The 144179-nt window shown below is 37.9% G+C and overlaps 1 protein-coding gene across 3 annotated transcripts; it reads right to left on the reverse strand.

Moving 5' to 3' along the window:
* Positions 1–37181: 37181 nt before the first annotated feature.
* LRRC2 (leucine rich repeat containing 2) lies at positions 37182–99531 on the reverse strand. 3 transcript variants are annotated; one of them, XM_054055194.1, is made up of 9 exons: positions 95219–95237; positions 89865–90010; positions 78607–78817; positions 71300–71456; positions 61460–61596; positions 45780–45925; positions 43488–43643; positions 41534–41670; positions 37182–39988 (listed from the first exon to the last, which is right to left on the reverse strand). In XM_054055194.1, exons 2-9 carry the CDS (start codon positions 89987–89989, stop codon positions 39939–39941), a joined length of 1119 nt encoding a protein of 372 aa, XP_053911169.1. In that variant the 5' UTR covers positions 89990–90010; positions 95219–95237; the 3' UTR covers positions 37182–39938. The 3 variants fall into 3 exon arrangements, with proteins under 3 accessions (XP_053911169.1, XP_053911170.1, XP_009559918.2); XM_054055195.1 differs by lacking the exon at positions 95219–95237 and adding an exon at positions 99399–99514 and having other exon boundaries at positions 37183–39988; XM_009561623.2 differs by lacking the exon at positions 95219–95237 and adding an exon at positions 99395–99531 and having other exon boundaries at positions 37184–39988.
* Between the last annotated feature and the right edge of the window lie 44648 nt (positions 99532–144179).

Genomic DNA, 144179 nt, shown 5'->3' on the forward strand with positions numbered 1-144179 from the left:
AAGAGTGGATGCTACTCTGGAGCAGGTTTGTGAGACAGTACAAAGCCCCACCTCACTCTGAGACGAGTCCATCATTCTAAATCCTGCAGACAACTCTTGTGTTCCAAGGTCAACCTTAATTTCTATTTAAAGCAATTGATAAAACATTTACTTAATAAAATGCGAAACATTTTAATAAGTCTATTCTGCTATTCATTGTCTGAAGATATTTAGCGATGGAATCCCAATTATCTTAGATATGCAATGGATTCCACAAGGAATTTTAAATAATTGCTTCTTCAGTTGTCCTCACTCTCCACCAGCCCCCTACATTAGAGTCCCTTTAGGCATCATTTTTATTAAGGTATTTACCAAAAAGTGAAAAGAATTTCCACTATTAGACAGCTTTCAACTACAGTAAGCTTCCATAGTTTAGCTTATAACTTTTAACAACAGAGATGTTGCATTTCTAAATGATGTTTGTATTTAACCTTTTCATGCTTTAGTATCTTAATTTGGGGTTTCCTTTTTCTTTTTTTTCTTTTTCCCTTTTTTATTAAACAACACTTGCTCCACCTAGTGGCACTTTCTCAAAGCAGAAAAAAATTTTAAAAAGGCCAATGGCAATACTTGTAAAATGCAGCATGTAGGAACAGAAACCTCGTATCAAAATCAGAACTATTTCTATTCACATAATTTAGCCTATTTCTTAGCTTTTGCTTTTAAAAACTGCACAGAAAGTAGTAAAGAACATATGACAACTTTTTATCCTTACTGCAAAATAAAGATAAATCATTAAGTAAAAATTCACTGTAGTTTTATGTACAGCATCATTAGCAAATACATGAAAACAAATACTTCAGTTTTGTTTTCACTGCAAAGATTCATTGTAGTTATCTTTAACAAAATGTTTTGCATCTTAAAATAATCTATTTAATCAACAAAACCCCTTACCTTGCTGACCCATACAGCTCTGATCTGCTGGTAGTTTCTGTTTAGCTGGGTCTATTACCTGATAGCACTATTTGAGATACACAAGGGAGAGGTTATTCTTTAATTACTCTGACTGCATGATGAGAAAAACCTCTCTCCTGGCCCAGCTTTGTCTCACGAAAGTCTCTTGTTAAGCAGCTGCCAAATCTGTAAATTATTTAAATTTTTTTTATAGTAATAACTGCAATGCTAATGCCTAGAGATTATTATTTCAGCAAAATCTAATTTATTTTCGAAAAGAAAATGTCTTCCATCTTAGTTATAATATATGCTTTTTTCCCATGTGATAGAAGTAGTTGTTCTTACCAAAAAATTACCAGATGCTGAAGGCAGAGTCAGTATTTTTTGAATATTTTCTGCAACAGCCAGCTCTGAAGAAACACAAGATTCACATTAGCATGTCTGTACTCTTCTCGGTCCATTGATTCTCTCTCATCTTCTCTGCTTGAAAATCTGGAGAATTATTATCTACAATTCTCAACTTGAAATCAGGCATTGCGTGTTATGTACTTGGACAAATTAGATTTGTCACTAAATGTCTCCATAACAACTGCTGAAACTAACCACTACCTTTCCTAAAGTAAGTCAGGACACAGGTTTACTTAACCAAATCTTTAAAAAAAATGAGAAAAGCTAATTGCTCTACACAAAAATGGGATTTGCATTAAGTTGATTTCAAATAATGCCATTTTAATTTTACTTGTTCATGGAATAGATTAAGTGAAAATCAAGACAGCTCAGTTGAATAAACAGACTATTGAGTAATGTATACATACAAAATCTACTATTTTACAGATGTTTTCATGTCACTTCCTGACCACTCTCTGTGTTAAAAACTGTATTTTTCTCTTTATACACAAAACCATGCTCACTGAATTGAGGACAGGCAAGAATTCCAAACATACATTTTAGTGAAAGCTTGATGAGCCAGCTCAGTTCAAGTGAAAGCCATTTTTCTGAAATTAGAAAAGATAAACTTCACTTAGAATATTTACCCTTAAATGCTGTTTGCTAGGTGCCAAGAATTCACCTTATACTATTCTGCCCCACTGTGTACTGTGACAGTTGTTAAAGCAAATGATTTAAAAGCGTAACTAATTTTTAATCCCAGTTTAGTTACTCTAAGCTTATTGAGCTAAAAATATTATGTTTGATTGTTTTGGGCTTGTCACACTTAGAGTATGTTCACAGATTACTAGAAACCCTAGCGTGCTGTAACTGCCAAAGTTAATGACAGTCTGTTTATCATCTGTAACCATCACAAGCCTTTTTTCAAATCCTCATAGTTTTTTCTGGTTTTTTAACTACGTAACCAAATAACTGAGAAACACAGGGATACAAAAAGAGAGATAACAGTCAGAAGACCACAACGAGGACTATTTTTCAAGTCTACAGATAAATTGAAAAAAAATATTGTTTAGAACTTGACACAGTTTCTTCTTCCTCTTCTTTGATGGCAGAAAAAGAAGTTTTAGGCTAAAACAGACAATATTTTAAATTAAACTATTGAAAACCAAGACATAAAAAGATTTCTCTTGCAGTTACAAAAGGGTAGCAGAATCAACATGCAAGGTGTAAAATCAGATATTCCCTTTGCCTGGTGATCAGAAGATTTGGTTTTAATTGGTTGTAAGATGGAAGAAAGTTCCAAATACCCAGCTACAACACATGGCACCTCTCTGTATCTTGCATGAATTATATGCAATCGGAATATCTTTCCTGCCCATGAAGCAAATTTCCTTCCATTGCAATGAATATTTTGTGTAACATGAAACACCTGAGAAGGACAACAAGAGGTAGCCCACAAAAATGTTGCGTGATCCAGTATTTGGGACATTCTGCTATGACACAGGGGGTTGGATTCCAAACTTTCTTCTATATCTATAGACAACTCTAAAGAAAATAGGGACAATATCCTTCCCAAGTTTATAGCAACCACATTCTTTATCAATTCTAGTCCCAGTAATCTATCAAATGCTCTGTATTGAGGTGGGGATATCACTGGTCTGTAGCAGAGCTTTCTTCATTCAAAGTATTTGTAAACCGTCTTAAAATTATGTCTTTGGCAAACAAGTAATCCACCTTTTTAGGTGAGATTCAGTTTTGATGCCTACAGTTAAGAAATTTTATTGGTATGGAAGGCACCTAAATACAGTCTCTATTTTCAATTGCTCAGTGAAGAAAAGAACTCTTTGGGAGATGCAAGTGACCTCCACCCACAGGAAAAGGACTTAATTGCTGAAATAAGTACAACTCAACATTAAAACCACAAAAGGAATGTGTTTGTGAATTGCAAATAATTCAAATTAAATCTATGGAGTAAGTCATTAACCTGCACAGGAACTTGTGTAGGTGCATGCCAAAATATTAGATACCAAAAATTTACTTGATATTGTATGTTTTCCACTGGGACAGTATCTATTGCAAAACAGCTTCTGCTTCTTCTAGACTGGTGGACCCACAGTCTGAGTTTTCTGAAACATGAACAGAGACAACCACAGGAAAAAGCCCCGATCAATAGGATTCAGTATCCTCCCCCCACCAGGATGTATGTAGGTACTTAAAGGAAAGCTGCAAGTGGAAGGAGGTCCACCAACAAGGCAGAAAACTATCCCTGTCCTTGCCCACACCTTCCTAGGTTCCTCTGCATGACAGGTACGAGATGCTAGCTGTGGCAGATTGACCAGAGGACAACATGGGTGCCGATTCATCCACACTAGAGGAGGATCCAAGACCAGAATGACACATCCTCAATATTACTACAACCACCACGAGGAATAAAAGGTGAATCATAGTTGTAGGCACTCCCTGCTGAGGGGAACAGAAGGTTCAAGATATCGAGCAGACACTACCCGTCACTGCTGTTCCATGTGGGAGGTGACAAAGCTGCGGTACGTATTCCAAGAGTGTTTAAAAGAGAATTCAGGGCTTTGGGAGAGCTAGTGAGGGAATCTTGTGAGCAGGTGATTTTTTTCTCCAATTGTGAGCAGTGACACTGGAAGCTCGAAGGGGAAGGAGGGTCTTTGCTCAGGAGCTTGCAGGGCTCATTGACAGGTCTTTAAACTAGGTGTGAAGGGGGAGCAGAATAATATGAAGTTTGCCTATAACAAGCTGCGGGATGACACATCATAGTTAGAGGGATGAGGTGCTTGTATGGGCCTTCCACCTGTTGCCCTGGGGCATGCTGGGGACACTGCAGCACAGTTGAAGTCCTGTGGAAGTGAGAGGGGCGGCTCGTGGTGTAGTAGGAGCCAACAAGGAAACTTCCATTGAAGAGCTCAACAGAAGTAAGTAATGTTCCACTAAGAAGGTGATATTGCCAAGTGCCCAGATGAAGTGCTTCTACACAAACAGACACAGACTGGGCAACAGACAGGAAGAGCTGGAAGCTACCATGCTACTAGAAAGCTACGACCTGATTGCTGTAACAGAAATTTGGTGGGACAAAACCCATGACTGGAGTGTTTCTATCAAGGGCTTCAGACTGTTCAGAAGAGACAGACCGGAAACAAGGCGTGGAATTGTTGCATTGCCCTCTATATCAGGAAATGGATAGACTGTGGAGAGCTGGCTCTGAAGAATATCCACGAACCGGTCAAAAGCCTATGATTGAGAATGAAAAAATGAAGCAACAAAAGGAACCTTGTTGTTGGTGTGTACTGCAGGCCACCAGATCAAAGAGAACCTACCAATGAAGTCTTCTCCCTCCAGCTACAGGAGATTTCATGCTCACACGCGCTCTTCCTACTGGAGGACTTCAACCTCCCTGACATGTCCTGGGAAAGTAGCATGGCAAGCTTTAGACAATCCAGGAGACCCCTAGAGTGCATCAATAATTTCCTAGATTTCTTCAATATAATTTCCTAACCTAGGTACTAGACTCCTCACCCCTAAGGGGATGCAATATTGGACCTGATAGTCACCAATACAAGTGAGCTGATCAGTGACATCAAGATCGGAGGCGGCCTAGGCTGCAGTGATCACGCACTGGTGGAGTTCAAGGTCCCGAGGAATATGGGACAGGTGAGGATTATACTCAGAACCCTAAATTTTAGGAAAGCAAAATTCCACTCTTCAAGAAGTTAGTCACTAGAATCCCCAGGGAAACAGTCCTTAGGGACAAGGGAGCAGAATAGAGTCAGGAAATATTTATGGATTCTTTCCACAGACCACAAAAGCAGTCAGTCCCCAGGTGTAGGAAATCAGGCAGGGAAGGAAAGAAACGAGCGTGGCTGAGTCGAGACCTGTTAGTCCAACTGAAGAGCAAGAGAGACCTGCACAGGCAGTACAAGCGGGGACAGACAACCTGGGAAGGGTAGAGGGATGCTGCACATTTGTGTAGGGATGGGGTCAGGAAGACCACAGCACAGCTGGAGCTGAACTTGGCAAGGGAAGCAGAAAATAACAAGAAAGGCTTCTACAGGTCTATCAGCCAGAAAAGGAAGGTTAAAGAAAGGGTACCCCCACTGATGAATGAAAGTAGTGACCTCGTATCAACAGATGAGGAGAAGGCTCCATAACTTATTTGCATCAGTCTTCACTGACAAGTGTCCCCCTCAGCCCTCTTGGTTCAATGGACAGCAAGATGGAGTCCAGGGGTATAGCTCCTTCCGGTGTCAGGAAAGATCGGGTTCGTGACCATCTGAGGAACCTGAACATAATACAAATCTATGGGACCTGGTGAGATCCATCCCGGAGTCCTGAGGAAATTGGCTGATGTGATTACAAAGATGCTCTCCATGATATTTGAAAAGTCATGGCAGTCAGGAGAGGTCCCTGGTGGCTGGAAGAAAGGTAACATGGTGTCCATTTTTAAAAAGGGTAGAAAAGATGACCAGGTGAACAACCGACCTGTCAACCTCATCTCTGTGCCTGGGAAGATCATGAACTGGAGTTTGGTGTTGAAGGGTTTTTACTTCTACACTGGTTTTGGCTGAGACAGTTATTTTTTTCCATAGAAGTTGCTACAGGGCTGTGTTTTGGATTTGAGGTGGAAACAGTGTTGATGACACAGGGATATTTTCATTATTGCAGAGTAGTGCTTACATAGCATCAAGGCCTTTTCTGCTTTCCACATCACCTCACCAGGGAGTAGGCTGGAGGTACAAAAGAATTTGACAGGGGACACAGCTGGGACCCAAACAGACCAAGGCAATATTCCATAGTGTATGATGTCATGTGCAGCCTATAAGGCTGGGAGAGGAGGAAGGAAAGTGGAGATGTTTGGAGTAAAGGTGTCTGTCTTCTTAAATAACTGTTATATATGATTGCGCCTTGCTTTCCTGGACATGCCTGAATACCTGCTTGTTGATGGGAAATGAATGAATTCTTTGTTTTGCTTTGCTTGCATACCTGACTTTTGCTTTACTTATTAAATTGCATTTAGCTCAGCCCATTACTTTCCTCACTTATACTCTTCTGATTCTCTCTGCTACTCCACTACAGAGGAGGGAGGGAGAAGATATGTGGTGCTTAGTTGCTGCCTGGAGTGCTATACGTATTGAGTATTAAGCTGAAGTTTTTCTACAAGATGTAAAAAGTAAAGATACTACCTTCTCTAAAACAATTTTTTTATCATTTCAAAACTCACATCTTTATTAACCAATACATACTCTTCCCAATTTCAGCTTAGATTTTAGAGTTCAAAATAGCATTTGTTTGATTTTCAGTATTACTTGGGAACTTGATTGCGGGGAATAATAATGATGTTGGTCTTGAGGATATATGCTGCTCCTGTAACAAAAATCATCAAAAAATCTTTCCTGAATTTAGTGGAATAAGGATCAAACCCACTAGTCTGCATTCTTCACCTCAACAAGAAAAATTGTTTGTGTCAAAGTATATCCAAAGCAGGCAATTTTGAATAGCAAAAAATTATATCTATATTGTTTCTACTGCCTTACTCTGTGACTACATTACAGCACTGGCTCATTATCTTTAATAGTTTAAAAGTAAATAAATAACGTACATAGTAAATCTAACTTAATGCCCAAGTAAAATGAAGATACAGGTCAAGAAAAGCTTGGAATTATTTAATTATTTGTACATTTGTGTGTGTGTGTGTATGTATGTTAAAAGCAAGCTAGAATTCATTCACAATGTCAGTAGAAGTATGAAATGATCAGATGCTTCATTGTATGTTCCATTGATTTAGATTGTATTTTGGAAAAGTTTAGTTAATAAATGCTAGTAATACTGATGCTCAAACATTCTATTTATGCAAAAATTTTTTTTCAAATCTCTGTAATCTAGTAATATTTCAAATCTGTGAATTGAAAAGTGATCAGATAAATGCAGATATATTAGAACTGCTACAATAAAATCTTTTGTCTTAAAAGCAAAAAAGTGGTCCAATATACCACAACAAAGGTCAGAAACAAACATTACTAGCACTAGAAAAACCTAGATCCTAGCTTTTCAGTGCAAACATTTCTAACACTCATCAACTGTGTAACGCATGATAAAAGGAACTATAGAGCCAATTGTGCTCAACACCAGACTAGGACTGATCAAATCTGGTGATGTTAGAAGCTAACAGTAACTTTTGGAGATCATTCTTTACAGTTGATCTTCTACATTAAAAAAAAAAAAAAAAAAAAAAAAAAAAAAAAACACTTTAAAGAAATTCAGAGGTTTTCTTTTTTGTGACTACAAAAAAATTCCAGCAGAGAGGTAATTATCAGCAACAGTGTTGAATACCGACCATTTCCAAGTGGTACATTCTGTCACCATGGGCCTTAGGCAATATATTATTGGCACAGGTTTCGTGGATGTGTGTGTCAACAGGTAATAACCAACAGAAGCAGAAAACAGTGCATACGGGATTCACAATTAAAATAATAGCATTTATGTATGAAGTGCCATACCTTGTAGTACTGTTGACTGCAGACAGAATACTGATTTGCAGAGGAGTTGAGCCTTCAGAATAATTAGAGGTAGAAGCAGAGCTAATTGGCTGAGTTACAACAGAAACAGAAGAAAAATCACTGTGAAGTGGAAATCCAGAATATAGACTAAACGTTTATCCAAAAAGAAGAGATCAAACCAAAATCATCTTAGATATCTTCTGCAGAGAGATGTTTTAAAGTATATTTTAACAGGAGTTTTAGCAATGCTAAATTAGAGAAAACTATTTTTACTTAACAGCCAAAAAAACTCACCAAACTCACACATAACTATACGCATTTTCTTGACTAAAATTATGTGATGTGCTTTTTCTGACTTTTTTTTATATTCTACACAGGAAATGTAAAATACAGTGTAGAAACTTCTTTTTTTTTAAAACTGAACCAAAAATAAATGGAAGAATGGAAGAACTCAACTATTCTTTTTAAAATTCTCTTTAAAAATGATTCTTCTTCTACCATCCTAACAGTAAGACTTGCCATACTTTGCCTCTTGTTATGACAGACTTAAAAAAAAGTACATCACACACTAGTTGTGTTGCTAATAGTTCCCACATCACTTTTTTCCAGGGAGAGGCTCTAGGTTGAATTTCCCTTTAAAATAGAGTCAGAGACAGCAAACCTATCATTCATAGGACTAAAACGTATTATTCATAAAGTTATTACAAATTTTCCTCGAGACCATCACTTTTAAAGACAATTATTTCACAATAGAGCTCTCAGAAAAGATCTCTTTAGATGACCTATGTTCTAAAAGAATACGTTCAATTGAGTAAATTGTCTAAACAGCAACAGGCACGCTTTCTAGAACCCAGTTGTGATATTCCCATTTCCAAGACTTTGGACTAAAAGAATCTTTTCTTACTTTAACCCCTTCCCTACAAAGGCAATGACTCATAGATATCAGAATTGTTAAAATCATTTCTTCTACATCCAAAAGCAGCTACTATCTTTAAAGTATTACTGATTTGGGGATCTAAATAGTTTCTGAAGTAGACAGTATACTGATGAGTGCCTGCAGCCCATCAAGGCTTCAAACAGTTTGAAACTGAACAGGAAGAATCACACCTGAGATAGCTAACATGGCACTTACCAGGTAAAAGAACTTGAAAGAACTCTAAGAGCTTGAAAGAACTTGAAGAAATTGTAGTAAATCAAACCACTTGAGCAAAGGAGGTCTCTACAGAATGACATATCAAAGCCTTTATCCAAACTAACACATTGGATAAGGCACAATACATTTAAACTTGGGATAGAGCCACTCACAGTGTTAGAAACAAATTTGTAAAGAGTCAGATAAAAAATGCAGGGAAAGACAAGACAGTTAACTCCATCGTTGACAGTCACAAACTCCAAAGGACAATAGTTTCAAAAATGTTCCCCTAGGAGATTAAATGTCAGATCCACAGAGGACCTTACAATAATTATTACACCCTCACATTCAGAAACACTAAACCTAAAAAGTCATAACCAGGCTCACGAGAATTTGATTTTATGAGACAAATTCCGCAGGAAGCAGAAGATCCGCTCAAGCTCAGTATTAGATGTTCTGTTTTGTTAGTGAGGAGTAGATCTCCTGAGATTCACAAAACAGACCCTTCCCATCAATGCTTCCCAAGACAGTAGATACACTTAAAGGTGGCCAAACACACAGCATAAGTCACAAAAGGTGGTCTTGTCCTCAAATTTCAGGGTGAAGTGGCTTTTCTCCCTTTACGTAAATTTTAGCAATAGGAACATTGATTTGTAATGTAAATCGCTCTACTCAGACACAAGCATTTGAGTCCACTGTTCCCAGGAGTGTCATCCCAAGTCACAGGCTACTGTGAAATCTTGGGAACGAAAACGTGAGTCCTTGGCCATGCCATTTGTTTTAGTTTTGTGAAAAACAGTTCAGATGTCTGCAACAGGGTAAGAGGGCTCTGTAACATTGTTTTCAGTGCCAGTTAGGGTATTAAAAGAACAACACTTGTGACTGATCTTCACTGAGCTATTTCAGTGATGCAACAGTGTAATAAATTCAGCTTTATTTATTGCTTACATTTGGCTTCCAGCTAACACTTGTTACTGACAAAAGCTCAGTTTGTACTGCTCTACAGTACTAGAGTCTATCTTTTCTACTACATATTTTTAATGTGCAAGACAAGAAGCTTGAGCTCCAGCAGAAATGACTGCAACAACAGCAGACACAGCTTACTTCTGAAGCAGCTTGATATTTCCTCAAGACAGCTGTTTCAGAGAACTGCTATTCTGTTTTAGGCCACATGATTGGACTCATAATAAGTATTTACTGAGAGACCCTCTGTTAGCTTTACATCATGTCTAGAGTAGATAACTGACAAGTATTTCTGCATCAGATTTGCCAATGAAATATTTTCACAATCTTTGGAGTGATAGTGACAAGTGAAAAAATGAACATGCCCATTCCTAACCAGTATCTCCAGTCTTGCTCTCAATCATTTTTGAGAGTTCAACAGTTCATTATCAAATATGCCAACTCAGACTTTATTAGTCAGGAAAGCCAGTCTGGTAAACTTGGCCTTGTGAAGAATGTTTCACCTTATGGAGCTGTTACTATCACCATTATTCTTGCCAGCCTTTTCTAAAACGAGTATGATGAATTTGATTCTTCATATGAAGTATAATACAATGTCAGATTGTGCAGCTGGATAGGCTAGAGCCTAAAATGCTTACAAGGTTTCCTGAAATATTAAATTAGAAACTTATTTTCAATATAAGCTATTTTCTTTCCTGTCAAAAATATGAAACCTTGAATAGATCTCAATTTAAAAATAAATACATATGTCTGCATGCGAGTATTGTGTACATATGTATACACATATTTATAATATATGAGGGAGGGAGTTTTACATGTATCTATACATACCCAAGTGCTTGCACATATAACCTCTCCCAAACACATGCACAGATACCACTGAAAGGGGTTTTTGCTGGGGCTTTTTTTCAACTTCTGTGAGAATTCTGGATTCCTGTTAAACTCCTGACTCAGCACCCTTCCATAACTTCCTATAAATTATTCTCAGGTTCCAGCCTGTCTGAAATCAATCACAGAATAGAGTGGAGTGGAATGGAATAGAATGGAAAAAAATTAGATATGAGCTGGTAACGTGCACTTGCAGGTCAGAGAGTCAGCCGTGTCCTGGGCAAAAGGATTGTGGCCAGCGTGTTAAGGCAGCTCATTCTTCCCCTCTGCTCTCAAGACCTTCATCTGCAGAAAGCCATGAAAATTGTGAGAGGGCTGGAACATTTCTCCAAGGAATAAGGGCTGAGAAGGCAGGATTATTTAGCCTAGAGAAAAGAAGTGCCTGGGGAGACCTTATTGTAGCTCTTCAATATGTAAACGGTGCTATGAGAAAGATGGAGAAAAACTGTTTACCAGGGCCTGTGACAGGACAAGGGATAATGAAAGAAGATAGATTTAGGGTTTTTTTTTAATTTTTTTTTTTACTGTTGTGCTTGTGAGACACTGGAACAGGCTGCCTAGAGAATTCATGGGTGCCCCATTACTGAAAGTGCTCAAGGTTAGGCTGGAAGGGACTTCAAACAAGCCAGCCAAGTAAAAGATGATCCTGCCTGTGGCAGACTGGTTGGATTAGATGATGTTTGAAGGTGCCTTCCAGCTGTGATTCTGTATTTCTAGAAAAGCAGACCTTTAAGAAAGAGTTCTGAAATTTAAACACCTAACATAAATAATTTTCCAATCAAATAGGGAAACTGCAGAAATCTATACTATTACAAGTTTTCTATTCCTTTTCCTCTTCTCTCCAATATGAAATTTGTCAACTTAACGAAGAAAATCTAAAGCGTAACTCTGGCCCAAACAGGCCAGGGCTAATTTTGCCTGTGGCCAAAGCCCCAAAAAAGTAAATTTTGCATAGATCTCCTAGGCCTGCAAAGACTCCTCCACATCCTTCAGGAAATGGATTTCTTTTCATTCCTTCAGGGCCGGAGGGACCTGTTATCACAATTAGGAAGGCATCATAGGGTGCATTTGGAGGAGTGGCAGCTTGCAATTGCCTTCCCAATGTGCTGGATTCATTACTAGCTATCCAACAAGTTCAGCCTGAGACAGGAAACATGGTTCACTTGGACATCCTATTCTTAACATTTTTGTTGAGGGATAGGGTTAAGGAAAAGAAAGAGAATGGCTAAAGCTGCAGATGACTTCCTCTTCTACATGGCAAAGCAGCACATCTTTATGCCAATGCTACATCATGGAAGCCCTATATGTATCATAAGAGATAAGTAATACATGATTCCACCTTCGATAAACATACACAAGGTGTCTGCAGGGAAAATAAAATCTGTATTACTCTCATAAAAAATTCACTGCTGATAGGAATCTTACACAGAGGTATAATCTTTTACTGAACATCTGCACACCCTACTAATCTTAGTCACATTTACCAAGGATGATCATCATACTCACCTCATAAATGTTTACATTACATATAGAAATGTGCCTATTTTCACACCTCATCAGTAGGTTCTGAAGTTTAAGCATAGCCAGTCCTGTAATTAACAAGCACAGCAATCACCTTGCTTTTCGTATTTGTTAGAAGATATATTCCAGATGGGCTCAAAATTAATGAAACACTAGTTAGTAAGTGTACATCAATGAACCCTTCTAGAATAATTTTTTTCATAATATCTCAGCATTTTGCTGTATTCCTGCATCTTCCACTGAGCTACTGGGACCCATTTTCACTTCTGTACAAGCTGTCAATATCAGCTTAAGACTTTTTTTCTTTGTGCTGTGGATATTATTCACAGTTTCAGTTCAGCGCCATCTGCTATACACCTTAGGACTTCCAAACAAAAGCCATTTCCTTCAAAAAAACAATCATTCGGAGGCATAAAATCCCCTACTGCATTAGTCTAATTTGGAAAACATCACACAATCACAAATTTTATTTAATGTTTCTCCACTGACTATTTTACTTATGTATTTTTCCTCCATTTTTTGTTAGTATTTTGAGCCAAAGCATGCCAGATAGAACTCCTCTCTCTTTTTCTGATGATTTGAAAGTTATAAAACATGAAGAAGAGACAGCATAATGACGGCATGGTAGATTTTCTGTGCCGTTGATACTCTGTTGTTCAGAAGTCTATGAAGAATGGCCTCCTTCCTGGAAACTGTTGTCTCTAGTTCTCCAGTTTTTAAGGACACAGAAAGAGATAAGGGTAAATTCTGGTGCTGAACTGGCAACTAGTGAAGATAAGGCTAGATAAATTTCTTTTCACGTCCTTCGAAACATTTAAAAAATATACTCATGTTTTATTGATGTGAAAGAAATTATCTGTTTTGGAAATATCCCTGAAGTTTTGAAAAGACTTTTCAGAGCCCTCTAACATTCTAAATCAAAGAAATAAATTATAGTCACACTTTCAAAAATGCTTCCAATACTGCTTTATCATGGTTTCGGGCTAACGTAACACTAACCCTTGCGGAGCCAGAGGCTCAGCACTTGAGATGTGTATACTTCACATAGTGGTAAAGATACATAAATTAAATCTAAGCGAGTGAGTTTGTACCAGAAACATGTAGCAGTGATGGCACAGAGCTTTATATGATAAGCAGGGCAAACCATCCTATAAGGTAAATCAAACTGTGAAAGAACAGAGTCTAGTATCCAAGGTGGCTCAGCAAGCTCTGTTTCCTTCTGCAGTCTGCACTGTAATTCATCCACAGACAAACTGAGGACTTGGGAGCTTTGTTTAGTTTTTGTTAAAACCCAAAGCATATCCTAGTGTTCTATCTGTGTGTACACATAGTTTTCACCTGTTGCACGGTTCAGCATCACAAAGCACAAACCCTAGACCAGACTGTACAGCTGCTGAATTAGCAGTGTTGCCAGTGTGTGACACTTCAGTGTGGCCAAAGATCCCATGTGCTCACAAAATTTCATTTTCTTTGATTTGCTTATTTATGCAGGAAATCACTAAATAAAAAAAATAAAATAAAATTTAGTCCAGCTCTGTTGAAAACATAGCTGGATTCCTGATTGTTTTGTCAATTCCTGACTGAAAGTACATGGTCCTTTTGTACATTTTTAAAAAGGAACAGTATAACCTGGTTATGAATTAACATGTTGTTTGAAGAGATACAGCTGACCAACCTTACCTTGTCTACTTGAAAATAACCAGAATAATGGTTATGATCCAGCAAACTTACTCCAAAAACCCAACAGCAGTCAAGTACATTTGGACACAAAATACATACAATTGCGATAGCATGACGTACCTCAGGCTTTCTTTGGTTTTTTAATAGATACTGTAGATAAAGGAAGGTTGAGTGAAAAAGTCAATTAAATAGAATTCTAGGAATAACTACATAGCAGTTAAACCTCCAATATGCACAAACAGCTCTGTTTGAAACAATGCTCTAGATTTCCCTAACTGTCAAGGTGTAGAAATGAAAATATTCTTCTCTGTTTTTTTGTTCTTTTCTAGTTGGTTGGTCAATTTTTTTTTCAGACAACAGCACTGCTATGACACAAAATTAAGAGTTTTGTACCTATTCTTGATCTGTGCCACATTACATAAAGGTAAGTTTGAATAAGAATCATAGTATTACAGAATCACATAATGGTTTGAGTTGGAAAGGACCTTCAAGATCATCTATTTCTATGCCTGCCTGCCATGGGCAGGGAGGGACGCACATTCTCCTAGATTGGGTTGCTCAAAGTCCCATCCAACATTTTCTTGAACACTTCCGGGATGGGGCTTCCACAGTCTCTCCAGGAAACCTGTTACAGTGTCTGACCACCCTCACAATGAAGAATTTCTTTCTATTTTCTAATATAAATCTAACTTTCTTCCATTTAAAACCATTACCTTTCATCTTATCACTATATTTTCTGATAAAAAGTCCCTCCTCATCTTTCCTGCAGGCCCCCTTCAGCTGCTGGAACACTGCTATAAGGTGTCCTGGAGCCTTCTCTTCTTCATTTTTCTAAACGTCATGAATTTAAACACAACAAGCAGAAATTGTCTGGGTTGGACATAGACACATAGCAATATATTATACAAGCTCGGAAAACAAGAAGTCATTTTATTTGCAGCTAGGTTAACAGCAAAATGAAGATTAATTGTTCAATTTATATTAAGAAATTTTAAGGTCTAGGAAAAGTAATTTTATAGCAAACTAATGAATTTGACAGGTTAGCCTTCACAAGAAACATGGCAAGAATTTCCTTCTATCTTTTCCAAAGGCGGCAGAAGTATAAACAAGAGATTATTTTGTTGTCTTCCTTTCCTCTGCCTTTCCTATGTAGGACATCTCTAGCATACAGTCATAAAGAGTATGAAGAAAGATTTCAAATAGAATTGAAATATGCCTTATCTGAAAGCACCACAGGAGTGGTTTCTGTAGTCCTCTTTTTCTAAAGCTGCTGTAGGTACAAACATTGACGCTCCTGGATTTTCTCTTCCTCTTTTTACTAATGATCTTAGTACATGCCAAACTCCTCTGTAGAACATCCTCACTTTTACCAAATATTTTCATCCTGATTGCAGTGTCTCTGTGTATGCTAGCTTAATTTTTCGCATTAAATCTTTCAATTTTCAGTCCATAAAACAAGAACATAGTGGACTACAGACTTCTTTCGTTAATGAAATTTACCCAGCACCCTTCCAGATATTACTTCCAGAAATTACTTCCAGAAATTTTCTGGAAATATATTTTGCAGCTACTTCAGGCTTTCCATTTTGGGCTTATTCTTTTTGCTGACTTGTTTTCTCCCAGGAGACCCTTCCAGTCTGTTCTGAGACAAAACTTTGGGCTAACAACAAGGAAATAGATATATAAACTAACACTGAAATTTAGCAGTAGAAACAACTGAAAACTTGTGGAATAAGCAATAAGAGATAATGAATTTAACCCCTAATTCATTGTTTAGCTTGCAAAATCCTATTCAGCAGCAAGCCAGGAAAAGCTGCAAGAAAGTAAGCTTGTATTCAACCTACACGGGTTACACAGAGAGTTTCTTCAAAATCCAGGCAGTGCCCAGTGGAGAATATGCCTATGAGGTACCCTAACTGACATGTGTACCCTTACTGCAGCTTAAGATTGCTGGGCAGCAATGGAGCATCGTCACTGGTAGAGGTCATTCTCTGTGACAGAGTCAAGATCCTACAGCAGGTTGTGGTCTGTACATTTTGTGTTAAAAGAAAGAAGCGGGGAAAAGAATTTTTTCGATTTCTTATAGCTTTCAACAGAAAAGTGGAAATAAAACATGGCTATATTTGTGTTATTAGTATTTGCCTTTGGGAGTTGAATTCAAGTCAGTAGAAGATGAATTCAAAATCAGCATTCATGAACTAAAATTTCCAGAAATAGATGTGCAATTTTTATTTGACAGAAGTGCTCTAAGTGTGTGTTTAGATATCACAACTTTTTAAAACTAGTTTCCCTTCAGCAGTGAGTTTTACAAAAAGCTTCAGGACTTAACAATTCAGAATTTAACTTAAAGATTTTTGAGAAAGTGACTTGTTGCCTTATGCTCTTGAAATAAGTTGCAGACTTGTGCTCTCGGGCAATTTCATAGACATCTATTGCACTTAACGTCACTTTATCATTCATTTCTTGTTCCAGACCAGTAATATGCTTCCTATGCTGATTCAGTAGTTCTTTCTTTTAATGTCATGAGTAAATTTTTTCTCTGAAGAGAAATACTTCTTATTTAACATTCTGATATTCCTATTAAATAAAGACATAGCAGTAGATAATAGAGAAACAATGAAGCTGCATGTTAGAAGCAACAACAAAACAAATTCTCTGATGACTGCAGTTGAAAGCATTGAAAACAGAAGGAGGAAGAGAAATAAATAGAATACATTTTGGTCTTCTTTATGTAAACAATGAAACCTTCTGACTTTCTGTGTTACCCTGATATGTAATTTGAATTTTCCCATAACCCATTAACCTTTGTCTGGTTCAGAGGAAGCTCCTTAAAAACGCATCTTACTTTCAGCCACAGAGCCAGAAAAAAACATGGGATGCTTCAGCAGTGGAAGTTGTCAGTTTAAAAACAATAAACCTACTTATTACCTATAATTCTTCCCTGGAATATATGATGTTCTCATAGCACTTCAAAGACACTTCATAAAGCAAATATGCTGAAGTCAATTTTACTTTATCTGAAATGGAATATGTGTTAATCTTTTAATCTCTTTATAAATTAAAACAGTTATGTTTTAGGTGGTAATTCTCCCTGACCTCAGAGATCACAATCACCCTTGCACGAAACGTACACACAGAATCCTGTACAGAATAAGGCAAATCATCACATTTATACAGAACCAGTCTCATCATTGCATTGATGAAGACCATAGGAGCTATCTAACTGATGAGAAAATTTGAAGAATATGAAGAAACTTTAGGGGAAAAAAAAAAAGAAAGAAAAGCCTATGACTCTAGTTAATGCTTGGAAACATCAATTACCTTGGCTATTTTCTTTTTTACGATGTTAAAAACGTGGAAGTCTTTTCTAAAAAGAGGGTCACCAGCAGAGTAATCAATTAATTTTATCAATGAATTCTGCTAAAGAAGTAATACTGAAATTAGGAAATATTTACTTTGTGTCTGATTCAGAATAAAACTCTTCTGTCACATGCCATTTGTTTGTCTGAGTCCCAGTACAAATAATCACTTGTTGAAAGTGAGAAGAGGAGGGAGAAAAAAATCCTCTTACTAATTGCAAACAAGTCTCTCTATCTGCTCAATTAAAATTTAAACTAAGTGGAATAATTGTATATATGGCATGCATAATAATGACAGCAATAACATCCTGTTCAGCTCACTGTAATGGAAATCTACCACTGTTGCTAATGTTATATAATAGCATCAAATCAGAATAATTTAATTAAATGACAGGTAAAAAAAAGGCAGTCCCTCAAGAAACCTGATGCAAACAGAGAATTAGTATACAACAGGACCTCAAAAAATAAGTTATGACTGTAAAATGGAAGAAGGTTTAGCAAATAAGGACAACATTCATTGCGCAGGCCTGCTTATTAGTCTTTGCAATAAACATCTCCCAACACTTACAGCCTAAGATCTAATTGCAGCAGTGCCAGATTCTAAACTTCATATTTTCATTACTCCCATATAGTAGGAAAGAACTATGAATTTTCAGTCATACCAGATTACATTGAGTGTCATGAACTCTATGATTAAAAGACACATAATTCAAAACGGTTGCTTATGAGAATCTGAGGCTCTTGTAGATTGACTAGCAAAAATAGCTGTAATTCTCCACAGATAATATAATGGTTTTGATTATTCCAAACATCAGTATGTGTATCAAAAATTTCAGCCTATTTTGCAAACTTAGGCAGTTCATTTCCAAATAAATTATTTTAATTCCTTGTCAATTAGAATGAACTGAAATAATACTCACTATAAAATTAATGGACATCATCAATGGATGTCTCATTCCTTAGTATCTGATAAGCTGACTGGTATGATAATGTATCATATGCCATTAGGACCAGGGATGTCAATATAGTTTTCTTTGTTGCTCATTCTCTCTGATTTTTTTAAGCCTGGTAATACAAGATTTTTAAAAAAAAAAATTACAATCTTTATCTCTTAAAACAAGTTTCAACTGATTTAAAACCTACTTAACTATTTTTTTAACAGAAAAAAAAATTCTAATCTTCCAAGACACTATCCTATCAACCAGATAATTGAGACAAAGATGATCATAAATTGCAGTCAGTGTTAGATGGGCTACGAATAATTATGGATTTAAGCTTAGCTAGATTTAAAAGTGAAGAAACTATTTATATAGCATTTTTATTAGATTTTCCATCATTTTTACACAATGTGACCAAAACCTTTTTATCTATTTGATGGTCTCAAATACTCAGACTTATAAACACATCAAAATTGAAGACTTCAACTTGTGTGAAAGGATTTTGTTACAACTCAGAGCCAGATAGCATCCCACCTGTAATTTGTCAGTTTGACAGAATCGTCTTTTTAATACTGATTATATAACCTTTATTCTATATACAAAAATTGTTGCCCTGAATTTCTTTTTATTCTTATTAACTCAGGCAATTTGTTCTAGAAGGCATTTTTTATTTTATTCAAGACTTTTGACAAAGAAAGCAGTTGTGTTTCATCAAACGCATAACATGATCTTCATGTCAATGTATGGTGATTTAAGATGGTTGAGGCGAGGCGAGGGGAGGCAAGGGGAGGAGACGAGAGGAGAGGAGAGGAGAGGAGAGGAGAGGAGAGGAGAGGAGAGGAGAGGAGAGGAGAGGAGAGGAGAGGAGAGGAGAGGAGAGGAGAGGAGAGGAGAGGAGAGGAGAGGAGAGGAGAGGAGAGGAGAGGAGAGGAGAGGAGAGGAGAGGAGAGGAGAGGAGAGGAGTTAACCAGTCAGTCTGAATTTCTTAAGTCACTCGGAATAAAATAAAATAAAATAAAATAAAATAAAATAAAATAAAATAAAATAAAATAAAATAAAATAATAAAATTTAATTCTATACATCAGAATAAAACACCAGTCCTCCATTGCTAGGAGCCTGCATGGCTACACTGATTTCTATAGATAAAAATAGAGCACTGGTAGAATGAGTCAGTGTGTTGTAAATAAAGAAGATAAGCACATGAAGCCAAGCAAATAATTCTTAGGTAATTGCATAATTTTTTTTTTTTTTTTTTACTTCCCCTGCAGCATGAAATGTGGTTTGGAATTGGGATTACCTTTGATATTATGGAGACATGATCAGTTCCTTATCGGTGCCAAAACTGCAAGCACTGGCAGCATCCTGGCCTCCCCACCTCCCTGCTTGTGCTATACACCAGCACCCACAGGACTTCTATGGTTTGGGCTTACTAGGACATGTTTGGGGAAAAATTTTTTTGTCTTTAGAAGGCAGCATTAACTAATTTAGTAGTGCTTTCTGGTATAATTTTTTTCCAGCTACAACAGGTAAATGCCTGGCCCATTTAGTTTTATTTGAAGTTTCACAAACACATAAAAAGAAAGTTTGAAAGATACTTTTTTTTTACCTGCATGATGCTATCCTTTCTTTAACAAAAAAGAAAATGAAAAAGCACAATAAACATGCCAAATTTGTACCAACAGTATTTTACTCTTTTTTATGAGACTACAACATCCTTTGGTACAGGTCCCACAAAAGTGCATGAGGTAATTTTCAATTAACTGCTAAAGGATTGCATGATCTTTTATGTATTTCTTCAGATCCTGAAAGTTTGGACCTCAATTCCTGTACATGACATTCAGATTCGTCTTTTCTTTCAGCAAGACCTTCATTAACTTTTTGCAACTCAGCCTACTTGCTAAATTATTAGTTTCTCACCAAACATAGTTTCTATCTCTCTTTCGATGTTGATGCTGGAACTGATGCTACCCCTTGAATGTCAAGCAGGAAGAAGGCACTAGTGAAGTCACACAAACGTGTTACACTTTGCAAGCGGTTTTTAAACCATCTAGTAAAAATAAAGGGAAACATGCCATACCCAAGACAGAAACAAGATGTAAGAAACCACACATACACTCGTTATTTATTCAATGGGACAAGGAACTGACAAGAAAAGGAAAGATTTCCTTGAGTAAAAGATGACAGTTAACCTTTGTTGGCACCTCATAAGGTATATCCAGAAGATATAGGGATTCCCTGCATGAGGGAAGTGGTTTTGTCCTTACCATTAATATTTTTTACTTTTCTGTTGAAATCTCTTGAGTCTACTTAGCCAATAAAGAGGCCTGACTTTTTGATTATTTGCTTTCTTTTTTGTTTGCTTATTTGCTTTGCAAAAGCCTAAATAAACCCACAGGATGATGTCTGTTTACACAACCGAAATAGTTTAAGGGCAACTGAAATAACTTTATCTGCCAATTAACAACATAATGTCAGGTAATCTTGTTTGTTTACTCTATGAAGGCTGTTTCCTACTTGTTGGTTTACAAGAAATTATTTGAAAGTCTTTGCTCTGTGCATTCTCTCCTCTAATACACTGTCATTACACCAGCATTTGAAAACACACAGCATAAAAGCATGACAGAAACTACGTTTGTTGAACAATTGAACAAAAATGTGTGAGTGTTCTTGTTTGTCATTATAGGAATCATACACTTCACAATTATTAACTATTTTTTATAATACAAATCTAGTATATCAAAATATATCTGTAAAGCAAGCTCAGAAAATATAGCAAATGTAAATCACAGGAATGATATCATAGACAGCGCCACATTAAAACAGAATGTGAACTGTACACCACTTAAGTTACACTTTAAATCAATACTGATTTTGAAATAAATACATTTTATTTTTTTAAATTGAAACAGCTTATTTTTCTTAGATAGAAGAAGAATTTAATGCAAAAAAAGATATTTCAATCCCTATTACTGTGTTCTGTAATAGTATCTTAATTTCTTACTGGCCTCATACTCGCATTTTCCAATTCTTGTTTTCATTATACTAATTAATCCTACTAAGTGAAAAGTTACTATAGTAAATTCAGCAGAAGCACTTAACTCTACTTTCAGAGTCATCTGTGAATAGCTACAAAACACTGGGCCTTGGTTTCCTTTCATTTAAGTTGGTTTAAAAATAAAAATTAAAAAAAAACCACAAACATAAAAAAGAACTTAATAAAAAAAAATCTCCCTTCTTAGTCCTATGACTTGCACGCAGTGGCATACAAACGCTGCAGTTCACATATAATCACACTAACAATGGCAACCTAACAACATGACTTAGCTGCTGTGCTAATTAAAATCTGTAAACACTCCTCTCCTCTTGCTTTTAACATTGCAGCAGACTTTGCACCCACCTCTTTAGTAAGTACATAGCATCAGTACCAGGCTGCCCGACAAAAGGAAGGAGAAAACCTCCACAGTTCCAATATTAGAACCAATCCAGACCTTGACAACAACATATGGCAGAGGCAGCACAAGTACTGGAAACTAAACCTAACGAAGTGGCTTTGAATCACACCTTTAAGTTTTTAAACAAAAAGGGCGATACTTTTCTACTTTGTTGTGGCTTCGTGGCTGAAGTTTTAAAAATAAGCTAAGTGTATGAGTGACTAGGTTTTACCACATTTAAACATGCTTACATGTTATTCAAAACAGGCAGTCCTATAAGCTGAATTAAGAACGCACAGCATAGCAACAAAAGATAAGAATTAAGAACACATTATCAAATGCTCTTAAAGGTATTAAGATAATCTCTGGAGACAGAATGTCACATTTTTAACAGTCAGGCAGAGGTGTCTGCACAATAAGTGTCTGAAGTCTCACAAAACACCTCTCAGTTTTCCACCTGCAAATATTCTGCAGTAGCTGCTGTTTGTACAAATTCAGGGCTGTTTAGAGAAGCCAGATTCTAAGTGTCTCTTCTTATTAGTTGGAGACTTTTTTTCTAGAAAGCACTCTACCAAGGCTCAGCAGGCCTGTCTTCAGTTTACTTCCGTATAGCAGTTGGTTCAAAACGTACCCAGCTATATGAAAAATAAATTCTGAGAAAAGACAATTTTACCTAGCTAATATGCTCTGAACTAATATTTGGCACCTGCAGTGCATTCGCTGATGAATGTTAAACTTCAAATATGAGTTTGCAGGGCTTACTTCAGTAATTAGGAATATTTCTTAAAGTTTAGAAAATAAACACTGGACCATGCATAAATGAGGGCAGGCAAACTACATCAAACATCACAGCGTAATGAGATGTAGACAGACAGAGCCAGTTTCACAAGTGCAGGGCACAGCTTCACATGTATTAGGAATGATTTGTGGGTCTCGAGACTACAAGGAGCATTTTAGTGATGGCTAAGAGTTCTTCCTAAACAGCATAATCCTGATGATCACCATCCAATTGTTTTACATCTAGGATAGAAGCTTTTATCAACTAATATAAATTAATTGATAGTTTATATCAATTAATATAAAGAATAAATTAATATAATCAGCTAATATAAACTAATATACATTAATATAAACAATCAATAATTCAATTAATATAAACAGGTCACTTGAAGAGAACACAAATTCATCTGCCAACTGAAAAAGAAGTGATGTGCGAAGTGTTATGGAAAACTCCAGTGGTTATAAAATAAAAGTAAAAGCCTTCAACCTTTGGACTTAAAGCAAAAATAGCTTTATCATTCATTAGAAGAAAGCTTAGTTGCAGTGCAGTAAGGCATTCTCTGTACAGGCACAGTCTGTCTGTTGCCAAAAGGGCAGAAATGAAGGAGTTGAGAAAAGGGGTGTGTTAGCATATAGAAAGACAGAGAACAAAGGAAAAAAAAACAGATTTTTAGCACAGCACTAGCATGAGGATAGAGCACATAAATGCTGTAAACGAATCACAAGAAACTGAAAAGACAGAAGAACATAAATGCAAGGTTACAATAATGGATTTGCCTACACTAAGATCTCTGTACTACAAGACCAATGTTTAGTTGTGATATCTCAAAAAATAAAATCCATTTCCTCTTTTGATAACAATTCCCAGAAAAAATAATGAAACTAATCTTAACAAAACACTTGATTGTCTTGTTCTAAAATGCATTGCTGTAACAAACATGAATTTCTGAGAAGTAAAAAAAGCGCACTAGGTGTTCTTTTAATTTGGAAAGGAAAAAATAATCTAATACGTGATGGACTAACAAAACTCATTCTGAATTGGTGAGAGTCCATAAAATTAACATTTCTAAATGGCATTTGTATTTATCATTGTACTGGGTCTGACCATAATGAAATTAACTTTCTACGCAGCTGCCCTGAGGGAGCTCTGCCTCTGTGGCTAGAACAGTGCTCATAACAGACCTGTGTTTTGTCTATTGCTAAACAGTGCATGCTTGCACAGCATTAAGGCTTTTTCTCTTCTCCCTTCTCCCTCTGGCTAGGGGTACAAAAGGGGTCGGGGAGGATGTATAGCCAAGGCAGCTGATCTGAAGTAGCTGAAGAATTATCCCATTGTGCTTGGTAATAAAAGCTCAGGGAAGTGAGGATGATGGGACCTTTGTGGTTTTCTAGCCACTATTGCCCTTTTTGAGGCCCTGCTTCCCAGGCAGTGGTGTCTGTCAGTGATGCATGAATTCCCCATCTTGTTTCCCTTGCACATGCAGCTTTCACTTCTTTTTTTAAACCATTATTATCTCTGAGTATTCTTACCTTCCTTATATTTTCTTCCCATGCTTTAAGAGTGAGTGGGAAGTTTGGTAGGTGTTTCACTGCTGGCTGAGGTCAACCTATCACACTTATTCTATTATTTAAGATGATTCTTTTTGCACTGTCCATTTACTTTAGTACCTTCTCACTATTGTTTACTTTGTCTGCTTAAATATCCTCTGGAAAATTTTGAAAATAGTTTTTTCCCTTCCTTCTCCTTTTTAGTCCCTGGGAAAAAGTGTTTTTGAAAATTTAAAAATACATGATCATTCAATGAGGCAAGTGAATGTATATCTTTGACCACACACACACAAAAAAAGTACTTGAACAGAATTATAAGAAGTTTTATTTTGACATTTTTCTGTTTTGAGGATGGAAGAAGGTATATGTTTAAGGTTTGAGAAACATTTAAAAGCATCCATACAGACCCTTTACAGTGTTATAAACAAGCATATAAGGACTTAACTTTGACCATAACTAAAAACATTTTAACAATGTCACCTGGTTTTAAAGTGGAATATTTCACAAGGAGAATGTACAGTATTTTAAGGGTAACTGCAATACTATTCCTTTTTTTCACAAAACTTTCCTAAAGTAAAAAGGGCTCCTTCAAAATGGAAAAACTTGTTTTGCTTCATTGTAAATGAATGGATGAAGCACTTGTGGAAAGCTAAAATCAAGAAGACAGAGACTAGCACAAGTTCTGTAAGGTAAGGATTTGGTTAAAATGGGAGTCGCGTAGCTTTTCTTCAATCATTTCCAACACGATGAGTAGAATCCAGATTCAACATCGAGCAACAGCATGATGATAAGCAACCAGTGCAGGACAGCCATAGGAAAATAGCACATTTTTCTAGGTGCCTGGCAAAACATTAATGTTGCTGCAGGCAGCAGTGCTGAAACACATATGTAATTTAACATGTTCATTTAGTCACCAATGAAAAAAAAACAAAAGTTATTCAAATTATTCACACAATTTGCTCCTAAGACCAAAGCAAATTGCAAATAGCATGAAGGAAGAGCAACAATAGATCTTACCAGAGAAAATAAGAATGGCTTAAGAAAGAAAAAGGTTACTCCCAGTACACATTACAGAATTACATATAATCACAGGAAAATAAATCTATTTAAGGCCAACCTTGGTACAAAATCAAAAAACTACTGAGTAGACAAAAAATGAGCAGGGAGACGGAAGTTTCTAATTGGCAGAATGCAAGGTTTGAGAAGAGCATTTGAGAGCACTGATAATATGCCAAACTTAGGAAAAGGGTAAGGAAAAGAGCTTCTGTAATTTTCAGCTGGAACGTTCCAGTTTGTAGAAGAGCATTATGAGCATTAGTCAAGAGCAAAGTAGGACTGAACCTGGATGATATGCTTTCCAGTCCTACATGTCAAAACACACCACCACCTGCAGCACAAAAAACTGTAAAGGTCTTCTAGAAATAACAAGTGTGTCAAAGTGAGAAGCACTTCACTCAGTTTTTAAATAAAATAAAAATAAACATTTTACTTCTGAAATTTTCCTCTGTAATTACAAATAAATACAAAGATTATGGATATTCATTAGCTGAATATTGCATTTATTCAAGGTTAAATCGTATGCACCTAGCATTGGACATAACAACACTGCCTTAGTTATTTTAGAAAATTAGCGTGAAATAAAAAAGAAACCTGTACTAAGAAAATACACTACAGTGTGAATAGAAGGTGCTTTAAACCACATATTAGTTTCAGCTGAAAGGAAAAACATGTCATTGTAGTAATAAGGACCACAATTAAAAGAATAAACCTGAAAATATTTCTCAAAGACTACAGTATGAGAAAGAACTTTAAAAACATAAATTTTATGTCTGGTAAATTGAGTCTGTGCACTAAGATATTATAGTATTTCATATTCCACTTGGCCAAGGAAAAAATGCATTCTCTGATTTTGAAAAAATTTGTATCCATCAGAAGGCAAGCTGATGAAGCAATTTTTATAAGACATATCAGTCTTCCCGCAACAACATGTTATTAAGAAATATCTATGCTAATATGTTAGAAAAATATAGTTATATAATATCAAAAAATCATAAATTGGGGCAATTTCAGAAGTGCTTTGAATGCAATTTGTTAAAGATGCCACAAAAGGCAAATCTTTCATAATGGTCTATGAGCAGTTAATTTATTCAACACTCAGTTAAAACCAAGAAATGGAGTCTAGAAGTACAATGAAGAACACGGAGAATCAAGTTCAGACTTCATACACACATTCTCTCAATGACTTTAAGTTTGAAATGACATATTAGAAGATTTTTTTTTAAAAAAAGCATTTGGTTTTAACACTTATGCTGGTTTACAAAAACATAGAAAAGAAAACAATTTCAATAACCAAATCAAAACCAGGAAAATAGCAACTGCTGACTTCATATTAATAGGGCATTTTTTTCTGCTGTTATCCACACATCTAATTCTCTGGCTGCTCTCTTTTGATATTTGCAGAACACTTCACCAAATGTATCGTTACATAGGGTATATATTAGTAATATCAAATGACAATCTCTTTCATCAGGAAGAAATACATTGTCAACATTACAAAAAGGCAAAAAAAAATAATGGATTTCTAAAACAGTTAAAAATATGCTGAAAACATATGTGAACTTAACAAAAACTAAAAATAGATCTGGCCTAAAAGCTATGGCTGAAGCAAAGAAAATTTTAAACTAACTATTTTAAAACAATCAAGAAAACCAGTATGATAACCTTGTGAAATTCATACACCCATGACATAAATCAGGCCAAATCCTATAAAGCTATATTAATTACCACACCATACTCCCCTATATTTTTACCATTGTGCCATAATTTCTGCAAAAATTTTGCAATAACTGGTGTGAGAGGAAAGGATAGCAGAGGCTTGCTGACATTTTTAAAACCAAGTCTCAGCTTTGAAGTTAAATCAGCAGGCTTCAAAACCTCACAGGAAAAAAAAGGCACCAAAACTAGTACTTCCAGTGTTCCAAAAAAAAAAAAGGCAGCTTCAACAGTAGGAGACACTCCACAGAATCAAGAAGACACAGAGAACGACCATTTCTTGGTCAGTGGGGTCTGTGAGACAGTTTGGTGGAAATCAGTCACAGGGTACTTAAAGTAGAAGATACAGTCACTGTGAACCCAGGAAGAATCCAAAGTCTGAAGACTATTCGTATCTTATGAATCTAAAGACATCATCCCATAGACCTGAAGGAGGCAGTAGAAGCAAATGTGCAAGCTAGAGGAAAAGTGGAATATTTATGCAGTTTCAGTGTGTTCCAAACCATCTAATCAATTGCATGCATTGTCACAATGATACTGTGAACTTACATTAATTTTTAATTTTGTTATTTTATATAAAAATTCTAGACGAAAAGAAAAACCTATTTATCCACCTACACAGTGCATTTGACAGTCTCTTTCTCAGTGACGGATGGTCCATTTATGTACCTTAAATTTATTTAAGTTGCCAAAAAGTCCCTTTCAATCGATTTCATTGCTACAGTGTACTCACTGCTGCAGTATTCTTCCTTCAACAGTTCTACTACAAAAGCTCGACTCAAAAAAAAAAATTATGCAGACACAAAATTAATGCCATTTTATTTAACTAAACTAATCTGGACAGGGATTAAAATGCAGAGAAGTGTCTAGCATAAGGCTTGTTAATGCAAAATAAATTAATATATACACCTGTATGTAATTTCCTTAAAATTTCTACTATAACTTCTGGGTGAAAGTACAGATCTTTGGAACTCGTTTCCATTGGAAAAGAGCCACTGATTTCTGAGGTGTCAATTATATGGAATCAGAGTAATCACCCCAATGCCAGATAGCTTCCCTTCTAATAAGTCTTTCTGCATCTGGTGTCTGACAAGGCTTTAAATTAAATTGCTAGATATTGCAGTAATCTTCAGCAGCAGAAATACTGGAGAGGAAAAATCTCTGTGTTCTAAGAGGACACAATAACTAGTCCTAAGTATAAAGCAGATGGCGATACACCTAGTATGTGTGCTGCACAAGGAAATTTCAACAACTCTATGCCAGTCCTGGGCGGGCATTTTTTACCTATCCAGGCAAAGAAGACATGAGATGCCAATGAACTGAAGTGCCACCAACCTACTCTCCTCAGCCTGCACTACCACTAGTGCACATTGCAGAGCCACAATAAATAGGATGAAAAAAAAAGAATTTAGGGTTACTGGGTGGGTTGGAGCTCTACTTCGTGTATGTGGGGAGGTGGCTATGGACACGTAGTCAGCATTGTACAGCAGGGAGGAGACAGAACAAGACAGAGAGTGGGATTGTGGAAAGGGGGCCAGAAACTGCTACTTTGTTTCAATGTTTGGCATCAGTTGTCAGCTCCAGCTCCTTGAGCCTCTCTTCTTTGTCCATGCCAACTGTACTGCCTAAATATGTCATATTTAGGAATCTCTGAACCAGATAAGAAAGTAAGTTTCTCCTGCATTCAGCTATTGTTTCTTGGTGTTCTTCTGTCTGGCAGAAGACAGGAGAGCAGCCAATATTCTTGTCACCGCAGAAGCGATGCTTATAGACCACTTCTCTTACTACTTGCCCTTACAGTCAGCCTCAGTGCTCCCCCCCGTCTCCTACAAACCTGGAGCAGGCTGCATACAGCTGAGCTGGAAACAGTTCTGTGCTCCCACTTAGCACTCCTCAGTGTGCACCTGTGTGTGTGGCATAGATACAGCAGTAAATGTCCTATTCACATAATAGAAGACAGAAGAAGTGTACTAAGCCATTGGAATTTCTACCAACATGCATAGTTGCCACACTTTCTATGTACAAGTACAGCCTGTTGTAAAATTAAATTAGAAATTTTTTTCCATAAAGATGGGACCACAAAGATTTCGGATAAATTTCCTTCCTGATGCCCAGACTGTACTACTTCTTAATATAAAGATTATAGGAAGATAGTAGGCTAATACATATCCTGAATTGACATAAAGAAGAAGAAGCAGCTAAGTCTTCTGGGTTAAAAATCTATTTAAAACCTCAAAAAGCAAAGCTCATACTAGTTCGTAGGCATGTGGTTTTTTGTAGACTACTAGTAAATGCTAACTTAAAAAACGTTTTATGCTGAATGTAGATTTTAAGCTACTACACAACATCCCACTGTTCACTCATCGGTATCATTCAAGTTCAGCTTGTCCTCTGTCTGCTCAGCATGGAAGTGCTAACATGTAAATTCTGAGTGGATCCTTCTCTCCTTCACACATACTTCCTCAATCATGTTTACATCCTCTGCGTGCTGCTGCTCCCTGTTCGGCTCAGCTGAGTATATGGGAGACATTGACTGCTGGTTGCCATTGGTCTTGGTCACTGAGATCCGGTGAGCTGTGGTGTGATCTCCTTTTTGTTCACCTCGAGCCCAGATTTGCAGATGAGCTCATGATGGTCTGAGACGTCACTGTCCAACTGTGAGTGTTGCAATTTATTGTGCAGTTCTCTGTTGGCCAGCAGGATCCTTTGGTATTCCTCCAGCTGCCAGATAAAGCCTGGGTTGGGCTTGGTGATGGTGTGACAAGATTGCAACATTGACAAGAGCACAGGTTTAACAGCCTCCCAACATTTTTCAAGGAACAGATCCCAACAAAATTCTCTTCTCTTTTATCAGAATAAAGAGTGAAGCATTTCTCCCATTTGCCCACGGAAATTATATCCAAAGAGACTGAAAAAAGGAAATGCTTTCAACTACAGTTGCTAGAAGTTGCAATATGTTTTGAAATTAAAAGGTAGTCCTGGGTAAAGATGTAAATTTCTGATACCTTCCAAAACTCCTCTGTTGTGTGTCATGCAGCAATTATTTCTCTATCTCTTAGAGTCACCTAAAATAACAGCTGCCCACAAAACAAGTTGAAAATTTGAAGTCTTAGACCCACTTAATGTGCCACTATAAATTAAATCCTTTCCAAAATCACAATGAAATGAAGTGTACAGTCATGCTTTCCAGACAATAGAAGGGTCACTCATTTTGTTCAGAAACACCAAGAGACACACCTCAGTTTTGTAATCTTTTTGGACTTTTCACTCTCCCATAGCCTCAAGCTTCCCCCTTCAATCACATCCTTTGTCCTGAAAGTACCTCATATTGTCTTGTAGAAATTTAGAAAATAAAACACAAGGAAAATGCCATAAAACTGGAAGATCTTAAAAAAGTAACCCTTGGACTTTGGATGGCAGTAACACATTGAAGCGTCATTTGAAAGTGCACACATATCAGTGTTTCCCTCCAATCAGCTAATCTTTAGAAAGTCTGATTTTACCAAATAAAAATGTTGAGGACACTAGAATAACACGAGTTTTCACCACATATAATCTATAAGTTTAGTTTTCATTAAACTAGAAGTTAAGATGGAAAACTTCTCCAGAAATTTTTGTGTCCCTTCTAAAACAAGTATAGGAACAATCACCTAATTCGATTCAGAATTATTATTGCTCAGGCAGATGTTAGACTGCCTTGAGTTTTCTTTGTTTCTCATATTTTTATGTCCATGAGCTTTAAATAAGTCATAAAGAATTTAGTGTGAGCTTTTGAGGAAAGGAAGCAAACCAATCAATCAGATATAAAAACCTTCAAAATTAGAGCATGAGGGACAAAGAACAGTTCCCAAAAGACTGCATGCAAAATGCAACCCTTAAGTGTCACAGATGTGGCTGACATTTTATTTGCCCTAGTTCATTCCTATTCCTATATTACAGAGGTGCCAATTACAATCGTTATTCTGATAGTTCACGGTGGCACTTCCCACATGTATCTGCTACATCGATTTTAAATAGACCACACAATGTCAGGAGCCAGATCTAACTAGATAACCTGCAAAAGGTTATCCTTCACAAGCTGGTTGCTTAATGCAGGAGGCTGTAATTTGGTAAACATTTATTTCAGGGGTAATGAGTTTCTTTTTAGAGGAAATGCTTTCTTAAGCCCCTTTGTGACAGTAGATACGGTCAAGCAGACTGAGGATCTGTTCTGAATTAAAAATAACCTGCAAAAACCTTAACCCACACCAGCAACCTGAGAAAGTGGAAAGCAATACAAAGAACTAATTATGCTGACACCAGCATGAAAAGAAATGACTGTCAAACTCTGACGTGGATATCTTATCAGTGCCTTCAGATATTTCTTCTGAAATTGTTCTCTCTCTCACTTAGTCTTTTATATTTAAAACTGCTTTATTTACTGACTTAAGTCTGTCAGCACTCCTCACATTTCAGATTGAATTTTAAACATAGCCAAACACTTGCTTTTTCTTTTTTTTTTTTTTTTTAAACACCAAAAGCAACAGGTTCTAGCAGAAGCTGAAACATTACAGCTGTAATTAGCCACATGAAGCAAAGCAGCTTTCAGGACACCTGTCATAGAATCACCAGGTTGGAAAGGTCCTACTAGATCATCGAGTCCAACCATTCATAACACTCCCTTAAACCATGCCCCTAAGCACTTCATCAACCCACTCCTTAAACACCTCCAGGGAAGGTGACTCAACCACCTCCCTGGGCAGCCTGTTCCAGTGCCCAAATGGTCCTGTCCCTTGGTCACAGAATGGTTGAAGACAGAAGGGACCTCTAGAGGTCACCTGGTCCCACACTTGTGCTCAAATAGGGTCATCAGGAGTCCTGGTCCTGGACTATGCCCAGAAAGTTTTTTAATGTCTCTCAAGGATGGAGACTCCACCATCTCCCTAGGCATCTTGTGCCAGTGCTCAGTAACCCTTGGAAAAAAAAAGAGAATTCCTCATGTTCAGAGGGGCCCTTCTGTGTTTCAGCTTGTGCCTGCTACCTGTTGTCTTGTCACTAAGCGCCACTGAGAAGAGACCAATTTCATCTTCTTTATACCTTCCCTTCAGGTATTCATACATATTAATAAGATACCACTGGGCTTCCATTTCTCCAAGCTGAACAGTCTTCCCTGATAAGAGAGATTAATTTTCTTCACTTTAGTTGTCCACCACAGCTCCAGTGCGTCCATACCTCTCTTGTAATGGAAAGCCCAGACATAGTACTCCAGCGGTGACCTTACCAGAACCAAGGCCAGGGGAAAGATGACCTCCCTTGACCTGCTGGCAACACTTCTCTTAATGTTCAGCTTGGTGCCTACTAATACCTGCAGGGCAGTTTCTGCAAAGCTGGCAGCCCCCGGACTGTACTGGTTCATGGGGTTCTTCCTCCTCATGTGCAGAACTTTACACTTCTTACTGAACTTCATGAAATTCCTGTTAGTCCATTTCTCCAACCCATTTCTCCAGCCTACTAAGGTTCCTCTCAGCATTACCATCTAGATTATCAATCACACCTAACAGTTCAGTGTCATTAACAAACTTGCCAAGGGTACACTTTGACCCAACATCCAGATCATTAATGAAGATCTCAACTGGGATCAGATCCAGCATTGGCTCCTGGAGTACACTGCTTGTTCCTGGCCTCCAGTCAGACTCCGCCCCACTGATCACCACCTTTTAGGCCTGGCCATTCAGCCAATCTTCAGTCCACCTAACTGTCCATCCAGCCACATCAGTGCCAATGTACTTAGGCTTGTCTCTTCTTCAGAAATACTCCCTGACCTAATATTCATCCACCAAGTATACATCTTCCTTGCTCCATCCTTTCCCCAGGTGTCTGGGACCTAGGATACCTGAACGCAGTCTTGCTGGTAAAGACTTACGCAAAAAAAGCACTCAGTACCTCAGCCTTTTCCATGTGTGAAGGCCCTGACCCCATTCAGCAGTGGACTCGTATGTTCTCCAGTGTTTCCTTTGACATTTATATTTTTATAAAAGTCCTTGCTGTTACTCTTGACATTCGCCACCAGTTTCAACTCCATGTGGGCTTTGGCTTTTCTAGCCACGTGTTCTTCTTTAAGCTTGGACAGTGTCTAGTTATTCCTCCCAGGTTACCTGTCCTTGCTTCCACTTTCTCTATAAATCTTTTTTCTCTTTTGAGTTTTATCAGGAGTTCCTTGTTCATCCACACAGGCATCCTGGCATTTTTATTTGACTTCTTTCTCAGTATTATGAACTACTTTCGAGCTTAGAGGAGGTGATCCTTCGATACCAACTAGCTTTGTTGACTCCTTATTTCTTCTAAGGCCTTGTCCCATGAGACACTTAGAAACACATTCCTGAAAAAGCCAAAGTCTGTTCTTCTGAAGTCAAGAGTTGTGATCTGGCTTTTTACTCTACTCCTTCCCCTCTCAGGGTCCCAAACTCCACCATCTCATAGTCACTGCAGTCAAGGCTGCCTTCAACCTCCATATCCCCAATAAGCCCTTGCTTGTTTGTGAGTATAAGGTCCAGCAGAACACATTTCCTGGCTGGATCCTCTATCATTTCTATGAGGAAGATTTCATTTATTTTCTCCAGAAAACAGATGTTTTATCCCCTAGTGTCTTGTCCATCCAGCAGAAATTAGGGTGAAGTCTTTCACAAGGATCAGGGGCAAGGGCTGGTAGTGTGAAGCTACTTCTAGCTGCCTGTAGAAGGCCTCATCCACTTGTTCTTCCTGATCAGGTGGCCTGTAGCAAACACCCACTAAGGTGTCACACACACTGGTGTCCTTGCTAATCCTTACCCATAAACTCGATTGGCTCCCCATTCATCACAAGTGAGATCTTCATGATTCACAGCTGTTCTTTCACATAAGGAGCAGCTCATCATCATCATTTTTCCAGGATGTGTTTCATAAAGATCCTGCAATCCTCCATTGCAGCACTCCAGTCACTCAATCCATCCCACTACATCCTCATGATCTCAACAAGATCTGCTTATAACTGAGCAAAGACCTCTGTTTCCTCATGTTTAGTCCCCATGCTGTGTGCAGCTGCATCCGTGGTAGTATCACCGATGACCGTATAGGAAAAAAGCTGGAGGTAAGAGAGGGTAGGACAAGCTTTAGTAGTCTCTCCGCAACATTCTGGATCCACATCCCTGGGAAACATCAAAATTCTTTGGACAATAGGCCAGTTGGCAGGTGACTGACTCTAACCCCTGCAGTAGAGAGCTGCCCATCAATTCCTTCAAGTTGTCCTGCATGGTTCAGAGTTAGTCATCTTGGTTGCTTCACTTGAAAGGACAGCCATCTCCTCCTGAGCTTTGAGGGTAGCAAACCTGTCCCACAGCTGCAAGGCTTCAGGTAGAGCTAGAGCCTTCCTGCTAATTTGTAATGTACCCTGGGATGAAACATGCAACATGTTTTTAACAAACAAAGGAAATGTTAAGTAGCAAATAGCAGAGTGTTAATTTAGTATCATACCTAGAGCATTAAGTGACAGGCAAGAGGGAAAAGGGATGTAAATAAATCCACTCAGCCAGCATGTAGTATTTCTCTGTTAATAACTTCTAATCAGCGTGCCAACACCTGTTATACACATACTACATGCCAAATACTAATTACTGTGACTGATTCGAGGACAACCGAGTTTAGCAGTTATTGTTAGAACCAGGTAGCCAACAAGCTCTTGAAAATTACATGTTGATATTTTTCAATTTGTAGGTGAGATTTCTAATAGGAACTTCTGATATTTTAATTGTTAGATAAATAGGAGAGTGAAAAAAATGGAGAAGGAAAGGAAAAAAAATGCATGAAACAAAGTTCTGAAGCCTTTCCTTGTTTACCCTGATCTTGAAAGCTCCAGGTAGTTTGACTTAACTCAGTATAACCTTACACTAGTCCAAAGAGGAAAAAAAACTCTTAGATATCTTCTGGGGAGAAGCTTTCCTATAGCAAGACCTTCCAACACATGCAAAGCCTGCATATAGCATAAAAGAAGATATATCCTAATCATCTTCAGTCATATCACAGTATTGTCAATGGTCGTTTTACTGCAACTAAAACACTACTTCTTTCTTTAAAGTCTCATTCCTGAAATCATGTGGTACCTTAAAATGCCAGAATGTGCTTTGACATACAGCTCCCATACCTGTAGAGGAAGGAATCTTTGTGACCTTTTTAAATTGTAAAAACAGAACAAGATTTACATTTTTAAAAAATTAAAAACTTAGCCTCCTTTAGCTACCTGGTTGTATCAAGCGTTGCCACTTATGGTTCCTGCAGTTGCCAATGTCTAATCTCTGAACTCATATTCTTTGAATGCATTCAAAGCAGACAACTGACCTACTCTACCTCCCAGGGACCAGGGCAGCAGCACAATAATCAACTTATTTTCAAATATTTTTCTTGATAGAAAGTTATACAGATACAACAGGTGACATACAGTTGCAAGTTTCAAACCAGCAAGCACAGAGTATGAATGAAGCCTTGAATAACTTTTCATGGCATCCATAAACCTGTAGGAAGCGTGGAAGAAATAAGTTGTCATGTTTCTCCATGCAAAACACGGCAGCTAGTGTATGCACAAACTCTGACATGCCTTAGGCACAGACATCAGCTTCAGTAACTTCATGTGTTCACCCGCTTAAGGCCCTACAGTGTAACACGTTATTTATTCTAAACATGTTCTGTGTCATTGCATAATACACAGAGCCAAAGGCTGACTCAGCCTCATCTTTACTGGATCTGTATAAAAAAAGAAAGGGAAAATATAATGTTGTTAAGCCAATATCCTTCCTTACAGATCTATTCACCATGTTTTGACAGCTAATCTAATTACTTTATAAATGTCACTGTTGATTTTAAGGAAAGGCTGGAGCCTTTAGTGGAAAATAGAAGCTCTGAGCAAAACACAGGCAATATTTTTAATATATAGTTACTAATATTTTGCTGAAACTCAAGTAGTTATAGTGCAGCTGGCAACAAGAAAACAGAAAGTTGGAAGGAGACCTAAAAGATATTAATGAATCTTTCATATTAATACCAGTTGGCACATAATGAAAACGTCACACAGATCATTGTTCACACTAAACAATACCCATAGCTGCTTATGGATGAGCATGGTGAAGAAGAGAGTGAGCTGTAGGATAAAATGTAGTCATAGTCAACTATTTCTAATCAGCCTAAGTAGCAGATTCAGCTACTGAAGACACTTTTCCTGAATTACACAACATATAGAAGGGTTACCTGAGAGGAACATAACTGGAGGTATGCTATATCACTATTCTTCTGCTTATTAGGATAGCTTCAATTAAGGCCTCAAAAATCCTACTTGCCAATATCCTCTCATCCTTTATGAAGTAGGAGCTAATATGTATGGAAATCCTCCACAGACCAAGTCCTAGTACTTACTGTAATCAAGTAAAACCATCAAGAAATGAACATTACCTTTTTATGATATAGTTTGATGCTTCTTTTGCTGAAAATAATTACAGTAAAACAGTGTGTAAGGGTGTGTAAAATGTTCAGGGGTAGGGGACAATATATTATCCAGTGTTAACTGTGAACTTTAAACCTATACCTAGTGCAAGACTATGTTTTTCCTAGGTACTCTTTAATTAAATTATTATTATATCAGGTTATTTGCTTTCATTATAAGTTTATCTTCCCAGCTTATACCTTGCTATCCTTATAAACATGTCTAAAATAATGCAAAACAAGGAAAAGGATCACAATGAAAATTAATCTTCTGAGTTACTTCTGCACATTGAGCCAGGGAATATTCTATAACACTTATAGCAATTGTTTCCAGTCTTGCTGCTTTTGAATAGCAGCTACTTGCAAAGCAGAAGGAAAGACTTGAGTTTCAGGAAGTGTTGCATTTGGCAGCTAGTCACTGCTAATAAAAATGCTGCACACAACACATACACGTTGATTTTGCAGCTCAGAACAAAAAACACATCACTTTCTTATAGGTATCTAAGTATCTGCCACCAGAAACTTGAAAACAGCATGAATTGCCATTAGTAAACAAAATCCTTATCATTCATAAAATTATTCATTTTCAAAAATTGAAAAACACAGTATGTAACATGCCAATAACAGACTTGTCTTCTCTGGAAGTGCTGGGCTTTTAATGAAAGTCAATTTTTTCAAGTACAATTACTAGTAAGTCAAATTGGGTAAAAAACTTATATAATTAGACCAAATTTTAAATGCAGTACAGAGTTTGCACTGCAACAGATGGACCTAATAAAATTTTATTCAATAGCATGTGATAAGTATGTTCTCACAGTATTTTTGATATGCGGGAAATAAAACTAGAACTCAAATGCAATTATGCTGAAATTAGGACTTTCAGTTACAGCTAACATATCTGTTATGTCAGACTGGATGTCTTTGGTGTAATGGAGACAGTCAAACACGTACACCATTCTCCCCTTAAACCCAGGTACCCGACAAATTCTGTGACAAAAATAATCCTTCCTGCAGATAAGATTTTAGGGAACAACATTCTATGGGAGCTGAGCAAAAAAGCTCTCAGCCCTGTAGGGAAGTCCTTGGGGTACTGGTTTATGAAAAAAATGGACATGGAGCTGGCAATGTGACCTTGCAGTCCAGAAAGCTAATGGCACTATACATCAAAAGTAGTATCATCAGCAGGTTGAGGGAGGTGGTTCTGCCTCTCTACTCTGCTCTGGTGGGAATCCACCTGGAGTACTGCTCCCAGCTCTAGAGCCTTCAGTACAGAAAAGACATGGACCTGTTGGAGCAGGTCTAGAGGAGGGCTGGTGTGAGGTTCGGAACACCTCTTGTATGAGGAAAGGCTGAGAGAGTTGGGATCGTTCCGTCTGGAGAAGAGAAGACTCTGTGGAGACCTTAGTGCAGCATTTCAATAAATAAAGGCATAAGAAAGATGTCGAAAGAGGTTTTTTATTAGGACCTACAGTGATGGCATAAAGTGTTAATAGTTTTAAACTGAAAAAGCATAGATTTAGATTGGATATTAGGAAGAAATTTTTTACAATGAGAATGGTGAGACATTGGAACAAGTCACCCAGAGAAACTGTGGATGCCTTATCATAGGAAGTATTGAAAGTCAGATTGGACAGGGCTTTGAAAAAACTGGTCTAATGAAAGATAACCCTGTCTGCGGCACAGGGGTTGGGCTAGGTGATCATTGAAGTTCCCTTCCAAACAGAACTAATAAGCTAAGTAAGTACTAACACAACTTCTCTCTTCAAGTACCTTCTGTTTGTGTGTCCAACAATTCTGAAACTAGATTTCACACTGGGTACTTTACATTAGTCCGTTACTTTTGCACACCGAAATTTTCTTAAAGTTAGAACTCCTATAATGGACGTATCCATTCCATAAACACAGCATCTGTGATTTCCATAGCTATTATTTTCAGTGGATCATATTAGACTACAACAGAACTCTAGAAATAGAATTTCAAGCAACGTCAAATGAGATATCTTGCAGAAGTTTATTACATGAATACCAACACCCAATAAACCAAATTTATAACTGCACTGAAAGAAGGTTTGACAGGGTAGTTTAAAATAACCTGATTTCCATATGCCATCTTTGATTTACTCTATTTTATCATATTTGAAAATCTTTGTACTAAAAAACAAATTCGGATCTTCCACTATTCTGCTTCGGACAAATGACAAGTTTTCTTGGAGTATTTTTAAACTCTCTTTGTTCCAAGACTTGCTTAAAATTGTCATTAACACCTAGATACTGACTCATGAGAGTTTCATTTTGGATAGTAATAGAACCACAGGAGTCTGAGACTGCAATAAATAACATGTCTAATACTCGCAAAATCTCTTATTTCTAAAGAAAGAATTCCAAAATGTTAAAAAGGAAAGAAAACATTAAAAGTGGTAGTTTTTATTTGGAAGTCTTGAGGAGCACATCTTTTGTTGCTTTGCTTTTTTAGTATGGCTGACTTAAGTCTCTTTTCCTACTGCACAAAACTGTGGTCACCTAAAATAAAAAAGCAAGATGTAAATATCATTTTCCCTAACTGCGTACCTAAGTTTAGCACTGTTTAAATTCTCTAATTTCAGTCTAATTCAAGTCTAAATTCTCAAAGTATTGACTCTATTTAGATTAAAAAATATTGATTTATTAAACAAAATATATGTGTAAAACTATATTTCTGAAACTCTACAGTATATACACATATATAAACAGATTATTAAATAGCAAGCAATGTGATTTTTTATCCAGCAAACTCATTGTTAACTAATATGGAAAACTTCAATAAATATCCACAAATTCTGTAATAAGAAAGTGTTAGTAGAAGACCTTTATGATCATTCTGCTGACAGTATTTGTCCATAGTGCTTAATCTTTCAAATATGACTACATACACTCTTATATTATAAGACTGGCTAGTTCAGCATTTCCAGTCATGTTGGTATTTAAATTTGTGAACAGGTAAAAGCTTAGAAGATACTCCAAAAAAAAACAACGGAATTGCTACACTTTCCCTATATATAAAGCTGTTAAAATTTATCTAAACTGAAAATCCTGAGGAGGACAATTTTCTTGAAGAACAGAAAGCAAATGCAAATAACCAAGTATGTGTTCACACTTAATATAGTTAAAGAACTAAATGTGTTATTCGGTTTTAACAACACAACAGATCACATTCTTCTTCTAAATTAATCCTTCTCCTCTTATAAAATCAGATCTCTCTTTAAGATGATGATTTATATTGCACTCTTTCAACTACTATGTACAATGCCTTCATCCTGAGGGCATCTATCCCCATGTAATAATTTACTACAGTGAATATTTATCTTCAGAAGGTCTATATGTAAATTAATGGCTGTTGCGGTGGACTTGAAAGCAAAGGCGGTGATTTAAAATGTCCAAGAGCATCTTATAAATGCTCTACTGCTCTTTGTTTTATCTATAGTTACTGGGAGTAACTACAGTAACAAATGAAAAAAGTTATGATGACTGATGTGCTTATGGCCATTTATGTTTTCCAGAGTTTTCTATTCAGATGAATAAAAATAATTGTTCTGATATTTAGTAGTGATTTAGAGACTTTTGATCTTCAGAGCTGAAGACTAAGCAGTACTTTTGTAGTGTAGGAAGGAGTAGAATCTGTGGAAAGAGGAAAAAAATACATCTCAGGTTTCAGATATGTAATTCAGCACAAATGAGTTAAATAAAACAGCCAGGTTTGGCTTTATTACAAAGATGCTCTAATACCTGACCCTGTGCTATCTTTCAGAAATTCTTTTGCCTCATTTACACAAGAATAGAGAAGATATCCCCTCTCCAGTCTGCTTTTCAAAAGCAGATATTGAAGGTATAGCATAGCAGTACAGATCCAGGAAATCCAGGAGTGATTCATGACTCAGCCTTGTCATAAAAGGTATGGAAATAATTTTTCTCTAGGAACACAGAAAAGTGTATCCCTGAGCTGCTTTGCCCCAAAGAAGTACAAAGCTGACCTGTGCCTGACAGGGTGAAATGCAGATTTCAGGCAGCTTGGACATCATTATCTTTGACTCCACGTTTCCCAAGTATTTAAATACAACTTCATTAAGATGTTTTTCATGAGCATCTCCAGAACCAAATTACCATAGAATCGTAGAATCGCTTGTTTGGAAAAGACCTTTGAGATCATTGAGTTCAACCATACCTGTCTACTACTACTGATCATTATCTCAGCTCATGATCTCAGCTTTTCCTCCATTCCTGCTCTGCATTTTAACCACTGTCGCTACCATTATCAGAACTTGGCAGTTTTATAGCAGACTTCACTTTAGAAGCAGGTGGCTGGAATACTCAATTGCATAGCTTATGGGCATGAAGGAACAGAAATCCAGAGTCAGGACATGGAAAGTATTCTGCTGCCACATCCTGTTGCATTCCTTTACATTTATTTTTCAGCTGATCTTGTAGGACCACTACATAGACTGGTTAAATTAAATGCAACTAATGAAAAGATACTATAAAATTCATTCCATGAAACTTTACTTATACACACAAACTTTCAAAGAGATTTAAACAGACCCTATAGGGTATTTTGGCTCAGGAAATTTTGCCTTTGTTTCTTAACATGTTTTACTAAATAACACTCAAGAGATTAACAGTTACCTAATCAGGTAGAGCAAACTAAAGTCATACGTAAATCTTCAGGTGCAGTCCAGTAAAGGCAAAAGCAGTGACTTTACTACAAGAATTTTACTGTGGTTACCCAATTAGAACAATTAGTTCATTGCTGCAGATACACTGTTAAAGAATGTCCCAGCAATGTAAAGAGCATTTCACATATATACTGCATTTCTTTTTAAGGAGCAGAAGCATTTCTGCAGCAATTCAAATTCACCAACAGTAATCCCAAGCGAGGTAAATAAATCTGGAGAATGAAAATAATCTTTGCATACATTATCTCTGAACTAATTTAATGCATGTACAAACACACTAGTAATTTTTTTATACATTTGCTCAATATCAAGTATTTTAGTTAGGATCCAAACTTTTGTTTTTACACATTTTCACTTTTGGTCCTATTCAGTATCATGACAGACAACTACAGTTTAAGAGTATACTGCTTGTGCTCTTAAAAATTAATATTCTCAATGTATGTCTGCATTTATATCCAAGATAGCAGGAATTTTACTGCAAGTTAATACACACCCCTTTCCTTTAGGTCTTCAATGTATGCTTTCATAAACTCTTTCTCAAACTGTTCCCGTTCCCGTTCACTTTCTATAATTTCTTCAGTGTCTCCACATACGATAGTTTCAACCGGGCTGTCCTTGAGACTTACAAATCTAGAGAGAGATTAACACAAGAATACATGCAACAGACTACTGAGTGTCACTGGCCAACAGGAATGACGTTCCAGAAGTTGCTACCAAATGGGGGAATTTAAGGAATATTTGCTCAATTTTAGCATTACAACATTGTTAGGATCCACCTATTAATAGAGATGGATAAATAATAAAGATTTTAAATTGCACATTCTCTATGCTCCACCTTCCATATAATAGTGATCAGATTTATCGCTTTCTTTTCATCAATCTATGTAAATCATTCTTTGCACTAACAGGTATACTTCTTTATTATGGAACTTCTGATAGACTACATCGTAATTTCACATCTGCTAATGAGCAGTGTGATCTCCGTGCTAACAATACTGCCTAGCAATCTTGAATTTTGCCAGTATCAATTAGCTGACAATATACACCTCCATTTTTGGTTGTTGTTTTGTTACTTCCTTTTTACAATGCACAGCTAGATTCACATTATGTCACGTAAGCAAATTTCATTAATGTATACATGGCAGGTGAAAAACTAGATGGTTACACAAATTATTTACATGATGTGCAAATTAAGTGCACAACATTCCAAAAATCTTTAGTGATTTTCCCATTCCAAGAAGAAAAAAAAGATCAATACAATTGTTACTTTTAAAAGAACAAAATTTCTAAGAAGTCATATGGCTTTTCAAGTCTCATGAGCTACTGTGGGTCTGTGGTTGGTTGACCTTGGCTGGCCAAGTGCCCTGTAAGCAGCACTATAACTCCCTCTTCTCGGTAAGACAGGAGGAGAGTATAAGAGTATAAAACTCATAGGCTGAGATAAAGAGAGTCTAATGAAGAAAAGCAAAAGCTGTGCATGGAAGTAAAATAAAGCAATAACAATTATTCTGTGCTTCTTTTTAAGAGGTGGTGTCCAGCCACTTCCTGGGAAGCAGGGACTCACTAGCAGTTCCTTTGGAAGACAAATACCTTAAGAACAAATTACATACCTCCTTTCTCCTTTCTCTTAACTTTCATTACTGGGTATGACATCATATGGTATGGAATATCCCTGTGTCAGTTTGAGTCAGCTACCCCAGCTATGTCAACTCCCAACCTCTTGATCATCCTCAGCCTGTTGGCATTTGTAGGGGAGAAATAGCTTTGATGTTGCGGGATCACTGCTCAACAGTAGCCAAAAATCTTGGTGCATTATCAACACCATTATATCTGCAAATATATAAGCCCAGAACTATAAGGGCTGCTTTAGGGAAAGTTAATTCCATAACAGCTAGACCCAGTATAGGGTCTCAAGTGGTTTCATAATCAAAGATCTGAACATTGCCTGTAGATATGCAAGATCATTGTAGTTGCAGACTAAAAGACCTCCTTGTCTTACTGTGCATGCAGCAACAGGGTGCTGTTTCACAACAAAGAATAACTACTCCACTTATGTGTCACTATTTCACCTTTTAAATTCCTGTGCGTCCCACTTCCAGCAGCATACATTTGATAGCATTGAGCTTATCAACAGCAAACTGCTAGACTTCTGGTCCCACCTTGGGACATGGCTTTGTTACTTTATAGTTAGAGTTTCTATGACCAAGCCTACACAGGAATAGGCACACACATGCACAATATAGGGAACCAGCAGATGAACATCAGAAAACTGTGGGTCCTCTGCAATTTCCAGTCTCTCTAGTGCCTTCTTAAAGGCTCTGATATAAACTAGGTCAGAATTTGACCATAAGGTATGATAGAAACTCAGGCTTGTGAAAGTATTTTTTCTGGATGAATCTACCTTATCTTCTTAAAAACATATTCCTTTGTCTCTCACTTTTACTTACTTCAAACCTGTAGTTGACTCACAGACAGCTGTAGGTATCTCAACCAAGTCATCACCACTTACAACTAGCAAACTGAGTTTTGGCATATTGACTAAAGCTCGTGGAAGATAAGTCAACTTGTTTTTCTGTAGGAGAAGAGTCTGCAGTTGATCTAATCTGTAAAAATGTAAAAGATAAAGATAACTTTAAATTTTTTTCAGACAGGAGCGTCTATCCCAAATAGCAATACAAACTTAATCTTGTGTAAAAGAAGGACAATTACATGCACATCTTTGGCTTCTCAAAAAATACTCATACCACACTTTGATGAATTATCCTCACCTTTAATGGAAATTTCCAGTCACGGTTCAACATTATAGATATTAATATCATGCCTCTGACAAGTACTTAGAAGCATGCCCAAGATAAAAGGTTATGAAAACTACTGTGCTTTTATACAAAAGATGTTGACAAAAGCCTTACCATGTGTACACCAGAACTAATGAAAAATATGGGTCACCAGCTCACGCCTTTGCCTATATACTGGTTTCTATGAAATAGACCCATTTGTGCTAGGCAGTATTTTCCCATCTATTGTTTTTCCCTAGTGATTAGTACTGTGGAGAACAAGAGAAAAAACAGCTCCTGGTCATGCCTTTTGCAAGTTGTCTCACTGAAATTAATTTAATGCCAATGTTTTGTGGAGGAAGGCATGGGGCTTATTTTGCTATTATTTGCCCTTGCTTTGACAAAGGCAACAGTAATTTGTGGCTAAGCAATTATTCCTGGGATTAGATAACAGATGAAAAGTATAGCAAATTGATGAAACAAGTTTGTCGCATTTCACAGAATCACAGAATTTTTTGGATTGGAAAAGACCTTTAAGATGATCAAGTCCAACTGTAAACCTAACACTTCCAAGTCCACCAATGGTCCATTCCTAAAACAGTGTTACAGGCTGCTGTTTATCAGGACCACATAGTTTATCCAAATTCAGGGAAAGATATTAAGCAAGGCTTCAGTTTATTACCAGTTCATCTTTTTTAACCACACACTTCACAGCAGTTCATTAAGATTCTTCAACACGACAGGCATTGAAATCATGAGTCTGAATAAGAGGATCAGTTTACTGAGAGGTGGATATCCTGACATGTTCTTGTCTTTAGAATGTAGATGAGCACAGGACATCTCAAAATTCAAAACTCAAAGTCAAACAAATAAAACCTTTTTTTGTGGTGTCTGATTATGATGCTTTAGTACTGCGTCTGGCAGCTCTACCATATAGAGAAGATGAAATGTAGAAAAGGAGTATCTTAAAGACAGGGAAATATATATAGTTTACAGGGAAAGAATAGCTCTTAATTTGAGTGAGTATCCTTCCATAAAATAAAAAATATGTTCTTCAAAGCTCTTTGAAGGTAATCAAATCTCTACTTATACCCCCTGGAAAAAAATGACAGTTTTACGCTGTTCTGACAAGAACCTTGTTGTCAGAGAAATCTGTGATTTCCCCATTTCCAGAAAAGTCTTTGCAGCACAGGTGTTGCAAAAGCTAAAGTTAAATGCATTTTATGTGACGTTTCTTCTGCCTTTATTCCCTGATCAATAAACAATCCATATTATTTTTAATAGATTTTAGTTAATATGTGTTTTATATTATGTATGGCTATGTAAAATTTTGTGAACCAGGTTATAAAGGCACTCCAAAGTGAATAAATAGGCCCAGGGCTAAGAAAAGTATTTTCTCAGGCTAGTAAATCTCATCAAAGGGATGAGCATGATTTTTTTTTTAAAGGAGTTCTACTGAATCTCCAAATTGAGAGAGTGAGTGTATGTGCTTACAGGCACTTGTACTTAGAGTAGCAGGGGAGGATTTTTTTAATCTTACCAATGTTTTTCTGCTTTACTGACAAAGTTCACCAGGTCCTTCCAGTAGCTTAAATAAGTCTTAGTTCATCTAACCTCCAGAAAGATACTGTTGCCAACCTCATATGAGGAGCCCCTTTGCTAGAACCAGGGCACAGTATGCCCTATGAACTTCCTTAACAACAATGCCTGCATATAATGACAAATTATCAAGTATGCAGCAGAAATTGAAATTAGGTAACTGAACAGTAGGGGCACTGACTGTGCAGTCTGCCATCAAGGGCTAGAAAACGTATTTTCTGTTCTCCAACCTGGTCCATCAATAATTACAGTAAAGCTTACATACGAAACTATCTGGTACATTTCCAAATAAGATTTTTTTATATGATTTTTCTTTTTTTTTGCTGATAGTTCATAATTCTGTCAATTAATTAAAACCTAAATTACCTGTCTATGTCTTCTGGGAGATCTTTCAGGTTGTTGCTGCTAATATCCAACCACTGCAAATTAGACATCCGGAGTACACAAATTGGGATAGAATGAAACTTGTTTGCTGACACATCCACAACGGTGACTTGTTTCAGGTTACTTAGCTAGAAAGAAGTGGTACTTTATTTTAGATACATTTTGCAAATACAAGAAGACATTTCATTCATCAAACATTCTTAGTCCACTCAAAGCACTTAGAAAAGTAAGAATTAAATAGTTCTTTTTACTGAACATTTTGCCAGCTTTGTCTCTTTGCCATCATGTTATATGAAAAAGGATTTCAGCAATAACCTTCCAAAGTGTTCATCACCTTTCCAACATTGTCACAGTATTGGATGAAATTTTCATTCCTAAAAAACTCTATAGTTTCAGACCACACCAAGGCTGGAAACAAACAAGTACTTGATTCCTTCCTAGGTTACATATGAACCAGGTTCTGAAGCAACAAAACACAGTTTTAATAATTAATAGATGCCAAGTTACTATTCTCAAAATCAGAGAGTTTATAACTCCTTCAAAACTACATAGAATTCCTCTGCTATTACTCTGTTATGCACAGACAACATATCGCTAGGACACCCTTAGAAAATTAATCTGCCAATTTGAGCCAAAGTTTAGGTATTATTTATTATTTATTAACTATTAGGTCCTAATTCACTATACTTTATTAACAAACTTCTTCTTACTGCAGTATTACCAGACTTTCATCTTAATTTGACCCTTGCCATTTAAAATACTCTCACAGTTTGGTGCTGTCTCAGAGCCAGTTCGTTTTGGGGTATTTTGGTGGTGACTTTTTTTTTTTTCTGATGGGATGTGGGTTTTCCATTTGGTTGTTCTTTTTTGGTTTTTTTGTTTTCTAGATACAACCTTATATTGCTAACAGACCTTAAAATTTGGGGAAATCTATTTAGGGAGATTTACTAAAGTTACCACATCACAAATAACTACACAATTAAGTCTACCTTTCAAAACACAACAGAGGCTCAGAGTTTCTCAAGTCAAAGATGTAATTTTGAAATCTGACCATCACTGTATTAAAACAGCCTTGGTGAGGTATTAGCATAGAAATGTCTCACTCCTGATTCAGAACAGGCAAGCACACATTTTATTCTGACACTTCTCACTTCCAAATAGTTTTGTCATTTTGAGGACTGACTGCTATCAATGAACACTCACACCTACATTATAAATTTTCCAGATACTAAATTTTTTTTCGACTAAACAGAACCTCCTCTTGAACAAGGAAAGCAGAGACACTCTTTTAGATCATAACAATGGGACAATAAAGAATATAACTGGCACTGTCTTTACACTGCGCGTGCTTTATGGTTTCAAATTATTGTCATGATTTTATAACCCAAGCAAAGGTTTCAAGGTTTTCTGCACTCAGAACAATTTGCTAACACTGCTTCTACGTTTCATTCAACAAACACTCCTGAAAAGGAATTTAGCAGGCATAGAATTAAAACAATATCCTACAGGCTTGAAGGCCACCCTGAATATTCTCAAGCCATTCTCAAAGAAGAAAAGCACAGTCTCTAAACAGCAAGTAGCAGATTATTTTAAAATAAAATTTTAAAACTTACTGTTCACCCAAGTTCCTAAACACTTTGCTTTCACAAGCAGTTATCTGTCAGGCCATAGCAACTGCGTACCATTAACAGCAAGTGGTAAAATGGTATTTCTTCAACAGCTGAAACTAATTTGGTAAGTTTTTCTGGAAGTGCTTTACTGTATTAATTATTAAAAATAACATAAATATAGCAGTATTTTTTTAATAAATAAAGCTGTTTCTGTCATTTTTCATATAGCATTGAAAATAAATTATTTTAATTCTTGATTAGATGAAGTTCTACGTTTTTCTGGAGTTTGTACTCCTATAAAAATGTACCAACAAAATATAAAATCACGGACTCTCTTGATATAAAGTTTGGTTCAGCATGCCACAGAATACATGGAGACATACTGTATAAGCTGTAAGCCCTCAGCCCTTTTTCTTTTAGGGCAAAATTTCACAAAACCTGTACATTTTCTATAGTACATTGAAACCTAAAGGGGTTTTTATTTATTATGTCTCTGGTATGTTACTAACAAACACCTCTGATACACAATCCATTGGAAATCATAGCAGCCTGTATTATATTTTATGAAGAAAACCATGTGTATTTTATTTCTTATTGGAGGATTGATGGTTTTTTTGCACCTTTTATAACATTTCATTTTCCAACAAGCATGGCTCCCTTGTCACTTTAACATTATAATCTCTTTTTACTTGACGTTGATTTTTTATATTTCCCGATATTATGTGACTTTGAATCAATCAGTATATAGGCATTATGCAAGTTCCATTTTTAAAAGTAGCTATATTTGATAGTCTAGCTACCTGGGCCCACTTATTGTGATCCTTATGTTTAATTACTCTTATCATTTTTATTAGACAAACTGACCCATTTTGCCTATCTTAATAATTTTGATCATACAAATTATCCAGATGACACAGTAGAAATCCACTACTGTTTTATCCCTCTGATGGTTAAACCTTCAGCTGAAAGAAAAGGACACAATATGCTGGGCTGAGAAGTCAGTTGATTAATGGGTGAATTTTTATTTCTGTTCTATTCTTTGCCATGAAAGGGATTTACTGCTAAAGTTGTATGCAAATTTATCATGACTTGCCTACTAATTAGCACCAACAAACGAAAAGGTGTAAAGCCATATCAAACCACAAAAATGATATATTTTTCAATGGTATGTACACATTCTGAGTGCAGAACAGCATCTCATCAAAGTCAATGTATGACAAGACGTACAAAGGATTAACTCGGAAATGTCTATCAATGCATTCATTACAAACATGATTTTGCCCAGAAATTTCCTTTGAATTGAGTCTGAAATTTGTACCACTTCATTAGGATCAGGTTATCATGTAGGTTTTCTGCCAAAACAGATAGATTGGCATTCAGCATCTTATTAACTTGCTGAAAACAAAGCTCTATGCATGACAAAGAAGCGCCCTATGTGCAAACTGGACAGTTACCCCTTCGGATCTCACACATTCAAACCAAATCTCTAGCTTTTCTTTCACAAACCTGCAAGAGTAACCACTTCTAGAATCTTGTTGACAGTCATGGAGAAAAACACCAAATCAAGAAACAAGGTATAAGTATCTTTAGAGGCAGAAGATATCTTAGATGAAGATATAGTTGTATTTTTATAAACCAGTCCGCCATTTGACTTCCCAAGTAGACTCTTAAAATTCAAGAGGCAAAGTCATTTAACAGTCAAGCCCAACTATCACCAATGGGGTACTCATTCACATGTTTTGTGAATGGCTATCACATTAATTTCTAACAACACTTCATTTGGTGGTAACATGTTAAGCTAAATCCTAGAAATGCAAGTGGAAGCAAACCTTCAGTCAAATAGCATTATTCTGGTTTTACAAACAGAAATCCCATTTCTTTTGCAGAGTTAATACACAAACAGTTGAAATTATTCTGATGCCAAACTGTTTACTATGATGTTCAACAATATCCCCTTTCATTTTGGAGAATTACCATCATTTAAATACCATGTGTTTATAGTCTAATAGAGTACTTATAACCATGATGATCTAAACATAAAAAGTTCATAGAAAGGGACTTTGCTTTTTATTACAGCAGTTTTTTGTGTGCACAAAGCTTTCATCAGGTCTACAAAGAATGAGAAAGCTGGTTGCATATACAGTATTCAAAAAAATATTCATAAGTGATTGCTGAACTACATATCAATGAAAGAACTATCTTCATACAGTTAAAATCCATAAGAATGTGGATCATGTGTTTAAATTTAAGTATAGGAGTTGTTCCAAGGCAGTAGATGTCACATACATTAAGTACCTGAGTAGTGATTTTCTGGGCTGAAGCAAAAACAAGCCTGCTGCCTCAAAAATAATAAATTAGTATTGATTAGTTACATTAAACTTTCATAGTATTACTGATGCAGCTAGATGTGGTCTGCATATACTATTGTACTTAGCCATTATAAAGCCATCTCACCCTCAAATCTCCAAAACTTGGAAAATAAGAACACACATCAGAGGTGAAAATTAGGTTCTACCAACAGTCAATTACAGGTCACTCATCAACTTCAATGGATCCAGTAGCTCACTTTGGGAATATACTGTTTGTATGTCTAAAGCAAAACCATTAGGAAAGAAAGAGCAGCCGTGTCAGTAGCTTATGGTGACCTCTTCAGTACTGTTTAATAGGAAGTGTCCTTTGAATATATAAAAAATTTTTTTTAAGATATATTCAATTCCTTCACCAAGAGATGTCCAAAATTGCCCACTTTCACAACAGAATAGAGACAAACAAAACTTTTCAGTCTCTGCTCCAAAGTATAACAGCAACTGAAGTGATATTATTCAGATGGTGCTATCTTGATTGTGATTTAAACTTATACAACAATTCTACTTTTCCATGACAATACACTGCAGCCTGAGATTTTAAAAACTACGTGTGTTCATTTGGGCTCATTCTGAAACCCCAAGAAAATTACCATTTCCCAAAGTGAGGCAAAGTGAAAGCATCAAGAAGAGAAAGGTAATTTTATTCTGTAGCAGCTAAAAGAACATATTATAAACAAAGATGACAGCAAAAATAAAGAATTATAAGACACAGGTTGATGGTTTTGTTTTGCAATGATAAAGTAGTGACCACTCACTTTAAAGGAAAAATGTGAAGGATATTTAAAGATCTAATATCAGTAGAGGAGAACCAAGTGTGCAATATTGAGAGAAACAAAATAAAGAATAAAAAAAAATATGTGAGGAAAACATTCAAGTGAAACTAAGAACGTGGTCCTATGGTTCTAACCTATTACAGTAGCCCCATTTTGATGACTGATGATGAAATCATTTCACCTTACGTATATCAATGCTGGGCAATGACAACAGATTTCTACACCAAATGGAACAGATATTGCCCAACAAACTTGGAAATAAGATTTTCATGGAATGTCAGCCAGAAATCAGCTTGCTTATAAATGTAAGTGGAATTGTGCTGTGATCTCACCTGGGAACCTAGGGTGCTGGCTAGTGGACCTTGTCAGTAAATTACATCTTTGACAGTGCCTGGTGGAACATGGACTTCCCTTCTTCTTTGGCTGACAGATGAAGAGCCTCAGCTGGGGGAATTACACTTCCTCATATTGTACTGAGATTATTCCACTAGACTTTAAACAAGATAGCATGATTTGGTTAATACATATTTTTAATTTATTACTGAATCTAATCAGTGTGTTTTCTGTAGGGTATTTCATTAGAGCAGCAAGATATCACTGTGGGAGTTATATAAACGCCCTAATTTACACCTAGTGTGCTGCTCTAACAAAATGCATTGCAAAACAAAAAACAAAGACGGCTGCTTGGAAAACAAGCACCGCAGCTACTCAGACCCAAGCAGTGCCCATACCGGTCATCACATGCGCTGTTCCCAAGTGGATGATTACTATGGTTACACCCACAATACTGCTGTATCTGTTGCAGCAAGTACTGCAGCTACTCAGACAGTTACTCAACACGTATCCATGCCAGTCATGCAAGCACATTGGCACATACTATGGATGTTTTAACACAATTTGATCTAATTGTGGCAAGCACAGCTCCCGTCAACATGGACACTTCTAGTCAGTCTGTACTAGTTCCTGTTGCTGAACACAGACACAGAGATAACCACCTAGTCACTATCCATGGATGAGGTGCAGATAGGATTTCAGCAGTTATGACGGTGAGCCTATTCTAACCTGGTTACTTTGGTGCTGGGACAATAGGGCAAATAGTTTCAAACTAAAGGGAAAAGAAGCCAAGCACCTGGCATCCCTGGCTAAAGAAGCAGGCATTATTGGATGACTGGAAATTGGGATGGAGCCATAAGCCTCTGGAAGAAACCTTGGGCAGCTGTGAAGGAAAGATAGCCATTTAAAGAAGATACCTAAGTCCGTCTTAACAAGTGGACCAGCATAAAGAGATGTATCAGATACTTGAGACAACAGCTCTATGGGATATGATTTACAGGGATTTGAGTGACCCATGAACACCTGTAGGTCCACATCGCTTATAATGCACTCAATCTGTGTTGCAGAAGCTGGTGAAGTATGCATCACCAATGTATGCCAATCAATGGCAGTATTTACCATGGTGGGAGGTATGGTACCAATGGTTGACTTTATTAATCACCTCCTGGATATTGGGGACTGCCTCTCTTCCCCTTTAGAGGTCTTTGTCTCAGCTGTGGAAAAACTGTCTGAAAGATTTAAGAGATCTGAACAAAGGTCCAAACACTTATTCAAAGAAATATCTGACAAACTATCCCAGATGGAGGAGAAATCCTAGTCCTCATCTGCAGGGATCCACATCTCAGACATTAATAGAAGATATTCTCATACAAGACTGGGCCAAGGGAGACAGCAAACACCACAATGCACCCTGTGGTCTTTTCTGCAAGACCATTGGGAAGACATGCAGGATTGTTACAGGAAACCTAGAGCCATGGGTCTGTGAGCTAAAAGGAAACACACATGGAAGTTCTCTTAGGAGAAATGTTGCTCCTGTCTCTGGGGGCAGCTCTCTAGACATGCTAGATTGGAATCAAATCCCTGTCTATGAGAGGTGGATCAGCAGGATAGGTCTCAACTGTCTGTGAGACATATAAATCCATTTCTTGATGGGTATGATTATCAGAATTAGAGGGGTCTTACCTCCAGCCAGGTGGAGGAGAGGGATGAATATATAGATGGACCCTTGACTGAGGGGTGGATTTGACCAGTGACACTACTGCATAGTTGATTCATGATTGCAAAACTTGTGCCGCCATAAAGCAATTTGAACAGTTAAAACTTTTATGATATGGGGAACAGTGGTTGAAATGTAAATGGAGACGCCTGACCAATTGACTATAGCACACTTCTTCAGACACCCCAGGGTAAGCGTTATGTGTTTATGATGGCAGAAGCAACCACTGGATGGTTGGAATCGGTTGAGCCGGCCCTGCTCAATCAGACCTTCTACATACAGTACAAGGAGATAAGAGTCCCTGTGGAGAATGAAAAGAATTAATGGGGAAAATCTGTTTGGGACTTTCCTGCTTTGGTCAAAGGCAAACCCATTCATGGGGTTGCTTTAGCTCAAGGGCCTGGAATTACTTGGTGGGTAATGATGAAGGATGATATACATGTGTACATCAAGGGAATCTGACTCTGGATTAGAACCCTCAATTTAAACAATATTATGTTAATTGCTACATAATATTACTAATGATCACTAAGTGTTTTTCAGGATAATGAGCTAGCTTCATCACTTGAGCTTGATATCTCTGACCTGATACAAGTGGGCACAAACTGCAAGGAATCCTAACACCATCCCTCCTGCCCTGAGAGACTGCTATCATGGATAGAGACCCACAATCATGAGTGCAATGAAATACTATAGATAAATCATAGATTTGTAGTCGATATGTAGCATCTATATATATAAATGTGGATACATGTATTTGAAGGTACAAGCAGCTGTGTCCCGAGCATGACGTGACTTTTTAGCCTAGTGACTACCCCCAAGCTAACAAGCCATTGCTGTGTAGAGAGACCACTGCTCACATTTATTCTTAAGTAAATTAAGGTCATCCCAGAGTCGGTGGCTAATAGGGTTACACCTGCTGGAAGGGGTGAACAGGATGGGTGACCCAGCCTGACCAATGAAGTACCCCATGCCATACATGTCATACTCCGTATAAAAGCTTAAGGATGACAAGGGTCAGTCACTCTTCTTTGGCTGACGTTCTGGGATGACCTTGCCTGCCTGTCTGTTCTCAACCCATCCATGTGTTCCTGGATCCAGCTCCAGAGTTAAGCTCCCACCTGCTGCTAAGTCCAGTCTGGGACCTTCCCTGTGCATACTTAGAATTGTGGAATCATACAATGCTTTGAGCTAGAAGGGTTCTTTACAGGTCATCTAGTCCAACTTCCCTGCAGGAGTGGGAACATCTTCAAACAGATCAGGTTGCTCAGAGTCCCATCCAGTCTGACCTTGAATACATCCAGGCATAAGGCATACATTACCCCTCTGGGCAACCTGTTCCAGTGTTTCACCACGTATATTTTAAAAAATGTCTTCTAGATCTACTGTCCATTACTTTAAAATCCACTACCGATCATTCTATTACTACATTGCCTGAAAAATAGACTCTCCTCATCTTTCCCTTTAAGTACTGGAAGGCCGCTATACTTGTATTTATTTTATTATTTTATTATGAATATTGTTATCTTCTTTTCATTACTGTTCTTTCATAGAAGCTGTTTTAGTGCTAGTTTCCACCCTGCAAATCTTTCTCTCTCATTTCCCCTTTCCTTTTCTCTGTGAGAGGGGATTGGGACTAAAAGCTGCCTAGTTTTAGCCACTGACTTGGCTGGGGTCAGGAGGGCAGCTAAACCGGGACAGTTGGTCCTCCAGTGAAGTGAACCGTTATTATTAGCTGCTGACTTGCTCTGATAGACGGGTGGTGTTGAAGTGATGCTGTATTAATTAGTACACTTGGAAGCACAATGTCGAGAATAGGATCAACTGACACACTTTCCTGTGCCTAACTGCATAATCCTGTTTCCTAATGTAGATCCGTGCCCTTCCTTAGCCACTTGTCTATTAAAACATTTATGAGAGCTCCTGCAGCATTAAGGCCTTCATGAATCTCCTCTGACACTTTACACCTTTGCACCTGCTCTTTTGGGTTTCACAGCCCTTCTGCTAATGTTTAATGTTACATCTTACACCAGTTCCACAAAGCAGCTGTTGCTTTGCACAGATTGATGACACTTTGGCGAGCGGTATCGGAAAGCAGCTCATCACAAGTGCTAAACAAATTAAAAGAGAATACAAGCACTGGGCAAAGAATGGCAAGATGCAATCCTGTCTAACAGAAATGCACTAAAGCTAAGCAATTGGAAAAACAATTCTGAGACTGAGAAAGGTATGCACAGAAATACTGGTGCTATTACAGTCAATTGGACTTTCGCCAATGATCTAAAATGAAGAATTTCATCAGAGGTTGGTTTAGTGCTTCCAGTTTCACAGTGCCAAGTTAAGCCCTTTCTTACACTACTCCTCTCTGCTTTGTGGTTCTGAAAAACCCACACAAATAAAATTTTTTAAGAAATTCAATACATGACCCCTTTGTAACTTTCTAAAAATTCTACAAATTGTGAAGATTTTACAGGCCCTTACAATCCCATTTAATGAGAGAGGAAGGAGCTAAGGGTGAGTTTTTCTAGTGCCTGGGAAACTCCTGAGAAATTAACATCCTGTACATCCCTCTGATTGTGTTCTTCATTTTGTAATTTTACACATGTAAAAAAAAGCATATAGCAAGGGAAACAAACAGGTTAGGAATCTTACAGCTTTGAAGCTCTTTACAGCTTTTTTAATGAGCTGGTAAAACAGCGTGTCTTTTTACATTTCTGTTGAGATGTTGGTGTTCTGTCTGCATTACCAGGATATAGCTTTGGGAGATGAGTCACGGATCACAAAGATGACAAGTTACAGGGAAATGCCCAGTGGGGAATCATTTGAAGTCTCTCCACACTTGTGCGGAGCTTGTGCCTCTGCTCTTCCTGCTAAATGTTTTCCTTTGTTGAACAGGACTGGTCAGAGAAACAGAACCAGAGCAAAAGAGACAGAAAACTTTCCAGCTGTTAAAGGTCAGTTTTAAAATATCTTTTGAAATTGTATTAATGTGTAAAAAGTTATTTATGTCTGTTCTGGATACTGCTGCATTTGAAAACCTGAGGAAACTAATCTTAGTGGTTAATGAATTTCTAATCATGTCTGGTTTCTGGTATTTTTCAGTCACACATTTACATTGTTGAAAGATGCAAGACAACTAAATATAATTATATTTTTTTCAGGTACCTAAAGCAGACACATGGTGCCAGCTCTGTGCTTGCTTATATCAAAAAAAAAAAAAAAAAAAAAACAAAAACAAACCTTCTATGCACTAGAGATACAAAACAAGATTTTATTTAAGATGTTGAAAAGGCAGTGTGCTCAACTTCAAAGATCAGTTTATACAGAAGTGACATGGAAATGCAGGCAAACGTGCACACGATTTTTCTTTGTCGAAGTATCCATATGCTTCAATGGCCTCTGTTTCATTCCTTCATTTAGCACTACTCAGACCTCACAAAGGATACAGAAAGCATTTCAGATCATTTGATGGGACTACACAGATACTGAACATTGTTCAAAGCCGAATAACTTTGCAAAGCCCCTTTTTAATTTATTTTCAATCTCAGAACATCTGTCTCTAAGCATATCTCCCTCACTGCTTATAGTGTGGAGTGACTCGCCTATCCTGTTACTAGGAGCATGTGCCCCACTAGATGGTACAAGTGGAGGAAATGAGAATTTCTTCATGTTCCCTCTCTTCTTATTAAAGTTCTTTTGGGTTACATCTATAGATACTTCTGACTGATGCATTATTATTAGCAGAATTTTGCAGTTTGGAAGAAGAATTGGACCTTCATCACAACAAAACTGTCTCTTCCATAATATCAACACAACATACATAGTATTCTGCCATGTGCGGGAAATGTTAATTGAGTGATTCAGTAAATAACTGTAGGAAACAATACTTTCTGAAGGAAACACACCTTAAAGTAAGGTCAGAGCAATTTTTCTGCAAACATGTAACAGAAGACACATTAATAATAGCATTTTTATTCCTAGAAAAGCACATCAATTTAATAACGTGTATGCAAATAGCAATAGGAACACTATCAAACAGGTAACATACAAATACCTGCATCATAGTAATTCTTAAATTCACACACAAAGGGTATAAGGAATTTAGAAAAAAAATATCCTTCCACCCCATTCACTCTGCAGCTTCAGAGTATGGTACACAGAATAATCCCACTGCTCTGGGAAAGGGACTGGATAATGTATAGGGCATGAGTTTTCTAATCATAGCTACAGTAGAAAATTCACCTCCACAGATGAGTCTTATCAGCCAATTGCCATCTCAGAGAAGACTGTGCCTTAAACTTTATAGTGCACCTTCTGCTGCTGAGCTTGGTTATTGAGGTCTAGAAGTACCTGTTATAAACTGGCTGCATAAAGGTAGTCCCATGTAGACTGCCTTTTCTAACATTTACATTTTATTTCAATTTATATTTTCACTCATGTCCAGCAAAAGGCATTCTTAATTTACAAATGTGGCCAAAATAGATTTTAATTCAACTGCAGGTCTATAAACTTTTTCTGCCAAAGGACTTTTGCAACTAATGTTAATCTAATGTTGAAGTTAAACTGAAGTTGTAAAAACCAAAATGTTAGATATCCAACAGCAGAAGAGAGAAAAATAAATTGACAAGTGGACATTGAACCAGCTTGCTTTTACTCAGGCATAGTATGGAATAGTATAAAATCCTAAGCCTTAAGAAAGGAAGAGATGAGAGCCCATACCCTCAATTTCTTTTTTTTTTTTTTTCAATGGAGCATCAGATTGCTTTGGCTTAAGATTCAGTAAATTGACCTACAGAGTGCTGGAAGTAGCCTTTGAAAACAAGGAAAGAGCTTTCTATGAGAAGCTAACAGAGAAGTGTTATGGCACAGCGCATAACAAGACATGGCTTCAAAACGTATCCAAACAGAAATACTGACAACAGTAAAGGTAGGGAACATATAAGCTCCTAGTAGGCTAATACAGCCAGTGCATGAAACAGGTTATGCTAGGCCAAGCAGAATGCTGTGGTTTGGGGGTTTTGTCACCCCCAAAAAATGTGGATGTGTTGCTATCAGATATTGAATCTATTAAAAGAGAATGAAGACCCACAAAATTTCAGTTGTGGCAGAATATCACATCCACCATATAGTCCAGCTTAAACCAGATGCATTGGAAAATTATATTGTTAAATTAAAAAGGCAAGAAATACAGTCAGTCTACATGCTAGAAATGTCCTTAACAACTGCAGTTTCCTGAAAAGTAGTAGAAGACAAAAGTGTTTAGCGTCTTGTCTTTCCTAAAGTTTTCCTAATTACAAACCAAACTAACAGACTTAACAAACATCGTAAGAGTTTGTAACTTTTTTTTTATGTGGCAGAGTGACAAATTCAGGCATAGAAACAACCAACAGGCCAGCAAAAAAGTATACACATGTCTGGTGAATGTCCTCATGAATTAGGAAGTTCAATCCAAGATAGGTATTTTGTGACACGGTATGGTTTCATGCAATAAACTATGTTCACGATTTACCACTTCTGGGTAGTAACTCCAGATGTGTTATAAAATTCATCTCATTGAGAATGCTCTCACTGAGAACTTTCCTCCTAAGTTAGCTCATCATGTAAAGTTTTGTGTCTACTAAAAAAAGAAAAATCAAAAACAAATAATCCTGAACACTTTTCCTAAGAAAGCAAACAACTAAATAAACAAATAAACTAAAAGCTCAAGACTACTCTATTTTTTGCAGCTGTCATAAAGAAAATAGATAGAAGGTAACAGGAAGACTGATTACTGAAGATGTAATTCAGTCTCAGGGTTCTGATGATCTTATAAACCTTTATGGGTCTGTCAAAAATTCTTCACTGAATAATAGGTATGTTATCAATCTCTTTGGATTCATTTTCATATAAGTTATCAGTGTCTCGCTGGTCATTATCCCACTAACAAAATCACAGTAAAATTAGATTCTGAACATTTCTGCTGGCCTGAGGTTTGCCTTTATTTCTTTTGAATTAGTTTTATTCCAAAGAATACTGTTGGTATTTTCATGCATTTCTTTAACCTTCCTAGACAAAAGTTTTAAGGATTTGAAAGCCAAATCAAAATTGAACTTTCTAAAATACAAACAGAACACATTTTTAGCAGTTCTCTACTTTGTTTTGTGTATTGGTTGCCAATTTTTTTCTTTTTTCTTACTGTTGAAAGGGAACTCATTTACCTACTAAAGCCAAATTTGCATGTACCATGCCCCATGATGGACACAGACAGTTCCAGGTGGCTTAAATGGACTCACCGCAGGGTACAACTGAACTCCTCAGCCAAGTGTGTGGTGCCACTCTAACAATTTCTTTAATAAAGGAAAAAAAAAAACGAACAACAACAAAAAAAAAACCAAACAGAACACAGAGAAAGAAGGAGAAAATAAAAAGAGAGAAACAGGAGAGGGAACTCCAAGGTCTGAGCAGGAGGAGGTGCTCCATGGCAGAGCAGAGCTCCACACCACAGCTCGTGAAAAACACATGCTGCTGCAGACGGATATTCCTGAAGAAAGTACAGCCCATGGAGGCCCAACACTGGAGGGGAGGAAAGGTATGAGAAGGAAAGAGAAGCATCAAGAAACCACTGTGTATTGGCTATAACTTCCACCACCTCTCTGCACCACTTAGCATTGGGAGAGGAATCTAGAGTGAAGGAGTGCAGTTGATCTTGGGAGAGAGGGAATATGTTGTTTTGATGTCTGCTTCTCACGATATATACTCTCACAAATATGTATTGGCAAGTATTAATTTAATCTTCCACACGTATAGTCTGTTTTGCCCACAACAGCAAATGGCAAACAATCTCCCTATCATTTTTCTTGACCTATGAGCTTTCTTATCCTATTTTCCCTCAATGTCGTGATGAAGAGAGTGAGGAAGTGAGCAACTGAGTGGACATTCGTCTATTAGCGAACATTGGTCCACCACAACACTTCACAATGTCTTTCTGTTTTCCTTTTTTGACTGTTCAGACTAATTCAGTGTTTTTACTCATTAAATAGTTACCTGTCAGTGACTACCACCTTTTGCCCAGCTGACACGGAAACATTAGACATTTATTACATTAGTAAGGATACTGCTGCAATTGATCTGAATAACATCAGCCATATTGAGTAAACTGAAGGCCAAACACCTAGCAGCATTCTAAAGCCTTTGACAAAAATGTTCCTTTAATTGTATGTTAAGCTTCCAAAGCTGCCCTTGGAATTTTATAAACTAAACCAGAAGAGGTTTTGTAGCCTACCTACAAGGTCACTGCAAGAATAAATTAAGTGTTGGCCTCCAGAGAAACACAGAAATACAATAGGTAAAGCCAATGTTTTTCTTCTTGACCTTTTAAACCATGCTGATATGATGTTTCTTTCAGGTTTTACTGTTATATAAAGTTATTTGCACAACTCCAATTTTTCCATATGATGTAAGTAAACTATTGTCCAGTAGCCTACACTCAGTTTTAGTGTCCCTCAATCCCATTGAATAGGAGACAGAAGGGAATAATATTTTTTAGCTTTCTCAGAGAAACACTGATCTAATAGGACTCAGGCCTGGAAAGACTTACACGCACAGTCAGGTTTACATGCAAATGCTACCTGAAATGCATAAACATTGGTAAGCCTTTGCACTAGAAGGCCTTTAGAAGCATCCAGGAAAATAGTCGCTGATATGAACAGTTTGGGCTCAATTCACTGTTTTAGTCCACAGGTTTGAAAATATTCCTTTTCCTAGATGTTTATATTTCATTCCTTTGCCTGTTTAGGATATATGTTTTCCTTCATGGTTCCTTTTTACAGCTTAATTTTTATTTGGTTTGTCCTGTATCTCTGTTATATGAAAGAGGAGGAGAGCAAAGAGAAGGAAGACCTGCACTATTTATGTTGTTGCTAGCATTTCTATGCAGTGTTTGCTTATGATATGAAGCTAATTTTCATCCCTTGCTTCTGTTTCCTTCAGAGTTTTTTTGACAAGTCTTTTCAGCTAAACTACCTTACAATGAAAAGTCGGAGGAGAAAGTTAATTACCCTTTGCATTTCCTCAGAACAGAACATAAGCATGGTCACACCAGATCTAACATAAGCTTAATCCATTCTAACGTTGCCTGTGAATCTCCGGTAACAGATGTTTGGAGAAAAAGCATGAATCAGTAAGAAGAGTCTGACACTTCTCTCTAACGCTTTCTCCATTCATCCTCCAGAAATCACGATATTAAGAACTGCAGAAATACAGATGACATCTGAAACTCTGATTAGGTACCAGCCAGTTGTTCCATTTCTCCCTGAACAATATGTTCAGCAGCTGTGGCAGAGAGCAGTTAAACATCCAATGTAAGAAACAATGTTGGTGCATGCCTGGGAGTCCTTTTCACAGTCTTCATTATATAGTCATACCATGCCTCACATGCAATATCCCTTTCAGACAGATATTTACGCTCATAGCAACATGCAGTGTTTATAGAACTCTCCATACTCTTTTTAAAAGAAAACAGACACCGGGAACAAACGAATGTTAGTATGTGACTTTGGCTGTCAAGATGCACTTCATTTTCACAGAAATAGCTATTTGCAGCCTTCTCCTTATCACCACCAGACAAATCCCCTTTGGGATCACGTCTTCTTTCATATATCAGAATAAATACAAGCAAAATTTAGCCACTTGAAAACCAAAACAAAGAAGCTTTCTGCTGTTTAACTACTGCTAAGACATTTTCGATGATGTTACTACTAAAACATCGTAGCTAAAAACTACAAGGAATGTCATTTTATCTGTTAAGAAAAGATTTTAAGACTGTGGTAAAACACCTTACAAGCCAAATAAAAAAAGATGGAAGAAAAATAGTTTGTTATCTTACTTCAAACGGGAGCTCTGTTATTTCCATATTCCCAGACAAATCCAGTTTTTCCAGATTCTCACAATCACCCAATTCTGGAGGGACTGACTTCAAATTATTGAAACTCACATTGAGCACTTTGAGATTTTTTAAGCATCCTGTGAGGGAAAGATCACTAAAGTCAGTACATTAAAATAAAAAAATAAAAAAAGGGGGAAAAAAAAAGAAAAAAGAAAACATAAAAGTAAAAATAAAATATAAAAGTCAAAGAAAAAAACTCTGTTTAGTAAAGAAAAAAAACTCTTCAGTGTGATGATGGGTAAGATTAATAAATATTTTCTGCAGTAGTCACTAACATTAGCAAGGGGGAGGGGCAAGAACACTGTGTTGTGTTCAAATGAACTGCCTTTAATCAACAGTGGTTTTGGCAAGAATTTGAAAGCAGGCAGAAAAGACTTGCTAAGGTCTTAATTCTACCAGAGAGGAGATATTCATTGACCTCAGCTGAAGCTAGAGAAGTTGGGTTTTGATTTGTCCACCTCAAAAACTTGCCTGTGAACTGAAAAATGTCTTAGTATTTTTTACAAATACTGTTCATTGGAAACAGTTGCCTCTGCTGTATTTACTATATGAAGAATTCTGTCTTTGGTATCCAACATTACATACCTTTTATTATAAAAAATTATGCCCCCCTGCATTTGTTTCACAATTTTCTTTATTGCAATTTATCATACTTGTCAGCTTAATTTTAAGGCCCTTATGATATTCTAGGCAACATTTTGCCACATTGTATTTTCTGTTTCTTCAATTTATAGAATAACATAATCTTCATTTAAAAAAAGTTAGAAAATCGTTAAAATGCAAATTATACTGTGACAAAATCAAAGAGGATGGAAGTAAGTAATCTGAATGTATGAAATAACTAATGTGTTAGCAAAGGGATCCCTACATACGTTCATAACAAGATGAGAATGTTCTATGGACAGATGTGCTGTTGTGTTACAGGAATGATCTCAGAATCGCAGAATCACGGAGTCACAAAATGGTTTCAGTTGGAAGGAATCTTTGAAAAGCCACATCCAACCTGACTTGGAGCATTTCCCGTGATGAGGCCAGTACAACTTCTCTAGAAAACATTTTCCAGTGTCTCACTACTCTCATCAGAAAATATTTCTTCTTTAAGTCTCATCTAAATCTATCCTCTTTCAGTTTAAAATCATTGCTTCTTGCAATGCAGGCCCTGGTAAAAGTCTTAAGGTGTCAACAGAGCCTTCTCTTCTCCATAGTAGTGAGCTTAGCTCTGAGGCACTAACACATAAATTCAACTCCTTCAAAGCAAGAGTTGTATTAGAGCTGTTCAACTTCTGCGATGTGTGGAAATTCTCACCACGGGCCAGATGGTGTTTCTATAGAAAAGGATGGAGAAGAAACATAGGGAATTGAAAGACCCACATTTTTTCCCTGAGAAATTGCTGTTGTCAGCAGTAAAAGCATGCAGTTTGATGACCAGAACCAGTAGCAACCAAATCACACAGCATTTCACATAAACCCCAGAGCCTCACTTGGACACAACATTGTCTTTGAATGACAGCTGGACCAACCAAATCTTTCTCACAGGTGGCACACAAGCCATGCATGGTAAGCAGTCCATTATATTAATCTTCATAAATTGTAACTTATATATAGAAAATACAGAAGCTTCCACTTAGCTTCCCCCCAATTTTAGCTCTGCTAGAAATAGAAGCCAAGGTGATATTTCAAAACTCATCTGTCCTCTTAGAAAGGTAACTTTTTGTTTCCTGTGAAGCGCTTGTTTAGTTAAAAAAAAAAAAAAAAAACCAGAAACCAAGTTTTCTGTAAGACTAGAACAGGCATTCTTTAGTAGTACATTACTGTCCCACAAAATTGGTGCTGGTGCAAGAAAGTAATAGAAGCAACTTAGCAGTGTAAGAGTGTGAATCGCCTTCTTTCTGGATTTTTAAGTACCTAAAAGTAGTAAAAGTTTAGCCTACCTATGATGAAGCCTCACTGGGCTTAGTATCATGTTGTAGACAAATGAAGGTATTATGTCACATGTTAATTGGCATAAACATCAACTCACCACCTCATTGCAACAAAATAATCATTGAAGCAGAAATGTATTGAAATAAAATAGAGAATCAGAGAGTTGAAAATTAATTGCTTGTTCATTTAATCCTTCAGTGGAGGAGAGAAATTCCCATTGGAATGAAAAAAGGGCTACTTACTTATTAGCACTAGAATATTTTGGTTTTTATTTTAGTAAAGGGATATTGTACTGAGTTTGTCCAGAATAGAGCTAATTTTCTTTACGGCAGCCCACGCTATGTTTTGTGTTTGTGACCAAACAGTGGTGATAATACACCAATGTTTTCATCATCACTGAACTGTACTTACACATCATGAAAGTCTCTTGTTTCTCTTTGCTGCCCCAGTCACCTATGGGAGAGTTGGGAGCTGAGAGGGGACAGGGCCAAGACACTAGATCCAAATTGACCAAAGAAATATACTACAGTATATATCATCACATTCAGCAGTAAAAGCTGCAGGCGGAGAAAGATGAAGGGGAGTTTTCCAAAATAGCTGTTTCCTAGAGACTGGCTGGGCATCAGTCAGCTGCTGGTGACTAATGGCTTTTTTTCACTTGTTTTCTTGGACTTTTTTCTTCACTTATTATGCTGTCTTCATCCAGACGCATGAGTTTTCTCACTTTTACCCTTCCAATTCTCCCCCATACCCTGCTGTGGGAGACTGAACAAGCAGCTGGACAGGGCTGAGCACACTGTGTGAGGCTTAGCTGCCTGTGAGCGTTAACCCACAACAGATGCATTAGCTAAAATTTCAGACACTGACATTTTTTTCTCTCCGTTCCATTAGTTGATGAAGAGCTAATGTAGATCGGGCATCTAATGTCACCAACATTCTAGTGACCCTCTTGCTTAACTCTGCTCCGATGATGGATTTCCAGTCTATAACTATGAGGTACGGAGCAGAATTGCTTACAAAATAATCACAAAAAAATCCATTTCTCATCTTTCTGTCTTCTGATATCATGGCTTGGGAAGCTTTTCTCTCCTTTCACAGCTTCTAACACGTATGTCAATTTTCACAACATGGTTTGTCCCAGTTTGTGGGTATGAAAAAGCGGGTAGGTAGAAGATGGGTGGCATTTTTTCTTGTCATATGTAATTTCTCTCTAATCTCACAGAAGGGCACTACAGCATCTACAGTCAATTGCTGTGTCTAAGATCATGAAAATTGCTGAAAAAAGTCTAATATTAATCTTAAAATTGAATTTGTTGTGATAACAAACTCACAACATCATAGATGGGTGATACAGTTCACTAAGATCTACCTGTGGGAAGCAATCTCTTGCAATTCTGTGTAATGGCTGTTTTTTCACCTCTTGGCTCTCCAGTGGACCAAGATATACCACCAGACAACTCAGCAGTAGTCAAGCATTAGCCCTTCTTCTAGGATCATAAGACATACTGTATGTCCTGTGGACTTGCCGGGACCCCGTGGATAAAACCCTTACATTACCACTTCACATATGATGCCATTTTTTTTGATTTATTACATTTCTATTAAAATCAGTTTGGTTTTTTACATCCCCTACTGTTACGAAAAAAAAAATTTTTTGAGCTCATGACTGGCTGCACAAATTTTTAGCATTTGAGTATATGACCTTGAACTATAAAATCATTAATTTAATCTTTCTACTTTATTGGAAGCCCACCTGCTCATCCAAGTTTTCATATTTCCTCCTGCACCGAAACTGTCTCAGCAGAAAATGTAAGTAGCCCAGTTCCTCTAAAGAATTAAGAAATAAACTCAAGACTAATCTTTGAGAAATTAACCTCCACAAATTATCTTCCTCCTGACCAATAGCTTCTCTTTCCAAACACATGTGTTGTTACCTATACTTTAGCAAGTCGTTTGCTCATTTTTACAACTGTTACCTCAAAGTCCATTTTCTTAGATTCAAATTTTCATTTTCCATAGTTCACTATATGAAATATTTTATGGGATGCCAGACAGACAAGCTCTGCTACTTGAAGATCACTCTTCTTCTCAAAGGAAATACAGAAACCAAATTAGTTGGGCACGATTTGTTTTTCCTTAATAAATTTTTTTTTCCACCTATCTTCTATAAAGATTCACCTCTATAATTACTCCTTCCTCTGTAAAACTATTTCAAATTCTTACAAGCAACAATCTACACAGGGGTAGAATTAGGTTATGTGAGTGGCCTGAATGGTAATCCAGATTACAGATTGAGATCTTTTCTCAGACAAAAGGAGTAAAATTGGAGAGCAATGAATCCCTAAATAACCTTCAAATGCCATAGACATTGTCAATAAGATTCCAGCCATTCTCACCCGCATTTGGAGCTTATTGAAATAACAGCTGGGGACTAAGGGTGTGAAGTGAGAAACAATGCAGCATGCATGACTTTCACTATCTTGTAATCTGAATTCAGGGGCTTAATACTGAAGCTATAAATAACTTTTTTGTGCAGATGTTTTCCACTCTCCTAGGTATTGTGCCCAGCCACTACGAGGTTTAACAAGCAAGCAATATTGCCATCGAGGCAACCATAGGAGGGGACAGAGGAGGTTACAGAAGAGTTCACACCTCCTTCACAACTACACAAATGTAGAATGGGATTTGACCTCTACATCTGCAATGTATACATTCAACAAGTACTCAAGCTCAACTTCTTCATTCCTTATTTTGAAAAATTAAACTATTAATTAAACTCTAATTTCTGATAGGCAACACAGAAAAGTAATAATTGTAATGTAACTTCATTGTTCAGATAAACTTACTTGAGTGCTCCTAACAAGGTGCACCTAACAGCTTGCTGCAGAGGTTGTGATGATTTTGACTGGGATAGAGTTAATTTTCCTCACAGTAGCTAGTACGGGACTAAGTTTTGGATTTTTACTGGAAATAGTGTTGGTACACAGGGATGTTTTTGTTATTGCTGAGCACAATTTCAAGGCCTTTTCTGCTTTTCACACCACCACACTAGCAAGTAGGCTGGTAGGTAGGGGATGCACAAGGAGCCAGAAGGGGACACAACTGGGACAGCTGAACCCAACAGATCAAAGGAATATTCCATATCATATGATGTCAACCTTAGCATGTAAAGCTGGGCGAAGAAGAAAAGGATCTGTGTTTGGAGTCACAACGTTCTTCCTAAGTAACCATTACATATGATGGAGCCCTGCATTCCTCAACATAGCTGAACATCTGCCTGCCAATGGGAAACAGAGAATGGATTCCTTATTTTTGATTTGCCTGTGTGAGACGCTTTTGCTTTACCATTTAAATTGTCGTTATCTCAGCCCATGGGTTTTCTCACTTTTACTCTTCTGATTGTCTACACCACCCCACCAGGGTAGAATGAATGAGCAGCTGCCTGAGGCTTAGTTGCTGACTGTGGTTAAACCACAACAGAGGTTTAATACTTCCCTTTCAAGTGGGGAATATAAACGGAATTTTCTTTGGTTGTATAGAAGACTGAGCTGTTGGACAGATAATATTCAATAGTGAATAAAGTATTGAATGACAAAGGTAAAAGAAGAGCCTGCATTCATCAGAACCAGATAGCATTTAAATTGAGACTATGTATTTTCTTCTTGAAAATTCACATATCAGCACACTGGGAATCTTATTAATAGAAAAAGCTATTTTAGGTATCTAGAAGTCATTTAAAACTATATTATTTATAGTTTTGCCCTCTGAGTTCTAGTAAATTGGATTAATGATATGCATAAATGAAACTTTATACTGTGAGGCAGAAAGGAGACCAAAAAAATCCCTGTGCTTTCTTGGTAAATTATATCTCAAAACCACAATTCTTTTTTCTCTGAAAGGTTTACATATCAAAAATATGAGACAATGTAATGAGATACAAAGATTTTATTAACAGCTCTTTGAGATGTTTCATGAGAAATTGTAGGACAAAGAATCCTGACACCGCCTCATTATCCTCCCCAGCACACATAAAATGAAGTTCACTACTTCATATGTGAATATGGGAATAAATTCTACTGGATATTTTCAATTACAGCAATTACTAATGTACTAGGACTAGATGATATACAGTGGTTGCACTGCAGCCATGCAGCCAGAGCCAGAACTGCAAACTTATCCAGAAGCCATTGCCAAAGAAAATCCCCCCCAGCTACACCCCTGCTCACAATTTTTCTCTGTTATTCCTGGGAAAAGCAGACCTGACAGCTTTGAGACAGACAACAACTCTATTTTGTAGTTTTCTCCATTTTTGTTTACTTGCTTACCATGAAAATATTTGCTGTTCTGCAAAAAAAAAAAAAAAAATCAAATAAAAAGTAATCTCGTCTATCTTCTGATTCAAATTTGATCTGTTCAAGTGCATAAGTGATTATAGCTAAAAGTGTGATTTGAAATATCTGAGAATGGATTTAAATTGCTCTTCTCTCTGATTCAGGTAGAGCATTCCTCTCTAAATCTGATAAAACAGGAACGTGAATTTTATTTCCTGCAGATATTTTAGCCCAGAAACTGCTACTGCAGCAATATTTTCCTTCACTGAAAATATTCTTATCATCTGTTTTCTCACACCTTTAAAGCCCTCTTGTGAGAATCGAGAGTAGTTCAAACATGGCTCATCAGTTTACCTTCTGCTGGATGATTTGTTGTTCTAAACTTGGCTTTAATTCTGCCTGAAGAATAAAGACCCAACAGCAAACATATCACTGCCAACTTCAACCATCTGTCATTACTTTCAAGTATGTTTCAGCTGTGGTATTTACGTACTTGCTGCTGTTTTGTAAACAGAAAAAAAAATGATGAATATCTTAGCTCTTAACCTTTCCAAAGACCTTACCTTCTGATTTAACACCTAGTCTTCAATCCTTGCTTCAATAGAGCTCTCAAATCAAACCTACATTGACTCTTTTCCCTGTGATAATTTAGCAGCTAGATGACTAAAGTATAAAACGTTTCACTTGAAAGCAGCATTCAAAAACTTCAAAATATCCCAGGCTTTTCATAATAACTTCTTCTAAAAATAATTAATATTTCCAATACATATTAGCATCTGTGTCTCCATGTATATGTAGCACATTAAATAAGAGCATAGGCATTTGCAAGCATACCACTTTCCTTGTCAACAAAGAGAGCATTACAAATTGAAGTTAAAAATTCTCTATAATTTATGCCATAAAAATGAGGGCACATCCATTGCATTATTATATAGTCTATCAACAGAAGATATTCAACAAGACTGAAAATCATGGTATCATAGTATCATAGTATCGTAGTATCATAGTATCATAGTATAGTTGGGGTTGGAAGGGACTTTAAAACATCCTCTAGTTCCAACCCCCCTGCCATAGGAAGGGACATCCCACCAGACCAGGCTGCCCAAGGCCCCATCCAACTTGGCTTTGAACACCTCCAGGGATGGGGCAGCCACAACTTCCCTGGGCAACCTGTGCCAGGGCCTCACCACTCTCATAGTGAAGAAAATTCTTCTTAATGCCTAGTCTAAATCTGCCCCTCTCCAGTTTATATCCATTTCCTCTCATCCTATCCCCACAAGCCTTATGAATGGTCCCTCCCCAGCTTTCCTGTAGCCCCTTCAGGTACTGGAAGGTCATTATAAGTCCTCCTCTGAGCCTTCTCTTCTCTAGGCTGAACAAGCCCAACTCTCAACCTGTCCTCGTATCATCAGGTAATTTTGGGAAAAAGGTGTTGAACCATTCAGTTGCCCAGTCCTGGAGTGGCTTTTTTGTATTATTTCTTTTTAAACTGCATCAGTGAATCTGTCTTTGTCTGGATGGGCTAGCATTACTGCTGTGATGTAGAATTATTGTATAAATACCACTTATGGCTAACCAAATTTGTTAATCTGCTTATGCAGTGTCTCAAAAGGAAAGGTTCGAATTCAGATTTCTCCAGGTGAGTATTTAAAGCCATCATGCCTGCTTTCATTTAACTAGTCTCGAAATAAATATTCCTAAACAAGAGTTCACCGTTAAAAGCAGGATGGTGATAGTTACGTTGCGTCTAAGTGTGGACCTACAGCAAACTGTTTTCCAATATTCACTGGCCCTTCCAGTCAAACATTCACATAAACAAAAGCAGCAGCAAAAACACTGGAAGGAAGAGAGCAATACCTTGGGTATAAGGTGGAGGGACGAATACGATGGAGGAAAAGTGAACAAAGGGGAATAACATGAAGACTATTGATGAATGAAATCACATGATTCCAATGCAGTTTAAACAACAGTGTTTGCTACTAGAAGCCTTTGAAACTTTCCTCCTTGTTTCTCGAGAAAGGTCTTACATGACTTCTACATTACCCTCTACAGAAAATTGATTATGCTAGAAAAAATATCTGCTTTTATGTTTTTATTCTGGAAACAGACTTTGTTAGCATCCCTAATCACTTTTGCTTGGGGATCATTTTCATTAACAATGCACAATATTACAAGGAGAAAGAAAAACTTTCTGAGCCTTTACTTGCCTCAATTTTTAAGCAGCAACCCCTTAAAACCTTGCTTCAATGTTTTATGGTAGACTCTGGAAAGGAACTCTGTCCTTTCCCCTCTTTTCTGCACTACCTGGTAGAAGGTGTTTGTTCATTAAATCCACTGACTCATCTGAGTTCCACAGTCAAAGTGTTGACTAAACAATTACATTTTATTTTATATCCATTATTTCCTGCTTGCATCTTAGTTTATGATTTGTTAATGCATTTAGCTGCCAGGTTGAAACTATAAAACATATCTTGACGTCAGTGGGAAATTTCCTCTGTAAAATATAATGTTAGAAAATAAATCAGAAGCATTAATGTTACTCTACTAATAGAGTAGAAAAAGAATAGAAAGTAGTAGAAAAGTCCAGCACTGATCTCTGTGTTCTAGGATGCTCTCTCACTTCCTGTTTTTCTTCGTTAAACCAATGACAGCTCTGGAGGTGGAAGTTTTACTCTTCATCTCTTTTTTTTTTGCAAGTTGTTAGCTCTTAGTATATATAGGGAACACCAGTCATAGGGACTACTACATTTAAAACAAAGGCTGAAGCATTAGTACACCTGGGTGCATAGATTTAATTATGGGGGCCTCATAGAGGTTTCTTCAGCTGTCAAAGATACCACCAGTTACAGCAACATTATTCCTTTTAAGAGCAGTAAATCCCTCACAAACCATTATAGTCTTTCAAACAAGCTTTTCGTATTGTAAAATCAGAAAACAGGGGAGAAAAAAATACTAAGATTTTTGTCATGAAGCTTAAAATAGCAATGGCTAAAATATGTATGCATAGAGAATGAGTTTCTCTGAAAACCCTAATGTCATCTTGGATATACCACTTAATTAAATGCTGACCTCTGCTGAACTTGTTATAAACTTGAAAAGATGGATTTCATGGAACATTATATTTTTTCATTCCATTTTACCACAATCTTTTGTTTCAATTCATCTTGTTTGAGGTTTACAATTCTATAATACTTCTCTTTTGCTTAACCTGTAAGGAATATAAAACAACACCTGTTCTCAGGAAGAACTTTCCATCTACAAGTAATAACTGCCTTATAGTCAGACAACTAAAATATGTCAGTTTCTTCCCCATATTTGAGACATACTACAGACCTGATATTGCATAAAATGTGGTAAGTATAGTTACTGAAAAAGAGCTGTAACAATTTAGAGATGACTGTTCACTGGAAACAAGTGAGAAGGCAAATATCAGTAAATGAGTAAGAACATCCACGATGCTTATTTTGCTCCATAAAATAGTTAAATGGCATGAGTATAAATAGCTGGATATCTTGAACCAACTTACCAATTTCCACCGGGAGATGGTTGATTTGGTTTTTTGACAACTCTAGTACTCTCAGATCTTTGAATAATCCAATGTAGGCTGGAATAGTTTGTATCAATGTATTACAAATGTGCCATTCTTTCAGATAGACCTGTTCTTTCAGAGAATCTGGTAATTCCTATAAATGAAATAAGAATAGGTAAATAGAAAGCATCAGCTTAGAATTTTGTTCTATCATGTTTCTTAGTACAGAGTGGGGAAATACCACAGCTAAACCTCAACACTTTGCCTTAATTATCTCTATATAGAACAGCAGTTTGCCAAAACCTTATAGGAGCTCTTTGCTTTAGAAGAACATTGCAGCTGTCTGTCATCATATACTAATTTTTTAACTACTAATGCAATCATTTTGTTCTAAAACTGAAAACTATCTGAAGCACTAAACTACTTAGTATCTCCCATTTTATCTCCTTTTTCCAATTGCAGGATTTTTTAAAAACGTATCTCAGTGCTTTAAATAGCACATCAGGATGTAGTGGAATGTAACACAGGACAAAACAGTGGGTATATGGAGACTATCTAAATAGAGTTTGCCACCGAAAAAAAGAACAAAAACCGTGACTATATACTTAATACTTGCCAATGCTTCAAAATTTGTTTGCCAGAATGGAACACAGTCCAAGGAACAGAAACATTTCATATAGGATACACACATATCACCTTCTGAAAGTCTTTTTTCAAATAAGTGACTTAACTTCCTGTGTTATTTAAGCACTACTTGAAAAATTTTACTTAATTTCTTTAGGAAGAATAAAAATATACAATTTTTAAATCAGCCTAGAATTGCAATTAATTCTTGCTTTAGTCATGCAGAATTTTTTTTTAAGAATTTTAGTATTTTTCCAAATACACAGCAAATACATTTGCTTCTAAGTAATTTTCAGACTATTCTATTTGTCAAAAGTCTCCAATGTGTAATAGTCATTGAAATTAATAGTTTTAAAGCCTTTAATTCTTACAAAATTGCTTTAGTTAATCGTTATTCAGTTCAGATGTAGACATCTTTGCTTGCATTATGTCATCAAATTCCTTGAACTTGAAATAGACAAAAATCAATTCATACAGTTGAAAGTTAGATAGATAATTTAAAATCCAGTCTCTAAAGCTGCACATAATTTACTAGTCTGTCATAGATTTTATATCAGCATGCATTGGTAACATCTGGAAGAAATAATCTAGAAGAGCTGCTATCACTAACTTTGCTCCATAAAAGGAAGTAGGATTTTCAGCCTTTAATTCCTTTAAACCTTCCAAATTTGCTTCCTGACCATGAAGAATACTACTAGTAGTGGGTTTCATACTTAGGACATTGACCACTTCTATTTTTACTTCACAATTTCATAAATCCCTCAAGACATTTATAAGAATGATGAATTTTAGTTGTTCTTTAATGATTCAGAACTTCTGAACTAGGAACAGTGCTACTTAACTCTTAGCTAAATTAAAATGTCTAACTGTAATTAAAGATATACCGGACTGTTGATTGTCTGCTGTTCTCTTTTTAGTTGTTTCTGCCTCTAATTTCTGTCCTTTTCAAACTTAACACATGTAATTTCATTTCTTGTTTCATTTTCCCACAAGGTGTATATTGCATTGTGATCCATCTTCTATGTTTTTAAGTTTATGGCAGTTAAAAAGTAAAATGCCTGAAATGCCTCAGGGCTGGTAATGAGAAACCTCTCCAGCTTTCTGGAACAGGCTTCCACTCCTCCGCCCTCAGTGGTACATGCTCATTTTTCTGCAGCATAATAAAAGAACACCAGTTGCAAATTCAAGTAGTATTGTCTTTACCACCTTCACAGAATTGAAAATAGGGGATACCATTTAGCTGGAGTGTCATAGATGCTACTGTAGGGAAGAACTCCAATTCACAGAGAATGTAAATACAAAATAGTTATACTGTAGGGAAAAATATGTTTGGGTAGGAGATACCATTTGCCACTATTTCTCCACAGTCCCAGTCTGTCTTTGTCTTTCTGCTGACCTACTGGATTTTTGCACCTTCTTCTCACAACCGACCATCTCCAGCTCCTTACTGACAGGTACAGAAGAGACTGAAGGATAACAATTGCTCCTTGTGAAGCCAACACCAACGCTTTACTTCCATACTAAGGGTAGTTTAAAGCACCAAGATATACTTGTGAACCAACTGAAATAAATTCAGACATGACTTTCAAAGAATGGAAGGAGTTTCCATTTTTCTACCAATTGGCCTGCCTTACTTTTCTTTTTTGAGATTATTTCTTGATAATTTATAATCATATTTACAATTTGCAAATGTAAGTTTACAATTTGCAAATGTAAGTTTATAAATATATTTCTATAATGTGGGGTTTTAGCATTTTCCATCTAGCAATACATTTTATTTATGTTGCTGAAACACAAATTGGTGTGATATTTTACTTCACTGACAAACTAGACAGGGATAGAAACTGAAATTTGCACAAGCTTTACATTTGCTTTACTATCTGATTCCCTTGTGTTCTTTTGTAATCTGCTGCTGCCATGCTAAAGCTGGCAGTCTGTTGATAAATTGCTCCACAAAGAATTACACTTGGAGCATAGCCAGTCTTTTGCCTTTAACAGCAAAACTATACCTCAAACTCCTTTGATTTTTGGGAGGAAAAATAGTGTTAAAAGGAAATAAATAGCAAACTTACAACTATTGCTGATTATAACATTTCTAATTAAGAGAAAATTTACCTGCTAGATATGAGCCAGAATTAAAATAGTGATCAAATCTCTCAGAAGTTTCAATTCTGTTTCCTTTCCTGTAATCTCTGTAATCTTATCATGGGCCAAACCAAAACTTTAGATCCAAATATCTCTCATCTTTGAGAAAGTTTGGAGCTAGCTTCCAGTATGTCTCAGGGGACATCTGTATTACCTGGTTGGGTTAGGAATTTTTTAGCTTTTTTGGGGAAAAAAAGTGTCTGGAAGTTAAATAAGCACAAGAGAGATTGTCTTTGTCCATTAGTTGCAGCAAGCAATTCTACTTGACCCATTGTAGAAAATAAGTACTTCACTGTCACTAAAAGTTGGGAATAACAAATGGAAATTCTCTGTTGTCTGTGAAAATACACAACATGTTAGACAATAAAAATGAGACAATAAATACAAATATAGTCATTAACTTGCTGCCTTTTTCTGTGAAGTTATAAGCAAAAAAGTCATGGTTTATGAATAAAGAATTTTACCACCACTCATTCATTTACTTGTTGTGCACATTTGACTTTAAAGCTGCTTAAAGTAGTACACATCCAGATCCTCTGCATAGGTAAAGCAGCATAGTCAAGAAAAATCCTGCTCTGTATTTGAGTGAACGTCACACCTTTCCTTTGTCAATATTGATACCACAAATTCAAAAATTTGTTTTTCTGAAAATCATTTGAAATTTGCTGATTGACTAGAGAATAAACCTTGCTTAGTGAGGAGCAGAAAGTAAACACTCTGAGAGGAAAAATAGAGAGAAAATGAATTCATTGAAAAATACATATGAATATTCATGGCATTATTTTGCCAGGTTTTCATTCTGCTGTAATAGCAGTGTTCTTTCTCTGAAGAACTAATTTAATTCAGTAAATACATGTTTACTTATACAAAGGATCTCAAGTAAGCTTTTCATCAACTCTCCATCATTCTCTCCTAGGCAACCGACTCAGACAATTCAAGGGTCCAGTCCTTATACAGTTTCTTTTCATGATGGGTTTGGCTGGAAAAGTCTCAAATAGATAAGAAGTTTTCTGAAATATACCTTGGAACCTCAAACTACTTGCGGCACAGTATACCATTCTTGGGCTGCCAAGTCCCAAGGGTTTTTAGAAAAAAGCGGAGGGAAGTAGGACACTCACGTCTGAGTAATCCTACTTAAAGTGTTGTAGTTCAGAAGATTTCCATTAACTTACTGTGACAGTTTTGTTAGAAAACAGTTGTGACTCAAGATGTCTAGAAGCCTAAACTTCATGTCTCAAAAAATTAGGCTAAAAGTGAACGATAACTAGTAAGAACTAGAAATAACTAATAAGAAAGTGAGGTGCTGAGGAGCATGGTTTAGGGATTGTTAGGAATGGTTGGACTCAATGATCCAGTGGGTCCTTTCCAACCTAGTGACTCTATGATTCTATGATTCTAATGTTCCACAAAGAACTGTGGGTCCACACAAGCAAAATATGATTCTGCAGAATTTATATACTGTAAAATTAAGCCCTACTCTAGTACAGATAGTACTCTCTACCTATTTATCTGACATAATTTTTGTTACAAGAGCTTTGTTTTTCCTCAGATGAAGATAATTACTTCATAAATACAAGGAACAGTGGGCCTCAGTGTATGAAAATCCATTGTCGTTTCAGTGACATTTGAGAGGTGAGAAAAGAGTAGCACAGAGGTCTTGAAGGAAGGAATTCCTATCAGGAATTCAAAATGCATGATCTGCTCTGATTTCTTCCCTTACAAAAGTTCTCAGAAGTAGATTGGAGATTATTTTCGAAAAAGTGCTACCCAGCTGATTTTCAAAATAATTGCCGAAGCTATCCCAGTATATTATGGAGTGTTTCATAAAACCCATTTTTAACATTTTATTTGCCAACATAGAATCAGTGAGCCAGACTCGCTGTTATGCTGAGCATGAGACAATGGTATATATGTAATACACCTACATTTTCATCAGCCAGACAGCCTGGGCACTGATTACCGCCCAACACAACATACCATTCTGCCAGACTGACACACTGTAAATAACACTGTTAGTTGATTTGTCTGCTTAGTTCTTTTGCTGCTGACGTTTCCAGTGAGAGCCCTTATGCTGAGACCTATGGGGAGGATGCAGTGAAGTTACTTGCTTTGATTTTGAAAAATCCCTGCAATGGGGATTAATACTCGGCGAGACTTAACTTCACAGTGTCCAGAAACAGAACTGGAAGAGCCCAGAAGCAAGCCCAGTTCTCAAAATTAAATCCGTAACTCACCCCTGCAACCTACTCAGATTTAGCTATCAGCTGTCCAGAGGATATATTGCGGCTTCACTGATGAGAGGAAAGGGGAAACATAATAGAAATACTTATCAGCTAATAGCAAATGAGATGGAGGATTCAGCAGTTAGTTCCCAAAGGAGCACTTTACAGGGCTGTGCTGTTTGCTGCTGCCAACTGTAAGTGGCCAGCTAACAGCAGACCAAGCTGGTTATGTAAAATTTTACAGGCAATCCCAGCTCTGACTTCTCCTATTGTCTGAGTGCTTAATCTTCCAAATTTTCAACTTGTAGACGTATTTGTGTGCAAAACACATTACAGAAACAGAACCACAATTGGCACAGAGCTCCCAGCTACATAATATACAGCCTACTCCAAGAAAATTGTCAAATGTCCACAGATCTTTTCAGACTGTCACTCTGTGCAGCTTTGGTTGTAAAGCCTGCAAATTCATTTTGCCCAAGTGCACTGTTTTGTGCAAGAGTAATAGCAGAAAATAGTGTAATGCCTGATTCTGTCTTTGGTCTAGAAGCAGCAGCTGAGATTTTAAAAAGCAAAATAAGTGGTATGATTTGTGTAATCATTACAACTTTTACAAAATTTCTGCAATAAGGGGAAATACACTGCTTTCAGAACTTTGTCAAGTGGTTTTTCAAATTTAGAAATAATTTCCAGCTGTTAGAGACTGGCAATGTTTGATTTTTGAAGAAATAGTGGTCTTTTCTAAATAAAGCAGCTTTGATTTTATCTTCGTCTGCAGATGCCTGAACTATGTCAGAGTATGCTGTTGAACTGGGCATAACCATTTTAACCAGGCCAGAACTCAACAAGGAGGCACAGTGTTTGTGTCAAATGGCCACAGTAAGCATATGATACAGAAACAGAAACAAAGTGCATAGTGGTTAGAAATGTACTGCTCAAGGTGGCATAATGTGCGTAAAGGTACACTGATAGCTCTTATGAAATCTTTCAGTGCGTCAAATCAAACTTAAATGCTTTGGAAAACAGAGAAATGCATGTATGTCTAGTTTGCCACCTAATGTAAAGTCTTGTTTATAGTGACAAAGCAAAATATTAATGATGTGGCAAAAGAGAAAAAGAAACAAAATCTTAGTTATGCAGGTATCTCCTCCCTGATACATTGAAAATATCTGCAGTTCCCACTATACCTCAAAGTGTCTTAATGTCTATAAGTAGCTATAATACCTCTTTTTTTTCACCTAACATACCTACAAAGTTTACAACACCCAAAAGCATGCAGCATAAGATTACATAGCTTTAACATCATTTTCAATACTCAAGGTTTTTAAAAGATGAGATATGATAGCTCTCTGGCAGTGAGTCCTACCACCTGAATGATTGGCATCAGTTGAAGAAAAAGTCTCCTTACTAGAGCCGAGTGAGAAACAGGATTTTCTGTTTTCCAGAAAACTGATCTACTTCATGTCAATTCATAAAACAGCTAAAATCAGGAAAAAATGAAAGTTGAAAAAGAAAATACTTTCATATTCCAGATTAAATCTGGAACCAAGTTACATTTCAGGACAATCAAAGTAATTGTTTCAGTAAAATTAACCTAGTGCACTGACTGACTTTTAAACCTACATTTTTTGTAATAAAGATTTCAAAAACACTTCTAAATTATGAACTACACAAAACCCAAAATTATAATTTCATTTTCTCATTAATAAGGTAGTTTGTATTCAAAATACTTTTCAGTCAATGTTTAAACAACTCCAGAAAACTTCAGATCAACTCTAATCCATCTTTTCCTGAATTGTATTAATTCAGAGCTTACTTCCAAACTGTTATTTCACATCAAACACAACTGCAAGAAAAAAGTGCTTTTTTTCAGCAAGATCACTGTAGATTGATGTTTTTTATTTAGTTTTGATTTGAACAGAACTTTAGATAAATGTTATTCCATCATTAGAGTAAGAAGACAGATCTCTGAGTACTAGAAAACATAAACAAGCCAACAAAGCTGAGTATTATTTTCATTTCATTCCAGCCATTGGAGACTTCCAGAAAGATACCTTGCTGCAATACGATTGCTTATACCAAAAGTTTTGAGAGGACTAAATTACATGTATCAGTAGAGAATTTAAAATAAGTTTATTTGAAAACTAAACCACTGGTTCAGTGTAACATAGGAAATGCTTCTGTCACTTCTAACACTGTGAAAAAAGCATCAATTTCATATGCATTGGCAAAAAAAATGTTTGGAGGGATTAAAAATTGCAGTGCTGAGCTACCCAAATGCTTTAACAACATAAATGTATTTTCCATTATATTTACCTTCCACTGCTCTCCAGAAAGCTGAAAAATAAACTTGTTTCTTTCCTTATGTGCTTCGTCTGACAAAGGATGCCTCTTCTGGAGCTGAGAAGCCTTTCCGTAAGTGTCCAAGATCTTCTTATCAGTGTCTACAAAGCCATTCTTGAGGTATTTTGATTGAGGAATGCCTTTCTTCCGGCACTCTAGTATGAAATTCCATTCCTGTTTTATCCTGAAAAAGTGCCAAGAAGTGTTTATGTGAATTGGCTGAAACAATATCACAAATAAGTCTTAAAACTTGATTTTCATTTGCACAATGACTTAATAAAAGATAATTGTGCGCCTACCATATCGACCATTTTCAAAAGAATAAGGCATTCCTGGAGTCACACTTAGATTTTCTAGAGTTATATAGAGATATTGGATGAGCAGGATTTCATTTACTGACTATAAAACAGTGACACCGGGGGAATAACAGAAAAGTGGAGACCGTGTATACCGTCACAGAAAACAGCATGAATGATGCGCTTTATTTCAATAGGGTAGGAAATACCTCCTCACAGAATACGGTCTGTGTATAAACTAAAATAAGCACCTAGTAATGTATTCAAAATTCTTCAGTTGGGAAAAATGTCATTTTAGAAAGTAAGAAGTTGCCTCTTCCCTGCCCTTTCTTGGTCAAGTATAATGATCTATTTTCATTTTTTACACATTGTCTTCAAATATCACATTACAAGGTGGAGGTAAATGTCAAAGTTATCACATGCCAACTAATTTAAGATTTCATTTCAATGTAACTTTAGGCTCACATTCAGGTCAAACATTTACCTGTATAACTTCAGGCGCAAATTCAATCTGATATAATTAAGCACTGCCAAAATCACATGCTTTAATTTAAGAAAGACTTATTTCAGCCTAATCAATTAGGAAACAGGTTGATTAACAGAAGCAAGCCTTCCTTATGCAAAATAAGACACTGCAAAGCCCTTTGCATCATAAATCTGATCTTACATTTTGAATGCTAGAGTCTTGTGGTACATGAGATTCATTTGTGAAATCTTCACCTTCTCACAGAAATTTTAAGCAAATGGCATATCCTAGAAAGATAATTGAATGCAAGTATATAAAGTTCAGGTAGGAAGTAACAAAACCTGTACACCTTTTCCCAGCTAAGTATGGGAATTTCTGTAAAATGGGAGATGTGAAAACAATGGCATATGAAGCAGAATGGCAGGTTTTAAGTCATGTACAAGAGATTAGTTACAAAAATAAGTATAAGAAGCATCTTCCAAAGTTTGTAAAAATAAGTAATTTTTAGACACTCATAGCAAGGTGTGAGATACAAACTGCAAGGCAGAGTATATTTATGGGAGTATGACAGATTAAAAGTCATATCTGACTCAATATTATCAAAATAGACATTTAGGTATCAAAACTCCTATGACTGAGTAGGAAAGGCATTACTGAGACAGCTGTAAACTGTCCAGAACAAATTGTGGCGCTTTACCAAAACTTTGTTAGAGAGGCTGTTTGAAAGCATAGAGCACAGCAACAGCAGGAGACTTCAGCCATTATCAAACACGCGGCACTTGGGCACACTGCAGAAAATATACACTTTTTGAAACTACATATGACTGTCTACCAGAGCAGCTAGCTGAAGAGTCTGCAAGATGATCTGATTTAGTTTCAAGGAGCAGCACACTGTATGGGTCACTGGAGAACTACAGAAAGTCCCTTCAGTAAGAGTGGCCACAATATATTCCTATGCAACATCGATATAAAGAAAAAATAAGGAAAAAAGTGAGATAGTATTTCAGAAGGTGAACTACATATAACAAGTGAAATTGGTTAAAAGTGCAGCTCACTGGGTAAAGTGTTGGCAGACTGCATGAAGACAGCACAACCTGCGAGTGAGTACATTCTAAAGAAGCCACTGTAAGGATTTTTTTCTCCTCTCAAATCCAAAAATAGAAAATTTTTTTTAAAAGTATAACAGCACTTATGTTCAAATGAAGAACTGAGAAGACAGTATAATGTCTAAAAAATTAAATATAAAAACAAAAAATGGCAAGTGAAGTCACTTACTGTGGGTATAGAGATGAATAGTAAAAGGTTTTCTAGTATACAAGAAACAGAAAGCCTCTCAGAGAGAGTGGGAGCACTAACTTATCAAGGTATGAAAGTAAAAGTGAAGAAATAGTTAAAGAAGTTATTGAGAGCTGCAGAAAATTTACTTATCCTTGGCTTCAGTTTTCATTAGAGAGATCAGTGTACTTTTACAAGTAGATGTTTGTAGGGCTTTCTGATATTCAAAGTTCTAATAGAGGAGGCTTGACCAAAAAAATATGTATTTGAAGTAAATCTCACAGTTTCTTTGTGTTTCTTTGTGGACTGCTTTATACTACAGCAAAGTGTGGTAGGTAACTTCATTAGGAAGAAAAAGATTGGACAAACAGAAAATATGTCCAGCAACACATTCAGCTGAGGGAATCTCTAGAGGAGTACTGAAGCTGCTGGTAAAGAAAGAGTCCAAAACCAACCCATATATCAAAATCTTTTCTGAAGCTACTTGATATAACTAAGACAAGAAAATAGGTTAGAGCAGACACAGTTCCTTCAACATGCTGCACCTGGTACTTTTGTTTACTGAAGAGACACCCAAGTGTCTGATTGCATGAGGTAGCCCTACAGACTACCCCTTCCTGCAGTCTGGAAGCACTCAGCCGACAGAATTGTCCATGCCAGCAGATATGACAGCTGAAACACCTCTTTCAGACATTTTGACACTCACGTCAATTCAATTTTTACTGTCGGTCTTACTTATTCAATTTGTCATTTGTACTCCAGAGACCAACAGCACTACAGAGGCAAAAAATACAGTACCAATAGATCACTAGGAGCTAGAAAATAACAATTTCATATACTATAAGAAAAACAAACAGGCCCAAACCACCTCATTTTCTTTTTTTCAAAACTCACCTACCAGTAAACATAGCTAATTAATAAATAATATAATATTTAATAAATAATAATTATATAGCCTATAATATATACTTAATATTAATTACTATTTTACATAATATAATTATATAATTATATTATATATTATAATATATAATAATATATTAATTAATAAAAGCTCTGTATTACTGTTCGAGGCGAGCAGGAGGGGAAGTTAATTGAATCCCCAAGAGAACAGCAGAAGAAAAGGAAAAATTAGAAGGCAGGAACTGTAAAGGACCAAAACCCTGGCAATCTTTTTTTCTAAAATCTAAGTAATTCTAACTTTACTTACCACTGCTGTAATGCTGTTTCTCACATCTTCTTCCAGTCCTTCACACACAGCTTTTCTGGCCCCTTGTGAAGCTTAAATCTACATTACTGCCCTCTCACTTCCATGGAATTCCTTCATTTTCTACCAAAGCAATAAACATTTGTTCTCAGTGTATAATTCAGTGCACGGAAAAAACTTGCCTCCAAGATTATTTTTTTTAATTTGTTTCTCCTCACTCGTGCACCAAAAATGAGTGACTCATTCTTCACTGTATAAATTCTGAGAATGCTACAACTTTAACAAACAGAAAGAAGAGGTCAACAAGTCTAACTCTGGATAAAAGGTAAGGCACTGAGCTGCTGTCTTATTCCTGGCTCTGTCAGGTAGACCCCAGGAACACAAGAGCAGAGGGCTCAGATACAAAATTTTACTCTCTCACAAAAAGGAATACAGAAAAGGGCAAGAAGAGAGTCAACATTAAAGATAAAAGAAGAAACTGCCCTCTGACATTTTACTGATATCATGTACAAAACACAGGTCTCAGGAAATCATGACATATTCTTAGCCAAACAAAATAAAATGCATAGAATAAAAACTGCTGTTAACCGAATCTGTCAGGGAAATATTGATCTCAAAATCAGGACAGGAGTAAAAAATAAAACTTGGTTAGGAATTCAACATGCAGATCATGCACTGGTGTGGAAATTCTGTGTCAAATTTTGTCTTAACTCATACATTAAATAACAGCAACATGTTGTTTTAAGCTTTTAAAGAATGTTTGTTTATGATCACCAGGCTGTGTGTTACCTACAAGCACATTTGGAAGAAATGGAAAGTGAATAATGGAGCAACAAACATGCATATTTTTGTATAGTACATCTCAGAACAAAAACATGATATATCCCAAGGGAAGAGGGTCTAACAATGTACAGCTCCTACTTGTATTTTTGGGGTATACACTAACCAAAGAAATCAACACAAGCCTCTTGGCCTTAGGTGTGACTTACATCAAGGCAATATGCATCATTAAGTAAAGATTACAAAGCTGTGATTTGCAGGTAAAGGTTGAGATCAAACCAAAGACATTTATTCAGCTCTGTGATTGTCACTCAGTTCTGACATTGTCAAAAAATCAAAATGGCAGTACTTCTTAGAGGTACTGTCTCTTTTTTTATGAAAAAAAAACATTGTAATTCTTCCTGTGGTCACAATCCTCAAATAAAACAGAAATACCACCATGTTTGTTATATCTAGAGGCTTTTGTGTGACTCTTCAGGTAAGACAGAAATGTCATCTAAGCCAGTGTGGCAAAAAAAATACATCCACACAAATAAAATCAGCCTTTTAAAATGCTAATATATTTTTAGAAAAATTAAATTTCTGGTCTTGGCACTTTAAAGGCTCCTAATATTCCAGGAACATATTCTCACCTACGACAAGCAAATTAGTTGGTTACAATATCACAACCCTCCTGAAGTGTATATATTTTTAGTATTATTCAGCAATAAAATATTTTTATCTTCTTCTAGAACGTAACCAAAAGTTGCAGTCAGATTAAAGACTCTATCACCATTTTCAATATTCAAAAAGTGAGTGTTTGTCAAACAAGCCTAATTTAGGTCAGAGTATGAACACAAAAACTTTTTTTTTTCTGGATTTGTGACGCAGATGAGATCTATGGTTCCAACTGAGCTAACTACTCCAGTTAAAAAGTGTTTTAAAAAGGCTGATTGTATGCTGCTTACGTTCATCAAAAAAAGGGGAGTTTTATACCCTTATGTCTGTAACACAAGAGCACATCTGTCACTAAAACAGACTGTAAATGGTATAGAGGAAAGATTAAGTCTGGCAAGCTCTTTCCTAATAGATTGCTGTTTTTCAGTAAGCTTTCAGGACAATACAATATTGATATGAAACAGAATCAGCAGGAAAATGAAATCACAGAATCACAGAATCACAGAATCACAGAATCACACAAGGTTGGAAAGGACCCATTGGATCATCGAGTCCAACCGTTCCTAACACTCCCTAAACCATGTCCCTAAGTACTTCATCCACCCGTTCCTTAAACACCTCCAGGGAAGGCGACTCGACCACCTCCCTGGGCAGCCTGTTCCAGTACCCAATGACTCTTACTGTGAAGAATTTTTTTCTGATATCCAACCTGAACCTCCCCTGACGGAGCTTCAGGCCATTCCCTCTAGTCCTGTCCCCTGTCACTTGGGAGAAGAGGCCAGCTCCCTCCTCTCCACAACCTCCTTTCAGGTAGTTGTAGAGAGTAATAAGGTCTCCCCTCAGCCTCCTCTTCTCAAGGCTAAACAACCCCAGCTCTCTCAGCCGCTCCTCATAAGACTTGTTCTCCAGCCCCCTCACCAGCTTTGTTGCTCTTCTCTGGACACGCTCCAGAGCCTCAACATCCTTCTTGTGGTGAGGGGCCCAGAACTGAACACAGTATTCGAGGTGCGGTCTCACCAGTGCCGAGTACAGAGGGAGAATAACCTCCCTGGACCTGCTGGTGACCCCATTTCTGATACAAGCCAAGATGCCATTGGCCTTCTTGGCCACCTGGGCACACTGCTGGCTCATGTTCAGTCGGCTGTCAACCAGCACCCCCAGGTCCTTCTCTTCCGTGCAGCTCTCCAGCCATTCTTCCCCCAGTCTGTAGCGCTGCATAGGGTTGTTGTGCCCCAAGTGCAGGACCCGGCATTTGGTCTTGTTAAACCTCATCCCATTGGTCTCGGCCCAGCAGTCCAGCCTGTTCAGATCCCTTTGCAGAGCCTCCCTACCCTCCAGCAGGTCGACACTTCCTCCCAGCTTAGTGTCATCTGCAAATATTCAAGTATATCCATTTTCGTTTGAACTGAACTTGTTTTCAGATAATGGCTTACCAAGCATTACTCCACTATTAGAGTATATCAGCAGCAAAGAGACTAAATATGTAATTTTTGTTTTATATATAAGCATTTCTTTTCAAGGATATGGGAGGTCATTGCTTGGCATTTTAGATTCTCCAACAAATTCAGAAATCTAATCAACCTGATGCAAAGAATTACCCGTAGAATAAATTCAATTATTGGACCTTTCAAAAGAGTTACCACCTTGGAAAACAAGAGGTTTGCATTAGCAAGGATTTCAAAGCCAATCGAGTAAATGAGGAGTAGATGGGTTTCTTTAAATGTCTCTTCCCTTTGCAGTTATCCACTGCTCAATACCCGATTAGGAGGTCTAGAGAAAAAGCTATGCCTCTAGGTAAAGAAATAAAGGATGTTTCATTAGGTGGCACTGTTTCCTCTGAATCTGAACGGAGGATATAACCAGGACACTATATGGTGACAGCCAACACTCCTGGGTGATGTTTAAATCAGAATCACTAGCAATATAGAATCATTAAATAATACTATGGAATTTTTATAAGAGCAGTATAGTTAAAGTGGAGCTTAGCCCAGACTAATGTTCTTGATTGACAAGCTACATTTGCTTCAAATTCAATTGGACTGATTTGATTTCTTTCCCTCTGCTAGGCTCTTCCTTGGGTTGTAAATGATTGTGGATGAGCAGCAGCTTTTATCTTTCAGCCCATTTGCCTGCATTATATGAAATGCAATGTCTGTATGCACAAGTGCCTAAGAACAAAGCCAAATAACTTAAGAGATTAGTAATTAGCACTGCAGATCTACTCCAAATCTTTTGGCTATAATATGTGTCTGGGTCTAAAGACTCCCAGCTTGAGTTTTAGTCTTGCTTAGAAAAATTTCGGAGTTGGATATTGAGTAGGACAACAAAGATAAACATCACAAATTAATTCTTAGTTCACGTACAAATAGAGTTATAACACTGAAGTTTGGCCAAGAGATAGAGAGGAATCTTTTTTATTAAAAACAGGGAGCCTTTCAGGGAAAAAAAAAATCACTGCCTGCCTGCATAATGAAAGTTTTTCTTTGACTTCTAACATTCAAGAATTGCATAGCTCAGAAAAGTAACACATGCACATTCAGCTAGCCAGATCTTGAGAGGAAATTTTTGGAAAAGAGACACGCTAGAAGATGCGGCTGAACAAACCATTACCTTTTCTGCATGTTTAGTTGGGAGAAAGAAGAGGCTGTGTCATTTCACAGCAAAGATTTAGACAGCTAATCTGGGCAAATAGCTCTGGCATTTCCTCACTTGAATGCTTAATTTGTCAGCCTTCAGTTTTCACCTTACCTACTTTTCACACAGAAGACAAACGTGTTGTAATCCTTTAAAAAAAAAAAAAAAAAACCTAGACGTAAACTTTCACTCTTGTTTCCTTTCCATAACGACAAGTAGATATGAGAAATTAATGAGAAAAATCATCATACCACAAGTTAGTCTGTGTTCATGCAATATTTCAGAGTGCAACATAAGACCGTTCACCACTACTAGAATGCACTATTTGCATTTAATCTAGAGGATTAAATACAAAAAAGTGCTATAAAAACTTTTTTCCATAACACAGACTTTCATAAACAAGTAGATAACCACAGAACAGTGCACATTTTTTGTAACAGTTTGTGCCTGATATTCTATGTGAGACTAAATGGGTTTGTCTGATGGGATTATAGCCATGAAGTAAAAGGAAATTACTCCTGCACAACACTTTACTGTTTCTTCTTCTTGTATACTCAGTTGCTGGTTTATATGTGCCCCCAGAATAGAAGTTCCTTAAACTGCTGTACTTCCACAGCCTCTCAAAACTGAAAAGGAAACAGAGTATGAGACAGCTAGCTATAAGCCTCTCACAATGTTCTCAGTAAACTGTTCAGAATCGGCTTTCACCAGCCAGCTGCTTAAACATCTGCTCTAGACCTGTAAATTCCCAAAATCTTTACAAGATCTTGCAGTTAATGCAAACATAGTTCAAGCTTTGCATTTATCTGTGAGATTTTCCTCTTAGAAAATCTTCAGTCAAAAAAGAGAAATACCTTGCATGTAACTGCTTACTGAGGCTGTAAGTACTAAATTACCTCGCCCCGAGGCAAGCAAAGTTCCCTAGAGGTTAATTGGGAGCTTTTCCTCAAATAATTGATACTACGTTTCACTACATATTATCAGGTCATTTTACATAGCAACGGGGCTGATAAGGAACTGCACAATCTCAAGGGCACTAAGGAACAGTAACCTCTTTGAGAAAAACTGGATTTTGCTTAAAAAGAAAAAAAAACCTACAAAGAAGCCTCAACAAACCAGATTCCAAACTCATCTGTTAGGTGAGTATATTTGCAAGGAAATTCTATTAATTTCAGCCCTACTAGGGAATTCACTCTGGCTCCTGGCAAAAGTAAATAACTAGTATCTTAAATGCTAGAGTGCAGTCCTTAGTTAGGGACACTGCCTTCTTTGAATGTCTTTTTGGAATTACCATTTTGAGTCTCAATCCTTTCCAAAATACTTTCTTACTGTGATTTGATTGTAAGTAGTAGCACTGCTTTTAGTAGACTTACCTGACAGTGGTAAAGTTTTACTGTCTGAATAGAATACCACAATTTGGTCACACACAGAACTCCTTAAAATAATGAAATGTATTTCCACAGGGAAACCTTAGTTCTCTTACAGATTTAACTATAATTACAATTTTATCTACACTTTTGAGCTACCAATAAGTAAAGCCCTGTCCTTTTTTGACCCATCCTTTGAAGCACATCTAAGAAATAACTTGTGATCTGACCTTTAGGATCTAAAAGGCAGTGGTCACTATGTATGTCATAAAACAAAGAGGATTTTTCTTTTAACTGAATTTTGCATTTTATTACCAATAGTTTTATGACTTTGATCATTATTCTACCAACTTTATCCATTATATGAGGCCTGTATCACAAGACTGAACACAAACTTTGCCATTCATTTCAGTGGGTAAAGTACTGATCATCCATCCACATTCAGGACATAAAGCCTGATGTATTTCCTCATTTTTTTCTAGGAGCTCTAAAAGAAGTAGGACTAACTGGAAAACAATCTGATTTTATGAAGGTATGCAACAAGACAAAGTACTGTAAGCAAATTGCAAGCTAAAGGAAGACAACAAAAATCCCCTGTGAGTGCTGAAACTGCACTCAGAACTTATGACTTTTCAGCATCATATCCTGAATTCCCCATCTCCAGTTGGAGCAGGAAGATAGCAGAATGATTTTGGACCTCATTATTGGAAAAGAGCAGAGCAAGAGTTCAGTTCCACTCTTTCAGCTGGAGGGCCGGCTATGGACAAACAACCACAGGCAGAAGTGGCAGGGAGAAAATATTAGTTTTATAGGAAACAGAAGTCACAGTAAGAAATGAGGCTTAACATATGCTACTGACAAAAAACAGCTGGAATTAGTGACACTAGACTACACAGAGTCTCTCTGAGACAGAGAGTTACTCTCTTTCCTCCTCCCATACAGTTCCCTGTGCCTGGCACTTCCTGTTTGCCTTTGTACTAGTGAACTCAGAAGTTATCTTCTGCACCAGAGAAAACCAAAAAACAAAGTATGGCGGGGAATGTTGACATTTAAATCCACATTGGCACTGATATTTTGGCAGTTCTGAAGATGACTGCATGCACCGTTAGAAATAATAGGGGTGGATTGCTATTCATAATATACTTTTTGTGAAGAAGATGGCAGTGGAACCCCTCCAAGAGCCGTTAGCTGACATAGACAGCAGTTAAGTAGAGAGTCATCTGCCTTATCTGCATTAGAATTGCACAAAGCCACTTCATAATTCAGCATCTGGGACAGAAATAGGTTTGATCAAGTTTTACCACAAATCCTTTCACTTCTCTTTTCCTCCATAAAGATAACACTCACAAGAGCCCAAATCCTTTCACTTCTCTTTTCCACCATAAAGATAACACTCACAAGAGCAAACCCTTTCCATCCCTCCACCCCTGCCAAAAAGAAAGTTTGTCCTTGCTGAAGAATTTAAACTGAAAGACAGACTTAATTTTCTGGGGTTTTTTGTTTGGGGTTTTTGGGGGTTTTTTTGGTTTTTTTTGTTTTTTTTTTTTTTTTGTTAGGGTTATGGTTTTGAGTGTAGATTTTGGGTAGAGACAGGAGAACCAAGACTGTGATTATGGATATTTTGAAGAGAAAGATCTTGCAGAGAGAGCAGTAAGTCTCTGTATTGTCCTGGTCTCCTCTTAGCCCAGGTGATCTGTTGTCAGTGGAGCTGCATTGAAGCAGAGAATCTGTGAATGGAGGTCTCCCGAGATGGCCAAAACAACACACAAAGGTTCAATACAATAATGTTCTTTAATGATGGCACTGTTTAACCCTGTGTATTTTATTTTTAAAGCAGAAAGGGATTTTAATTGTTCTCTTTGTTCTCTTCTGAGAAGGGAAAAATGTTAAGTCATATGCTTCCAACATTGCTAGCACAGTACAGTATTTCACTGTCTCTAACAGGAATGAACAGAAAGAAATCAAAATATTGTTTAAAGAAACTATAAATTAAATATCATAAAATGATAACATCATTAGTAGGTGTGAGGATAATCAAGCCTGTATTCAATATTTGAACAAGAAAAAAAAAAATCTGATAATTCTTTTATTCTGTCCTCTCTTATTCAGAAGCAATTGTAGGTCTGTTTATTTAATTCCTTTTTATTCTTCTGTCAATTCAACAAAAAGAATTAAACTATTTCTTAGTACAGAATTTTATGGTAATATTTCTATGAATTCCATAATAAAAAGCCTTACTTTTATAAAGAATATAAGCAACGGAAAAGGACAAAATGTGTTATTTTTCTCTTCAAATTAAATCCACACAGTGGACAATAAAATGCACATTAATAAATCACAATCTTCATTCATTAGAGATTAATTAAATATAAGCACATTTTGTGCTGCATTTCCCTTACAGTCATCTGAGAAAAGGAGCTGAGAAATCATCAAAAATCAAACCACCCTCCAAAAAACCCTGAATCATCTGATAATGCATAGTACGCAATAGTGTTAGTGGGTAATAATGATGGATGCAGTTAAAATGGACAACAGAAATGCTGGCTTACTTCTCCAATGAGCTTTTTTCTAGTCTTTCTTTCTCTTTCCTCTGACGTTCTTTGTTCTTCTTAACTCGAGTTTCCCACAGTCCTCTTATGACAGAAAAGTCAAATATTATCACCTGATGCCCCATCCTGTCGACATTAAGCTTCTCCTGCAAGAACAAGCCATCATGAACACTTCCAAAGACAAAAAGTTTGTGAACATATAGTCCCCATTTATTAGTAAGTGTAGGATTACCTCCTGACAACTGACAGCAATATATAAGGTCCTGTGCAGTCAAGCACTGACCTGAACTGGACCCTAACTTGCCAAGCTTTCTATAATCAGTTAAAATCGCAGAAAATCCTTGCAGGTACTTTGCCTCTACTTAAGTCCGTGACGAAATTGTCATTCCCTTTATAAGGCCTGATGCTTAAACTTGACCTAATATGAATGTTACATTCCTTTTACTTGAGGGAAAAAAATCACACTTTAGTATATTTAATAGTCACAAAATATGACAACCTCGATTTACATCTTCTGAAACACTGTGAGACCGGCAACACGGTGTTCCTTACTAAACTGTAGCAAGGGTTCAGTACCCACAAAGGAAACAAAACACCTACTAAATCACTAGCGCAAAAACAGATACAAATCTTGATAAAATGGGTAAAACTGTACTCTCTTGCTTGGAGTCACTGGTGAGGGTACAATCATCACAGTACACTGGCTTTCATGAAATGCAGCTAGATTGTCTATAGAGGACTTCTGTCACGCTGATTTTTTTATAAAATGGTTTGCTAAACAGCGGCAAATGAGCCTTATAAAACAGAAGTTCAAAGTGTTTTAAAAATAATTGCTTCCACCAAGATAAAAGAAGATAAAAAGAACATCAATTATTTATAACTTTGCTTGAGGTTTCATTACACACCACATTTACTATACGATTCATAAACTTACAAAAAAAAAAAAAGAAAGAAGAAATCCCTGCTGAACCATTTACTAATCATTTAAAAAGCAGTCTACCCCATATTTTACTGGATCTTCCCAAGCTTGTATCTATTACTTTTTCCTTAAACTGTACTGTGATGAATTTTTCCTATCTCTGCATCCTTCAATTGGGATTCTTTATTATCTGTCCTCCTGTTGTAATACCAAGCAGGAAGAGGAAATTATTTTCACTTCTGCATTTTTCCTCTTGTAACTTGGTAGCTGTCCTTTTTCTCTTTCAGCCTGTTTCATCTATATATCTCTCACAAACACATAAAGGAATAATTTCTTCTGAGGCAGCAAAACAACCTCATGTCCTCTGGAAAATGCACAACATGGACTAACAAGGATTATACATAGGTATACAAAGAGGAAAAGTTCCTACATGGCCACTTTATTTGTCATCTCAGTAAAAAACACCCTTACAAACACCTCCCAGTTCTGGCACAGAGACTGGTCAGAGACCAATATTTTTCTATGACACAGTCTTCTGTATCTTAGGATGTTTACATTAACTGCTATCGTTGCTGTTCATAAAGCTGCTTCTATTGCTTGTTTATCATTATGAGCACTAAGGATGAGGCAAAAATTGTTCCAAACCTACCGAGAACTGACTGCTGACAACAGCAGAGTCAAAACTCCATTAATGGCAGTGTAATGAGAATGGTGACCTTATTCTCAGTGGAAAGGTTTATCTATAATCAGCTGCACCCTTCTAAAACGTATTCCCTAATAATTTACAGGAAACTGTTCACTGCATAAAATAAAACATTCTCCTCTCCTGCCCAGTTCAAGAAACACGGTGACAAGGACTTCTCCTTCACAGTAGCTGCAGGCAAACAGTCACTCTGCAGGATCTAATTCATTTTAATAGACCAGTTCATAGCAGTGTGTTTTGGTAGAAGGGCTATTGCAAGAGCTGAATTGCTGAGAGACAGTGAAGTGGCAGTCTAACACTTGACCTCTGCTGGAACTAGATGGCCTTAATCAACAAAAAGTCTGAATAAACTCTGACAGTACTCTATTTCCTTCACTTGTTCCACCTTCTTGTCTCCCAGGTTAAGTCATATGTTCTTTATTGAGACATTGATTTATTAGACACTCAGGTTGGAAAAGTTCATGCAGCTTTATTCCACGTATAGGATTAGGCTGCAAAACAGCAGCATTTTTCTTCAATGGAAAAACCAAGCAGAGGAATCACACAGGTGGGAGGTGAGAGAAGACTGTCATAACCATAACAGACCTCAGGACTCTCTTCAGAAGGAGGAAACCCACAAATCCTGATCACAAAACAGGATGGCTAAGGCTTGAGAAGTACTCATTAAGACAAATGTGAAACTTTGTAGCTATCTACAACTCTGAAAAAGTCACTGAAAGAGCTTCAACTGTTGCTTTACTCCACTCCAAGTCCGAAAAATGAACATGAATTATCAAGTGTGATGGCAGAATACATGTTTCCCAAAGTTCAGATACCATCAGGAGATGTTGCCCAGAAAAGAGAGCCTGGCAAGCTGGTAGAAACAGGACTTCTCTGATCCTAAGTGTAGGTTCTTCAGGATGCTTAGTCACACAGGGCAAGAATTTGCAACAGAAGTAACTACCAATAATAATTCCCATCTCTAGAAAAGCAGGCGGCTGTATGTGTTCAGGTTCGTATACAGCAGTTCCTGTCTTCCAACCATCAGGTTACAACTGTACCAGAAAAAAACAAAACTGCAATCTATTAGTCACAGATGAGAAGTTACATTTGTGTGGAGAAATGCCTCATTATAGAGTTCATTCTAACTTCTTCTATTCAACCGGCATTCCACACTTGTGTTCCTTCCCATACTTAGGCTCTTCACAGGTAATCATATTATCATTTTACCCGTTGACAGAAAACACAGAACCAGTGAGGTTGGAAAGGGCCTCTGGAGGTCAACTAGTCCAGTTGCCCTGCTTGAAGCAGTGACACGGTGATGCACACAGATCTGCACATACTTCATCTTCCTTTCTCTACCAGTTTCCCCATTCCTTTTTTTTAATTCAGCATTGCTCTTTTCACACCCCGTACTTACACACGTTCATTAAGGACAAGCTTTCATCATACCCGTGAGGAGTACCTGTTCCACTAATGTAGCAGTAAGTGATAAACAAAAAAAACTATACTCAAGTTATTTCTTACTCAAGAATTAGGCAACCTTGTTTTCATTAAAGACAAGTCCTGACCACAAAAGCAACAATCACAGGCATCTGCAGGGCCATACTTTGTAACTACACTGAGTTAATCCCATCAATTTAATCCCATCTTCTTTGGGTGACATCTGTATCTAAATTAAACTGTAGATCATCAGCGCACCTTTCTTAGAGGATGCATGGCTATAGTGTCCATTTAGTCTTACAAGTTATTAGTGATATAGATCACAAAAGCAAAGCTCTTCATTAATGTATGATAACGAGAAGGCATTGCTTTCCAGGGAAAAGGGGATTCCGGAACATAAAGAAAATGCAAAAATGTAATTTACAGAAGACTCATTTGTGGAGAAAATAGTTTTCTCTTTGTGCCTACATAAGCAAATAATTGCATGCCTAGCCATTTACACCTCCCAAGAAGTAATCTACAAGACCTTAATCAATTTCCTTAAAAGGCGACATCCTGGGAATTCAGTTGGATTTCTTATCTCTCTCTAATAGGTAAATCAGAAACAAAGCTGGACATTCAGGATATATTTGTTTTCTAGTGACTGCAAGATTTTCCCTTCATAAGCATTTACACATTACATTTAAGGAAATAGTTTTAAGTCTTTTATATTTTAAGTAATTAATTTTAAAATTAAAAAAAAATTGGGTTTTGGGAAAAAGAATTTACATTATTTGGCAAAGGGATACTAGAGTGTCTAACTGGAGAAATTTGTATTATTGTAAAGAAAAGAAGTTACCCTTTGCTTCACTCCTTGTCCCTCTTCTTATTTTTCTTAAGAAGAGGAAGAAGAAAAAAATAACACCTATATGTGAAAAAAAAACCAAATCTTTGAACACCATGGCTTTTGCAACAATCTTTCTTCTTCAGCTAGCAGGCTAGGTCATTTACAACCTTGTCCCAGTTTTTGTCAATAAGGGACTCTCAAGAATCCTTATAAATAGCGTTTTCTTTCTCTATGTTCTAAAACACAAATTCATATTTGTACCCTCAGGGCTTCATTTTAAGTTCCAGATAGAAGACTTACAAATTTCTCTCAATTTCATCATTCCAGCCCTATGCCTTCACTAGAGCACCTTACCAAGCCTCCCTCATTAGCAGCTTTCAATCTTGCCTTACTGCAGACCACATCTCAACACTGAAACACAGCTGTACTTCTTTCCAGATGAATTTAATAATACAGCTGAGGTGAGAAGAAGTGCTTGCTGACATAATAGCATTACTATCAATATTTGGGGTTACTTCTCTGAAAGCCATGAGCTATCCCTGCATGCACAAAACAGAGCAAATGCCTTTATAGACACATATTTGAGTTTTCTGGGGTTAAATTGAAGACAACACTTGCTGTACAATCTTACAAAAATTTTATTCTTTTAACTCTATATAGAAATAGCCCTATTAAAATCAAACCCAGTCTTTATCTGTATGAGGCTATCGACACCCAAGCATTTGGAGGATTAGGTGGTAAAAAAAGCAAAATTTTAGTGATGATACTTATTGTATGTTTTCATTTAAAAGATGCAACATTAAAGTCAAATTTTATAGCTAGTAAAAAATTCTGCTTGAACATCGTCATGGATTGTTTTTATTTTATCATTTATTGTATAAATTTACCTAAAGCTACACAGAGAGTTCTCTAGCATCTACTTCAGACTTTCTTCTTGAAATAGTAGGCATACCCAGGAGCTATAAACTGGAATCTATTAAGGTGTTGAAAAACTACAGAATTGAAAAGAAGATATCTGCCTTGTAAGGTCTATAATTTTTATTATTTCCTATTTATTGTTATTTTTGCTTTAATAAAGATATGCATACTTCAGACCATGCCAACCCACTAACTGCTCCTTAAATGTCCTTATTCCCTTCAGCCACTGATATCTCCTTGTTCACACCTCTGTCATAGTCATGTCAGATGTTTCCACAGTTTTCTTTGACAGTAGGCAGTGATCTTTTATTTGTATTGGTTCTCACTCGGCCTCCAAACCCAAAGCAGGCATATTTGTACTCTTTTCTTTCTTTTTTTTTTTTTTTTTTTTTTTTCCTCTCTCTCCCTGGGCATAATAAAAAGAAAAGGAAAAGATTACTTGCAATATGTCTGGAAGTGTAACCAACCTGAGATATGGACAAACACTCAGGCAACTGGGTTTTAAAATGAGACTGCCTTTTGGCAGCTCCTAGTATTTGATGCTGAAGGAGTTTCATCTCAGTTACCTGTGCCAAGTTGCCTGTCATTTCAGTTACCTGTCACAAGAATCCATGGTCTCTTCAAGAAGCAAACTGTTTAAAGATATATAAAGTAAAAGTTAACACTGAATTCTAGACAGAAGGCTTTCCATAGAGAGGTACTCTTCAATCCAGCAGCTTCATTGAATGAACAGTCTACAGCCTTTCTGCACTCATCTCAGCATCTGAGATACGTAGAAGTATGGATGCACTGGGGAGTACACTGTAAGAAATTATGGACAAGGCAAGCTATTCTATGGAAAAGAAAATAGTGGGGGAAAGGTATTTTTAGATATGAAGACTGTGTGGGTCAACTGTGCCAACCCTTCTACATCTCCTCCCTATTTACCAATATTATTTCTGTCTTGTCTGGAGTGGGAATACAGCCAGTCATAAACTACAGTCATATTGGTTTTATCATACTACAGTCTAGCCTCCTCTGAACATATCTGGCATCAATTAGTGCTGATGATTGCCAATCTGCGTGTAGTGTATTCCATAAAACAAGACTTGTATATTCTCTTGAGTCTGGAAGGTGTCCAATATAGTTTTGATAGTACAGATGCAGCTAATATTAATTTCTGTTATAGCCCTCCTGAGTTCAAATGGAATCTGGTTGCCCTCAATAGTAGCACTGTGTATACTTTTCTCTGCTGTTTTACTCGAGTTACCAAATTATTAATGTTTTGGTTTCTCCAGTTTAACAGCCTTCTTACTCGAGTCCTTTTTCTTTCAGATGATCACTACGGGAAATCTGCTGTACTCTTGTGATTATTACTGGCAGAATTACATAGAGGAAAAAGAGGATGAATGTATTTCCTACCAATCTTGCAAATAATTTCTTAGGAAATAAGCTCACTCATACTGCACTTCAGAATGATCAAGTAATTTATCTCACAAGCCTTTAAATAATTCAAGGGAAATTTGGCATTTGGATAGCAACTGAACACATTTTTTTGTGTTATTAAGGAAAGATTGAATTAAAGAGACGTGCTGTCATTGAAAGAGCAATAGAAATGGTGACAATGTTCATAATATACAACTATTTTGTGATAACTGTGCACAGCTTGTAAGTGAAGTAGTGTTTCCCTGTGCCACTTGAGGAGTGGGAAAGGACTGTGAAGCAGGAAACTGCTCTTCAGTACCTAGTCTTGCTGCCAGTAACAATCTCTTGTTGTTCTACACCAACAGGAAACTATCCTCACTGCTAGTCTGGCTGCTTTATCTGTCGCTAGACTTGCTGAATGTGTACAGTTGACAGTCAGAGTTTCTGGTTAGGGATCTAAGTTATATTGTGCTTCAGATCCTATATGCATACATGTCATGGCTGGGTCTTGGGGACCATATGGGCAGGGCAATGCTATGGATCACAGCCAGCACCCTTCTGAAGTCCTGAGTCCACAGAGATCCAGCAAATGCAGCTGCACAGTGGAATAAATAGAAGAGGAGAGGGACAAGCTGCTCCAAGACTGGAGAGAGCAGTCCTGACACTTGGATGTGAGCCCAGAGGTTTTGAGAGTTTTAAATATTCCCTCTTGGTCTCTCTAGAGCACAGTCTTAGCCAGACGGCTCCTAAATAAACAGACACAGACAGACAGTGACACCTTCAAGCTATTAATTAGACCAGCTTTCATTGAAGTTAATTTCAGAAATTAGTGTCTCTGCATATCACGGCACTTAGTCCTGAATGCTCTGATGAATCAAGTTCTTTTTGTGCTTTCTGCTTTAGCTATTTCAGAAAAAAAAGCATTGAAGAACAGAATCTGACATCAGCCTCTCGCACACAAATAAATGACTTTTGCATTGTTTACATACCACAGCTAAGAAAGCAAGAATCTTTTCTTAACCCATTCTTTATACTTCAGGTAGAAATTACTTTGAACACCGTAAAATTAAAAAGATAGAGAATATAGATACACAAAGGCTGAGCTTTATTTCCAGACATTTTTATGTGCATATTTCTCTTTGTCCAGTGCTGCGGCACAATGTCTTACTGACAGTTTTCATTAATCAGTTCCTATTCTAGATGTAAATTAACTAGTCTTACAAACAAGATTCCTCTTTATCACTGCAGTCTTCACATCTTGATTTTTAGACAATTTTTCACAGGGTTATTCATTAATTAGGTCTTTAATTATGGAATAATTAGCAGCCGAATTACAATACTCCTTATACTTCCTCAATTCTTGTAGCACTAATATGTTTGCCATCAAGCATGATAGATGTTACACATGCAAGGGGATTTATTACAGATGTATTCCCCTAGCACTTCAGTGAGCTGACTAATTATTCAAAGTGATTCTTCCACTGTCAATGAAGCTAATGGAACACTGGACTGACATTTGTGACATAAATCCATTTTTTTTTCACTGGGCATTGCTGAAGAGAGATCTAATTCTTGTAAGATTGAGAGAGGGCTGGTGTAGTTGAAATCGGCATGCTCGTTAAGGCAGTTTCTTGTTAAAGGAGAAAGAGTTAACTCAAAAAGGTATTACGTGTTTTTAAAGGTGGTTGAATTTATGAATGTAGCTGTAGTCAGCAGATGAGAACAATTACCTTAGGTAGTAGTCAACAGAGTCCTGGGAAAGCTAGACCATGTGCCAAGAACAGACTAGAAAGACCCCACTTAATTACTTATACGAAGACCTATCACAAATAAATTGCATGCAGTGCGACTGAATAAAATATAGCAGCTTTCATATACAATTAGATTATCTTAATTAAGCATAAAATTACAGTGTCATGTTCCTCAGTCCTGATTTATGCCATCTGTTTTTTCAGCACAATATTTCATTGACTTATTGTCACTTGTTAAGATTAATGGACCTAGTCTATCCCTAGGAAGTGAGATTACTGCTACCTTTCATGTACAGAGTCCAGCCTCTGAAATTATCTTTGTGGGTGACAGTATCATAAATGTTGTTTTCACTTACCTGTCCTAATTGAGACATGCCAAACAACCTCTAAATTTTTATTCTTTTATTTTGCCCCTAGGAGTCCATTTTCCACACATTGATCTAGAAATCCAGTCCTATCAATCACCTGTGTCTTCCTGTGCTGTAGAAGGAGAGTAAAACCTATGTCTGACCTTTGGCATCAACCCTGTTAGCCCTATTTCCAGTAGTAGATATAAGATCATTTTACTCACATTGTGATTAAAATACTCATAGTCAGTTCCTAAGCAGTCAAATTCTGTCATTTAAGAAGATATCACAGACAATTCGGATAAGCAAGAGAAGATGCTGCTTTTACCTCCTCCAGCAGCCAAGTTATTTTAGCTCAAATGTTCCAAACCCCAGCACACAGTCATGAGGAGGCAGCTGTATTTTATGAGCTCTCTTCCCTCAACACAGCTGTATCTTTAGCTTTTCCCATAAAAAGGTGCCATGGCCACTTCTTTGAATAATTTTCCACCTTCACCTTCTGTCTGAGAAAAGTAAAATGGATGACATTATTTGGTAGGATCTACCCTTTTGTCTAATGGGCATTATCATCCATCCTGGATCCTGGTGCTCAGTTAACTACTATTGAGAGCAAAAGAGCTGGTCAGTACCTTTTAGCATACAGAAAGTAGCACGTCAGTGATAAACAGCACCTAAGTGCTTATTATAGCAACGACAGCAACGACAATATTTGACTTTAAATTATAGGCTTTGTTCACAAAAGATTTAGCAGGGTAGATTTCCTATATCATTTAGATTAGCTGTAAGTAGCCTTCAGAAATTGGAGTTCTATAACTCTTTTTAAATTCCACTCTAAATTTTGACAGACAACAAAGATAGATGACCAGCTACCAACCATTTTTATTGAAAATCATTCTCACACCAACATATGTCCTTGAGATGTAATAGCAGGGGTTTATTACAACTGAGTCATGGAGTGAGTCTTGAAAGCTTTCCTAAATTATAAAGTTTGGTTTTGTCATGGGTGTACTTAGAGGAACTACGTGTAGGGTGAATCGTGCTATTGTTAAAGGTATCCAGCAAAACAAAACATTTTGGACTAGTGTTCCATGATTTCCCCTATACGTTAGCATATGAAAATCCACAGCACAGTAGCTGCAACAAAGACCCACCCGATAACAACTTCTCACTTTTCCTGCTATTTCCCACCTTGACTACACACACATGAAGAAACACAATAATCAGCAAAACTGTCACTTACCTACCACTAAAGAACACGAGTGTGCTGAGCTCCTGAGTGTGCTCTGTGGTTGTTCAATTTGGGACACTGAGGTTATTTATAGCAGCAGCATAGCTCATGGACAGCCAGACCTGTTTGAACTCCACAGCGTGACTAGCCTTCCAGATGTACTAATATGCTATATTTGTAAAGCGATAACATGATCTGTGGTCTTACAGCAGAGACATGGGTAGGATAAAGTATCTACATTGCATGACTCAACACAGGATGAGAAACAAGAGCTTTAGGGCAACATCTCATTTTCACAAGGGAAAGTGTGACAGAGCTGATATTACTCATGCTTATGTATTTTCCTTGGAAAAGGGAAAGGAGAATTAAAAAAAAATAACATAATCTGCATTCCTCTGGTTGGACTATCTCTTCTTCCCCACATCTGTGCAAGCACAAGAGATAAATTGACATACATGCACACAGACGCTCATGGTGCAGTTGCCGTGAGTGATAGATTTACAGCGAATTCTGCTTTTACTTGCTAATGGTGGCTCATTTTTTTTGTACCCACTGCTTGGTATTGATGACAGTGTTGCTGTTTAGCATTGCCCTGTGGCCCATCAGGGCATGGCTGTGGGGAGCTGAAGACCATCCCTGCTGTATCATTGGCATTGCTAGGGCAGGGACTGATAGACCCGGGGCCTGACGTGGGGTCCTGGTTTGCAAGTAGACAGAAAAGGCCCAGCGTCAGGTTTGGGGGGAACAGGACAGAGGAAAGATGCAGGCAGGAACAGGGAGGCCTACCAGGGCCCTGATCAACCTGACCGTTCAGCATGAACAGTTGAAATCTTCAGATTGTACCTGTGATGAAAAAATCTCATTCGTGCTTAATCAGAAAATCTTTCTTAGTCAAAAAATCTGACTGATCTAACAGTCAAAAAACTGATCTACAGAGAAAGAAAGAACACACTTTTCCTGCAAGACTTTCTCTCCAATATTTTCAGCCATCTCTGTTTACTGTTCATCGCTGCCAGCAATAATAAGCATTAATTACAGCAGCAGGGCTTGGCTGAAACTTCAGATACTAGTTTTTCATTGTGTTTTCAGATCCTTCACTGAAATCACATTACAATGTGATTCCAATGGAAGGGGAAAATCAGGGAAATCTCTAAACTTTGTATTTAAACATTCAATTTTTTTCTTCAAGACTGAAGAGTATGATATCAGTATTCACTTTGATCTCTTTTTGATACAGCTTGTTTCAAGGAATGGTGACATTCTTGAAGGATCTTCACCACAAGTCCTTACTGTTCAGTCATCTTCTTCACTAACTTTGGCAACAAAAAGTATATTGATGAGCACTACCACGTCTGACTTGCCTAAGATATTTGTCTTTTGATACATCTGCCCACCAACTTGAGTGTCTTTGCCAAACAGCTATCTGCGTTTCCTGTTGACTGTTGCTCGTGAAGTAATCAGTGAGGGAGACAATACTTTGGAGCAGAGAAATATCATTCCTTGTCTGATCAATAGCACACTTCGTATTTCTGGTTTCTTGTACACTGCCTAGGAAAACATGTTCTTATACTTCTATTCAGGCCAGAATAAAATGACATAATTCTCAAATAGCAATTATATTATATATTAACTCTATCTTACTTTTTCAGGATCCATCAGTTCCTGGACAAGTCTTGATTTTGGCATAGGTAAGAGGTCTTATTGCTCGTAAAATGTTGAAATACAGCGATGTATCTCAGCAACAACAGGCTCACCTTGCAGTTACTTTCTATGAAAGAGAGTATAGTAATGATGGAAGAACAACAGGGGAAGGACATGAGAGATTTAGAGGACATATTAAAAGTTACTAAAGAGATAGAGAGACAAAATATACAATATTATTTAGTTGTGGATCTCAGTGTACTTTACAAAAAAAGATTAAGGAAAAGAAAAATTTTAAGTCAAATCAATACCTACCTGCATCTCCAAAACCAGTTTCACTCAAAGAGTATCTTGCATGTAAGGCTGTAAATTCCAGTCAAAGCATAGTCCATTCTTGGAGCTAACATGGGAGCTGCAATACTAGCAAATAGTAGAGAAAACCTGGATATCACACATAACACCAAGACCAAGAAAGTAGTAGACAGCGCACAGCAGTGAACAGACAGAAGGTTTGTTTGCATCCAAAAACCTAGTGACAAACTAAGTAATTTAAGGCATGCTTAACTGACAGAGGCTAGTTCCTTCATTGATATTCTCTGGATACTGCACCCCAGTGCAGCAGCAACAGTGTTCATTTGCCAAAGTAAAAATGGCCTGGGCAGAGTCTCAAACACAGCACTGCATGCCTGCCACAGTCTTCCCCTGGAAAGTGCTCCTCATCCACTTGATACACTAGACAGACCAGAGTCTATGTATTCCTGTGACTTTGCAGTCTACTGAATCATCTTCCTGGATGAGGAGCTCTGCCTGGGAAGCGGTATTGAAGCAGTTATTTTGTAAAATGATTTGTCCATTTTGCTTGCTGGAGCTCATCAGCCTCACCAAACTGCAGTTGTTACAAAATGGAGATGGAGGTTGCATTGAAATCCTTGGCATCCCAGTCTTGGGAATAACATGGAAAAATGCCCAGGTAGTAGCAGTGTGAAGCCAGAAGCTCCATGGTACAGCAGCCATATCATTTCCAGTGATGAACTCACCCTGAGAGCAATACAGCCTTGGTCATGAATCACTGTACTGGCCTAATTCTGCTAGTATCCTAAGAGTAGGTCCCTTACCTCTAACACTAATAAATCCACAACACTGTTAATCCAGCCGCAGTAACCAAGAGCTGACTTTTAACAAATAAACCAAGGGATTATTCTTGTTATTCTTTTTTTCTCACTTCTGCTCTGTCTGGTACACAGTTCGTCTACCTAAACTTTCTCTTCTAGTATGTCTCTTTATAGAAACCTCACGAAGTAAAGGCAACAAAGGTAGTAACAACACAATATATTGTATAAATGCTGTAGATAATCAATTGCAATAGATATGCTTAATTTTCTGGTCTCTCTTCCTTGCTCATTCAACTATGGATAATAATATGTGATTAAATTGGGGTCAGTAGAAGACTTTGGACATTCAGGTGAGTGTCTGAGTAAAGCAGGCTCCAGCCAAGACCTAGCACGAGTAGAAGTGGGAAGAGCCTTTTGTGTAGAAAAAGCACTAAAACTTCAGACATAAAAGACTGACAAGAGAAGTGCTCCTAGCGTAGCTATCATCAAAATGCATACTAGAAGGAAACATATGACAACTTACAGCTATTTAGGGACACAGTTCCAACAAATGTACCACAAAGTAAAATCTAGGAGATTTACACAGTCAGGCTGAAGAGGGGATAGAGCTTGCCATAGTAATTTATCATGTGGTGAACAGAACCAGCAAAACAAAACAATTTTGCTTGTTGTTCATTTTTGCACTATCCATATGGCCTTCAGTCTAGAGCTGTTAGAGCTGCAGAATAACTGCAATAACACTGCAGAATCCATAAGTTACATTACGAATCACTTCAGCAGGGCAGATTCTTATGTCTATGACCTTTCAGTCTTGAGGGGTCAGCCCTTTCTGATACAATCTCAGTACGCACCAAGGGAAAAATCCATGTTATAGCTCCTGACAGAGTTACACCCCAGAGACGGCTGTTCTGAAATGTACACAGAGCATTAGTATGATGAGCAAAGTCTCAGGCAAAGTTTTTAATTCTGGGCTGTGAGTTACACCATCTCGCTGTCCTACCTGTGTTATGAAACCCTTTGTGCCCTTACCTCTGCTATCACACTAATGCTTCTGCAGGCATGGCTTAGTTCATGGGGTTTTGGTGAGGCCGCATGGCTGTACTGAAAAGAGTCCTCCTCCTGTTATTGTCTGGGGACTTCATCAGGGACTGGATTCACAGAGTAGGTTTGTTCGCAAGAGTCACGCCTCCAAGAGATCTGGGAATAAACAACTCTCAAAGAACCATAAGATACTCATAGATCTGTCACTGGTGTCTTATAATGATCTTTAAAATAATTTCATTTCACTGAGGCTGTTTGTCTCACGATAAATCACACACCTTCCCCAGTAAATGTGCAAGGACCTTAAAAAAGTGGCAGAAAGAGTATCTAACAGTTCCTAAATGATTTTGCAGGCACTTTAAGGGAGAAATACAGCACTTAAAATCAAAGTTGCCCAAGACACCACAGACTTTGCCTGTCTCTTTGAGTAGTCAACAAGGCTGTGATTGGTTGAGTTCTTCCCGGGAGGTTGTTAATAAGGTCTTAAGGGATCTCAAGATGACATCACATCAATACTAATATTAGTATTAACATTTGATGATCAGTTCTCTCTACAAAAGACGCACAAAGATTTAAGTGGAAGCACAGCTTTACTCAACTACAGGCTGTTTTTAGAGCTACTTACGTTTGTACTTGATTTGAACTAAATCACCTCATTTAAGAAGTATTTTCTGAGGAAAATAATGGGCACGTAATCTATTGATCTCTCTCTTACTACATCTAATTGTGCAACAAATTAAAGGCACAGGAGCCTGATAGTGTGAATGAACAGAAATGAGATATATGTTACATTTGATTGACTAGCAATTGCTAAGAACAGATTCTTTGGTAGGATTCAGGCTCAGTAGACAGCCTTATTAGATGTGTCATTAAAGGGAGCTATCCATCCACCCTCATCAAGTCCGTGAAGCGGCACAAGCTCTTTCCAGGAGTGTATATCTTCATCAAGGTGTAATAGGATATATCAAAGGATACAAACTTGTTTTCCAAGGATGACTGCGAGAAGGGGAAACACAGGAAAACTCAGTTCCCTTTACAGTCACCTTTGTTCTCCTGGAGCACAGGAGAAAACAGTCCACTGGGCTATCAAATGCAACACCTTGCCATGGCAGGATATCCAGCATACCTGAGTGGATGAGACAACTTGCTGGTCCTGTGAAAACTGCACCACACAGCAGATCCCTACAGATCTATGGCTCGTGCCCCGTTGCACTCCAGTGTAGTACACTAATGAAAATCAAAGAAAGGTTCCCACTCTGAGCCAGACACGAAGCAGCACTCACACTATTATCCCCCTCCTGTAGACTGGTGCTTTACAAAACCATAGCAGGAGACGATGGTTTTAAGAATGAAACAAATAGCGCCATCTTCTGTCCAAATGACACAGACTCTTAGGTCGTCGAACCCACAGGACTGAATTCTGAAGTTTTTCTGCCTTCAACAATACTGCTACAGAAGGATGAACACATGTATATCTCCATTTGCCTTTATTTCTGTGTATCACATGGACCCTCAGAGATAAATTCACTTTGGCAGTCTATTTTGCAGAATACATGCAAGAAAATATTACTAGAATATAAAACAATCTGGCATGACCGTCTTGTCCCTGTAGTCCTACAGTAGTCCCACATGCAAAAGGCAGTACAGAGGGACCTGTGTCTCTATTACTAAGCTGCAGGTATGCAGTAGCTTTCCTGGGGGAACGGTGTGTATGAGTACCAGCTAAAGACAGAAAAGAAAAAGGTGGAGGGAGGGACAAGCTGTCTCTGTCTTCTAATCAAGAAATGAGTTTTTCTTCACAAAAGTAAATAGAAAATAGAAGTGGCATTTACAGAGCTCTGAATCTAAGGGCAGTGAACTTCAATTTGATTAAATAAAGGAATAGAGACACCAAAGAATAAAAAAAAAAAAAAATTAAAAAATACCAAATGGACTGAAGATCATTGCAGCTTCTTTATGAGAACTCACAAGGCTGTCGCATGGGTCAGGTCAGCAAGTGAGGAAAAACTGTAACATCAGAAAACAAATTTACCCTGGAGTGCCAGGTCCCTACTTTCATCTTTAGAGAGGATAAGGCATAATCTGACCGTATATTGCCATTCTAACGCTTGGTTAATCAAAAGAAGCTGAACTGGAGGTTCACAGTGAACTTAGGGATTCTGACTTATGAACAAGAACTACCCACCAGGACAGGAAACACCCTTAGGCTGTCTATGCCTGCTTCCCAACAGCAGTGCTGTTGTAAGGACTGACCATGAAGGGGGTTGGAAATATGTTTGCAGACATTTTGAGTTTGGCTGTCACCATTTTGATTTACCTAAAACCACCTGGTTGTTTTAATGTTTTGCTGGCTCAGGAGCCACCTTTTGGACTACGCATAAGCCAGAAGAGTTAATTACAATAAAGATGTAGCCCAGGTGGCTTAAATGGAAAATTTACCTCAAGGGTTTCTAAAACTTGTTTCTTGTTCATGTATAGCCAGCCACCTCTTCTGCTGCTACCTGCACAATATTTTTGAGCTTTTGCCAAATTCTCATCATAACTTTATAAGGTAAGATAGACTCATGGGCAAAAGGGGCCTTAATCCATGTCTATTAACTATGAGCAGAGAAAGTGGGGATCTGGACATGATCATCTCCAGCAGAAGCAACTTTCAGATAAGCACAGCAAAAAAATCACTGAGTGACTTCTCAACTCAGTGTCATGCTGTTGATTATAGATTGAATTTAGATTGCAGTGGCAGGACCTAATAAATATGACAACAACAGTTTAAGTGAATTTCCTATGCTTGCAGATGAGATGAGAGGCCTATCAGACAAGGATAATTTCTAGTTTCAAAGTGACCCATAAGAAGCTAGCTCTAACTAGGGTAATAAAGCTTAGATCGAGGTACTAAGTAAAACTTTGCAGTCACCATAGTTCTTGAGCCATCAGTGTTAAGGTAATTTTGCAGTGCTTCCCTCTGCTTTATTTCCTGTTCTATACTGCAGACAGAGCTGAAAAAAAAAACAACTGAATGAAAGTTTGGCTTCAGAAGATGCCGTTTTAACACTGCAGTTGTAAAGACTTCAAGGAGAGCCCTGAAAGAAAGAGAAATAACATAACTGTGCCAGTCTGATGACTTGTTAATGGTTTTCATTCATACATATAGTACTGGATTTTAACTTAAAAGGAGCAAAACACAAGGACTAAGAATGGACTCCTGGAGGTGGAAGGAGGAGTTTAAATTTTATGAACATTCTTAGCACACATTAATATTGATAAAGTAATTTAACCAGAAACAGTCAGGCATCTCCTCTATGCATGACTCATGGGGCTAGTTAGCAGGAGGATGCCACTGTATTAAATATTCAGCAGGAATAGAGTACAGTCTTTGGCAAGAGAGACTATTCTGCAAGGACAGAGTCTCAAAGTTTGCTGACCCTACAGCCTATAAATCCTTCCTTGGCAGAAAGCGTCAAGATCTATATCCCCATGCCTTGGAAAGTGGAGGATCTGAGCAGCTCTAGGAATAGTACACAATGTGGAGGTGACACACAGTTGCAGGAGTTCCACCACTCAGCTGCAGAAGAGCCAGGTCAGGGTTTGGCATGTGCTTTAATTCTAGAATTCACTACTGACACTGATCCTAGAAAACCCTTTTTAGGTCTGCCCAGTCAGACACATTAATCATTTCTGTGTCCACACAGACCCACCACAAGCTGTGTACTATAGCCTACAGGTCTTGCCAGCCATGCAGATGAAAACTTCTACACTGGCCAATTTTGTACGAGCAGAATACGAACAGTAGCGGTATTCATTACCAGTACAGCTTTAAGCAGCTGAGCTATGTATTGTTGACAACAAATATTAAAGGTGCAACAACCATTAAATATACATTACCTTTCAGTCTGTCAAGCAAACATTACAAGAGGGGGCAATTACAGAAGGTAATTACAGGTGGAGACAAAGCAGTTTATCACAGCAGATGATGAATTGCAAGAAAGGATGAAGGACTCTTGTTCTACCTGGGCAATTCATACAGATTAAACAATAACTTTAAATAATTAACCTAGTAGAATGTAATGATTTTTTAAAACCGTTTAAATGGTGTTTAATTTGTTTCAATGAACTATACCATTAAGACCCCAATTAATCATTTTTATTTGGAAGGGAAGTTTTAGTATGACCAACCTTTATCATAGATTTAATAACTGTATTACAGATTTATAGATTAATGTCTGAGGCTGGAAAGATCCTAATACAAAGAACTTATGAGTAGAGCTGGTAATAATTTCTCAGAATCTTTAAAAATCAGAGTGATTGTTAATAAACTTAATGGAAATATTCTGCTATGTTTTTAACTATTTCCAACAACAGATAAATGTATGCTTACACTAAGACTATAACACATTATGATCCGTAGCCACAAAAATACAGGCCTCCAATAATTCCAAAAAACCCATATGATGTACTTGTAGTATGAATATTAAAAAAAAAAGCATATAAAGTTCTTAGGCATACAACAGAAATAACAAAATACAACAAAAAGAAGAGGCATTATTCAAATAACATTGTATAGGTAACCACTGTGGTGAAAATATCTTTTGAGAAGACCCTTTCAATTCTGAGATCTTTTGAATTTGGTCCAATAGTACTGAAGGCTCCAGTCAAATGGTGTTTTTTCCAGCAGATCAAAATCCACCATTACTTATGAAAAACAGGTTCCTGTATCTCATTTGTTTGGAGATGAGGAGTCCTTGTGTCCTACCCCAGTAGTTAGTCACAGCCTAACAGACAGCCTAACAGACAGCTTAACTGTCCCAGATGGGACAGATTGCTGGGTTGTGCAGAGACTTGCCCAGCGCTGACTCATGACAGCACAGGACATGAATAAAGGATACCTCTATTAGATTCCTTGGCTCTGCAATAATTACTAGACAACACAGGATGCCAGAACTAGAAGAACCAGGAAAAATACATACTGTGTAGAAAATAGAGCAATTAAAACCTACATCATTACTCAGAACATGGGAAGAAGAAACGTATTTAGGCAGCACTTTACACTATGTCCACAAGTAGTGGGTGCCAAAAAGAAAGGAAGGCAATAGGTTGTTTTCTGTTCATCATTGATTCTCAGGTAGTTCACTTTTTAAATAGTTTTTCATTAGCTCTGATAAGGCCATCCAGAAGACTGTTCTTCAGAGATTTGAGATCTGCATAACAAGCAAGTAATGAAGAAGCATGAAAAATAAGATTAATTACTTTTTAAAGGCAAAAAGACACTTTGTGACTGATTCAACTTTGGAAAGCCTGTTTTTTCAATAGTGGAGGGCTACATGTTGTCCTTGATAGGAGGTAGAAGAAGAAGAAGCTGCGATAAAACCTGCCAGAAAAAAAAAAAAATGCTTCACTCATTTTACCTTTTTCTCTGCCCTGGACAAGGACATCCACCCTTCTCTTCTGCTGGCACTAGTGCTTGCATTGTTCCAGACACACCAAGTTTCAGGAACTAAAGCAGCTAGGGAAAAAATCCAGCTGTTTTTTGCAGTGTTAGTTTCTCTTTGGTTAGCTCCCCACCTGATAAACTTTGTTTGCAAGTGAGCAGCATCAGCAGCTGAAGGGAGGTGTCCCACGCAAGCATGCCTCTAGGTAAGCAGGGCCATGGCAAAGCAAACTTAACTTACCTCTTGGGGAACTGAACTCTCAGCACAGTTCACAGAAAAACACAACTCATTTGGACTGCTGACAAGAGAGCTACTAACCTTACTGCTACTGAGCAGATTTTAAAAGAGACATAAGGGTCTTCAGAAAAAGAACAGGAACCTCAAAAGACCTCTCTGGCATTTATCAAGAGACTGTGCATAGGCATAGATGAAACATCTTTATATTGACTGTTAACTATAAATATTTACAGGTTTGGCTCAAGTGTGGACAACGGAATCTTGAAAAAGTTCTGGTGAGAACCACCTGCTGTGCTGTGCCTGACCTCTACGTTGATCATCAGCCATACACCAGGAAATAAAAGTGTGAGACCTTTGCTTTGCTCTAAGTGATTTCTGACCAGTGTATCCATAGCATCTCTCAGGAATTATTATTTCCCTGTTTGTGCCTGGCCCATATGGACAGTAATTTACTGGCATGCGATTTTGGGAGCCAATTCATTGCCTTCAATTATCTGTTCTGAAAGAGAACTTACACCATAGCAGTTTCTGCCTGCAGACCTAAGGTGTCAGTAGCATATACAGGTGCCTGCAGGCCATATTTCTCTGTAATGGCATGTAGTCCACATCTGAATGTAGGGTTTAAGGCATAATTTCATGAGACAGGCTGAACTGATGTGAAGCTGAACATTAAAACGCGGAGGTCTGGACCTTTTTATGTCTTAACTCCTGTCTATCACCCAGATCTTCCCACCATTTACTTTGTGTCAGATCTGGCTATCATCAGTTCCTCTCCGAGAGCTTATTAACTCACAAAAAAAACCTGTACCAGCAAAAGCTATCAGTATCTTTCTAAGAGACAAATGGGTTTAGTGTAGGATTTCTGGATCTAACACATACAACCACAACTGGGATGCTCAGTTAGGAGTGGGAAGAAAGAAAGCAGAGAGACGAAGGGAAATTTCCCCCATCAGTGGCTGCAAGTTTTTATATTCAGCTCAGTAGGTTGTGAAACTAGTTGAAAAAAAAAAAAGGGAGCAGGGTAGAAGGTGAAAAAGAGTGTCATAACACTATTTTATTTTTCTTAAGTCTTAAATGCTTGGTACATTCTTTGAAAAGGTGGCATTCACTTTCTTTTCTGGAGTCATGTTACTTCACTACCTAACTTAGCATCATTTAACACCCTATGTCCAAATCAACCCTTAGGATTTTAATATATTTACAGTTACACAAGGGATAAAAGCACAATACATTTACTGACACAGATTATTTTGCCTGAAATCATAACGTGTCCTGGCACTTCTAAATACAGCTGTGGCTAAGATAAACACTGATTTGCAGGATCTCAGAGCTGCTATATGCTTGATATATTAGTGGCACCCTGTCTAATTTGTTTCCTGAGAAAAAGTGCAGAGAAAAATATTGTTTATTATATTCCAGTTTACATAGATGGATATTTAACTTACATTGACCTTGCAACGGACTCATGTTTTATGTCTATCAGGATGATGCACAGACATGAACCATATAAAAAAGTGCTGTTTGCCTGCTGGTCAGTGCTTGCCTCAGCATACTCACTGGAAGGTCTTAATAATTATGGATTATCATCACACGGCAGATGAGAAAGGCTGTGATGTTTCTGACCCAGTTTTTAGCAACCAGCATTTCATACTTATATATTTATCCAACTATATTCCCAAGGTGAATTTCAGTAGGAATGCCGAGCTGGTGATGAGCTGACAGAGCTTGCTGACAGAAATGGAAGTCGTGCTTCCTATCCCTTCCTTTTCAAAATCTCATTCCCACCTCCCCTGCTTTTGAGCAAGAAACGCCCAATCTGATGTCAGTTGAGCCAATTCAACTCACAAGCCAAAGTAAGAGAAAGACACATTTTCTTGTTGTTCAATTTTCTTTCTGTCTGAAGGGACAGGAGAAAGTGATCAGACTGTGACTAGAAGCCGTTCACTGGACAGGAGTAGCTCACACATCCCGTATTAAACGGCATAACTTGCCTCTCCTGATCCAGAAAGAACTACATCCCATCAATAGCAAGGAATACAAAGAGAAGAAAAACAATCTCTGCCCTCATTTGCACACCAAGGACGATAGGAACAACATTGTAACCAACATATAGGCTTCAGGCCTCTTCCAGTTCTAGCAGAACAGTGAAACAGCCTGATCTGCATGCCACATAGTATAAACGTGTCTAGTCCAAAACTGACTTAGCTGTTTAAAATCATGGTTCACCATGGGCATATTGGGTGCATTCAAAAGTAAACCTGTCTTCAGTGTTATAACTTGCAAGCCCATACAGATCCATATATAGATACCTTATGTATATATATATACAAGAAAAAGAACATAAATTCCTTTTTAATCAAACTTGGAATGGTTCACACAGCTGGAAAACTCAAGACATTTTTGTAGAGGAGCTGATAACTGCTGTCACTGTCTCCTCATTGACTCTTCATTGGCAGCTTTACACTTCTTGCAGTTCTGCAAGCATCAATTTAAAATGGCCAATTTAACACCAAGAAGCTGAAGCTAGTAAAAGAAAGCAAGGAAAAAAACTATAGAAGTGCTACAATGGGAGTCTATGACTTGAAGATATTTCTCAGTATATCCTGGAAGAGACATTGCTGTTCCTTTCTCATAGATTTCTCTTTTGCTTTATATGAAAAATGGGCGAATGCATTAGTGTTCAAGGAATGCTGGTATTCCAGAGTAAAATTTTAGTAATCACCTATTTATATTCAGCATTTAATGTTCCATTTCCCCAAGTTATCTAGCAAGTCATTTCACATTTTCCTCACACAGCATTGCACATGAAAGTAAGACATTCTCCTTTCTCCAAAAACCGCAATACAGTTTTTCTGTTGTGCACTAAGGCAACTGAACAGATTCTGCGAGATCCATCCCAAACAGCTGCCAATGATGATATACTCAAAACACTAACAGTGGTTACCCAAGGGGCCATGACTGAATTCAACAGCTGTGGAACTGACTAATTACTAGCCCCCGTATGAAATGGCATTAATATTTCCTTGATGGAGGTATGGCTTCTAGCCTTTTATTCTCTATTGACTTGACCTTGTGATTTGCCCTTGTGTTGTAAAATGTGCGTGTAAATCCATATTGACATACCATTTCTCCCAAAGGGCTGAGCTCTTTAACATGACAATTTATGTATAATTTACAGTGCCCACAAAGCTTCAGTCACTTGTGTTAGACCTAAAGAGCCTTGGCCACCTGCCTGACATTCACCTAATGATTTGTTCAAATTTAAACTTTACATGTGCAAATTTCCTTGAGGCAGGCACTCATCTGCATACAAGGCGAGGTTTGCATACAAGGCTTTCCATTTTGTATTGGCTTGGCAGATCCTTAAGCCTACCTAGAGATACCGTGATTTAATGAGGCTTTAACAGAACTAAAATCTTGCCGGTTTGTACTGGCTTTCAGTTCCATGCCCAAGTAACAGTTAGGGCTCCGTTTGGATAGGAAGGGACTGGATCAGCTTTCAAAACTGTCTGCCACTTCATAACTCAACCTTTTAGATGAAAAATTATTCAACTCATTGCTACATTGCTGCAGTGTTTCAGTTTTTACTTCATTTCCTTGAATGTGTTACAGATGGGGTTTTATTTACAAAAATCTTTCTGCATTACCTGCTGGTTTTCCAAAATGTGCCTGAGGTATTTATGCCTGTATAGATATAAAAAAAAAACCTCATCCCACTTGTATCAGTGAAATGTCATCTGCTTCTGACACCTGCTGCACAATGTGTGCAGTACGGAGGCAATACATATCAGAAAGAAGTATAGGCAACCTGGATCTCCTGTGATACATATTCACTCAGGTGAGAGTAGTGGAGATACCCATACTGGGAGTGGGGGTTAGACAAGTGATAATTGCCTTTCATTTGCTTATTAACAGCTAGACAGGAAAGCAGAAATCACAGCTTCTAAGTCTTACAGGATGCAACTTCGAAAGCTGTTTCAAGTTCTCACAGTGATTTGTTCTTGAAATAGATTATGGTAAGCAATGGCTAGAGGGACTTGAGGGCAGAATATATTGTTATTTCTTCCCTGATTTTGAAAGGCTACAGAGGTAATGAATAAGACCCTCTCTAGTAGGCTAGAAAGGTCAAGGCCCTCTTTACAGCTCTGTCAGTGTTTGTGACTGATTTTTTTGTCAACAGAAGGAAAAAGATTTCTCTGTCTTTCCAGTGGGTTGAATTTAGTTAACATGAACTTTTGCTATTTTTTAAAAAACTCATATATATACCTGCTTTGAGGAGCTCCTTCACCTTTCCCACCTATGCTGCAACTTCAGCTTTCCCTCATGCCTCTGCTGAGCCCTGTTTTTATCTTGAATTCAATTCTGTTTTGCTTTTGTTCTCTGACACAGTGAAGCTGGAGCAGGTAACGGGTAAAAGCTTTTTCAGGCAATATATTAGGGAAGTTTTGAAAATATTTCACTTTTTTTCTTGAAGTATATTTTACTTTTTTAAATTAAGAGCACAACATACACAGAAGTGGCTAGACACAGTTGTTTTAGAACAAAAACACACCTGAGATTATGTTGGATTCTCCCTAGAGTCAAATAGTGGAACAAATATATTATCAAAGGTGTAACCCCAAACACCTGTCCTTGGCTTCACAGGCAGTAAGTTCCTGTGCTGTCTTATAATTGAGAAATATGCACTGGCACAATATTTTTTATATAGGAATTGTGGCAACATGGCTGATTAATTCACACTATCTACCTTAGTGGCTTTTGCCTCTCCCTCTTCTTTTGCTAATTGTCTGTGAGCAGTCTTCATCCCCCTTCGACTGGTTATTAAACAATGAAGCTCTCCATCTGTATTTCATTTCTAAAGATTTGTTTGATCAGCATACTTGCTCTACGTGTTTCTAGTCCTTAAGCTAGATGAACCGTTCTTATTTTAAATAATTCTAATATAAATGCTCAGGACTTCTGGGATCATTCTTGTAGGAAAGTATTTCTGCTGCTAACAACATTTCTTACTTTAGAAAACTTACAATAAAGGAGGATCACCAGTAACAACAATTCAGATGTGTAACTTTGCTATGTACTCACCAACTTCAAGGTTGTTAAAAGTCTTTCACACTGGAAGCCAGGGAGAGCTTGCTGTTTCAAAGGACTTATTTTCTGATCACTTGAAGCAAATATTTTTTAAAAAGGAGATATCCTGTGGGAAATGAACTATACATGCTGTGCTTTGAAAATAACCTTTCCTGTATCAGAAGAGATTTGATCCTAATAGGGAAAGGGCAGTAATGGGTGAGGGAAACAAGTTATCCTTTTCATGAACATATTTTAAAAATTTGGCCATATCCCAAATTTCTTCTCTCAAAATCATTTTTTATATGCACTTTTAACTGAAAAATTACTCACAAGTTTTCTCTTTATCCTTGCCAAAGTGATGCTGGCAATAAATTAATACACCTCCCCAACCACTGCAGACTGCGATGATTTTTTACTAAAAATGCTTTTACAGAACCATTTCCTCTTTTCACCATGACTTCAATCTATGTTAGGCAATAACACAGAGAAAATATTGTACTGAAGGACAATCCTGTTTCTCATTTTCTGCTGAAAGTATATCAAGTAATTACAGAGCCACAAAACACAGGGAAGGCAAGATATCAAGCGGTGATCTTACTGTCCTGCCTTGTGGCCCAAGACAGGATGAAGAATACCCAAAAGCAATATAGTCCTTGTACAACAGATATTTCCAATATTTCTTTGTTTTAAAATATTTTTTTTTCACTAGTTCATCTTAAATAAGATGAAAAGACATCAGTACTTACAACTCTCAGATTATTGCAGATGTAAAAATGTGCATATCTGAAGGTGGGATTTCAGAGTGTGACACTGCTTTTAGGAAAATTTCACAGGCAACTTGTTAATTTGTTAAACTTCACTGCAAAACTTAAGAACTTCTATCTTGGGCAGTTTTTTGTGAATGTCTTAAACACTTCTCTAGCTGATACTGTGATTGATGAACAAAAAATTGAAGAGACATTTTTAAAAACATTCTGTATTCTACTGGGTTTACCGAAAGGGTAATTTTAAAAGCACTATATCTTTCTGTGCTAACAGAAACTGTGTTTCTGTGCTTGCTGTTATTTGTGGTATGAAGGAACTAATTCCTTTCTATACAAATATGTTTATGGGATTCTACATAGCATAGCATAAATTTCGAGATGACTGTAGTAAGCAAATTACCTTCAGAGGCTGAGAGAACACATATATAGTATGCACTTTTTCACTAATCAAGATCCTAAACTGTTATGTGTCAGGAGGTGGCCTACATCTACATTTTAACTAGGACATCAAATATGTCAAAAAGCATCTTGGAGAAACGTGATACCACAAGACAACTTTCTAGTTAGTTAGGGGAGGAAGTGCTAAAACAAAGGTCTGTGCTAATAAAACAATGAAAGAAAGGAAAGTCTAGGTTTACTAGAACATTGTTTTAGTAAGTTTGTAGAAGTGTAAGCATCTGATTTTTCCCTGCTAGGTGGAGAATAAACTCCTGCTCTAGCTTTTCTGGATTCCCCTATCTTCTTTCTTCTGAATGCAACTCTTAGCAGCTATTCACAGCTCCTTTCAAATTTCCTGTGCTCCTGAGTGCCCTCCAGAAATGCATTCCAATGGCTTGAAAAGGTTTTTTTGAATAAAAGGAGAAAATGTGCATGTTCACTGCTGAAAGAATTCCTCCTGTTTCTTGCAGAAGAAAGCAAGAATGAAGAGGAGATTCTCAAAATACCTTCCCAGAGTGTTACCAATAAATAAAATCTGTAGTTTTCCACACTGCTTGTACTCTGCCTTACAGTGTAGAAGCAGAACAGAAAATTTCCACTTGTATTTGGGCTTACAAGTGAGGTTTCAGAGTTGAGTTTTGTTCTTTTAATAGAAATGTTTCGTAGAGCTGACTCGCAGAGCAAACGCAGAGCTAGGTGCAGGTATGCATCAGTGCACAGGGTGCAAGGGGGATCTCTTCTCCAAGCTTGCACAACATGTGTCAAAGCCAACACATATTTATTGTGCTATGTTATACATATGCATTAGGGTAACATACATAGTCATGACTTTTCCAAGAAGTAAGTAGAGTTAGTAAGATTAGTCACTGAAACTTATTATCATAGTAAGATTAATTCTGAGAACTCATTATCATAGGTCTCCTTCTCTTAGCGCTTGTGCATTTTCTTGTGGTAGTGGTCGATGGGGTCTGGAGATGAAGACAGGCAGTCTTCCTCATGTTGAACTTTTCACCTTTCCTACTTGCTCATGTTCTCAGAAAGCCTAGGCCTTATCTGGCCCAGCTGGTGGTCCTTCCCATGTCTGTTGTACCAGTCCTTATCTGGCTTCAACCAAATACAGTCACCACCCTGCTAAAAAAACCTTTATGTCAGAATTCTATATTTTGGTTTATTCAAACTTATAATTTTTAACAAATGATTTCTTCTTTCAGAGTCTAACTAGCAATATCTTCCCCAGGCTGTTTTAACAGTCCTGAGAAATAGGAAATATCTAAAGTTGTAACTTTCTATACTTACACGGATCTGCCTCTGCTACTGGGGAAGACATAACACATAAAACAAGCTGACTGTCAGTAGACCTCAAGTCACTATCCAGAGTTCTTCACACAGTTTTGTGAGAGGGGCAGGAGGAGGAATTTACAAATAGAGATTTTTACACAGGATGTCATGCATATATGTCTGCATGCAGAGTGTATTTGTTGTCTCCTACATATCTGCAGGGTTTTTATGGACATCCAAGACAAGGATACTTGTTATGTTCCTAGTTCCCTGAATCTTCCTTGAGAGGAATGGAATTTTAAGTAGTGGGTTTTTTTCCCAAGTACTGCTAGGTAAAAGCAAATATATTTTCATCAGGAAAGACTCAGGATGTGATATATTAACTCCAGTAACCTATGGCAAATGAAATAATGAAGTACCAACTTAAATAGGTTTTTTCTCAGGCAAATAGGTGACTTTTCTTATGACCGTTCTTCAGATAACTGAAGTGACTATTCCTCACCTCTTGGAAAGTTTCCTTTCTTTAACTCATCAAGAAGTTTAATGTGAATACCACTTAGCCTTACTTCAGATTTTTCTGTGTAATACATGTCTCCTTTTATGTTCAGAAGTGTTCTTGCCATACATGTGAAAAAGTAATGGAAGAATTAAAAATCCAATTGTGTTATAGCCAGCTATTTTAGCTACCTCAATTTCTGTATTTCAACCATGGTAAAACAAACAAAGCCCATAATAATTTCCCAGAGCCTCTCTTTAATCATTTACCTCTTACTAGAATCTTACACTTTCAATAAAAATGTCTAGTGTCTGTAGTGTTTTATATTTACCTTGTTATTCCTTGAACTGTTTACAGTTTTGAAACTTCACATTTGTCTATTTGTCTACCATTGATACCTATTTTGTACTTTAAGAATGTCTTCTGTATAGGAGCATTTTTACAGCATAACATCTACTGGAATTTTTACTGTGCAGTAGACTTTTAAACATGGTTATTTTGATCTCAGTCTGGCCATTTCCAGATTTGCATAGTCCAGTGAATGAGACTTTTCTATGTGCAAACACAGGCAGTCTTTTCTAAGAATGGTTGTAATGGGAAATAACTTGTACTCACAACTGCTAACAGACTATGGTTTCCCCTGAAAAAAAAATTCCCTTCTGCTGCAGGGCTGTAGGGTGGTCACTCTTGTTTCCAGCAGAGCAATGGCAAAATATAGTTACAAAGACCTATTGTGGAAGTCCTCTCATCCCCAGCTTCCAAGAAGGTCCTAAACTGCTGATTTAAGGGATTCCCTGCAAATTAGCAACTGCAGATTTCAGATATATCCGAACCAGGGAAGTATAGTCCCTCCCACTGTAGGGGAGGATCAGGTTCATGACCACCGGAGGAATCTGAACACATGTGAGTCTATAGGACCTGACGAGATGCATCCCAGAGTCTGAGGGAATTAGCCGATGTGGTTGCCAAACCACTCTCTATGATATTTGAAAAGTCATGGCAATTAGGGGAAGTCCCTCATGACCACAAGAAGGGTAGCTGACCTCTCAGCCTCACTTCTGTGCCTCGGCGGATCATGGAACAGATCCTCCTAGAAGACATGCTAAAACACATTGAGGACAGGGAGGTGATTAGAGGCAGCCAGCATGGCTTCACCAGGGGCAAGTCCTGTTTGACCAACCTAACAGCTTACTATGATGGGGTAACCACATCAGTAGACACAGGAAAACCAACAGATGTAATCTGTCTGGACTTCCGTACAGCCTTTGACGCTGTTCCCCACAACACTCCTCTCTCTAAATTGGAGAGATATGGATTGATGGGTGGATTGCTTGGTGAATAAGAGATTGGTTGGGTGGTTGCATTCAGAGAGTGGTGGTCAGTGGCTAGATGTCCAAATGGAGATCCATGACAAGTGGTGTCTCTCAGGGATCCATACTGGGACCAGTATTGTTTAATATCTTCATCAATTATACAGACTGCAAGATCAACTGCACCCTCAGCATTTGCAAATGACACCAAGCTGAGTGGTGCAGCTGGCACACTGGAAGGGTGGGATGTCACCCAAAGGGAACTGCACAAGTTGGAGAAGTGCATCTGTGTGAGCCTCATGAGGTTCAACAAGGCCAAGTGCAAGGTCCTACAACTGGGTCGGGGCAATCCATGATTTCAATAGAGGACAAGGGATGACGGGATCGGGAGCAGCCCTGCAGAGAAGACTTGAGGGTGCTGGTCAATGAGAAGTTCAACATGAGCCTCCAATGAATGCTTGCAGCCCAGAAGGCCAACCGTATACTGGGCTGCATCAAAAGAGTCATCACCAGCAGGCTGAGGGAGGTGATTCTCCCTCTCTGGTCTAATCTCATAAGACCCCACCTGGACTGTTGCGTTCAGTTCTGCAATCCTCAATAAAAGAAGGATATGGAACTGTTGGTACAGGCCCAGAGGAGGGCTATGAAGATGATCACATGATACTTTGTAAAAAGGTATGTAGTGATAGAACAGGGGAAATGGCTATAAATTGGAGAGGGGAAGATCTAGACTACAAGTAAGGAAGAAATTCTTCACAATGATGGTGGTGAGACACTGGAACAGGTTGCCTAAGGAAGCTGTGGATGTCCCCTCCCTGGAATTGTTCAAGGCCAGGTTGGATAGAGCCTTGAGCAGCCTGATCTAGTGGGAGATGTCCCTGCCCATTGCAGGGGGGTTGGAACTAGATGATATTTAAAGTCCCTTCCAACCCAAACCATTCTTTGATTCTATGATTCTACAATTCTCTGATTCTACAATTCTCTGATTCTATGATATATATTTCACAATAATACATCCTTGGTTTACAGACAACATGAAGATCTAAAAAAGAGAAGTCCAATATAAACAAAGGGAGAAACAGATCCTACCATTGGGAAGATGACTAGTTCTTTCAGGCAAAACAGACAAATGAGTGATAAATAAATATTCATCATTATTTTAAAGCTATAAAACTGACATCCAGAGATAAAACAGTTCTGGAACAAAAGGTACTTTTGGAGAAAGCAGGACCGGATTTTCTGACACCCAGAACAGTGCCCTGGGGCAGTGGCTGCCAAGTCAGGAGCCTGATAGAAATTCAATTACTGAAGCAGGCTTATGCTTAATGGCATCAGTGAAAGTCTGGAAAGTACAGCTTTTAGGTCTTTGTAATCCAGAAAAATTAGTTATATTGCAAATGTAGTACTCCCAAGAGCTATAGTTAGTCGTGAGAAGGTGTCACTGGGGAGAAATGTATATCATCTTCTAATCATTTTGTATTATCTAGGCACTAGCCTCATTCAGAATTTAGCTAGTACATGACCGTCTTTATAGGATTACCACATATCAATTTTCCAGACTCACTTGTGGGGCAATGTGACCCTTATTTCTGGTGCTTTCATCAAAAAAAGTACCAAAATTTTAACCTGTTTTTGAGTTTCTTGACTTCTCTCCCAGTTTCCTTCCTAGTTGCTAATCTCATTACTACTGCAGATACCATCTAAATAGGTTAATAGACTGCTGCTGTGGAGCACTGAAAATCTGTCTAGGCAATCAGCCTTCTGTTTAAAGCAGTTGAGTGAAGCTTTAAATTAAACATAGGGTTGAATCAAAATGTTAGGTCTAAGCACTTTACCCAATGGGACAGACTGAATATAGGGTCATGCTTTGTGGCCTTTTTCTGAGTTGTTCTGTTATCTCACCCTGCATACAACAAATACTTGCTGTTCAAGTGTTTCTGACAGAAAAACAAGTATTCAAGTTGAGATATAATAAAAAAAATGACCACTTCTAACTAATTCATGTCAGACCTAATTTTTTTTCAGCACATGAACTGAAATGTTCAACAACTTGTCTATAAGTTATATGGATAACTAGGTCCAGATTCTTATTGGTGATTAGGCGATTGGTATCTCTTCTGTTTGGGAGGAAAAGTAAGATGTGAATGCCTTTGGATGACCCCACAAATTATGCCAAAGAAAGCAAAAAACTGCAAACTGAAAATGTGTTTTAATCCCCTGTTGTTCCTAGATAGACCTTTTGTGCAGTAGACACCCTTGAAAGAAGAGCAGACTTACTGACACAAAGGCACTCAAATACCACTGTTTGTTCAGATTCAGCTTCCATTTGTTGAATGGTAGCAGATGGAAGAGCAAAACAGCAGCACTATTATCCAGACAGCCTTGCACTCAATACTGAAGTATGTGACAGTTTTGTTTGAAATGACCCAATTATTAACTGTATCCCTGATTTAAACTGGAAAAAAAACAGATTCCAGGCACAAGATGACAGTAAGCGATTCCTTCCAGGAGGCATAGCTGTAGCAGGATGTTCCATCTATGATGCACCTTACAGAAGTCTTCATTATATTGTGAGAAATTAGAAAAAAATCTCGGAGGAACGCAAAATAATACCTCATACCAATTCTACTCTTTGTGAGCCCCAAATCTGAACAGGACAAATCGGCTTAAAGCCAAACTCTGGGTCAAAGCTGACCTCTTTTCTTCAAGCTTCAAAGAAGTATCACAGAGACAGATAACATCAAAAAACGCCTAGAAGGAGCAAGAAAAAACCACAACCACCACTACCACCAGCATGAATAAGTGACTTCAAGGACATCCAGTAGTAACACGACATCATCTTAAAGGGATTTTGGTAGTACAGGGATAGTGGAACTAGTGGAATAAACTGTTTCAGACATTTCTCATTCTGACCTGTGTGTTTTAGTGCCTGTACAAAATTACCTTCAGCAGTACCTATCAACTTTTCCACTGCAACTCTGACCTCACCATGAATTTCATATTGCTTTGTCTCTCTGCTGAGGTAGCAGAAAATACAAGTATGGATTTTGATGACCCTCAAGGGGAAAAAAAGGAGTATGTTTCTGGGTGATTATACCTACAGTAGATTTTTATTGTTTCCACACAAAAAAATGTTTCCATATGAAAAATCCCTGTACCAGCAGTACTTTTACATAGAGAGAAAGACAGACACAAAGAGAGGAAAACAACATTACAGTGCTTTGATTGTTCTCATTTGTGAGTTTAGGGTAATTTTTGTTCTGGCAAAAGTCAGGATCAGCATCTTTAATACTAAATCTGTGCCTGGCTTTTTCTTGTTTTCTGTTGACTTTTTTCAATCCCTTTTCAGGATGGATCGAGATCCTGTTAGCAAAAGCAGAGATAATATGTGTTCCTCAAGGAAGGACAGGGAGAAATTCTGATCCTTCTTAGTGTCTTGTGAGTATATGCTCTAGTTTGGAGGGGAAATGCCTGCTGTGCACAGCAGGAGCTGGTGCCAGGCTGCAGGCTCACAGGATAGTTCGTGACAAGATCTGTTTTTTTCTACGTGTTTAAACTTAACTCCCTCCCTGCAAAACCTTAGAACCTGGCTTCGTAATTTTGAGGTTTTTATTCCTGCTGAATTACATGCTGATGTAATAATTTATTTTTTGAATGGTGCTATTTTTCTTTGTTTCTAATGGACAGTTATATTGTTTTTTAAATGAGTGACACATTTTCCAAAACCACCCTTCAGCCACTATCATTTGTCTTATGGGCTGATTGCCACTTTCAGGAGACTGAGTGATCATTTTGAACTTAACATAAATGGTTTGCCTGACCTTTTTAAGACTGAAACTCATGTATTTTTTGTAAGCTTATAGCGAAGTATTTATTTTGCAAGCAGAGAGAAGACTTTCCCTTACATTCACTCATTGCTTCAGAATAAGTAAGAGATATATGCTGAGGTTTTCTAAGTTATGTGACTCTAAATACTTCATTATGGATTGGTTCAGTCTTTCCAAAAAGCAGTCCTTATGAGAATCATCATTTATTGCCCAGTTTTGAAAGAGGTGCTACATTAACTACATAGTTAGCGTTTACATATTACTTAGTCTGGTAGGCTAAAGCAGTACTAAAGGCAGACTTAAAGCAGATCAGGTTGCAGCAGTAAAAAAGGTTTATAATTATTCTTGAGCAATTCTACAGTGTGAACTATCTTTACTGCAGTATAAATGCACAGTCACATATGGATTTATATGAGGAAATCACACCTCTCACCAAAATGAAAACACTTAAAAGATTAGGCCAGCTAAATTCCTCTTGCGGAAATATTTAATATCTTTCTTCTCTGTAGGAGGGTTTCTGCAAGGACTGCAGGCTTCTCTTGTGAAGTTATGTATAATGGATTTATGATTTACCAGGCATTATGACATGCAGTAGAATCCCAAATGTGGAGACGTTACACCCCTCCCATTGAAGCTGATGTAATGTGCTTTGTTCTTTTCCCAAGACTGTGTCTTTCACACAATCACATTTGGGGGGAAGAGGCAGATGATGCACATATTCTGTGTCTCAATTCCAAATTTACACAGATTTAAAGAGCAAGTAAAATTGAGTTTTGTTTTATGTTATCATATTAGCCCCAGTATCTCTTAATACACAGAGCTCTTCAGCTTGCCATGATTACCTCTGCTGCTCTTAGACTGGGCCAGATGTTGTGTGAAAACATTAATAGTCCTATCACTCATACATATTTTATTTTGTTCTGGTCATAAAACATTAAAAAGTTTGAATAGAGAGACATTGAGGGCCAAAGTCCCCATCCCAAAAAAAATGAGAGATCAGCTTTTAAACATCTGCTTCTACCCATACTTTTATGCCAGTATGTCCCAGTCAATACTTCCAGGGACTGAAAAAGCAGTTCATTCTATATTTCTGTCAGTTTTGATCATCAGGATTAAACCATTAATATAACAACACTTGATAACAGAACGGAGGGACCATTGATTTCTGAATGAATGAGGCTAGACCTCTGAGCAGAAACTGCCTCTTAGAGGAACATGTGTAGAATAGACTAGGCTAGACTAGACTAGTCTAGAATAGAGTAGTTCCAGTTGCAAAGCATCTACAATGATAATCTAGTCCAAATGGCTGACTACCTCGGGGCTGGCTAAAAGTTAAACATATTATTAAGAAATAGGCCAAATACCTCTTTTTAAGGCACTGACCGGCATGGGGCATCCACTGCCTCGCTATGAAGCCTGTTCCAATGTCTGACCACTCTCCCAGTAAAGAAGTGTTTCCTAATACCAAGTCTGCACTTCCTGCATCACGTGGTCTCCAGAGAAGGCTCATGTCTTGCAGCTGGGTTTTCCTCCCAGGGCACACCTGTGGCCTCTGTGCAGCCCCACAGCGCTGGACCATGGCCTGCTCTTGCTGCTTTCTGCCTGCCTGTCTGCAGAGCCTCTTCCCACTCAGCTTCTCTCCACGTTCCTGCTGCCGCTGGAGGCATACACGATCCCCTGTGGCCCTGGCATTGAGACTTGGCTCTTTCTTTGGGGTCAAACCCAGCAGTCATCTTCTGTTTCTCTTCTGTGCAGCCATCTTGGCTGCAGGATTGGTCTTGAGTAAGAGTAGAACAAGAAACCCTGGGGAACACGGTGAAGATGTGCTGCTTTTTCTGAAGTTCATGTGCAGCCGAGAGGGCCTGCGATGGGGAAGTCCTGCAGAAAGCATGCTATTGGGAGGTGCGGGGTGGTGGTGAGGGGTGCTGGGGAACCAGCAGCACCTATTTGCAAAAAATAGGTTCTTTCAAAGCAAGGAAGAAGAAATGCCAGTGCCAAGATTGGATCTGGAAGTGGGAAAAAGGCTTATTCTTGAGGGCAGCATCGTCATCATCTTTCTCTGGTTGCTTTCCAGACAGGCAGCCTGCTACATGGGCTGGTACCTGGGGCTGTACTTTCCCAGGGGCAGAATTTTGCACTTTTCCCTCTCGAATATCCTGGTGCTCATGCCTTGGCAGGGTACGACTCTAGAGTGATGCAGAGAGCAGCACCGAGTCACGACTCTTCACAGGAGGAGGTATTTGGATGCCACTGTGGTGAGGCTGCACCCAGCAGTGCAGGCTAGTAGGAAAGCAGATGCCCAGGACATGGGACCAGAGGGTGCAGTGAGGAGGAGGACAGGCCTGAGCTGATAAGCAATGGGGCATAGTTTGGCCCTGGAGACCTCATAGCTGGAAACATCTGCCCCAAGACCAGATGCAGAAATGCAGGCCTGTTGCACTGTCACACAGCAACACAGACAAGCTGTTGCACAGATGTAACTGTGCACTTTTGGAAGGAGACCCCAAGCACCTAGACCAGGAGATCTTCATCCATCCCATGTGTGTTCAGGTCAATGTGAAGTGTGAACTTCCCCTCATGCAGCTTTGAACCATTCCCACACATCATATCACTGGATCCCAAGGAGAAAAGTCAGCATCTCTCCCTCTATCTCTCCTTCCTGGGAAGCTGCAGAGAGCAATGAGGTCCCCAAATCCTCAGCTGATCCTCACATGACACGTCTTCCCGCCCTTCCACCAGATTTGTGGCCCTCTTCTGGATGCATTCAAGTACCTTAACTTTCTTCTTAAGTTATGTGGCCCAGAACTGCACACAGTACTCAAGGTGAGTCTCCATCAACACTAAATACAGAAGGATAATCACCTCCATTTACTGGCTGATTATGCTGTGTTTAATGCACCCAGGAGGCAGCTTGCTCTCTCTTCTGCCAGGGCACACTGTTGACTCACATTGAGCTTTCTGTCAACCAGCACCCTCAGATTCCTTTCTTCAGCCACTCCTTTCCCAGTGTATACATGCTCTTGGTGTTACTCCATTTCAGATCAGAATCTGGCATTTGCCCTTGTTAAATTTCATGCCATTAATGATTGCCCAATGCTCCAATTTATCTAAATCCCTCTAAAAAGCCTTTTGCCTGTCAAGAGAGTCAACAGTACCACTCAGTTCAGTACTGTCACTCAATTTACTAAGGGTGCATTCAATACCTGCATCCAGATCATCAATAAACATATTGAACAGAACAGATCTTAGAACTGAGCCCTGAGGAATACTGCTAGTGTGTGGTGACCAGCTAGATGTAGCCCCTTTCACTAAAATCTCTGGAGCCCTGCGCACCATAAACCTGCTCATTCCACAGCTTGGCAACTTGTACAGAAAAATCCCATAAGGGACAGTTTCAAAAGCCTTACTAAAATCCAGAAAAACTACATCCATCACCTTCCCTTCATCGACTAGGCAAGTCACCTAATCATAGCAGGATATCAAACTAGTTAAATAGGACTTTGTCTTTATGAACCTGTGCTGATCATGCCTCATGACTGCATTGTTCTTAACTGCCTTTCAAGAACTGTGGCAGCTGTACAGTGACATATTTTTTTTTTTTTTTTTAAAAATGGTTGGTAGTTAAATACTAACATTTTTCAGCTTGAACTGCCTTTTCTGCCTTTGTGCCTCTTGAATTTTTCAACTGTCACGCGTATGCTATCATAATGTATTCAGTCCTTCTCCCTGACAGGCAATGAACCGAAAATGGCAAAGATTCAAATGCTGAATTCCACTCCAACTAGCAACATTTCCCATAGCACTTATAAATATAAGGTAGCTATAGATAACAAACTGGTTGTCTAGTTCATCTTTCTTTCCAATTACTTTTTCAGAGATCTGAGCTATTATACCAGCATTGTAAATCCAGAGAGATGCCATTAATTTCAGCACTCCAGACTAGACATTCACAAAAAAAGAATGCAGAATTTGGATCTTTAAAATCCAAAATTTACACTAACTGCTGTCCTAAGACTTTGACTTTTTGAAACATTGGACTCTTACACCTACAGGAATAACAGATGTTTCATAAGTTTGTAGTTCTCCATATGCTATTTTTTTCGTATTTCATTAATAACCCAAGAGTTCGATATTTATCTTCAATAAATAAGTACTAAACAAGATCCTCAAAACAAATCCATAAGTCCATCAACATGACTAAATGAGAAATTCAGAATTTCAGGTTTTTAAGACAGGATAAGGACAATGTAATCTAGCCACATGAACATTTTGGCTACCTAAATATACATATGTAAAACAACAAAGAAAGCAAATGTTTCATGCTGCTAGTGGAAGATTTCTAAACTATGTTTAGTAAAAAAAACTTTCTTTATTTTCTAAGTGAAACAACTGGTTTTGACCTAAAGCAAAGAGGAGAAAGATCTCTACAAAGGCTTTGTGCTAATTTTTCACAACAAAGAGCAAAAAAGCTGTTTCAGCTGATCTTCAGTTGCATTCAGCTAAATTTCAAAAGGTTCTGGATAAAACAACAATCATTCTACATCTTTCACAAAACTGGACACCAAATAACTTCTACAGAAGTCAATGAAGGAACTGAGACCATGGGAAAAGTTAGTTAACAAGTGTTAGTCCCTCTGGTTGAAGCCAAGGTCCTCTCTAGGAAGATTAATCTCCAATGAAATAATGGATAAATCCACGCTGGGCACTAAATAATGAATGTGAAAAATTACACAGATGTAAAGAAGAGCTATAATCCATAGTGCAGGTGACCTGCTGTTGACATCCTTATCATTATTCATATGCAAGCACTGCCTACATCAATTTCGAAATTGTGTTCTCAATCTCTATTTACCACATTTGTGTGTATAGCTAACATGAGTGCACAATGGTGTTTAAGGAATCAAGTCATCATACCTTTTCAGCAGACTGAATTAAAATAATTTTATGATTCAGACCTGATATCCATCTTTATACAAACAAATGGAAACTGTTTTCAGTGTGAGCAACTTTCATTCATCTCTCTCACTCCTAACCTGAGAGCTGTAAGCAATGTGTTAAAGCTTAGGTATCAGCAAAGACATCCTTTACTTCCGTTCCTAAATCTGTACTAGCACACAAGTGCACCAGGCTAGAAATTTATACTTTCGATTTGCTCTGATGTAAAGTGCGTGCATTTTTGAAGCAAAGAACTGGGCTGCCAGTCTCCATTTACAGATTTCTTCCTGATTTACATAGAGACAGTTGAGAGAAATATGTATGCATTTTTCACCGCAAACAAAGTACAGATTTATGCCTCCTGTTTTCTATTGCCCATAGGGCTTTATGGTACTTATGAGCTTACTTCAAAGGAGCAGTTTACAATTTTATACCTACTCTCTGCTATAAATGAAGCCTGTAGTTAGGTGGTAAGGTCATTCTCACCAGACCTAGGAGACATAAGTTTAAATTGTCTGGGGTTAGAATGCATTTCCCCAGCCCTCATTGTCTAAAAATCTGATATAATAACACTTATCAATAAAACCTTCAGACAGGAGGTGTGCAAAAGTCCCATAGATCAAGTGTGTTGAATCTGATAACTCATGAGACACAAACAGAGCGAAGATACGAAAGCACTCCAAACACCCAAGCTGTATATAACACTTACTGGGGCGAATTAAGCAGAAGAGTGTTAGAAGTCCCAGTTCCCTCTGGTATTAAAAAGAACAAGCTATTTGACCATTTACCTACCTCATAGTTGCACAGTGTCATCCTATCACTATAGATACAAAAAGGAACTGATCATTGCCTTAAGACTGGGGAGAAAGAAAACTTGAAAACAGACAACACTTTTCTATGGCTTTTAATAACCTTGCTACATCCTTAGCATGTCTAAGATCCAGTGATACTTTTGCATTATTACCATAGGTTTTGCTGGGTTTGCAGTCATTTAACAGAAAGTCATCCCGTTTATTTAATGCATCAAGGAAATCTTAGACATTTCACTACGCAAGGCAGCAGCTCTGGCTCATTCATCTGTGAAGGGAAGAAATGGTGTTGCAGGATTTGGGTATTTTGTTGAATATTTCATTAACTACTCAGCTGAAGCACTAGCATTGACAGGATTCCATGAGGTATGGAAGTCCTTTATATGCACACACTCAAATCCATTATCCTTTACCTGTGTCTGTCACAGGAAACTTTTATTCTGTATACCTTCCACGCATGACATAGATCAGTTAGTGTGACTCAGGCATGTTATACTCACTGTGCTTATATTTGGGGCAGTAATTTCCCACAGAAAAGCAGTGAAACAAGTAACCACATGGTAGTTGTTTCACAGTAATTGCACAGATACTTGTGATTATGCAGTGAATATGAAGTTCACTGCCCTCTGGTGAAGAAAAGAGTTATTTTCAGTTCCATAATGTAGTAGATTATATATGAGCCTGTCTGTACCTCACCGTAATTTGTTATCCAAGACAATATGCATTTTGTATCTATTTAATTTGAACTTATTTAGGAAAAGAATTAATCAGCTCTGAAATTTCTGGTGTCTCTGCTTTCAGGGAAATCATGGCCTAGAGTAAAATGCTTTATAAGCCATTGCTTGTATAGAGCTGCATGGGTGGACAACCTGACAGACTGGTGAACACAAGTTTTTAAACTGAGTGCAAGAATGGTGTGAAGATTATTACAATGAAAGACAAGTTTTGCAGATAAGATTTGGCAGGACAGACTAGGCTGAAGAGGTAAGAAGGTCATTTACAAGATGTGCGATAGCACCGCTCCTGATTTCATCCTATCTTTGTGTTCGTGCTGGGCTCCCTCTCAACTCAAACTGCCACTTATGAGAAGTCTCCTCAGAGCTGAAGGGGCAAGGAATAAAGCCCACTACAAACTACATCCCCGTTTGTCCTGGGGCCTGTGCTCACTCACCCCAAACACAGTTGCCTAGAAAACAACAGGCTGGTTTCAAAGAAGTCCCAAGGCTTTGAAAGTTCTTTCTTTTGCAATTCTTCATTTCCCTAGAGGTAGAGGGGGAAAATCCCTGGGCACCTCTAAATGCCCTATAGACTATAGAAGTAAAGTTTCATGAGCAGACTCAAACATTAGTTTTTCATATATGTAACAACATATTTAAATTTCCTTCTTTCCCGTCCTCAGTGTATATGTTGCCTTTTGTTTTGTCCAAACAACACTTTCAAAAGGAAAAAACTAGGAAATGAAAAGTACTAAATTGAAGGAAGATTTCACACACATACACACACTCTTTTCCAAATACTCAAATGCAAAGATGAGCTGAAACTGGCTTTCAACATTTTAGAAGTTTTACTGTCAATAATGGTAAAGTTCAGTGAGTGTATGTGTGTGTGCACATATCAAACTGCACAACTGACAGATCTTTCATAACAGGAAAGAAGAAGCCTGGTGGCTGCAAAAGAAACAAAATAATTAAGAAGTGCTAGTTTTAAAACTCCATCTTTGGAAAACAATATGACAGTAATAGAGATTACACACCAGTCCAGACATCCTGCATAGAAGGAAATAGATTAGATTTCATTTCATCATCTGTAAGATTTTCCTTAAGACTTTTTTCTAAAGTTCTAACTAAACATCATCCCTTGTTTTCCTTTACAGCTTCTGTAGGTTTTCGTTATTATTTCACCCTATATTTTATCATATGGTTTCAGAAAAAAGTTCAGAGCCTTTTTTGTTTTCACTGTTTGTCATGTTCCGGTACAATGCACTGACTCCAGCCACACATTGGAGCTCTTGTCAATAACGGTCCCAGTACTTACCACTGTGGCATCATTTTTGGTTTTGCCCAAAAGCACTGCCTAATACAACTCCAGGGACAGATGCAGCCCCAGGAGAAAAGAGGGCACAACTTTGGCTGCCATCTTCACACACAGCAGTTACAAGATGAAACTGCCTGGTTTTTTGACTGCTTTGTTGCACTGTAGTTTGCCTCCCTCCACCTCCCTCTATCTCTACATGGAAATCAGGAGAAAGAACTGGCAGTCATGCATAACTAAGAGCACTGATACAGACCATTCCTCAAAAACTGTCCCTGGATGTGACCTGTCCTGCTTCTGTTCAGTTCATTTAATTGCAATACACCACTTGCATCAAAGCCCTCCACTTCCATGAACATGGACAGGTTGACATGGTATTGCTATTAGTGAGATAATACCTTTTGTCTGTATTGTGTAGTTCTATCAGACTAAAATAAGAGAAAAAAATAAAATCTACTCAAATACTAACACTTTAGTTGCAGTTAGCTTCTGCGGGAAGAATAAGCTTCAACTAACACAGCAAAAGAGCTTTGCATTTCTGTCAAAGAGATGTCTGTCATGACTGCATACATGGGCACAGCAAAATCATGATCACCACCTTTTTCACAACAATAAATAAAGTAGACTAAAATAGAGCCAAGTGATCATTTTTCCTCACTTTGACTATGCAGGAAAAACAACCTCCCAAGGTGCTTGACAAAGACAATCTACCCATAGCACAAAGTATGCTAAACCAGAATGAATCCAAGTACTCCGCTATGTATGCCCTGTATGGTAGACATGCTCTGATATCAGAAATTAAGAACAGAAATGGCCTAAGTATAGCCAAGAACTCACATGAGATGTAAGCCCACAGTCTGAGTGACTGCATCCTACCTCCTTCCCACCCTTGATGTCTGCAGACATTCAGCAAAGCAGTTAATTCAAATATAATACTTGAAAAACAAAATCAAACTCATAATGGAAAGAATCGCAGTGAGTGCATTGCGTTTAGCTGGCTTTTTTTCTACATTCTGATTGCCAAATTGTTATAGAACTTTTGGCTTTATGTTGCCCCCAGTTCTCACCTTTTAGGCCTCAGCAGATTTTTTAGCCACCTAGTGCAAAATGTAAGAGTAGAAAGTCAGAAAATGTGTGCAACCATATAAAAGGAAAAGGTAGCATTGAGGACTGAAAAGACTGAAAAGAATGGGAGAGGTTCAGATTTTTGCCTCAGAAACATTGAGAATCTTCTTTCCTTTTCCATTCTCAAAAGAAAACCTGATAACTTATTTTCTATCAATTTCTTTGCCATTGTTTACACAATAACAACCAGACATGGGTCAATAAAAGAATCAATAATAAGAATTAAAGCTAAGGATATTAAAATAGCTATAATTACTTTCCAGACAAAATTGGGCAGAAATTGATTCCTTGTCCTGAAAAAGTTGAGATGTAAAACTCATCTTTGCATGAGGCCAAAGTTAAGGCTTTTCTTTGTGTTTTCTGAAAATCTGCACATCACAAAAGACAGAAGAAGGCAGAAACAGATTAACAAAGATGGGCTTCAAAATAGCTAATAGACTTATGACTAGAACACTAATATTCAGGTTTTGTGAAAACCCAAGATCATTCCTTAGGCCATTCCTTAGAAAATGTAGGAATTCAAACCTAGGTCTCACAAATCCTGGCTGAGAATTACAACTGTCAAGTTATTTCCTTTTTTTGAAGGTGAGTCCCTGTTTCTGAACAATTCTGTGACAAAACAATAAATTTCCACAACATCTCATTTTGGCATGAGGCCTTTTCCAATTTGTCAACATTTTCAGCAGCCACGGTTACAGGACTGCATCCTCATTGTCAGACTTGGCAGAATGGTTGCCTAAGGCTACCTTTATGCAAGCCCAGAAATTCAATCTGGCATAAAGGCAAAGCACTTTAATATTTGCTGTTTGTTTCTTTGTTTGCTTGGCTTTTTAATCCAAAGATGAATCTTCTTCTTGCTAAATGGACACTTGGGAATGGACCTTGTTTCTGACAGAGTAGAACTTTAACACAGAATAATCTATACTGACAGTAGGACTCTACTCTTAAAGCAATATAACAAACTCTTTATTTGAACTTTTTACAACAGACCATTCTTCAATGTGGTTGTGATTTTTCTTCCTTTACTCTCTACTAGAGGTTCAATTCCCCTTTCAGGGGCAATAACAACTTACAATATTCTGATTTCCTCTCCACCTTCCTCCAGTCTCCACAACAGAGTACATCTTCCTCTCAGACATGATATTCAAGTGTTTCATAGAATCACAGAATAGTTAGGGTTGGAAAGGACCTTAAAGATCATCTTGTCCCCCCAACCCCTCTGCCATAGGCAGGGACATCCCACTAGACCAGGCTTCCCAAGGCCGCATCCAACCTAGCCTTGAACACCTCCAGGGATAGGGCATCCACAACTTCCCTGGGCAACCCATTCCAGTGCCTCACCACTCTCATAGTGAAGAAATTCTTCCTAATGCCTAGTCTAAATCTGCCCCTCTCCAGTTTATACCCATTCCTCCTGGTCCTATCCCCACAAACCTTTATGAATAGCCTCTCTCCAGCTTTCCTATAGGCCCCCTTCAGGTGCTAGAAGGTCGCTATAAGATCTCCTCTGAGCCTTCTCTTCTCCAGGCTGAGCAAGCCCAACTCTCTCAGCCTGTCCTCGTAGGGAAGGTGCTCCAGCCCTCTGATCATCTTTGTAGCCCTCCTCTGGACCCGTTCCAAAAACTTCATATCCTTCTTACATTGATGATTCCAGAACTGGACACAGTATTCCAGATGAGGTCTCGCAAGAGAGGAATAGAGGGGCAGAATCACTTTCCTCGACTTGCTAGCCACTCTTCTTTTGATGCAGCCCAGGATATGGTTGGTCTTCTGTGCTGCAAGCACACTTTGCCGCTCATGTCAAGCTTCTCATTAACGAGCACCCCGAAGTCCTTCTCTGCTGGGAGAGATCTCAATCACGTGATCCCCCATTGTGTACTGAAAATGGGGATTGCCCCAACCAAGGTGCAGAACCTTACACTTGGCCTTGTTGAACTCATGAGGTTCCCACAGGCCCATTTCTCCAGCCTGTCCAGGTCTCTCTGGATGACATCCCGTCCTTGCAGTGTGGCAACTACACCACTCAGCTTGGTGTCATCTGCAAACTTGCTGAGGATGCACTCAATCTCGCTGTCAATATCATTGATAAAGATATTGAACAACACCAGACCCAGTACGGACCCCTGAGGGACACTACTTGTCACAGATCTCCAACTGGACTTTGAGCCATTGACCACTATTCTTTGAATACGACCATCCAACCAGTTTCTTATCCACTTTACTGTCCACCCATCAAATCTATATGTCTCAAATTTAGAGAGAATATCTCTCCAATTTAGGTTTGTGAGGCTATGCTGTAAAGTAGATGGAAGAAATTGATTAGACTAAAAAATAAGCTCTGTTGCAAAATCTTTCATGCATGTACCTCCCCTTTTTTGGTACAGATTCACAAGTAGGTCTCTACAAGACAAAAAATTAAGCTGCAGTAGAAGCCAGCAGGTTGTAGCTCACAGTTTCACTAATCTCTAGGGTGAAGTGGTTTCATACTTAGGCTGACCACTCTTTTACAGTTAATGTAAAGCTCACATTCAATACTCATTTTCCCACACAGCATCTCACCAGCAAACCTAGCTTCTCAGAACTACATTGAAGCACTGTAGAATCTTGTGGTAAGCACAAGCCTACACTAACACCACCCACGCTAGCATTTCCTGTGCGGTCTGAGCACCACTCACCTAGAACAGAGAAATTAACAATATCTAGTATATGTAACAGTACCATATACAGCCTTCATGTTTTGTCGTCTTGGTTTCTCAAGGCTTCCCTTTACAGAGTATGCATTATTTTCTATTTCTTTTCTGTGATTTGCGGTGGTCTTTTTAAGTGCACTTCATTAGACAACTCTTATTGTCGAATATTGCAACCCAATGCTAAGAGTTTCTAGACAGAGTCTTTCTGTCAAACTAAACCCAAGGAGTCTTTTCAAACTAGTCCCAAGGAGTGTTTCTATGGTGGAGGAGAAGGGAGTTATGCAAAGTCTATAAATCTGCATAAAAACCCTTCAGGAGAGCCATCTAATGCCAAATTCCCCAAAACATTTTTGAATACTCTTGGTATTCTGTCTTGATAATGTAAATATAAAAGTCTCCTGTTACCAGGAAAGTGACAGAGTGGATGTAAGGGAACAGATGTTGCATGGCTCATTGAAAGGGCTGTTTCATATAAAATGAGATTCTGTTCTGGCCCTTTAATCTGCAGAGAGTTATAGATGGTTCCCCAAAGCTCCTAATGCTGCAAAACTGTCAGCTACTAATGAAGAGTTAGACTGACACATCACAGAGTAACTCTGTACACTGAGAACTGCCACTTGTCTCTACTCAACTGTGCTCCTCTCTGCACAGCCTATGGCACAGCAAGCACAGGCATGCACCAACATCTGCCTCCCCAAGCATAAACCTATGAAAAGTGAAAACAGGAACATCCAGAATCCAACCAGGATGAGTGGTACACACTGCTACATTAAAGTTTTAGCATTGTGGCAAGTTTGAGAAAAAGAGAATAGAGAGATTCAATGCTGGAGTTAAAAAAAAACACCATCAGACTGAAGATCAGGCTTAGTAAGTAGTAGAAGTAGTTGGTAGATCAGTGCTTTGCAAAGTAGCTACTCAATTCCCTTTTTCTCCTTCTTTAACTGTTAGGTCCCTCTAAAAGGTCCTAAAAGGCTCACAAAATCCATTTAATTTTAGTGAAGGTGAAATATCACCAGTGATGCTTTTCAGGAACCGATTTTATTTGACATTTATGTTGTCTTAGGCTATGGCTACAGTTATTTGAAAATAGGTGTTGGTTTGCAGGGGCAAAGAATCAGGAAAGAAAGAAAAGAAAGAAAGAAAGAAAGAAAGAAAGAAAGAAAGAAAGAAAGAAAGAAAGAAAGAAAGAAAGAAAGAAAGAAAGAAAGAAAGAAAGAAAGAAAGAAAGAAAGAAAGAAAGAAAGAAAAAAGAAAGAAAGAAAGAAAGAAAGAAAGAAAGAAAGAAAGAAAGAAAGAAAGAAAGAAAGAAAGAAAGAAAGAAAGAAAGAAAGAAAGAAAAGAGAAAGAAAGGAAGGAAGGAGAGAAAAAGAGATGGAGATCACCACCCTTCATTCCAGCAACAGCCCTCTGAGATGTCCTTCTATCTTCAACGTCCCCAAGCCTGTGGGCACATGCTTAGTTGCCCAAGGAAACACTTTTTTATGCAGTGCTGTTAAATGCATTTTCCTCCTCATGAGCACTGGAGGCTAGAGGAGGTATAGTCTGTCTCTGGGCATGTTGGGCAGAGGTCTCTAAGAGTTCCTGAGGGCCTTTTATATTGATTGCTCCCAAAATGTTATGCACAGAGTTCACAGACTGGTCAAGGTGAGTTTTCAGGAATTTATTACCTGGAACCAAGCCAGCTTCACCACACTTCATTTCCAGGTGCAGTTCCCATTGTCAAAACGACCAAATAACAGAACATCCTGCCTTAGGACGTTCTAATCAAGACAAAAATGTTTGAGACATTCTAATTGAAACAGTGCCTGGCATTAACTTAATACCATGAAACTAGGAGTTGCTTTAAGTACTTGGAGATCTATAAGCTTTATGGAGCAGTGACTTTCTTATCTGTCAGTAGTTGGTTGCACCTATCCTGACATAGTCCTAGATGGTGGTGAGACCCTAGCTGACAGATCCTGAGCCAAGCAGTGCTCATGCTCAGCAGAAACACAAAATGTAATCTGTACTAATTGGTGACATCCTGATGAGCCTTCACCCACTGCAAGAAATTCCTGCTGATCCACCAGTTCTTTCAATACAGGAGGGTGTAACAAAGCAAAATTATCCTCAACATAGTTCTCAACAAAGTCACTTTGATACTTAATGTGTGCAGGAAGACAAAAACTAGCTTCCAATGCCCACGAAGGGCTAAGGAAATGATACAGCCTATCGTTGTGAGGTGAATGCAGCTCTGCAGAACTCGACGCATTGCCTACAGAGTTAACATAGTAGTGTGGTTTCACCTCAACAGGTAGATATGTATATATGTTGTGGTATTTTTAGGGAAAAAACCACAACCTAACTGAAAAGAGTTCTCTCAGAGTGAAATCACAGTAAAGACAAGATACAAAGAAATTATCGGGATGTAGTCACTCAAGGTCAGGCGTGCAATGCCCACACTCTCGTCATTGGAAGAGATCGTTATCCTGGTAATAAAATATGTCCCAGAAAGCAGTGGTAGACTAAATATTCATTAATGTAGCTCTGCATCTATTTTGTAAATTAACTTGCCAGATATTTTGCAGTAGTTTATAGATGGCAGCCATAATTTTAGTAAGAGGACACAAGATGTGCTTGCAAGTACAGGTTTATCACTATGGGATTGGTGGACACAGGTGCTTCCCATCAGCCCCAGCTGCAAATGCATTATCCCCAGCTAATACAACACTTCCATACATCAGAGGATGTATCATGATGATATGGTTCCTTCACTTACATCAGAGATTGTGTTCTTCTCCCACAAAAGTTTCTGATCTTATTCTTGTAAACAGAATCTGTTCTGTTGAATAGATTTAACCTAGAAGAAATTTTATACCACTAAAGAAACATCAACACAAAAGAAGAAAGCATTATTTTCTTGCCATTTTTTTGTGTGGAAATGAAAGGTGATTTTCCAAATTAGAAACTACCATAGACCCCTAGGAATCTGTATCTCTGTAAAACCAGGAGGATTTAGTAGAGAAAATTGTAGGGTTTCATTTAAAGAGGAAGTTTGTAAGTGTTCCCAGAACATTCATTAAGCAACAGTTGAAATAAATTAATCTAGGCCACATTTCACCATAAATGTTAAACATGTACTCATCTCAAGCTGTAAAGTCGTCCCAAACTGACAGGTGTTTTCTCTGCTGTCATTGCCAAGGATGAAGTTTATGGCTCACAAGAATTCTCCAACTATTTATTTTTCATCCTTAGAAAAAAAAACCTGTATTAACAAAATGTGCATATACCATGTTCTCATTTCAGGCCTCTATGTCCCTTGGAGACTCAGGGTACAGCGGTAATCTATTATACTGGTTCAATCTTCTTATACCCTTAAAGGTATAAGAAAGGTATAGTGCTGAGAAAAAAATCACCATATTTACAGACATTTAGTTTTCTTCTTCAGTAACTCAGGTGTGCCATATTCAGAGGAGCTGGGCACATGGGCGAGGTTTTCATTTAAATACAATTATATCAAGATTTTTGTGAGGCTTCCCTCTACATTTGGTCTGTAGAAGGCCCAAATTTAAGTTAAATAATTGGAAGCTTAAATCATGTCTCTGATGTGAATGATGACTTGAATGACTTGAGAAGCACAACCGAGGAGTTGAAAGTGAGAGGAGAAGCAAGGCAGAAAGCTCAGAAAAAAAAAAATCAGCTTTTCTGCCAAAAAAAAAGTTACTTTGGCACAAATATACATATGTATATTGCAGTGTGAACCTACAGCTGGCATTTTGTCTTGTGCTCTTCATGGCCCTTATTATCAAGAAAAACTTTAAGTTCCAGAAAAATCTTCTATCAATTCACTGTTCCTGGCTTCCAGAAATTGCTCCTCAGAATGCCTGATTTTAATGCAGCCACACTGTTAATATAACTGCTCACAAAATGCTCATATTAGGTGACTCAGAATTTCTACCCTCTTGACTACAGGGAATTATACTAACAGCATGCATGTCATAACCACTGGTTTCTGTGGCAGAGTGACTGTCCTACCATGCCAGTATTACCTTTTTCCTCAACTGCAGTGTAACTAGAAAATTGGGGTTTCACAATGCATCTTTCCAGTCTCTAAAAATAAATGCCATCAAGCGGAGTTTGTCATAATTACTTATGTCATTCATAATTCTTTCTTCTCGCCATATAGCCATGTTTAAAAAAAAGAAAAAGTTCTACCATTTGCAGATATTTAGTAACAGATTATAGAACTACGCTAGTCACTTTTCTTTAAATCTGTAACCACTCTTCGTTTACCAAAAAGCTAATCCCCGAGTCAACCACGTGTTGAGATATGCTCCGTCCAAAAATCATGACTGTATCTGTACTGTCGCTTTTGCTTCGTCCCATGTTATTCCCACTGTCAGTGCAGAGCCCTCCAGCACACTGGTGTCAATCACTGCTGAGGGAGAGATGACTCCTTTCTTCTGTAGTCCCTTGTACAATCCAGATACTTAAAATAACCTTTACACTCCAGAATTTACTCACAGGGTTTCTATTATAGTTTGTTCTTTACCATGGAATTTTTATTCTCCAAAGTGTTTCATAGACTGTCTGTAATACCCACAGGTCAGAAACTTTCAAAACTGCCTTTTGATACAGCAACCCATTCTGAGTGCCCGGATGAAGATATCAAAATTTGGCCTCTGTTAACAAATGCAGCATTCCCCAAGCATCATTACACACATGCCAGTTCTGGCATACAGATGTGTTTTAGAGATGTGGACCTGTGCAGCTCCATCTGTGTTCACACACTTCCTCAGTTAGCATGAAGCAGAAATAAAGCTATTGTAATGACAGAAGTTCAACACAGTCCTTGCACAAAAGCAACCTGGAGCATAAGACGTCTGCAAACCACAGCACATTCACAGTGTTTTGAATTGTTGGACTAGGGCCAAGCTGGAACCCAGAGCCAGCACAGTGAACAGAAGCTCTCAAGTGGAGCAATAGACTGGAGACAAAAAGGCTTGGGCTAATGACAGCAGTATAAATTATGATATAGTGTTTTGTTTCTGTTTTAATTGATACTAACTTTTCACTGCTATTATCATAGATTGAAATAACCATCGGATCTCTCATTTTTGCTTGACGTCCTTGGTGCTTACAAGGATAACCCTCCAAGAAGCTTCAGGCCTGTTCCTTACACATATCTTATCACCAATGCTCAGTTTTGCAAAGGGACTTTTATACATATATATATACACATGTACATATATATAAGCTGCTTTCTACATTGTATTTAGAAGAGTGAATTCAGGGAAGGGGAAAAAAAAAGAAGGGTGAAGCAAGTTGCTATCACTAAGGATGATCTAATAGCTTATAACACCTGAAAAGATGCCCTGTCCACCCCTTTCCTTCAACGCCTGGCTCCATGGCAAAGATTCCTTCAAATCCCCACATTAGCTCCAGTGCTCACTGGACCTTTTGCTGAGATGCTTCAATTCATAAGACAGAAAACTAGCCTAGAACACAAAGGTAGATAGATTTATTCCAGGTTAATGAATGGATTCAGCTCCATAGGAGGTTAAATGTCTACAGAGTCAGTGCAAATCTCAGCATATGTTTGACTTGGGAATTAGCCTTCTAACGCTGGCTCAGCTTTAGCATGTGGCTTCATCGTAAAGAAATGCTAGCATCCTCAATTAGCTTGACGTCAAAGGTAAAACCTATACAGGGATTTCTATTCATGTCTACCTGGGTTATGCACCCCCATGCCTGAATTAGGCTGTGGGATCACCACTTTATCTGGGACTCCTTCAAGGCTGCTATGAAATTCCTAGTTTGTATCTTGCCATATGCACCCAGAAGGCTTCATGTGGTCATATCCTACTGCAGCACTGCGAGCGACAGGGTAAGCCACACTGCAATACTTTCAAATGAAAATAGCAGGGGAAACACCTGACAGGAATTCAGCCTTTTGAATTGTTTCTGTCTTTACTGCTAGGGTGGATCACCTGACTGATAGAAAATTTCACTCTGGTTTCCTATGACAGTACCAAACTGGACTACTGAGCCAGGTCAAAATATGCCATTAAACTCAAGCACTTTTGTTTTGTATTTGGAGAAGACAGATTTTCAGATAGATGCCTAACGAAATTTAGCAGGAAAGCTATAGCTTGAGTGCATGACTGCACTAATACAGTTTCCCTAGATGGCCCCTTAGTAAGGCAGCAGAAGACTTGGCAAGTTCTATGCAGCCAAAAAGAACCCATTCTTAAAACTGAAATGTTGACATAATTTCCTGAATTGTGGACAAGACAGAACCAGACTCCTGATAATATGTGGAGGAGAAAAGCATTCAGCTAATATATGGTAGAGCTCAGCAGTACTAACACTACAAAAAATACTCTGTGGGTCTCTGCAGAGCTTAGGGTAGTTAAAAGTATCATTATTTCAAACTTCAAAATAAATAATTGCAAAAGACTTCCTTTTTCTCAGTACTTCCTTCTTCAATGAAATACTAAAACTTCTTTTATTTGAAGCAGAAGTCTGTGTCTTGCACTCTTTTGTTGTTTGTGTTGATTCATTTGCCAAAAAAACTTTCCCTTAGAAGAAGATAACTGGGATTTTCTTATCACTTCCCCTGTGTACTGGCATAATATTATGGTGGGGGCTTTCTGTACACAAAACACATTCATTTTCTCTACAAAATCCTCTCATTATCATATCGATTTTTAATCATGTTTAATGACTGATGTTAGACTCAGTAGAAGGAAAACCTACAGAATGTTCTCTTGTGAGGCTGGTTTTATTACATAAATTTATGTCAACCTGTGACAGACTATTACGTATTTGTGCAACATTTGCATAAGATTCCCTTTCCAAGGGACTGCAGTAGTTGTTTCTTTTCATTTTGTAATATCACTCCCATTTTGTTTGTACTAACCTTCATCTGTGCTGTCAGAGTGATGCAAGATGACTGCTCTAGTCCTCTGTATTAGTCAGTGGTAATAGGGTGAGAGCATAGAAGCTAGTATTATTATCATGCAGGTATATTGACTGTGGTTTATTTCCTAGGGAGGAGAACACCAGTTTAAATTTATGAAGTGAAATCTATTTACAAATTTCACAGTCTATTTAATGTGTTATAAATCAGCTCCACTACAGAAAAGGATTACCTGTCACACAGTCATGGCTGCTTATCCCTCCCTCCTGTGTTTGCCAGCACTAGTGCTCATGTGGCAAACCACATCAGAGAACTGATCTAGCTGAAAACTAATCCTGGTTTTTTTGCCATCTGAGTTTTCATTCAGATAAACTCCCTGCTCCAACTCACTCATGGCTGCACAAAGAGTTTTTGCAGTGTGAGGGAGCTAGTATGAACAAATAGTCCATGGTGCTAGACCCTTCAGCAGCAACAGCCATTTATGCCATGGCATTAATGAAACCGATGCCAGTCACTGTATGGGTTATCTTATTTTCCTACTTCTTACCTCTTCAAGTCAATCAGTAGCAGATTCCAAATAAACCAATGTAACTATTCTTAACCTGGACTGAAAAAACCTGCCTGGGGCATTTATACTTCTCATCTGAACCAGTGCAAGCTCTTGTGCCTCTGTATGATCTCCACTTCATACGTACACAGAGATGAAGAGGCAGAATCAGCAGCCCCTGTACAGTCCTACAGGAAATTCCTGACAGTAATGAAAGCTGGTTTGATTAGCCCTTGTCAAGAAAGTTCTGTAGCACCATAAAAATTATTCAGTCCGACTGTGTTTAAGTTTTAGGTAGCCTTTAGAAAGCAAGAACACCTTGGTACCTGTCAGAAGTGCTAGTAGGAGCTGTAGCCAACAACAATAAAAAAAAACAAATAAAAATAAAAATGTCAAGATGGCTAGTATTAGGTCTTTCCATCCAGGATTCTTACCATTTAATCAGTTAGACACACCCAAAGACCTCTCAGCCTAGACCCTCTGGGATTAGCCCTTTCATTAGAGAACTTCACAGCTTTGCTTCACAGAAGCCTCTATTCCCAAGATTTCAATAAATGTCCAAGGAGGATAACTCTTTCCCCTTGTTTTCCATAATATTCTGCATAACTGATTTAACACTGTCCCATTTGTTTAGAGATCTGTTCCTAACCGTAAGATGGAATTTTGTGAAGCTTTCTAGGCAGTAGACACTTTGGCTGCACTGGCCTTCGTTGAACTTTGCACACTCCTAAGCAGGCTTTACAGCTCAGGTCCCAGGAAGCCAGGGACACCCACATTTTCTTCATCCTTGTTTCAGCCTCCAGTCCTTAGGCATCAACTGATCCTGAAGCCCGCAGAAATGTTGAGTATTTACACATAAATATAGTTGATATGCAACCCTGGTATACCAAAACCCAGCTTCTCTTAACCGTACTTCATCTTTCAGTGTAGTGGTCCACTTGAACATTTTGAAACGGTGCCAGAAGATGTAGGCTGAAGACCTATAGTGCCCTGGATAAGCACAAGAGGCATTATGAGGACTAATAAAGTAAAAGCATGTTTTCCTTCCACCTTTATGCATATAGGGTGCTTGACCTGCTTTTGGAACTAACAGTACTGAAGACTGAAATGCTCAGGAACAGCCTTTTGGTTGGTTCCATTCTTATCTTACTTAAGCTGGCAAATGGAGTGTGTCTACCTTTACTGCAAGTCCTTGCAAATCCCTGGGCAGAAATAATCACTTTCTGGCAGATTCCGTTAACAACAAACAGCAGTGTTTTTCCGCAGTGTCACACCAACCTCACCTCCACAGGGCAGCCAGGCAACAGCAGCGTCTCAGCAGTTTAAGTTGTCCTTCCTATGTGTGCCATGCTGGTGAAGCTGTAGGGAGTAAGAAGGAAAAAACAAGGTATCACAGTGAGAAATGTTTAGGAACTACTTTACAGTTCCCCAGGTTGTTAGCTCTTGCAGTTACAGAGATGACTTCTGATCTTAAACAAATGGCCCAGGGTGTGAAAACTGATCAATATTTGTTTACCAGCATCCCAGTTTTGAAAGTCACTTCCAGTACAAGGCTGGGAATGATACTCAGAGAAGCTCTCCAGGAGAACTATATTGAACTATATTGACTATATTGTGTTTAGTTAAAAAAATTTAAAAAATAAAGAAAAATAATTAAAAAAAAAGCAGTGCAATGTTCCTGTGTTTACTTATCTTTCTTTATTTTTTTCTGCTTTCAGTCTATGAGAAGGAGAATACCAACAGACTAGATAGTAGATGACAGTGTTTCAACATCTGAATATTGTAACTTAAAAGTGATGCCACCATTCAGACCAAATAGAAAATGTGTATTTTGTTCCTAGAACAAACGTAACAACAGCTGCTCTTTTTAAACCTAAAATACTAACCCCACTATATAGCCAGAGGACTCAAATGAAAGTAAGAGGTTTTAGATTGTGTTTTCCACAAGCAAGCACTTTCGTATACCAATTTAAAGAAAAAAAAGTTTTGTCAATACATGCAAAAGTGATACCTCTTTCATTTTGTGAGAAACATCTTATAGTCCTAACTCAGAACAGCATTGGTTCTCACAATAGCATTTGAACACATGGTTTTAAACAAGTACCTAAACTTTAACCCACTTCTATTTTTTTTGTGAAAACCTCATGAGGTTCAACAAGTTGAAGTCCAAGGTCCTGCGCCTGGGTCAGGGCAACCCTCAGCATCAGTACAGGCTCCGGGATGGTGGGATTGAGAGCAGCTCTGCAGAGGACCTGGGAGTCCTGGTGATGAGAAGCTGGACATGAGCCACCAATGTGTCCTTGCAGCCCAGAATGGCCAACTAAGTCTTGGGCTGCATCAAAAGTGTGGTCAGCAGATGGTGGAAGGTCATTCTGCCCCTCTCCTCTGCTCTGGTGAGATCACACCTGGAACACTGGGTTGGGCACTGGCACCCTCAGGACGGGTAAGATTGTTGGAGCAGGTCCCGAGGAGGGCCATAAAAATGATCAAATGCCTGGAAAACCTCTGCTGTGAAGAGAGGCTGAGAGAGATGGAGTTGTTCAGCTTGGAAAAGAGAAGGCTCAAAGGAGACGTTATTGCCGCCTTTCAATAGTTGAAGGGGGCTTATAAGAAAGATGGGGGAAAACTTTTTAGCAGGGTCTGTAGGAATAGGACAGGGGTTAACGGCTTTAAAATAAAAGAGGTTTAGACTAGATATTAGGAAGAAATTTCTTATGCTGGAGCAAGTTGCCCAGATTGCTGGTAGATGCACCATCCCTGGACACATTCAAGGTGAGATTGGATGGATCTCTGAACAACCTGGTCTACTTGAAGATGTCCCTGCTCATTGCAGGGGGTTGGACTAGATGACCTTCATGGTCCTTTCCAGCCAAAACCATTCTATGGTTCTATGATTTTATGATCTAGCCAAGGTGCAATCAACCCCAGCTTGGTGTGCATGGGCGTAGAGAAAGCATTCCTCTTCCATCTGCCACTCCAAAATGAAACAAAGCCATATTGCTCCAATTTCCTGTTACAATTCAGATAAAGGCCGTGTGCACTCCTGGGTGCAGGTAGAGCTATTTGAGAAAAGACTGCACGGAGCTGCTTTATTACCATTGTCCAGTCACAGGTATTTT

Source organism: Cuculus canorus, chromosome Z (genome assembly GCF_017976375.1).
Source record: "Cuculus canorus isolate bCucCan1 chromosome Z, bCucCan1.pri, whole genome shotgun sequence".
Classification (NCBI taxonomy): domain Eukaryota; kingdom Metazoa; phylum Chordata; class Aves; order Cuculiformes; family Cuculidae; genus Cuculus; species Cuculus canorus.

Coding starts and splice junctions, on each gene's coding strand:
- LRRC2 (XM_054055194.1), bottom strand. CDS start 89,989: ATGGGGCATCAGGTGATAATATTTGACTTTTCTGTCATAAGAGGACTG. Junction 71,457..78,606: donor TTTCTGGAGAGCAGTGGAAG/GTAAATATAATG, acceptor TTTCATTTATAG/GAATTACCAGATTCTCTGAA. Junction 39,989..41,533: donor TGAAGACCTAAAGGAAAGGG/GTGTGTATTAAC, acceptor CTCTTTCCACAG/ATTCTACTCCTTCCTACACT.